The sequence below is a fragment of the Pelobates fuscus genome, chromosome 3 (assembly GCF_036172605.1).
Source record: "Pelobates fuscus isolate aPelFus1 chromosome 3, aPelFus1.pri, whole genome shotgun sequence".
NCBI lineage: Eukaryota > Metazoa > Chordata > Amphibia > Anura > Pelobatidae > Pelobates > Pelobates fuscus.
The window spans coordinates 295343305-295487483 of NC_086319.1; the positions used below are offsets into that span (position 1 = coordinate 295343305).

At 44.0% G+C, this 144179-nt stretch overlaps 1 protein-coding gene across 1 annotated transcript; it reads right to left on the minus strand.

Annotated features, from left to right (window-relative positions):
* Positions 1 to 4518: 4518 nt before the first annotated feature.
* FRMD5 (FERM domain containing 5) lies at positions 4519 to 96522 on the minus strand. Its single transcript, XM_063448698.1, has 14 exons — positions 96321 to 96522; positions 55460 to 55564; positions 38744 to 38786; positions 37274 to 37352; positions 35424 to 35521; positions 34707 to 34830; positions 30881 to 30968; positions 30371 to 30459; positions 21599 to 21662; positions 17564 to 17655; positions 17109 to 17183; positions 15939 to 16007; positions 15639 to 15745; positions 4519 to 6209 (listed from the first exon to the last, which is right to left on the minus strand). Exons 1-14 carry the CDS (start codon positions 96423 to 96425, stop codon positions 5662 to 5664), a joined length of 1686 nt encoding a protein of 561 aa, XP_063304768.1. The 5' UTR covers positions 96426 to 96522; the 3' UTR covers positions 4519 to 5661.
* Positions 96523 to 144179: the final 47657 nt, after the last annotated feature.

Genomic DNA, 144179 nt, shown 5'->3' on the forward strand with positions numbered 1-144179 from the left:
AAACCCCACACAAGACAATGTGGCATAGTGTCCTGTACACTTTCTTTATATTTATATATAATTTATGTATAGTCTACATTATCACCCATCAAGGTGAAAGCATTCTAATGTTTAACACTATTATTCCCCACAACAAAGATGAAGAACTCACTCAAGCCACGTTAGATCATGATAATTATTTATTTTTTTAAAAAAAGTTATTGTCCAACGTAAGGACTACTATGCGTGTCATTCCTTCACACGCCATGGCAGATGTGTGGAAAACATGACTTGGAATTGGCACATGGACATGTCATTTGTTTTGTTATGAGACCCAAGAGATTCACAGTTGCATTTAGTTTCCTCAGCAAATACATCATGCGGTCTACTGGCTCATGCGTGACCACAGCATGTGTGCTCAGAACAGGAAACGGGAAATCTTGGTAAACACATGACTTTGATGTCAAACAGCGATGGGATGTGCCCAGTAGGGCCGCTAATATAACACTTAATACAGTTACAAAGCAACCCAGCACCAGAATGAATCATATTTCTAGCTCCAGTTCTAGAAGAAGGGGGAAAAAAAACTGCATAGAAGGATTTATACACGCAATGACTATGGATACATAACTCCTAATTTATCCCATATCAAGCCGACACCGGCACTTTTACATGTTGTATAGACTAGTTCTCTGCCTTCATATGGTTCTTCGAGGCAACACTACCCTTGTCCATTGACACAGTAGTCAAGATGTCTATAAAATATGTTCCTAACACAGAGACTTCAGATCATGTAACGTTCTATTCGGAAATAAATATTTGTATACACATTTGGATTGCTTGGTGCCAGTGCTTACTCTGCCAGGTGTATAAAGGTAATCTGACAGGAGGCAACTGTCTAGGAAAGAACTAACAAACATTCACCTTGGACAAAGTGGAATGCTGTATGGGTACATGTATAAAATGACGGATTCTGTCTGCGTGGCTTTATTTCCTAATCATTTAAAGGCCTCTTACAATTTCTAGAAATACATGTGCTGGTTGTTAAAGCAACTAATTATATTACCCACACTGCACTGTGATAAACCGACTAGTTCTCCATTGAAATCTATAAAAGTTTTTCCATAATGGACAGCTACAGGCAATCTGATGCCTCTATGTACCTAATATTTAAAATTATTCAGATTTGCTATATAGTGAGCAAAGGGGAAAAAAATGAAAGCATGACAGCTTTAGTTTATGCTTCCAATTATGACTATTGTTTTGCATAGTCCAACTTTACCCCCAGAATTTGAATAGCAGGGATCCCTTTACCCACCCCGAAGGGAACATTTACCTGCATCCTGATATGTTGTAAAGAAGATAATCGCCAGAAATGGAAATGCAAAAATTCAAGCTGTCTGACTGGAAAAATGGCTTGTGTATGAATTGCTCCACGTAGAGCAAATACTGATCATTGCTAGTGCATACTCTTCAATGCTGCCACACCAAGAAATGCCACGTTTGCTTTGAACACAGGCATAAGGACACAAGGAAAGCAAACCATCTATTCTGGCTTATTAACATCACACATGCTCCAACTCTTGATCCTACAATGTCCAGTGTTACTACTTGATAAAGAAGGATGGGGACTTAAAAGCGGCTCTGACATGAAAAATAGTTCCTTCATCACATAGCATTTAATCAAAACATTGGTTTATAACATGAAATGCCAGTTTCTGATTGGCTGCTAGTATAAAATGCAGCCCATATTTTTTTTCATGCATTCTTTATCAGGGTTTCATAGTTTTAAATTGTAATGCAATTTTAATTCTCTAAAACTATCATATGGTCGAAAGGTAATTGGTTATATTTTTTATTCTTATCGGAAATAGTATTTTATTTTGATAATCTTTTTAGTTGACATAGTTACAATCTTCAGTGACAGGGACGCTTTAAAAAACCCATCCTCTTTAAAGTCCAAATAGAAATCTTTCTGCGTAACATCTACGTCATCAGTAGGTTACAGCATTTTGCAAAAACAAATATAAATATATTTTATATAATGAGTGTGCACAATGTTCATCTGGTGTGTGTGAGTTGCCAAGTTACACATTGGGGGTGAGCAGTTGTCTTGCTCTCTAATTCCTGTGAATACCACCCACCATTTGTTAATTTATTTACATAACACGCCAACAAAATAAATTCTAAAAAGCAATTAAAAAAACTAAATGTATTATTAATAACAAAATAATGCTATTTTCATAAAATATAACCTTGAAACAGTCTCTGCAATATAAAAGTAAGGTAATAATGTTTGGAGGCAAAGATATGTTCCCCATATCTATGGGAAATGGGCAGGTCCATTGGGGATGATAAAAAAGGCCCAGGGTTGGCCTGCAGCTACTGATTACATTGTAACATAAAACAGCCAGAAGGGAAGGGCATTACAGACTAGTGACTTACAGCACGACACACAGACATCAAAGGCATATTTATCAACATGGGCATCAATAAAATGTACCAGAATTTAACACACAGACATTGGAGACGCATATCCCTTATTGTATCCCTATATGCGGACACACACCTTCCAAGCTCACTCTACCCCTTCTCATAGCCAGATCTAGGGTATATTATACCTAGAGATCAATGTCACATACCCATGTTACCTAGATAGCTTTATTTAATACCCCTTGTAATTACAGGTACCAGTATATAAGACCCCTATCATGCCAAGGTATAAGAATATAAAATCCTTCTCACTCAAAGATATTTATGTATAGTGTCTATTCTCATACATAGATCTGCGCTTAATACCATTTCCATACGCAGATTAAAGTGTATTTTACCTCTTCCCACACAGAGATTTTTGAGATATATACAACTCATTCCATTTAGTACCCAATAGTAGACCTGCATGTATTTCATACACTTATCTAATAACGACTATTTACGAACAGATGGAAAATTAATATTTGTTTTTCTGATGTTTGAGTATCGATGACGCTATTCCAAATTGTTTTAGGAATCGGATTTAAACAGCTTAAATTAAATCTACTTACTTAGCCCAGAATACTTTACTTTTGCTGTTCTGCAAATTTTGTATTAAATAATATGGGCCCTGTCACTATCCTGCACATCCTCCTTGCACTTATGCTTCTTGCTATAAAATAATTGGGGACTACACCTTCCCCTTTAGCACCACTGTCTCTTTTCTTTTATCCCTCTATTTCCCCTTGTTTTATTTTTTTAATTCAGCTTAGTTTTTTAATTATATATAAGAAATAGTAAAGAGTAATTTATTTTTGGGATGTGTGATGCTTGGCAATGGGTGAAGCTTAACATTTCATTTGCTAAGCTAACTTACCCAGAATCCATCAGTCAAAGGAATCCTGCAGAAAGCAAACTGCAGACACCATTGACAGAAAACAAACTGTAGGCGCCCAGTTATTGAGATCTGGAGTAAGGAAGAAAAGTTAATACATATTAACAAAGGCAAGTGGTAAATAGGGTTGTATTATAATTAAAGTGACTCTATAGTCATCAGAACAACTACAGCTTATTGAATTTGCTGTCTGCTCCCCCGGATTCTCTCTCCTTCCCTCCCCTGCCGGCTGCCAGCAAAGTGCTGGGAAAACGGAGAGGGAGATCTTTGATCTCCCATCTGGTCCTGCAGAGCTGGCAGGAGAGAGCACAGTTTCTGGTGCTATATCATCATAGCACCGGGGAAATAACTTGTGGCTCCCCTGTGCTCCCGGCACACAGTTTGGGAACCGCTTGTCTACACGCTCTGCATGGAGACACTGAACTTTCCTCATAGAGATGCATTGATTCAATGCATTTCTATGAGGATATGCTGATTGGCCGGGGCTGTGTTTAGCTTGTGCTGGCTCTGCCCCTGATCTGCCTCTTTGACACTATGGGACAGCACTGTGATTAGCTTTGATCAACACTTCTGATGATGTCAGCCAATCAGGCAGATCAGGGGCAGCACACTGGAATAAAGTAAGATTTTACCATGTTTAGGGGGGGTAGATGGTGTTTTTAACACTATAAGGTCAGGAAAACATGTTTGTGTTCCTGACCCTATAGTTTTTCTTTAATATGCAGTTGACCTAAGGAAAGGAAAACATGACAGTGCTATTTTAAAGAGAATTAGACTTTGTTCTGTCTTTAGACAGGCAACAGCAATGCCTAATGATTGTTGGGATTAGATCTTCCCAGTGTCTGGGTAGTAGGAGGAGTGAGTCGTACATATCATTAACATAACGTTACTTTAGGAAGGTGAGAAGGACATATAGCTGGGGTTCTTAAAGCTGCAGGATTGCATGTGGTATGAGATGCCACTTAATATATATATTTAGGAAACCACTTTCCAAACACTGCCCCTATGTCTTGAGAATTTCATCTACAATAGGCCATAGATACATTCTGCTTCCTCCATTCTAACACAAAGATGTCCTAAAACACATACAAATGACCAGCCCCTACCACACAGGAATCAATCAGGACACATCTTTAAGCTCTTTTTTTTTTTTTTTAACACAGCCAGCAGGGACAAAAACCTCCCACCACTACTTGGTACTGGGACACATGCTACTCACCTTATCCTCCTACACTTACATCGGGGACACACACCTGTCACTGGTTATATTACACATAAACCATACCACTTACTGCCTTTTAACAGACAGGGACAGGTGAAAGGTATGTGGCCCTCAGGTTTAATACACATCAGGATGCAGATCTCTCAATTCCTAATACATAAGCAGTGGAACACACTCATCTTCTCCTATGCTCAAATATCCAGACACATAACTCCCACCCTAAATCTTTAACCATGTGCTGTATGTATCGATCTCCAGTCAATACAGCCAGAGGGACAATCAACATATCAAAGGATATCTGTAACATACAACCAGTATCAGCAGAAATGTGCTAGGTATAAACGCAATCATTTTGTCTCTGGCCTCTATACCTGTATTTAGACAGCCCTGCACAACAAACATACAACTACTCTATCCTGTTAGCTCTCTACATTCCTACAAGGGGTAACTCAACTAACTCTGTGTGTCAGCTCCAAGAAAATCTGAATCTGGTCAATGTGTAAACAATGTCAACACACAAATTTAGACTATATCAACTAGCGATCTCATTCTATAGACAAGCAGGGCTTATTTATATACCTTTACAAACAGAGAAGCCAATCTGGCTGCCGAAGAAGTATAAAAAAAAAAGTACAGCGGTCTCCAATGAATATGGTGTTTTGAATAGATGCCATTTTATAGCTATAGAGAGTTTTGCTCACTATCCTGCTGAGTGTGATCTAGATATGAGATCAGCATCTGACAGCAATTGAAACTCTTCTGTAGGTTTTTCCTGGAGCTGAAGAAGCATAAATGCATAAAGATCACACCGTGTGAAGATGTGTGTGAAATTACAAAGGTTGCAGTGACCGCAGAGCAGATCTAATCCCCCCATGCAGATATCATAATAATTCAGGGGCACCTTCTACCCCTCTCACCTTGGCTTTAATTCCCAAACCACCCTTAGCTAGAGAAGTTTCAGTGTAGTGCTAATCTGCCACTTCTCCACTTTATGCTATGAAAGGTTTGTCAATAGAGGGATGAGAAGGGGAGGACAGTGGAAGACATCACTCCTCAAAGTTAAAGATCGCCACTGTGTGTTCGTAACACAGGTTCAGGAGTCTATGAGGCGGATAATAGGGTGCAATTTGCAGGACACCCATCTCCGCAGGGGGCAGAAGTACTGATAATGAAACTGCTGGAATTCAGGGGTGAGTCGGATGTCCCTCAGAAAAGCTAGTTCCAGGTCAGACTCGGCCAATATGACAAGCAGCAGAAGCAATGCTAGAAGAAGACAAAATGTGACTGCCAGCAGTCGAAGCACACTTTGCAGAAACTTGTTTCCTTGCTCTGATTCGGATTCCCTCTGGCTGACCCCCTCTGGCCCAGGAAGAGCAGGTGGAGGAACTTCGGTGTCAGGCACACTGTGCACAGAGACATCACCTTCCTCTTCTTGGGTGGTGCATGGTGCCCCATTCACCTGCTGCCCAAAAGCTGTCTCCAGGGTAGGATCACACACAGGTGTAGGGAGGATGCTGCAGCATGGTGTATAAGCTTCATCACTGAACACCGTTTCTCGGGAAACTCCAGGAGACAAAGCATCGATATGATCCGAGGAGCGAACAGGGGTGGAATGTGCACTGTCACGGAGAGACTCCAAACCTGCAGGAAGATGTAAACTGAGAATAACAGAGGGAAAGGGCTGCTGATGTGTTTGTATATACATATTAAAGGATGTTTAGTCTCCTAGTTAAAATGTTATTCCAGGGCATTTTCTAAGAATTAACAGATGGAGTCGGTGTCTCATCTAGCACTGGTGTAGTATTGGCAGGTACTGGAGATGGATCTAAAAATGGGTGCATCATGGCTGCGGATATCATATCTTCCGGATTGCGGCTGTAAGTTTTTCCACAAAGTGTGAAAAATAAATCTTACCTTTTACTGCTGGTAAGGTTTTCCAATGTTACACATAGGTTCAGCCCTTGGAGGGAACACATTACTTAACAGATAATATGACCCAATGCTCTCGAGTACAAGATATGAGCTCATCTTCAGGCTATGTGTGTCCACAAACCTTTCCATTCCAAGGGCTGAATCCTATTTGTGTAACATTGGAAAACCTTTCCTCTCTCTCTCACCAGCAGTCAAAGGTAAGATTTGGTTTTAACACTCTGTGGAAAAACTTACAGCCTCAATCCCATGATATAATATCCACAGCAATCATACACCCATTTTAACTGTGAACCCCTTGGGCCAAAATATTGCTTCCTCCAGTGTGTCATCCAACCCTCTGCTTCTCAATAACCCACTAGAATCCTTCCTCTTTCTCCTCTCCTCTCTTCCCTTTTCTCCTTTTTATCCCATCCCTTTTACTCCCTCTTGTTTTTTTTTTTTTAAAAATCTGTTTTATTAATATGGAACATGGAGGGTATGAGGCTCGCAGGCCCCCAGATATAACAGTGCAAATAAGTATAGCAATTGGCATGTTGGTTACAAGTTGCAACATAACAAGTTTTGGTGCAGTGCATGATTTGCTAAAGATGTGGATACGGATATGACTAGGGGGTTCGTAATATGTCTAAGTATCTTGGGATTGTATTTCCAAGTAAGTCACCTTCCTTTGTGAGGTGGGTGCTCCCTCTTGGTTTTTAACAACGTTGTCTACAGTTGTATTGATACACTAATACAAACGCTTTCAAATGCTAGCAGGAACAAGAGGTTAATTTGGACCCTGCTCAAACAAACTAACAATCTAGACTCGAGGATTGATATATTTACTGTGAAGCAACATTCATTTTGTGACATTTATCTAAAAAAAAAAATACTGTAAAACCAATAAACCTTAATTTAAAACCAAAATAGACATTTTGAAGACTCTCCAAGGGAATACAACATTTTAGTAAACTATATAAACCATAATCTTGCACTATGTTAAAGTGTCCCTTCAAAGGAACACCAACACAAATGTACTAGGCATTTTGTTTCATGTATGCATGTCTTTCAGCTAAGTGTCCCAACAAGTAGCCAACTAAATGCATAATAGAAACCCATTAGAAACAAACACGTGAAATTAATAAATAGTAATAAGTTAATCGTATATGCATGTCACTGCGTAGTGTTCCATAAAAATAATGTGTTTCTAGGAAAAGAAACCTATTTTGTTCTAGGACCAGTTTGCAATTATACATTATTATAATTACTGGCTTTTATATAGCACTAACATATTCCGCAGCGCTTTATAATGTTATAATGGAGGGAATATAAAGATAAATGAACTATTAACATAACTAATGATACAACCGATTACAAATGTCACAGGAACAATAGGGTCATAAGGATCCTGCTTGAACAAGCTTACAATCTGCATGATCAAATGACTTTTGTGTGTGTATGACAATCAGAATAAATAACAAATATATAATGTATTTTTCAATAGCCATCTCAACTAAATATTTACCTGAATATATGATATATTTTTTTCCATTAAATACTCAAACTGGGAGGCAAACCTTCCTTATTGACTCCTACAGTGGCTCAGTTTGTAACAATTCAAGGGTATTTGAATACAGTGCTGAGAAAGTCTACTTTGTACTTAGGGGTAGAAGATCAAATCCACTGTATTTTCCTGGAGACATAAGTTCTCCCTGTCGATTTGCAGGGTGCTCCCCTGTAGTGTGAAACACTGATATGCTGCTGGATGAAAATGAAATAATTAAGACATCCAAAAAGAAATGGCCTGCCCTAATGAACTGATTTCCTTCCTCCACTGTATGAATTCTACATACTGCAGGGGAAGAGGTTTTCATGTGCTGCTACTCATCATAAAGAAGCAATACTAAGTGTTTCCGAAAATATGTGGACCAGGAAGTCCTACATGAGATACATCCCTGTGTGCATTATAATATGTATCAGACTCCCCACACAAGCTGCATCATTTTCCCAATGGATGATTAATATATAAAAATACATCGATACATATGGATCGCACAGAAACATAACTAGTAACTTGATGGTTCACTCCTTCAATCATCCTCTCACCACAAAATATTTATAGAAGTGGTGCGTATCCACATACATACCCTGCAAATACCGAACAGTGTCCTGCTGCCTCTTCTTCCCACTGCCTACTACTGTTGCTGGGGCCCATCCAATAAGGTCCTTATTTGGTTCTTCAATATTCATATTACTTTGATCTGAGTCTGGAGCCCATTCGGTCACAACCTCACTTGGTTCTCCCATTCCCTTTTCAATTTCTTTGGTTACCAGTGTTAGTCCAGTCAGAACCTCATCAGATTTCTCAATCTTCTCACTGCTTTCTTCTGTTGTTGGAGCCATTAAAGCAGATGCTTCACCAGATACTCCCATCTGTGTAATCCTTTCTGCAATGCCCTTGGTCCACACAGGCAGAGCCAAACTTTCCGATGTTGCCGTAGGTAAATCAGGGATTCCCGTCTCTCTTATACCTTCTGCTTTTGATGGAGCCAATCCAGACACAACCTCATTCGATACTCCAGTCTCTCTTGTACTTTCTGCTGTTGATGGAGCCATTGCAGACAGAACCTCTCTCGAAAGTCCAGGCTCCCTGCCTAATACTCCAGTTAAAGCTGGGAAAAGTGGAAGGGCCCCCAGTGCTCTGCCCAGAAGACGAGGCCCAAGGTTTAGTACACGAACCTTTACATCACGGTAGCAGTGATTGATCATACGTAGGTGAACATTCACCTTAGTCCTGATGCGAATTAGACACTTCACCATGGTGTATGAAGATTGCACTCTCTTAAAGTATACGTTGTTCACTAATTAAATTCCGAAAGGTCCTTGTCTGACTCTTCAGTTACCTTATCCCTTCACACGTTCTCTCTTTCAGTACTCTGTCTTAATCTCTTTCCCTTGCGTCTCTTTACACAATCCTTTTATTTCCTCACTCCTACATTACACTCATTGTCACCTTCTATTTCTTTCAATCTACACTCCAAATCTCCTACTCTCTGCCCACCTCCTTTCTTTTCCCAGTCTCTCTTTTTCTCTGCAATGTGTCTTCACACCCAATCTCATTCTGCCCACCTCCTCTGACATACAAGGTGAAGCTTCAGGCTCTGCAGCTATTTTGGGAGTGAATATATTTACTACTGAGCTCAGACAGATGCAGGAGACACAGCGTTCAGCTGTCACCACTCCCCCACATACACTAACACATCATTTCAGATACTCACAAACTTGCTGCATTCACTAACGAAATACCCAGTGTAATTACTGTATTGGTCCAATTAAAGGACACCCCTCTAACTTGGAACTAATTTCAAAACAGGAAAAATGATTCTATTTTCTAGGTGACTGGATCATTTTAAATCTCCCGTGTCCTCTTGCCCCAATAAATTCTCTATGAGTTCTGCTTAATTCAAACTCCGTGTTGCAAGGTAATAGTGGTTTAATCTCATTCTATAAAAGCTTACTGTCAGCGTTGCCTGCTTTTATGTACCTAATGTAGGTGTCAAAGCACACAAAGTAAACAGGAACATACAGAAATATAAAATCTACATATTTTATTTACCCCCTAGGGTTATTCAAATGCCAACAAATAAAGAAAATGATGCGACCATACTAAAAATGAGATAAAAAAGAGCATCCAAAGATTCAAACATGAAACCATCTACGAGGTTCATTTTACAACTTCACAACTCTACAACTCTAGACAAAAGCACACAATTCACACACTTTGTGATAGCAGCAGCAACAGCATATGTGTGTATCATTGTGGCGCTGCAGTCAGGAAGGAGACTGTAATATGTAGTGTCATGTGCCTTGGTGCAATGAAGTTTTGCAAAAGAAAGTTATCAGAATCTATTTAAAAAAACAAAAAAGGGATAAAATAAGCATTAAAACAACTTTAGCTTAATGAAGCAGTTTCTGTGTATAGATCATGCCTCTGCAGTCTCACTGCTCAATTCTCTGCCATTTAGGAGTTAAATTAATTTTGTTTCTAGTCACACTTTCTATGACTATGACTCGCACAACCTGCATGAAAAAAATGTTTTCATTTTCAATGTGATGCTAACTTAGTTTAGAAGTTTTTTCTCCTGTTCTGTAAATTGAAGCTCCTACAGGTTGTAGTAGGCTACTAATAGATCAGGAGATCGGATATGTTAAATTAAATAGAATTTGCAATAAAGTATAAAGTTTAGATCTCTCTTTACAGGAAGTGTTTAGGTGTGGCTAGGGCTGCATAAACAAAGTGATTTAACTCCTAAATGGCAGAGAATTGAGCAGAGAGACTGCAGGGGCATGATCTATATACCAAAACAGCTACATTAAAGCGGCACTGTCATGCCGAATCCCGTTTTTTTTTTAACCCGCCTCCACTACATCCAATTGGCCCCCTAGTCACCCCCAAATGCCCCTAAGCCCCCCCACATTACCTATTTTTTATTCTTTATTTTCTGCCCCGATCTATATTCAGGGCGCCGCCATCTTTGTGTGGGTAGGTGAAGTCCCTGAGGGACACGTCATCTACCCACACTACACAGACTGTGAGATTCCCGCACATGCCCAGTTAAACACTTGGACATGCGAACGGGAATTTCACCTATTCATTCATTCATCAGACAGACGAATGAATGAATATAAAAAATCAAACGAACAAACAAACACCAAATATCAGTGTTCGTTTGTTTGTTCGGTTTATTACAAGGAGGGAGCTACCGGCGTGCAGCTCCCTACTTGTAATATGTAAAGACAGAAGCGGCAGGGAGCTGTGTTCCCCACCACTTCATAAGCCCCCCCCAATATGACCCCCATAATAGCATAAGGGAGATTAAAATCTCCCCAATGCCCCTACTCGCTATACCGCGAGTAGGGGCATGTCCACTAAACAGTGAGCAGCCAGGGGCTGCTCACTGTGAAAAAAATGGTAAAAAGGGGGGGTGGGACCTACTGTCCTCCCCCCTGGCCCTCACCCCTGGGCGGCGGGTGGGGGCCATAATAGTAATGAGGGGGGGCTACTGTTTTCCCCCCCAGGCCCCCACTCCTGGGCGGCGGGTGGGGGCCATAATGGTAATGGGGGGGGGGGAAACCTACTGTCCTCCCCCCGCCCCCAACCCTGGGCGGCGGCCCTAATAAAACAATAAAGGGGGGACCTACCGTCCTCCCCCCCTGGCCCCCACTCCTGCGCGGTGGGTGGGGGCCCTAATAAAAGATAGGGGGGGGAACTACTGTCCTCCCCCCGGCCCCCACCCCTGAGCGGTGGGTGGGGGCCCTAAATAAAGATATGGGGGGAGGCTACTGTCCTCCCCCCCCCCTGGCCCCCACCCCTGAGCGGTGGGTGGGGGCCCTAATAAAACAATAAGGGGGGACCTACTGTCCTCCCCCCTGGCCCCCACCCCTGAGCGGTGGGTGGGGGCCCTAAATAAAGATATGGGGGGGAGGCTACTGTCCTCCCCCCCCGGCCCCCACCCCTGAGCGGTGGGTGGGGGCCCTAATAAAACAATAAGGGGGAGGACCTACTGTCCTCCCCCCTGGCCCCCACCCCTGCGCGGTGGGTGGGGGCCCTACTGTCCTCCCCCCCTGGCCCCCACCCCTGCGCGGTGGGTGGGGGCCCTAATAAAAGATAGGGGGGGGACCTACTGTCCTCCCCCCTGGCCCCCACCACTGCGCGGTGGGTGGGGGCCCTAATAAAACAATAAGGGGGGGGGACCTACTGTCTTTTTAATTTTCCCACGCTGTGCAAAATGACACAGAGCACTGTGATTGGATGGATTTCAAGCCATCCAATCACAGTGCTCTGTGTCATTTTACAAGCGTAGGAAAGTTCTTTTGAATTTTCCCACGCTTGTAAAATGACACAGAGCACTGTGATTGGATGGCTTGAAATCCATCCAATCACAGTGCTCTGTGTAATTTTACACAACGTGGGAAAGTTCTTTTGAATTTTCCCACGCTGTGCAAAATGACACAGAGCACTGTGATTGGATGGATTTCAAGCCATCCAATCACAGTGCTCTGTGTCATTTTACAAGCGTGGGAAAGTTCTTTGGAATTTTCCCACGCTTGTAAAATGACACAGAGCACTGTGATTGGATGGCTTGAAAGCCACCCAATCACAGTGCTCTGTGTCATTTTACACAGCGTCGGAAAGTTCTATGGAATTTTCCCACGCTGTGTAAAATGACACAGAGCTCTGTGATTGGATGGATTTCAAGCCATCCAATCACAGTGCTATGTGTCATTTTACAAGCGTGGGAAAGTTCTTTGGAATTTTCCCACGCTTGTAAAATGACACAGAGCACTGTGATTGGATGGCTTGAAATCCATCCAATCACAGTGCTCTGTGTCCTTTTACACAGCGTGGGAAAGTTCTTTGGAATTTTCCCACGCTGTGTAAAATGACAAAGAGCACTCTGATTGGCTTAAACCCACCAATCAGAGTGTTCTTAGCCTAATTGCAGGGCGTGGGCAAGGCTTTATAAGCCTTCCCCCGCCCTGCGGAGCTCAGTCTGCGCGGAGCCCTCCATGGGTGAAGATGGATTATTTTATTTGCGCTCGGGTTTTTTCTTTTTCGTCTGTTTTTTTTTTTGCGCTCGGGTTTTTTATTTTATTTTTAGTTCGACGGGTATGATTTTAGAATTTTAGAAAAAAGATTTTAGAAAAAAGAAGACGTCAAATGGTAAGTTTAATTTTTTTTTTTTTACAGGTTAGTTATTTTATTCCCCCCTCACTATTTTTAGGGTGAGGGGGGTAGGTAGGCGATAGTTTGTTTTGGGTGGGGGGTGGTGGGGGTGACTAGGGGCTTGGGACCCCTAGTCACCTTGATTGGGGGGGGGGGGTCTTTCATTTAGGGCCCCCACCCACCGCTCAGGGGTGGGGGCCGGGGGGGAGGACAGTAGGTCCCCCCCTTATTGTTTTATTAGGGCCCCCACCCACCGCGCAGAGGTGGGGGCCAGGCGGGGAGGACAGTAGGTCCCCCCCCAATCTTTATTTAGGGCCCCCACCCACCGCTCAGGGGTGGGGGCCGGGGGGGAGGACAGTAGGTCCCCCCCTATCTTTTATTAGGGCCCCCACCCACCGCGCAGGGGTGGGGGCCTGGGGGGAGGACAGTAGGTCCCCCCCCTTATTGTTTTATTAGGGCCCCCACCCACCGCGCAGGGGTGGGGGCCAGGGCGGGGAGGACAGTAGTTCCCCCCCTTATTGTTTTATTAGGGCCCCCACCTACTGCTCAGGGCTGGGGGCCGGGGGGGGAGGACAGTAGGTCCCCCCCCCTATCTTTATTTAGGGCCCCCACCCACCGCTCAGGGGTGGGGGCTGGGGGGGGGAGGACAGTAGGTCCCCCGCTCAGGGGTGGGGGCCAGGGGGGAGGACAGTAGGTCCCCCCCCTTATTGTTTTATTAGGGCCCCCAACCACCGCGCAGGGGTGGGGGCCAGGAAGGGGAGGACAGTAGGTCCCCCCCCTTATTGTTTTATTAGGGTCCCCACCCACCGCTCAGGGGTATGGGGGCCGGGGGGGAGGACAGTAGGTCCCCCCCCCTTATTGTTTTATTAGGGCCCCCACTCACCGCGCAGATATGGGGGCCAGGGAGGGAGGACAGTAGGTCCCCCCTTATTGTTTTATTAGGACACCAGCCACACGGGGGGGGGGGGAGGGTATTAGTTTTTTTTTTTACAGTGAGCAGCTATAGGCTGCTCACTGCTTACTACACATGCCCCTACTCGCGGTATAGCGAGTAGGGGCGTATTATTTACTAATACTAAGTAATCTTTACTTAGTATTAGTAAATTTGGCTGAAAGACCAATTTTGGTCTTTCAGCCTTTTAGTAGATAGCTCCCTGATACCGTGGGAATTAGGGAGTTATCTACTAAGCGGCTGCAAGATGCAGCCGCGGCAATGAATAGGATCGGAGTTTCATTCATTAGAATGAAATTCCGATACGAACAAAGTACCGAATTGCATCCTAACACCAATGGAGAAACTCTTCTCATTCTGTTAGGATGCAATTCGGCAGTTTTGACGGCGTTCTGTCTAAGTGACAGGACGTTCGGCAATACTGACAGGAAGCATTGTGGGAACAGGGAGGAAAGCTAGGGGTCATGGGAAAATTGCTCTGACCAGCGGAAATGAAGCACACTTTGCTCCTCCGCTGGTCAGAGCTGGTCAAGCGGAGGAATCCTCCATAAGGCAAAGAGTCCCTACTTTGTCTTATGATTTTAAAGAAAACTAAAGAAGACAGGAAGAAAAGAAGAACAGATCCTGAGAGAGGGGGAGAAGAGGAAGAGAATGAGGAAAGGTAAGTTCGGAATGACAGTGCCGCTTTAAGCTAAAGTTATTACGGTGACTAAAGTACCCCTTTATATAACACACAGAATGCTGCTGTTTTGGTGATTATACTATCCCTTTACCACAACTCAGCCATCTTGAATTGTCAAACCCTAATTATTGGTTGCACAATTGCAATATAGAAAACAAAGGCATGAAACCTGCCACGTATTAAATAGCACCTCAAAAAGGAATTGTTGCTGTACTTATGAGCTACTGTGAGCACAGTGCCAAAAATGGCACATTTTGTTTAAGTACACCTAGCCATTTCTGGGCACATTGGACATTACATACCAACCTGGGACTGTAAGACAGGTGTACAAAATTGTGACCGTTGAGAGGTATGTGGATATGCTTTGAACTGTATCTCAATAAACGCAGCCATTCTTAGCTCAGTTTAGAATCATGGGAGTTACAAGCATTTTGAGTGGAGGTTTAGCACCTAACCCCAACAGTAACATAATATTGTTCTCTGATTTCCCCACCAAACAATGTTACAGAAGGGAATCTCAAAATGTACCATTTTAAAGATGCTATTTATAATGGCTATTTCACTGGATTAAGCTTACTATTTCTAATAGATCTCCGTTATTCCTTTACTCATCCCCATAACGCACAAATTTTAAACCTCTACAGCTAATACCTTAGCCACCTCTTTTTCTCCAGCCACAGTCTTGGCTCTTTTTAGATAACATAAGATTAAGTGAAGAATCTCACATGGCCTTTAAATAATGACACTATACTCCCAAGATTCCTGATTGCTTAAAGTTTAAAGTTCCACTCTTCATACCTTCCATGATGGATATGTGAACAGCTCTCCTACGGGTCCGGGGTACACTACTCAACCGCATGCCGTGACTGATAGAGGGACAACTGCGACTCGGCACCATCCCAGCCCTGTGGGTGAGAAATACAATACATTACATGCACCAGATTATAGTGTTATAATTACAATTACATGGTGTGGGAGCATGAAGAAATACACGGAGGTATATAGCAGGGCTATAGCTCACAACACGTGCTGCTTACTCTTTTACAGGGCAATATACATTGCACAAGCCCAGGTAACAAGATTTGTTGGGCAATTTACCTGTGAATTTCGGGTGGTTCTCTCTTGATTTTTGCACTTGATTCCATAACTTCTTTAGCAACTCGACCACTGGAGAAGAGGAAAGTGTAACAAAAATCTTAGTGAGAAACCAGAAGCAGAAAAACACAAACAAGTTTACCCAATAAATCAAGCATTGTCAGGGACTGACCAAGGAAAATATAAATCAAAATAGATTTAAAGAGCTATCTCCAGAGATAATTTCCCACAACACCCACCCACCACTATGTACGTACCTTGTCACAAATGCCCCAAAACTGGTTTGGTCAATAAAGCCCAATGCAGTTTTAAATGTAAATAACAAAGAGATAGTTTGTTTGATAATGATTGAAGCCTATATAAGAAGCATACCACAAAAGGATGATATTATAGAAGTGAGTGAAATGAGGGTGATATGTGCTTCAAGAGAAGAACGAACTAGGGAAATGCAGAATGTACGAGTGACAAATGAGAGGTTACAGCAAGGTAGATGTAGGTGAGAACAAAACAATAAAACATATTAGGGATGGAGAGAGAACATGACCTAGAGTTACATGGAGTATGAAAGTCGCATGGAGAGAAACAATACAGAATGGTCAATAGGACAGGACACAGTTTGGAAATAAACACTGAAGATAGAGATTGGGAACCTGGAGATGCATACAGGAAAATCCAGAATGGGATAGGTGGATGGATACCGAAGATTGGATTACAGAGAAAGATGTAGAGAAAGAAGAATGATGAGAATGAAGCATGGTGATGAATGGATGGATATTTGGATGGATGGACGGGGGAAAAGGAGAATTTAAATGGTTGGAGGACTATAAAGAATAGAGATGAATGGAGTGGAGAGAGGAGATGGAGGAGAAGCATGGAGTTGGAGGGGAGGGGTAATGCGAGGTAGAGATCTATAGAGGATGTTGCAGGTAATTATGATAATATGTTTCTTAGTGTGACAGGGACTGGAAGTGTTTAACCCCTTAAGGACCAAACTTCTGGAATAAAAGGGAATCATGACGTGTCACACATGTCATGTGTCCTTAAGGGGTTAAGAGCACAAAAGGTGGATTAGATAGCTGGGGAATAGCTCGAAGTGAGATGGGTGAGAAAAAATGGGGAGACGTTTGTGTTGGAAGTATGTAACAGGCACAGGCGGCAAATTCTGTACATTACCTATATCTGAAACGACTGCCTTTGAAAAATAAATTGCTGCTGGAGACTGTGCGGACCTGATTGGAATTCTCTAATCTGAAAAAAAATATATGTAACAAAAATGGTTTGCTGTTTGAAGAGAGGATAGAAACATAGTGCGAGGATTTGACTTTGTGCAGTACAAATGGTGGTGGGTATTACAATGTATAGTAGAGTGTGTGACCCATGGGCTAGCATAGCACTAAGGAAGTGTAAATACATGGGGGAACATTCTCTCCCAATCTGTCTGTTGTGGATTAGAATTATGTTCAGACATAGATTCAATCAAGATGAACTGCAAAGTCAAAGATTGTGGTCTCTGGCATTTTCTACAAATATTGCAGTGTTAGGCTGTTTACTGAGATTGCTTGTGAGATAACATAAGGATGATATTCCAGAGGGGTGAGAGTGTGCAGTGTGGTTAAAGCAATACTGACTTGTAGAAGGACTGATTCTCCACTCCACATTTCCACAAGTGTTTGCATGCCTCTGGAGTTGGCGCAAGGAACGTAAGTACCAACCTCTTCTCCTGCAGAGACAATGGTATAGAGATGTACATACATGCGACACAACTGATTTTACATATATTTAACTTCTAGACACTTTATTGTAGTTGTGGACATTTCTAGTCATAATGCCTCCTCCAAGTGACATCTAATTAGCTTGTCCTGATCACAAATAGCTAAATCTTTCAATATATTTCTAGGATCCTCATTATTTATTTATAAAATATTTTACCCAGGAAGGAAACATTGAGATTTATCTCGTTTTCAAGTATGTCCTGGGTTTGGTATTTGTCGAATCTGCAAGATGTACACTCCTGGATCCTGGACACACGTTTAGTCATTTAAAAGGTTTACAAACATTTTAGGTAACTATCATTACATTTAGAAAACAGTACCTATATATCCAGTTCATTAAATTATAATATTGGCAAGTTATGATTTTTTTTAAAAGGATAGTTGGTTCCCTGTAAGTGACTACCTAGATAGAGGCAGTGTAGAAGATAATGGCCTATGAGATACCTCAGAGAAAACTGCTAGAGATTACTGTAACACCACTTCTTAGAGATAGCTAATAATCTTAACAATGGAAAACTCTAAGGAGAAGTCAAGTTGGAAAAACCGTGGGCGTATGTTATACTAGATTAAACAGGGGCATGCCAAGTGTGGGACTGCAAAAGTATGGATCACATATAAAGAATGTCGGAGTCAGGAATACCAGGTATTTAGCCAAGCCAGATAATAGAAAACAAAATACAGCAACATGTGGAAGAGAATGCCATAGCATGATGCTGTGAAAGTTGGCACCAGTTTAGCTCATTCAAGCACAATAATGAATACAGAAGTGTTAGAGCTGTGCGTCCATACCCTACTGTGTATACACGAATAGCAACCTTGAAAGAAAAATATACATAAACACATCATATTATGAAGAGTTCAATCAGAAAGCAGCAACATGAACTAATGCAAGTAAATGTGTGTCTCCCTAATTGAGAAGTGTTCATGGGTATGTAACACCAATCAGTGCCTGCCTCTGCTCCACTATATATAATAAATAATCAATGTGTGTTAAAATCAGCGCTGCAATTGTCAGTTATCTGACAAATATTGATGGCTATATACTGGGCAGAGACTGAGTGCCACCTAAAGCATCTTCGAATCAGGCTTGGATCCAGGGGCAAGCACCAGGACCAGGTTAGACAGATAACAATGTTGGATATGTGTATGTAAATGTCTTTAGTTTGGGGCTGACAGGGGCTAATTTAGTTTAGTATTATAGTGGTGTCATGTGGCAAGCTGGACCACAATGGAGTTAGAGTTCTGGAAGCAGGCAGTTAGATGCTGGGCTGTAAATGCCAATAGAGACATCAGGGATATGACATTATATTTCTGCGCTCTGCACACAGTACCTAACGCTTCACAGAGTTCTGACAGAGTGTGCGCACTCCCATGACTCTGGTTATAAGGGAGGAAGTAACAGAAGTGGGGAAAGGGGACAATAAGTAGAGAGACCAAGAGGGGAAAGGACTGTGGTATGGATAAACAGAAACAAGTGGGCAGAAGGACACATGCAGAGGAAGGGGGTATGGAGAGAGAGACACAGAGAGGAATAGAAAGAGAGACACCAATAGGGGAATTGGCATAAGAAGAAGGACACATGTGAGGGAACAAGCTATGGACAGAGGGACACAAGTGGAGGAAGGGGAAGTATGGACAGAGACTCAGGTAGATAGAGGTAACAGAGGACAGGCCAGGGACAGAGGAGTTGTATGGACAAGAGACACAAATAGGTGAAAGAAGTATAAGCAGGACTTCTCACAGGCGGCTCCTTTCCTATGGAATAGCCTGCCTACCGCCATCAGACTCTCCCATAGTCTTCAATCGTTTAAGAGGTGCCTTAAAACCCATCTCTTTAGGAAAGCTTATGGTCTCCCAGAGTAACCTCTATGTCTCATACATGTCTCTTGCTCTCTCCTAAAGGGCAGCCCTCTACTCTCTCCTCCAGCTCTGCTTCACCCCCACCTTATTTGAATACTATTTCCTGTCCTAATGTGCATTACACCCCACCTCCTACAGTCTGTAAGCTCGTTTGAGCAGGGTCTTCAACTACCTATTGTCCCTGTAAGTTTTCTTGTAATTGTCCTATTTATAGTTAAATCCCCCTCTCATAACATTGTAAAGCGCTACAGAATCTGTTGGAGCTATATAAATGGCAATAATAATAATAAGCAGAAGGGGACAAAAGTTACATTAAGGAACTATGGACACAGTGACGCAAGTAAAGAAAGGGAGTATGGGCAGAGGGACACAAGTAGGTGAAGCAGGAATATGGGCAGAGGGAGATAAGGGGAGGATGATGGAGTATAGGCAAAGGGAGAGATCTGAGGAATTTGGCATATGTGGAGATAAACAAAAATCAGGGAGAGGTAAAGGACTATTGTTGGGTGGAATCATATAGAAATGAGCATATCTGGACAACTAGATTAATAGGGAGAAGGGGATAAGCAAACACAAACATTTGCATGCACACATGCTAACCCGTAATACTACTTCAGCACTGTATTCAAAAACAAGCACACCACAGAAAGACACCGCCTTTTCACAAATTTATACCCCTGCATTCACATCTAACAGTCCAAACAAATATTCACTTACATTCACACACTCATTTACAAATTCGTATTGTAAAGTGTTTGTGTGAACTTTATTTTATATATATTTTTTGCACCTGGTTGTCAGCATAGAGAAAGCAAACGGAGAAGGACTAAATTAAATAATGTTTCTATTTCTGTTCCTCGTGCTCAATGTTTGTCCTGACTTTGCTTTGTCTGAAATGTGTTATGATGTAACACGATACATCTTTAATGTAAATTTAAAGCAAAACGGTAGCTCATGAAAAAAGGTTAACACCAGTTATAGGAGATTTTCAATGTTTAGTCCAGAAAAGTGACAGTTCTCCTTTAAATTCTGTCGCTCCTAGCTCCTAGCTCCTCTATGGTTTTGGTATACATCTGCTGCTGTCTGCTGCTTGACAACACAAGTGCTCCAGATAGCTTCAATTGCACTGCGGGTACAGATTAATCCTATCCCATGAATAGCTCTCTCATGTCACAATTCATCTAATCTCTCTTACAAAAAGAATCATAACTAACTTCACGTTAAAATATTGGCTGCAACAGATCCAATAAAGCCAAGGACAAATCAGTAACAATGAAATAAAAAATACCGGCACAAAAGTGCAAAATAAAGGTAATGAAAACCTTAACCCTGAACGGGGGTAACTCTGAATGCAGAACAGATAGAAGCAAAGAAGCCACGTCAGTCAAAAGGCTGTCGGGGTCCATAGGCAAGGTTAAGAGCAAATAATACATCTTTATTACAGCAACAAAGAATATTTTGAAGAAATACACAATAAGAAAAAAAATAATAAAAACTAACTCTCAAAGAAAAAGTGTATAGATAATAATTGCATGACATGTTATTGAATGACCAATGTCTTCTATGCTCATAAGGGTTCTAAATGAGAGCACCTCCTATTAAAGTACACAGTATAACTGTACAAAGGCTGTCACTATTATGCGCCTTGCAATATTATATATTGCTGATTGATTATTACTCAAATAGCCTTTTTGTGGTAACTATACATTTCATGTATATGTTTTGGAACCAATCCGAGTTTTACAAGTATCTATTGATATATTTACTTCTGTTTATTCTAAATTATTTGATGTGAACTCGCCTGAAGCCTATAGTTTAGATATTCCAGCATTTATTTTATTTAAAGGCCTGATACCCTTTGGAACAAATCTAACACTTATTTTTTTCTTTTTTCTGTTAACACCCTGCCAGCTTTTTGACTGATGTGGTTTATTTACTGTTATGTCTGTAAATCAGACCTTTTAATAAAATGTCTATTAAACAAAATAATAATAAATAAAACACTTATTTATATATCGATTGCAATAATACCTCTTTCTCTCTCACATACAAATGAAACGTCTTTCCTTCAAATTTCATTTTGGCAGCATCACACCTGAGAGGAAAGAAACCCAACCATGAATACATTAATAGCAAGGAGACAGGCACCAGAATAGGCTCACTAAAGGATAAAACATTCAGCCACGAAATTAATTTTGACAGTTCAAAACACTTTGGTTCAGTTAATACTTTACCTTTATTGTTCAAAGAGATCTCGCAGTATAATTAGCATTTCAAGAGGTTCATTTTTAATATTAATAAGAATTAATTATCCACAAAACTGATCATAGGTCAAATCTGAATATCCACCAACCTTTAAAGGTCAATAATTCATGATGTCAGTTAAGGATTTTCCATAGAATGTTCTGATGCTAACCTAGGAACTTTGTAAAGTCCAGCAGCCAACATTATTGATGTGTTTGTGGAGAAAACTAAATGGGCGATGTTCTACCTGTCTGGCTGGTGCGCTACAGAACGTTGGTATATCTGTAGAATTTTGCGATTATAGTGATATATTGGAAGACTGACTAATAATATAATTTCAAACAGACTATGTGACTTTTATGGGTTTGATATTGTCAGCTAAACACTACAGTGCACAGTATAGTGCTATAGGTCGTTGGGATATTGAGGGAAAGAATACTTGGATCATGGGGAGAGACAGCATGTATAATCAACACAACTTAGACTATATTGCACTCAGTTTAATACTGTTGGATAAACGTTTCAAATTATTTAAATATTTTTGGATAAACTTTAAAAAAAGAAAATGTTTTCCAAAATATTAAAATATAAAAAATATATAAAATATCTCACTCCTGAACGTAGACGTAAAACTGTTCACCAAAGTCCTGGCTACTAGAATAGGCCGGCTGCTGCCAGAGCTGATCCACCCGGATCAAACCGGATTCATACCGAATAGGGAAATGAGAGATAGCACCCTTAGGGTTCTGTCGATACAACTTTTGGCACAGATGAACAAGACCCCACTTCTCCTTCTATCGACGGATGCTGAAAAAGCATTTGATCAGGTGGATTGGACGTATTTAATGGCGGTATTGAAGCACCTGGGATTCAGAGAAGCCATGACAACGTGGATCAGTGCCTTATATAGCAACCCAAAAACTCAAGTCCGGGTGAATGGGGCACTGACGGACCCTCTCCCGATTCGAAATTAAACAAGGCAGGGATGCCCCCTGCGTCTCTACTTTTCCATTATTAGAGGCGATCAGACGTAATAAGGACATCGCGGGATTCCAGTGGGGGAGGAACATGCAGAAGGTGGCAGCATACGCTAACGATATGCTCTTTTTCGGCGCGCAACCCACGATTACACTACCCTGCCTCATGATGGAGTTCAACGATTATGGGCAACTCTCCGGACTCAAGCTAAACTTAACCAAGTGCGAGATTTTCAATGCATCAGAACCGACCGGAGACAACGAAACTCTGACCTCAAATTTCCCCTTTCGATGGTGTACGTCACAGATGAAATACCTGGGAATATGGGTGACAAGGGGCCCAGCCAATTTGTACCAGGCGAACTACCTACCACTCCTCACTCGAATACAACGAGATCTACAGAACTAGAATTATCCACACATCTCATGACTGGCCTGCACGGCCGTGCTCAAGATGAACATCCTGCCGAGGCTGAAAACCCTAGCACAACTCACTGAGGGAACTACGCCGACACACATGCAAGTATTCCGATATTCCCAACTGCAGCACTACTATAGTACATTGCCTGACAGGACCGACGTCCACAGAGATCTCACGTGGTACGAGGAGCTATGTACTGGAAAAACAAACACTAACAAGACAATATCCCTCTTATATCAATACCTGCTCATGGGAGGAAGAACCAAAATACACACTTATAAGAGTCACTGGGAACGTATACTAGAGACGACCTTCACTGACGCGCAATGGGAGAAGATCCTAATCCTCCATCACAAATCCTCCACAAGCTCGCACTACCAGGAAGTTAACTACAAACTTCTCTCGTCATGGTACAGAACCTCTGAACTTTTACATAAAATTTACCCACACACACCGGCGACATGCGGGAGATGAGAGACCAGAAAAGGGACAGTGAAGCACATATGATGGGACTGCCCAACATTCGACCATGCTGGAAAATGATCAACACCAAGGTAGCGGAAATCCTGGGAGAAACAACACCATTAACTCCAGAGCTATCCCTGCGGCACTCTACACCTGGTCCGACAACGATCTATAAAAAGTATATTCTAAAACACCTCCTCAAGGTAGCCAAGGCACTGATACCTGCCCTCCGGAAACAGACCCATGCTCCCACACTGGAACAATGGCAGGAAAGGGTAGAGGAGATCAGGTCTGCTGAGGAGATACATTCCTCCTTGATGGCACTCAGTACAAAACATGTAGAGAGGTGGCAGCCTTAGATAGTGTATATGGCAAGGCGAGCTGCAGCGATGGGTGATACCGCAGTAAACTAGCCGGGGCGGAGGGGAAAATCACTGTAAATAACCATTCATTCTAATCTTTTCTACTCCAAACTCTATCTTTACTTGTACTTCTGACACCTACTAACTATACAAGACACATTGTTAACTAGGGAAGGATAACAAACAGGGCAAAATTAAAGCCGGAGTGGCCAGAATGTAGCCCATGGACACTAGGGAATTACGGGCTGAAACGCAATGGTCATATGGGTGGGATAGTGGGTAGATCACCTCTGATAAGGAAGGCACGTCTATGACATGACATAAATACAAAGGGAGAAGAGCCTAACCTAAAAACTGAATTAATAAAATAACATTGAAAAATGGGGTTCAGGTAGCAGATAAGGCCTGTAGCACGCGCAACCCCAGCAGTTATGGTAAACCCACAACGACAGCTACCTTGAATATGGCTGAAACCGTAATGAATGCAAATGTACACCTTACAAAATGTGTTACCACTATTGATTATATGCTGCGGGGCCCTGCATGGCTCTTTCACAATCTATTCTGTTCTATCTATTCCAACGAAAAACTTTTACTGCAATAAAAACCTATATTTATAAAAAAAATAAAACAAAAATTACATATTTTTGGAACACATTGATTATTTAAATGTATCCAAAAATATTAAACAATTTGAAAAGCTTATCTAAAAATATTATTTTAACATTAGATTATAGTGACATGTTAATGTATTTTACATATCTTTACAGAATCAAATACCGTAAACAAAAATACAAAAAGTGTCCTTGTTAGAAAGCACAACCGGTTGATAAAAAAATATTTACTTTCCTTTAAGTAACACTCCAATCACCTAAAAAACCTCAGCTTACTGGGGTGCTTTAGGGTTAAAGTACTTGTCTTTGCATTCTTATTTTATAAAAGTGATGATTTCAAGAGAAATCAGGAAATGTATAAAAAAAAATCAACTGTCACAAAATATTCTCTGTCAATAGGACAGATGAGAGAGTTTCCCCCTTACTTGCTTTACACTATAGTTCAGACCCTAGTAGAGAAGCTGTGTTGGTCTTGGTGCTTGCCATTCATATACTTAAATGAGTGTATAATACAGAAGTGCATGAATGGCCAGTTGCGCACATGCATTACTTGCCTTCAATGCTTCTCAACATGAAGGCTTTGATTGGACAATGTCCAGTCTGTGTTGGACAAAAAGAATGGCTTACAGTAGATGCAGAAACTGGTTCTACGGCTATTGTAAGCTCCATTTTTCATACTCAATGCTTTTTAAAATATGAATCAGAACATGTTACCCTATTCCTAAATCTAAACGTAGGCCTAATAATAACCATTTTAAAAAAAGAAATTAAGACTGCAATTCGTCTGAATTTTGGGCGATCTCTGCATTTTCCGAATTCAGTATCATCATGTATTACGGAAAAAACAAAAATGACACAGACAATGGAGGAACAGTTTTGTTTGTTTCATAATTCTAAGCTCTGCCAATGGTACCCATGGCACCAAAAAAAAGAGATGATCAATGGGAAAAAAAATATAATTGATGTTTAGGGAACAGCCCCTAAATGTTGATTTTATTCACAGATCAGAAGAGAAGTGACGACAAAAAAAAAAAAAAAAGGAAAAAGGAGGAGCAGTAGATAGATACCCTTGATATTTATTTTTACTGCCCCTCCTTGTCTTCCCTCTGCTGGTGACTTCTTCTAACTTGATTGGAATATAATGGTATCTCAAGTTTCTGCAGACACTTTCGGTCTGAGTGGATTTTTATGCTATCTCCAAAACCCCTCAATGGCTTTATTATAATAATTCATGATCTGCCCCAAATAATTATGAAAATTATGGAAATTATGTGTGCTTATCAAAGTGTGCGCTCTATGAGAAGAATGTGATCTGACCGTTTGCGAGATAACAATGACATCTGACAGGGTGTGGAAACCAGTGAGGAGAGCTTCACATACGTTTATGCTTATTTTACAGGGATTTCTCAAACATAAAGGGAAAGGGTAAAAATAAAAGTAAAAGCTGCGCCAAACAAATTAATAAAAATAGAAATAATAAAATAGTCCAAATAAGAGAAGTCCAAAAATGAAATAAAAGTCAGTCTTAGCTGAATGAATCTTCTTTGAATAAGATCATTTCTACAATGGTGGTATCCTCGTAGTCCTTCCTCAGGTGAATCCAATAATATGAAAAGATAAAACAAATATCCAAAATAGTGTAATATGTTCTCTAAAATATAATATATAAAAAGAGAATGATATAGCACTTACATTTGATAGAGCTATAACCAGCTCTAGTGTAGAAAGCGTACAGCAGTATAAATCCCCGCTTATGGGATACAATGGGATTTCCTTTTCTTCAGGGGTAAGTGGCACTCAAAGAGAAAATAAAAAAACAATAGTGTTCTCTGTATAAAAGCAGTAGGAAGGGGGGCGGGGCCGGGTCGCCATGCTGGCAGGTCGCACAACTGAAAGGCTCCTGCAAATTTTGTCAGTTTTGTCCGAAAAACACGAATTAAATACCTACTAAAAATTACTGAACTCGGCGGTCCTGCATGAGCAGACATCCTGGTTCCGAGGAGAGGCTTGCTGCACAGCTCTAGTCCCTCGGCGGGCTGCACTCTGTCTTTGGCGATGGGGAGCACTCGGGCGGTGAGTGGAGTGGACGGCCGCCACCCTGCTATCCTGCCCACCAGAGGTCTGAACGAAGCATGAGGCTAAGGGGGTCTGGCCCTGTTCCCCCACCCTCTGGGCTGGCGGGGGTGATCCCGGTCCCCACCCTGGGCCCACCAGCATATGGATACACCAGCGTGCCAGGCGGCGACAGTTCAGACCTCGGAGGCCGCACTAAAATGGCGGAGACCGCATGGCGAGCAGCCCGAGCTACAGGGAATAAGGAAGTACCTGCCTCACACCAACAGACAGCCCACATGGGCCACGAGGAAACCGGCACATACCTGCTGAGACCAACTCCGGGTCCAACCACACAGTGCATGAGCAGCTGGAACCACGCTGACTCAGGTCTGGCGGCAATGCATAGGACCGGCGGCAGACCACCTAAGCAAGCGGTCCAGACCACCTAAGCAAGCTCGCAGAAGGAGCTCCCCCAGCGACGAAGCCCGGTAAGCTGAGCCTCTCAGAGCAACACACGGAGGCCGACGCACTCAGACCGACAGCCGATACGCTCGGACCTGCAGGGTCCTGGCTCCCACCAGAGGCAAGCACAGGACTACAAATCGCATGTACACATCGTGGGGACTGTCTCCAAGCCACTTGCCTGGACTGAGCCTAACATGGCAATACCTTGGCTCCCGTCCCTCTGCTGCCCACGTACTTCACAGGCAGAGCCCACAGCGAGAAACCTCTGACTTTGTCTGGCGGCTGGGGGGTTAACCTAGGGTGGAAAATCCCAAGCATGACTGCAGCTCTCATATATTGTATCTCTAACCTAGTAAGATTGGTCCCCTAAGCATAGTTTGGCAACTAGTAAGCTCAATAGAATATAAAGTTGGAAAGTACAACTGGATGTAGGCACTTACCTGCCATTAGCATGGAATTTAAGCTAGCGTATAGTCTGCAGCACTTGGTTTAATTGCATGTGCCTATACACGTTGTAAACTCATCCTTAAACCTAAACTTAGCTTGCATTCATGACAAAAATGTTCAGATATGTATTAAGCCTGTGGTTACGATGCTTTGTTACTTTTACTACTGATCGTTCAACTTGTTAGTACAACTATGCTACACCTTATTAATATAAAATGAGGCTGACACTCATAGGAGATGCTATATTGTGTTATCTTGCTCCCAATCTGTACAAAAATGTGCATTCCCTACTCTTTATTCTGTACCCCGTCTTATCAATGCCTCAATAAAAGAAAGATTGGAGGAAAAAAAAAGCCAGTAGGAAAATAAAATAAATAAATGAAATGGTACTCACAAAGGTGGAGCAGGCTGACCGCTCCTTGATGACAGCGTAGGTGGAAAAATCGGCAGCAATTACCATGCGTGCCGAGATTTAATTTACATACTACCCGCCCACCCTCTCCCTATTGGCGGTCGGCATCTGCTTTATACTCTTCTTTTTTATAACAGGCGGTCGCCAATGCGCATGCGCGCATGTGCGTTAGTGCGCACGAGATCGTACTAACTACAATCCCCATGACCCCTTGCGGTCAGCCGATCACGTGACCGCATATAACAATTATTTTCTAAGCAAAATAATGCTCGTTTTTTATATTTGATACTCATATTAAAGTGCCAGTAATATTTATTATTGTATACTAATATTACATATGTATTTTAAGTATATTTACAAGTGTTTTATTTTATTTGAATTTTCTGTAATTTTGTTTGGCTAACCTCTGTTTTAGGCGCCATTTCCAAACATCTGTACCCCTATTTAAAGTCACCATGCCAGGTTATATGTTTTATTCCATATTGATAAACCATTATAGGCGAAACGCGTTTATGGACATTTAATTGTACATTTTATATATTAAAGATTCTTTTGGTCACTATTTTGCTTGTGCCAAGAACCTTTATATACTCCTCATCACCTGGCATTTTACACTTCTGGACTCCAAGTAATCCTTGGTGGGGATTTTTCCACCTACGCTGTTATCAAGGAGCAGTCAGCCTGCTCCACCTTTGTGAGTACCATTTCATTTATTTATTTTATTTTCCTACTGCTTTTATACAGAGAACATTATTGGTTTGTTATTTTGTCTTTGAGTGGCACTTACCCCTGAAGAAAAGGAAATCTTATTGTATCCCATAAGCGGGGATTTATACTGCTGTACGCTTTCTACACTAGAGCTGGTTATAGCTCTATCAAATGTGAGTGCTATATCATTCCCTTTTTATATATTATATTTTAGAGAACATATTACACTATTTTGGATATTTGTTTTATCTTTTCATATTATTGGATTCACCTAAGGAAGGACTACGAGGATACCACCATTGTAGAAATTATCTTATTTAAAGAAGATTCATCCAACTAAGACTGACTTTTATTTCATTTTTGGACTTCTCTTATTTGGACTATTTTATTATTTCTATTTTTATTAATTTGTTTGGCGCAGCTTTTACTTTTATTTTTACCTATTGTACTTTAAGGGTTTTGAGGGATTCCCTTTTTAAAGTTGCTGACTTGTTTTGTTTTGCTTTAAAGGGCTAACCCTCTACTTTCCTTTTATAAAGGGAAAGGGACCTAATTACTAATGCCCAACAGAGCAGTCTAAATAAAAAAAATAATGTTAATTAAAAATGGTTGGAGTAACCCTTTAATCTGCCTATTCTGCTCTGACTATGAATATGATTCCGTGCCTGCAATAACAATGCTGATTCTGTATACTGCTAGTGACTGCAGCCTGTTTACAGTTATTGACTGTCTGCATCTGACTCTGGATTTCTAAGTACTATTAAGACTTTATACTCAAAGGGAAATTATTTTGAGCTTTGCTGTAGGCCGTGATACCCTAGTGAGTTCTCCAACACAACCCAGACCTCAATTATCTATCCTGCCACTAGATTCTTCATATGACAAATTGCACTAGATGACAGAGTAATACCATCCATAGGACAAAGCCCAGACCTTTCTTGCCATTGATAAATATTCGCCATCTGGAACTCTTAGCTTACATGCTTATTTTAGAGTTCAAGCTCTCTTCCTCTGCAAATAGATTGATATAGTCTACATAGTTATTTATAAATCTCTCTATTAGAAGGGTATCAAATGGCTTCTACTTTCAGCTGTTATAGCAAAACAGAAATAATTACTGAAATCATCCATTTAAAACCAAATGAAAATGACAACCAATGGTGGAGTAGAAAAGAGCCAAATAAAAATGAAGTTGTTATGGGGCCTGTAGTGCTCCATTGCAATGTCTTGTTTTTTCACATGTTATTGCTTATTTCACTTGATAATCTGAAGTTGGGTGTTCATGTATGTGAAACTAGTAGAGCATGAAGACAAGGAAAAGAAAGGTTAGGATGAGAAACAGTAAAAGTCACGATCAATATTATGATCAATAATAGAGAGAAACAGGGGAATAAAATAGGCCGTTGCAGCCGTTAGTAGCAAATAAATGAAAGCAGTGGAGAACTGTTTAGAGGCCATTACATATGGATGCAGGCAGCATTGTGGGCCCTTGTTCATAAAGAGTTTAGGGGTTAGAAACCATGGGAAATGGACATAGAACAGAAACAGAAAGTGAACTTACATCGAGAAAGATAGGGTATTAGGAATGGAAATATAGAATGGAAATGGAATCTTTGTGCTATATCATTCTCACCATTTTATAAAATGGACTCTCTTATTCCCCTGCAACACAATAAAACCAAATGGAGTAAAGGCCAAAAATGCAGAATTTCCAGAAACATCCTGAAAAAAAAATGAAGAGAAATTAGAGGAGTAATGTAGGTAGATAAAGGCATGGGAGAGACAGAGAGACAAAATGGAAGATTGAGGAGACATACAGACCACCTGAACTAGACATTAAAGAACCAACTTTATGGGTGGCATTAAGTAAGTTGTGTGGCTTATTGATGGCTCCACCTATTACCCAATTCTCCCCACATTTTATACATGCTGGTGCTTGCCCCAGCTACTTCTATCTATTGCCCACTTACAGAGACTTTACAATGTAATTTGTTAGGGTGTGTGGGATCAGTAGGTTATCTGCCTAGTGGAGCTTTCAATTTAGATCTGGTATGTACAATATCAAACTATCAAAAGGTATACGATAATTCCTGAAAAGAATAACTAATGGAATGAAAGATATTATACACTTAGAATGAGATACCTTACACGGATGAGGATCCACGCCGTATGTTTCCAGGGTTTGAGCTTTCCTCAGAAAACATAGCTCGGCAGCTGCTGGATTAAGTCCACTATAGAAACAAGGAAAAAGCATAAAGACAGGGTGAAATACATACGGGTACATATACCTACGAAACCTGAAAGGTTGATTTTATCTGTGCAAAAAAAAAAAAAATACATTTACAATATATTCCTTATTTTACTAGAACTGATACATTGAGATTGTTCATAATTTGCCAATATACATATTATTATTATGCAAATCAATGACACTCATTTTATTGGAAGGACGAAAGGCTGCTGTGAATTCGCCCGGAATGTAACATGTGACCCTGATGTTTGAACATATTCTAGTGATATTGCAGCGGGAGCACTTAGAACTGAGTTATGTTGCCAGGCTGAGCGCTGGTACTGCCATTTCCCTGTGACTGCATTTGTATTTTTGGCTAAGGCCCCGAATTTATGTTAGGAAAAGCTTTTCAAATAATTTAATATTTTGAAAACTAGTTTAATATTGTTATATTTAAAACAAATGTTAAATTCATATTTTTTTTTATATCTGATATATATATATATATATTTTTTTTTTTTATTTATTTTTTTTTTATTCTTTATTTTTGCTGTGCTTACCAAAACAGTATGAGCAAGCAATTCAAAATGATAGGTAAAACGTTGACATGGTATGAAGTAACAGCTCAATTTTTAAATAAAGTCAGGCTAGTCAGAGAAAAGATAAGATAGCAGGTATGTCAGTAGGGAGTCAATAGACAGCAATGGATAAGCAACCTTAACTGACAATGCATTTAAAAAAAACTATAGGCTGATAATAGACAGACATGGACGTGGTCCATCCCAGGCAGCTTGTGGAGATTCTATTTTCCTCCAGGGTCTGCATGGACAAGGAATTGTGGCATGCATAATTACAGTGGTTAGCATTAGGAAATGAAAGGGGACACTACAAGAATTCAGACAAATTGTGAGGTGGGTTGCATTTTGGGACTCAGATCTCTGAACAACCTATGCCCTGCAGAGGCATGACACATTTCCGCAAACTGGCGCAAGCCTCCAGGCCCCGTATCATAGTTGCTGGTATGCCTAGGAGTGGTGGACAGTCTGCACTCCTCACTTCACACCTCTGTGGGGTCTGGAATCTCGCCTCCCGCTCGTTCTGCGCCAGTGTCTGCCCAGTCTCCACTGGTCTTTTTGAATATTTTAATGTTTTGAAAAAAATATATTTTAAAAGTTTATCCAAAAATATTAAATATTAACTTTAAATTATAGGAAAAACATATCCTAAAATATTAAATTAAGGCCTAAGTGAAAAATTGGGTTTAACGTGCATTTACTGGTTCATCATTTTCATCCTGCATTTAACTTCTCTGAATGCTAAGGGGAGGTCACAATATAAAGGATAATTATCACCATGGTACTGTGGAACTCATTACTGAGAGCGCCACCTAGTGATTACTTGCTTTCATTTCATTTGGGTATGCACCCAGTTATTTACTGTATGAGTGATGACTTCTGGTATTTATGAATTTACAATATCAACCAGGTGTTTGTTTTTTTTGTGCATCTAGCATTGTGTAAGTTTCCCTTCCTAGCTTTAATTTTTCAAAGACATTTACTCATATCTGCCAGATATTTTCAAGCTGTTTTCTAATTATTGTAGACAAACGCTGTATCATAAAGCCAAGTTATTTGCTCTTAACATTTCACAGCTGTTTTGCACCTTTGATTCATTCACCGCTGAATGAATGCACAAAAATATGCTATAAGAAATAATGAAATTCTATGATCTTGGACCAAAGCCTGCCCAATAGTGATCTGAGTAGTACTCTCTACAACAACCAATGATGGTTGGGCAACATGTATATTACAACTTTAAAAAAAACAAAGTTGTCCAAAGGATCTCATTATAAGTAAGTAAGCAAAGAGCCATGTAAGCAAACTAGGACCCACAGCAGTCAATGTTAATGAAAATGGAAAATGGAAGAACAGCCGCTCTATCCCCAAAGGACCAAGCCTCATTCTACAAATCCTGACATGCACCAGCATGAATTGCCATGCAGGTCATTTGGTAGCTGGCAAGTGGTGTGCAGTCTCAATTTCCAATTCTAGGTGTCATGTTAGAAATTGAGAACATTAGTAGGGCTGGTATAGCTTTTAAGCTACGCACTACCAAATGTTCCTAAATCAGCAAGTCAGTCATGATTTGGGACCTCTGTCAGGCTATTAAGTTAATCATAATTAATAATTAATCAAATCTTTCCCAGGCCTAAAGTCCTTTAAGAGATCCCTCTCTACATACCTCAAAACAGAATGCACGTGTCATTGTTGATTATATATTTCCTACCTGTTCTATGTTAAATTTTGTATTTAATGTGTATTATTATTGTTTTTGTATTTTATTGTACCCTATTATTGTATCAATGCAATGTTTTGTGGAACCAGGACATACTTGAAAACGAGATAAATCTCCATGTATCTTTCCTGGTAAAATATTTTAAAATAAATGATCAATTAATAGAATCATCACTGGAAATCGCCATCTGGCAACCATTTCTAGTTTTTACAAGAATGCAGTCCTGGCCACTCACCTCCCCGTTTGTGACTCACACACCCTCCCTACACACAGGAATGGGCAAGGGCAAAGAGATGGAATAAAATTAACAAAAATAGGCTGAGGAAAGGGCTGAAATAAATTAATAATGAGGAGGGAGAGAAAAGAAGTGGAATAAACTAATAATAAAGGTGAAGAGAAATTTAAAAAGGTGAAAACAGGAGACAGCGGACATAAAGCAGGAAATAAGAGACATTTGGAACAGAGGACAAAATGAACACACACAGCTCTACATTTAAACAGAAAAGGATTACAAAAGCACATAGCCATAATCACAGGAAAGCTCAAGGATAACAGGTAAACACGTTAATCCACATTTTGTATCCACCCAAACAATAAAAATAAGATAAAAATATGGAATCTTAGGAGACAGTGGTTTATCCTCCAGCCCTGGAAGACGATGCACTCTCTTAAAGCTAGTAGCAATCCATCACTGGATGGTGTAAAAAACATCTGAGTCATTCTGTGGGAATTTTTCAATGGAATCCTATAGCCATATCATATTCAGCAGCTCATGACTATCAATTGATGGAAGGAGTGCTGAACAAATTCTCTATTGGCAATCGACCAGCATTGGACCTTGGTATCTCCAAGCAGAGAAGCAAGAAGCGAGGTCTATCACATTGACTTGCCAGTTGGCCTGGTCAAACACATGAAGGCTAAACTGGTGGTGGGGTCCATGATAATGAATTAGTTCTTGTTCATCAAGCTGGAGCATTATAAAGGAAGACCAATGCCAACCAGTGAATCTATTTAATTTTATGCCCAGTAACATCAGGACAAGTGAATTCCATGCCCAGTTTCAGAATAATTTACAGACATCTTTATCCCCAATAAATGCAAAATTATCTCTCTGGTCCCATCCTTCAGACTCCTTTATTCTATCTTTATTCTATCTTTCTCTCTAGGTCTTAACGTTTTTCTTCCTTATCAATCGTCACAATAATCAGAATCAACAATCTCTTCATTTTTCCCAGGGTACAAAATCTGAGTGCATGTCCGTTGCAGGCTGTCAACTGATGTTGATTATTCTGCATTTGCAGTAGTGGTGTAATTTCATGGTCTATATGTAATTTCACACACTATAAATGTTACTTATGTATGATTTTGACGTTCTGTTAAATTGCATAAATATTGTAAAAAGCAGTGTGGTTGACTGTAATAAGTGTCCACCTTCCCTCTTCACCTGAGTTCATTCCGGTGAATCTCAGCAATACGGCGCTCCAGCTTCTCTGAGTGCTTAGGGAGGAATTGGAACTTTGAACTGTAGCCCTCTGGGTGTTTGCCTGGATCATAATCCCCAATCTCAGCTGTGGGAGAGACCAACTATGAGGGGCAGGAGAAGGACCATGAGGTAAGGTGAGAGATAAAAAAAAAGAATGTGAAAAGGAGGATAATGGTGAGAACCAGGAGATGGACCATAAAAGACAGCAAAGAATAAAATAAAAAAAATGGAAAAGAGAACAATGATGAGCATCAGAGTAAGGGCTGGATGGCAGTCATGGATGGCTAATCAATAATGCTCAGCCAGTGTTTTGTGGGAAATGTAGTAAAAAAAACCATCACTGCGATAAAGGACTGTGAGAAACAGAAAAAGCAGCGTGAAGAGGTCTGATGACAGGAAGGTTGGAGAAAGGACAGTGACCACAGTGGACATGGACATTTAAAAACAGGACACAGCAAAAATGTTGGAAGATGGCGATGAAGTGGGTCAGCAATGTGAAAATATCACAGAGATGGTTGGTAATAAACACAAAAGATAAAAGATGGTGTGGCCATATCCAGTGGAAAAAATATTTGAGTCACTGAATGGCTGAGGATGATGATGGAAGATATAATTTAAGGAAATGGAAAAAATTCTGGTGGACCAAAAGCTTCCACCACTGCTATAGAGGACACATACCCTGCAGTATATAGGCAGCGAGCAAGGCAGCATCCGAGGTCTTACAGAGTAGACGCCCATGGTACAAATCCCTCTTTACTTGCAGGAAAACCAGATACCTATAGGAAGATTTACTCAGCTTATCAAATATCGTTATGTATTTAATAACAGGTGGACATCAAAATGACTAATAATCATTTAACAATAATTAACTTTCAGAACATTTGGAAAAAATAAAATCATTGTATAATGGATTACAGTCCCAGTCATACTGTACAAGAAGTTATTACAATATATCAGTTAATAATCAATACTTTGTCTGGTCAGAGAGTCTAGCAGCAGCAATTTATATTTTTTACAATAGATGATTTAAGAGTGTGCTTTCCTGGCTCGTGAGCTCTAAAACAGATTATTACGAAATTGCTTTTTTTTGAGGTAGTGAAATCATTGTTTCTGAGCAGTGTGTGTGCATTCAAACATAATATTTATAATGTGGACACTGCATTCAAAAAAACGGTTATAATGTTGACACTGTGAAATCCTGTTACAAAATATACATTGTGCAGAGCACATGGAACCGTTTATTGGGTTGTTTTCTGACCATGCATCTGTGCGGTGGGTCCTAAAGGGATAAAAGTGTGTGGTTTAATGAATAAAACTTTATTCAAAAACTCTGCATTGTTTGGCTTATGTGTTAAATTGCTTAGGTATGTTTGCTACACACACCCACACACACATAGTATAAATAACATGCAAAGTAACTGAGTTTCTCCACTGATGACTACAACAGAAGATCAAGCCACTCCAAGTGACTGCACTGGAGGTAGTAACCATGAATAGCTGATTACTAAAAAAAAAAAAAAAAAACACTTAAACTATGGACTGTCTCTGTATTTCTCCTAAGAGAAATACAGAGAAATAGATAAAAACCCGTGGTAGCACTAGGTTTAATTATGTGATGGCTGGCCAGCTCTTGCTACTCAGCCGCCTCATTGAATAGTTAAATAACAAATAAATAAGAAGCATATGGGTGTGAATAAGACCCCATATCAGTATAATGAAGGTTAAAACAATGCAGCAGGTGGGGGCATATCTACTACATTTTTAACAATAGCGCCTGGGCAGTCACTGCTGACTAGTAGCTTGAAAGGCCACTTCCAACAGGGATGTTACATCATAGGGGTGGAATATCCCCCATCTGTGGACATCAGATAAGAGACTTTAAAATAAATAAATGATCACTGTCCACTCCCCTGTCCTTACTGGTGGCCAGAGAATTGGGGATATTTAGCAAAAGAAAAAGAGGGACATCCTAATGGTCAGCGGGTGGAGGTCTATTATAATTTAAGTTAGTGTTTTTAACAAATTGAAATAGTTCAGATTTTAAGCATTCAGTTCCAAATTCCAGCCGTCCAATGTTATTTGGACCATCTGAAATCCTGACCATATTCAGGTGTGTTCGGGGCCTGAATTGCAAAATCCGGTCAATAGTGAATAGCAGACTTGTGAATAACCACGACAGTCTTTGTTTTGACCTATTAGTTATGTTTATGCCATGTGTTAACAAAAATTACTAGTGAAAGGAAAAGTGTTTGCCAATGAGTAGGCTAAAAATATGATGTGTTTATAGCAACCATTATCCATTAACTATCCTACAATCTATTGTGTACAATTATAGTCTACAGCACACTAAGCAATTACTCATCTACACCAATAACAGAGACAGAGACAAAAACCAGTGTCTATTAGACTAACCGACCTAAATATTTTACCAACATGTCATATTCGAAGTTTCTTCTTGACATTTTTGCATGAGTCTCGCTGGTACGATGAAACAATGTATTTTCCGTAATGCCATGGAATTAACATACCTTGTGATTTCTTCTTTAAGTGCTGCTGGGTCTGGAGGATAAAACTTTACTCGAAAGCACAGGATAAATGGGGGACGAGCTGTAGATGAGCAAAAATAAATAAGTAAACAAATAAAAATACAATGTCCGGAGCTTTCATTCCACCTGTTTAGCGTCAGTCTTATTCAGCGATGGGAAAGATGAAGGTGATAAAGAGGTTGCAGATTGAGGAAAATCCATAGATCCGTAGCTAGCCTATATAATGTTAAGATAGGTTGCATTCACTAATGGCAGAATTCTGACCCCATTCATATTTACTAAAGTCAATGCTGTCGGAATTTAATTTTTATCGGTGGTTGCTGTGGGATTGGGAAACCCTAGCCCCCCAGTGGGGGTAGGTGGAAGAGGAGACATACCACTATTTGATATTTTATAATTAATTACGGTCCCCGTGTTAGGGCGGGGAGTGGGAGGGGGTACTATTTCCTCCCCCTGGTTATATATATAAGGGCCCCCACCCGAATCTAAAAATAGTGTCCACCTGCTCGGTGGGAACAGGTGGGGGAGATAATGTTGTGTCCCTTGTTTATATTTATTAAATATATCCATCTGCTTGCCATGGGTGGGGACACAGGGGTGAACATAATCTGTCCATCACCATTACTCTTTTAAAAGTACCCCACATCGGAGGCTCGGGGGATTATGTTACACCGGTTATTATACTGGCCCCACTCCCATAGGTTAGGGCCTTTTCTAGTGACTGGGCATCAATGCCTTCTAGTCGCTAGGTTTAAGCATTTAGCAGATATGTCCCACCTGCACAGGGAGGTAAAATACCTCCATTATTTCATATAGGGGTCTTATTGACCCCCAAAGGCTTTTTATTTATCTATTAATTTCTTTAATGTGGAGTCTGGCTAGCACGCACTGGCCACCCATCACATAATTAACTCTCGTGCAGCTGAGGTTTTTAACTATTTGCCCACTGGCTGCTATTGCTGCCAGTGGGCAAATATTTTTTTTTTTTTTTTTTTTTTTTTTTTTTTATCCAGGCCCGGATTTAAAGTATTCAGTCCGGATTTCAGCCTTTGGAGAAGTTCAGGCCTGTTCTGGAACAGTGTCAGGATTGTGTAGCCCAAATGGCCCTGTATGCAGCCAGTTTTATTTGGTACAGGACCATTCAGGCTTAAGTGAATACCCATGATAGGATTTAGTGCCGTCCAGGATGGCGTCTAAGGAATTACATACCTTGATATTCCAGGATACACGGTTCCCCAAATAATGTGAGCCGCTGTCCTGATTATCTATTAAATACTGGTTCAAATATAACTAAGGCAATGGAACTGTACACAGCCTAAGACACCCCTAATGACCCAATGCTCTTAATATGAGCATCTCAGAGCACACACCGTCAGTACACTCATTAATGCATCTTACTTACACACCTTGACACCCACCCTGATCTGCCTGTACACACATACCCTCACATACCTCTCATCTGTTTGACGATACCCTTTGAAAATTCCAACCAGTGCTGAAAAGGAAATCAGATAAAGTCATGTTTATTTAGAAATCAAATGTCGCATTCCCAATAATACACTCGAACATGCACAAATATACTGTGCCTGACACACTGTTTTACTCCCCAGCATAACTTGATATGATCTTAAAATAAATACTGGCTGGTATATTGTGTAGCAAATGCCAGAAAATGTATGATTTACTTTAAATAGAAGGCACATATGCAGAATAACATGGAATAAGAGATTTATCAGTAACTAATTACAATTATTCACTATTCAAAACCTGCAAAATAGTTACGTGAAATGGGTACAGTGGTGATGAAAATCACGGAACTAAAATTAAATAAAATGAAAGCAAAAAGGAAAATCAAGTGATTATTTTTAGCCTCAGTCATTCTGGTAAAAGTAGTTAAACACATCACAATGTACGCATTGAGATGGAGCTACAATGGTAACTATGGATATGTGCCAGGGTTGTAAATGACATGTGGCAGACGTGTATTAATTGATACTGTTAAAGAGCCAGCAAGCCAATGTGTGCTGGATTCATTCAGGTCTGTCATCTAAAGGAATCAAGGGTGTATGATGTCACCAAAAGGCATCAGGCATCCAGGTTGCCCTAGATCTCAACAATTACAATAAGCCAGAAGACAGTGGAGTTTATTCAACATGTAGTGAATTGAAAGCTGAATTGCAAAATTTAGACGAAAACAGCCAAGCTGTGAGTTTCAAATCAGCTAATCGTGCCTACATTTTACAATTCCTTTTTTGTTCAATTCATTAGTTAGTGAATAATCCCCAATAATCCATATACATCTTTAAGAATTTTATTAAAGAATTAAATGAACTCGAATGTTCAAAATGTATTGGTTATTGGTATGATTTTACTAAGTAGACCTAAAAAAATATTATAAAAACATAAATTTTAAAACTGCCATTTCAAAAATGGCAACAAAAAAAAAGTAAACAAATCCACTTTAGTCTCTCACCAGCATATATTATAGAGCTCCTTACCACAGTATTTATCACAATGACACAGTGTTCCAGTAGTCCACTCCCATACTATTCATTACAGAGACGCATTGTATTCTTAAATGCCAGATACTTAATGTGAAGATGCTGTACAGTGAAACTACTTACTATCAGCGACAGCTGCTTAGTATATTGCCTTAAATCAAATGAATTCTATATTTAAGAGACCCTGCTAATATGTAGAATTAATTATCTTAAATGACTCGATAAATGTGTCTAGGGCCAAATTATTTGAAATATCAAACCATCGAGGTAGCGTTATAGCAACAAAGAGCGGTAGTGAAATGTTTACTTCATGCTGTTATCTTACATCTGAAGTAATATATCATACACAAATCAGATGCCTATGATAGTGCCTATGATAGAAATTTGGCAAATTGCGAGAAAATTAACCATTTGGCTGCCAGAGATGAGACGTGCCCAATGCACTGTTTGTACTTTACATACATAGTTTCATAGCTGAAAAGAGACTTGCGTCCATCAAGTTCAGCCTTCCTCAGTCTTTTTTTGCTGTTGATCCAGAAGAAGGTGAAAAAAAAACAGTTTAAAGCACTTCCAATTTTGCAACAAACTAGGAAAAAAATCCTTCTTGACCCCAGAATAGCAGTCAGATTAATCCTTGGATCAAGCAGTTATTATCCTACATTGAAAAATGATATCCTTGAATGTTCTGTTTTTGCAAGTGTGCATCTAGTTGCTGTTTGAACATCTGTATGGACTCTGATAAAACCTCTTCTTCAGGCAGAGAATTCCACATCCTTATTGTTCTTACAGTTAAAAAAAAAAAATTATTCGCCTTAGATGAAATCTTCTTTCTTCCAGTCTAAAAGCATGACCTCGTGTCCTATGTACAGTCCGGTTTGTGAATAGATTTCCACATAATGGTTTGTAATGGTCCCGGATATATTTATATAATGTTATCATATCCCCTCTGAGGCGACGTTTTTCTTAACTAAAGAGGTTTAAATTTGTTAATTTTTCTTCATAGCTGATATGTTCCATTCCTTTTATCAATGGAATAGTCTATTCACCACTGTATACTGGCTGCCATTACCCTCATAATTTAAAGGTTTACTCCAAACATCGTAAGCACTATAGCCCACTTTAGTGGTCATGATGGCAGGAGTACCCGGGCACCTTTACCTTGTAGTAGGGAAAACTGTTTTACAATGGTTTGCCCTCTGGTTCTGAGAGTGACAGCTGACTGCTCTCGGCTAATGAAATAATGTCTGTGCATCTAAATTTGCACAAAATTGACAGTATGACTTATTCTGGGCTGGCTAATAACGTCTTTTGATGCTGCCGGAGTAGAGTTACACCTCCAGAAGCAAAGGGGTAAACCTCAATGTGTGCAGTGTTTCACAGAGAACTGCTGCAAATAATGATTCCAGGCACCATGACCACTTCAAATGACAGAACACCTGCTTTTTTTCTGGCGCAAACAAATTAAAGACAGCTAACAGTATGTAGGTGGCATAGTACAAAATCACATTTCAGTACACATTGTAACATTCTCCTGCTTCGACCAATCATTGAATAAGATACACATGCAGGTGAGCCTTTGTTACCATCTAGTTGTGGTTGCTATGGCAATAACTTACACAGCATTTTTCAGTACTTTACTAATGAGAGGTTAATTTGGACGTGGTCGTATCTGTAGTGCAGACGACAAAGTTGAAAACCAGTTGGTATTTTGTGGCAGCTAGGAGATTACTGCTGCCGTTTACTAACCAGTTTGGAAATAAGCTCAAAGTGCAGAATCTTGCAGAATTACTTAAAAAAAAATAAAAAAAATTGAATTAATGATCTACTGCAGTTTGTTCCAGTGTAGAACTAAATATGCAATGCAGAGTCTATATCGCAGATAATGTATATATCGATTAAAAAAAAATGTATTACACAATTACTGTATATATAAAGTAAATAAGACTGCAATGCACTTTGTAAATTTCCTTGAAATAGTAATTTGCTAGGGTGAGGGGAAAAGGTAAATATTTACAATATGTGACAAACATAAAAGCTTGCTGACTGTATACAGTCCATTATTATTAATACATAATCAAGGCTCACTAAGCCAAAAGGTCGCATTTTTAGGGGTGTGTTCCTCTTAATAAACTTAGCCTAACTTTTGCACCATACTAGAGTTGCCCGTTCTAGATTTTTGGTATCCTTCCTGAATGGAGTACAGTAAAGGCGAATGAGCAGCTACAGTGTGGCGGAACCTGAGTGCTGTAATTCCCATTTTTTTGGGACCTCAGTGTGAATCATGCTGGTATCAAATCATGTCATATCCTTATGTAAACAAAGCTCCGGTGCCAAACAGTATTCACCCACAAGTACTTAAGGAGCTAAGTGTGGAAATAAGTGAACCTTTGTTTTTAATATTTCAGGATTATTTTCTTTCAAGAATTGTACTGGAGGATTGGTGGAAAGTAGATGTGGTTACTTTATTCAAAACATGGTTCAAAATCTTTCAAAATCTGAAAATTAAAGACATGTGAGCTTAACTTCTGTGGCTGGGAAAGTATGTGAAGGGTTATTAAAGGGAAATTGTCAGGAATTCATTGGGAAGAACATTGTTAGCAAAAATCAGCATGGTTTTATGAAACGTGGGTCATGTTAAACTAACTTAATTGCATTCTGTTAAATAAGATTAATTCGCTAGGTCTGATACGGTTCCACACAATAGGTTAGTGTTCAGACTAAAATAAATTGTTTTAGATGAAAACTCTTGTTCTTGTGAAGGCCATTGGCTTAAACATAAAGAACCGAGATTTGTCATGAATGGTACCTTTTCAAAGTGGACAAAAGTTTTTAAAAAGTAATAAGTGATATCCCTCAGGGTTCTGTTCTAATACCACTTCGACTTAACATATTTATAAATGATCTTGAAATAGACATTGAGTCATGTTTCAGTGTTTGCAGATGACACAAAACTCTTTAAAGTAATGCAATGTGAGCAGGATATTGCTTTGCTGCAGAGGGATTTAGATAGATTGGGAGACTGGACTCTCCAATGACAGATGTAATTTAATGTAGAGAAATGCAAAGTTATTCACTTTGGGGTAAAGAATACACAAGTAACTCACACCTAAACAACAACAGACTAGGCAACAACGTGCAATGTCAATCAGCAGTTGCTAAGGCCAGTAAGGTTTTGTCATATATAAAAAGATATAAAAAGAGGAATTTATTCTCAGAATGGAAAATATATATATATATATATAAATTAATGGTAAGACTACACCTTATGAAGAAAGGTTAACAAATTTAATTTTGTTTAGCTTAGAAAAACGGTCGCCTTTAGAAAAGATGTGATAGCATACAAATATATATTATACAAATATATTTGGGGCCTATACAAACCATTGTCTGGATATCTATTCATAAATAGGACAATACATATACAGATTTATACTGGAAAAAAGGAGATTTAGTCTATGGCAAAGGAAAGGGAAAGAACAATAAGGATGTGGAATTCTCTGCCTGAAGAGGTAGTTTTATCAGAGTCTGTACAGATGTTTAAACAGCAACTGGATACATACTTGCAAAAATATAATTAGGAATGTAATTTTTTTTTTTTATGTAACGCGTTTTTATTGATGCAATTGTACAGTTTGACAGTTTTCAATTTCACTATCAGAGGCACTTGAGTGTTATACAACATAGTTAAATACAATCCTTGTCTATATGTCGGCTAGTTCCTATCTAAACTCCTGCCACTTCGCGCATTACTCTAACTTACTATTGTGTCTCCCTCTGTTATAGCAGAGGAATTGATGAGAATACTTAGAATTGTGGCTTAAACTTATGAACCATAACCTTTCTTAACTATTTTCATTTGCCTTTTAACTAGACTCTCCGCTTCACGAGCTGTCCCTGTGTGTGTACCTGTTCGCCGTCCTCCTTCCATCTTATCAGATTAAGTCCCCCTTGGTTTCCCCCCAGGGTCCCCCTCCAGTGCTCGTGTGTTTGTGGATAATACAGCTTGGTTACTCCCTGCTCTGTAGTGGGTATTAATTGGGAGTAGTGTGGGTTTGAGCTCATGACCCTCCCTTGTTCTTGCTTTCCCATTTCTCCCTGGTTAGGGTGATGTCGAGGTCACCCCTCCCCCTCCCTGACCGCTCCCCTCCCCCCCACCTCCTGCCCCCCCTCTGGGTTCTGTGTTGGTGTGCGGTATCGCAGCCGCCTCCTCCTCCCCTCCTCCCCCATGGCCCCCCGCCCCCGTAGTGATTGAGGCATTGGGAGGTCTGTTCACTTGGCTGGTGCGTGCGTCTCCCTGAAGTGTCTCGTTTCCCCCCACCCTTCCTCAAATGCCCGTGTTGGAGGAGGAATCGGGGCTATTGGACTCCAGGCTTGGGAGGGGGTATGGGTAGATATAGAGATATGTAGCTTAGAGAGGGTAAAGTGGAGGAAGGGTCAGGACAAGACCATCTGTTTTCAGATGGTATTCTCAGGCCTCTCCCCCCCTCCGGGGCCTCCTCCTGTCCCCTGTAAGGCTGTCCGCCCCCGCCCCCGCGCCCCCTGTCCGCTTGCTGGGTCGTCTGTGAGCCATTTTGTCCAGTGGTACCAGGTCTGAAAATATCGCTGGGTCCGCCCCGTTGATGTCAAGATGAGTTCCTCAATTTCTCTGATTTCTTCCACTCTGTTTACCCAGTCTCTAGTAGTGGGTACTGTTTTGCGTCTCCAGTGGCTAGGTACCAGGCTACGTGCCGCATTAGGTAAGTGCGCTAGGGGGGTGTCTTGATCACACAGTGCTTCGTATGTGGTAGGTTGTCTGTGTGCCGATTCCAGGTGTGAGATATTCCGTACGTGCCCTGTCAACTGGTGGTATTGGAACTGCGTCAGGAAGCTCGAGGGGTTGGGTGCCGGTAGGTCCCTGAGAGGCACTATACCCCCTCCTGTGGTTATGTCTTTGAGTCTGCAGTTCCTGGGTAATCCCAAAGACCTCAGAAATTGTAGGGAGGATGCCGGCTGGAAGCGCGGGTTTCCCGCTATGGGGTACATTGGTGACACTGCTGGTGCCATGTGTTCCTGTGGTGCCAGCCTCCGCCACATTGTCATCGTGGCGGCAACGGTTGGGTGATCCCCCCCTGTAGCCCTTCCATTCCCCCCGGCAGCCACGGTAGCGCTGTCAGTGGGATCCCTGCAAGGCCGTTCTCTAATTTGATCCAGAGTTTCTCTGGGGGCGCCTGACTCCACTCCACGATCCTCTGCAGGTGCACTGCTTGACAGTATTTTAGTAGGTCCGGTAGTCCCAGTCCCCCTCGCTGTTTAGACTGCGTGAGTATCTCATACCGTATTCTTGCTTGTCTCCCGCTCCATACATAATGGGTGAATGATTTCCGTGCCCTGGCGAAGAACTCGTTCGGTATGTGAATTGGTAAAGTTTGGAGGAGATAGAGCAGTCTGGGTAGCGCATTCATTTTTAGGACGTTTATTCTCCCTAACCATGTGATGTGCGGTAGTGCCCATTGTCTGAGGTCTTTTTGTATCTTCTCTAAGAGTGGGTCAAAGTTATGTTGGAATAATTCGGACAGCTTAGCCGTTACCCACACCCCCAGATATCTCAGGGCTGCGCCACACCATTGTAGCGGGAATTTGTCGCCATTCATCGCACCGTTCGCGTGTCACATCCAATGTTCAGGATTTCAGATTTTTTATAGTTAATCTGCAGATTCGAGAGGAGATGATATTCCTCGAAAGCGTGCATGATCGCCCCTAGGGACGTGCCTGGGTCTGTGACTGAGAAAAGTAGGTCATCGGCATACGCCGAGAGTTTGCTTTCTCCCCAGGGGCCCCCCACCCCCCTCACCTCCGAGTTCCCCCGTATGTTGTTCAGGAATGGTTCCAGACTTATGACGAAGAGTAGGGGCGATAGGGGGCATCCCTGTCGGGTTACGTTGCGTATGTCAAACGGACGTGATAGAATCCCATTCACACAAACCCTCGCAGCTGGTTTACAGTAGAGAGCCTGTATCCACGAGAGCATATGTGGCCCGAATCCTACCAGTTTAAGCGCTTCCATGAGAAATGACCAATCCACCCTGTCGAACACCTTTTCCGCATCCATCGATATCATCAACACTGGGGACGAGTGCTGTTGAGCTGCATGTATGAGGTTGATGACTTTCACCGTGTTGTCTCTCGCCTCCCTGCCCTTGACGAATCCCACCTGGTCCGGATGAATGAGCCCCGGCAGGTGTGGTTGGATGCGGAGGGCCAGAATCTTTGTGAAAAGCTTTAAGTCGGCGTTCAACAGGGAGATCGGCCTATAACTGGCGCACTCTTTCGGGTCCTTCCCCTCCTTCGGTAGCACCACCACGTGGGCCAGCAGCATGGCCGGATCCAGTGTGTTCCCTTCTCGGATGGAATTGAAGACGGTCATCAGGTGTGGCGCTAGGACTGCAACATATCTTTTATAGTACTGTGCGGTGAACCCGTCCGGCCCCGGGCTTTTCCCTGTCTTCGCGATCTTCACCGCCTTGTGGATCTCTTCTATAGAGATGGGTTCGTCCAGTGCTTCTTTTGCTTCTGGGCTCAATTTAGAGGTGATGTGGCGCAGGGGCGTATTAGCCGCGAGGCAAACAAGGCATTTGCCTTGGGCGGCATTTTTCAGGGGGCGGCAAAAAAAGCCGCCCCCAAACGCCCAGGGCAAATGCCTTGTTAGCCTCGCGGCTAACAAGGCATGCTGGACGGCCGGCGGGCTGCTGGGAAGTGCGGGTAGGTGGGCGGCCGGCGAGGGAGCACTTCCTTTGAGCGGTCTGCTCAGCTCCCTCGCGCGCCGCAGAGTGAGGCTGGGAGCCGGAATATGACGTCATATTCCGGCTCCGCCTCCCAGCATCACTCTGCGGCGCGCGAGGGAGCTGAGCAGACTGCTCAGAGGAAGTGCTCCCTCGCCGGCCGCCCACCTACCCGCACTGCCCAGCAGCCACTGGACCAGCAGGGAGACAGATACCCCCCCCTCCCAGCATTCCCAAAGGTAAGGAGGCTGGGGGGGTTAAATTTACCAAAAAAAAGTATTAAATATGTGAGTGATTGAGTGTGTTTGTATGTCTGTGTATGTCTGTTAGTGTGTGTGTATGTCTGTTAGTGTGTCTGTTAGTGTTTGTATGTCTGTAAGTGTGTGTGTGTATGTCTGTGTGTGTGTGTGTCTGTTAGTGTGTGGGTCTGTGTGTGTGTCTGTTAGTGTGTGTGTGTGTGTGTGTGTGTATGTCAGTGTGTGTGTGTGTGTTAGTGTGTGTGTATGTCTGTTAGTGTGTCTGTGTGTGTGTCTGTTAGTGTGTGTGTGTTTGTGTGTGTGTCTGTTAGTGTGTGTGTGTATGTCTGTTAGTGTGTGTGTATGTCTGTAAGTGTGTGTGTGTATGTCTGTAAGTATGTCTGTTAGTGTGTGGGTCTGTGTGTGTGTCTGTTAGTGTGTGTGTGTGTTTGTGTGTGTGTATGTACGTGTGTGTGTGTGTGTGTTAGTGTGTGTGTATGTCTGTTAGTGTGTATGTGTGTATGTCTGTTAGTGTGTGTGTGTTTGTGTGTGTGTATGTCAGTGTGTGTGTGTTAGTGTGTGGGTCTGTGTGTGTCTGTTAGTGTGTGGGTCTGTGTGTGTCTGTTAGTGTGTGTGTGTGTGTGTGTATGTCAGTGTGTGTATGTCTGTTAGTGTGTGTGTGTCTGTTAGTGTGTGTATGTCTGTTAGTGTGTCTGTGTGTGTGTCTGTTAGTGTGTGTGTGTGTATGTCTGTTAGTGTGTGTGTGTGTGTCTGTTAGTGTGTGTGTGTGTGTGTGTGTGTATGTCTGTTAGTGTGTGTGTGTATGTCTGTTAGTGTGTGTATGTATGTTAGTGTGTCTGTGTGTGTGTGTCTGTTAGTGTGTGTGTGTCTGTTAGTGTGTGTCTGTTAGTGTGTGGGTCTGTGTGTGTGTGTGTGTGTGTTAGTGTGTGTGTGTATGTCAGTGTGTGTGTGTGTGTGTTAGTGTGTGTGTCTGTAAGTGTGTGTGTATGTTAGTGTGTTTGTCTGTTAGACTGTTTGTGTGTCTGTTTAGTGTGAGTGTGTGTGTGTATCTGCTCGTGAGTGTGTGTGTCTGATAGTGAGTGTGTCTGTTAGTGTGTGTGTGTGTTTCTGTTACCTAGTGTATGCGTATTTGTCAGTGAATGTGTGTGTGTGTGTATTTAGAAGGCTGGACGGGGGAAGGGTTGGGTGGGGGTGGCGCGGGTGGGGGGGAGGGTTGGGTGGGGGTGGCGTGGGCGGGAGGGGGGCGCCTGAGTTTTGTCCTGCCTAGGGCAGCACAAAACCAGGATACACCACTGATGTGGCGTGTGACATATTCCCGTCTCTTATCTTGAATACTTTTGGTATCTTCTGCCGTGTTCTCTACTGTGGGTGTGAGATTGTATAAGGTGGCCGGAAAGCTTCTGCTATGGCTTTTGGGGTCAGGTGGCTTTCTCCCCCTTGGTTTATCTGGGGCACATAGCATTTCTGTCGCCTGGCTCTTAATGCTCGGGCGAGCATTTTACCACATTTGTTCCCAAGCTCGTAGAAAGATTTACGAGCTAGCCGGAACTGTAATTGAATTTTGGCCGTCAGACATGTCTGCAGTTTTGCTCTGGCCGTCATCAGTTCCTTATATGTGATGTCATCCAACGTGTCCTTATGGGAGGATTCCAAGCGTGTTATCTGGGTCAGCAGATCTGATATCTCTTGGGTACGTAGTTTCTTTTGGTGGGAGCCATGTTTGATGAGGAGTCTGTCAGGGTTTCTTTGCTGTTTTAAACAGCAAACCTTTCTGTTTCAGTGATTGAGTTTGCAGCTGCAATTACTATGAGCTGCTTCTGCTTGTTGCCACGGTTACTCACCTGTGAGTAGTAATCAACCCTGCTGCTAATCAGTTCTGCCTATTTAAGCAGCTAAGCCCAGAACCTCCTTGCCCTTGCGTGGTTTCCTGTTTCCCAGAAGTCTCCTTGTTCCTGTGTTTCCTGTTTGATCCTGGTTCCTGACTCCGGCCTTGTTCCTGACTCCGCTGCTCTCCGTGCTCCTGATCCTGGCTTGTCTGACTACCCGCTCTGGTGACTGACCCCTGCTTGATTCCTGGACTTTGCTTTTGTTTATTATTTGTTATTTATTAATAAAGGTGTGTTTGCATCTACTTCTGTCTCTGTCTGGTTCCTGGTCCCTGACATTACGCAAGGGCCATGAATACAGATGGTACAGGCAAGACACCTATACCTAACCTGCTTACCCAGTGGGACCAGCAGAACCACCATTTGGACCAGTATGCCCATCTGGATCCAGTACCCGGCCAGCCTGCGATTGCGGCCGCCTCTGCCTCACTTCCTGTTCTAGCACCGGTTGTAACCTCCAAACCTGTAGCGGCTAGAGAAATGACTGGGTCTGTCCCGCTCCCTCAGCATTTTGGGGGCGACCCAGCACAGTGCAGAGAATTTATAAATCAGGTTAAAGGATACCTTGAAACCCTGCCCCAGGCATTTCCTACAGACAGTGACAAAGTTCACTTCATGATTTCTTTGCTGTCTGAAAAGGCCCTAGCTTGGGCAAAACCTCTCTGGGAGGCGGAGAAGCCTATTATTTACAATTACCCTGAATTTGTTGCATCCTTCAATAGGGTTTTTGATATTCCAGCTCGCTCCACCCCTACTGCCGAACTACTCATGTCTAATTCTCAGGGCACAAAAACTATTGTCGAGTATGCCAGTGAATTCCGTACCATGGCAGCAGAGGGTGGCTGGAACAACGAGACTCTTGTGGCTGCCTTTGCACAAGGTCTCTCCGATGTGTTTAAAAATGAGATTGCAGCCAGAGAATTACCTAAAGATCTCGAGGAACTGATATCATTTGTCACCCTCATTGACATCAGACTCCGAGAGAGATCCTCATCCAAGGAGCGCCTGCGGAGGCCTCTTGTAAATTTGACACCGAGCTTTTCTTGCCCACCCGAACCTCCCTCACCTCCCTTGCCTCCTGGTCCTGAGTCCTCTGTCTGTGTGGAGCCAAGGCGGTTAGGCTTCTCACGCCTCTCGGACGAGGAGAGAGCCTTTAGGAGGAGGGAGGGCCTGTGCCTATACTGCGGACACCACGGTCACATGTTAAAGTTTTGCCCGATCCGTCCGGCAAAGGGTCCGTACCCAAGATACTGTCAGGGGCAGATCTTGGGTGGTCTTTCTGCAGACCCAGAGATATGTGTGCACAAACCCTTGGTGCCTGTTATCCTCTCCTGGTCTGATTCATCCATTGAAACCCGGCCGTTACTTGATTCTGGGGCCGCAGGCTTGTTTATAGATTGTGCATTTGCAGCAAAGCACTCTATACCCTTACAGTCTCGCAACTCCCCACTAGCCTTCGAAGCCATCGATGGCAGACCAATACAGCCAACCCACGTGACCCAAGAAACCGTGCCCATATCTCTGGCTGTAGGGGCTCTACATCATGAGACGACCCAATTCCAGGTCATTTCCTCTCCATATTACCAGGTTGTTTTGGGATACCCTTGGTTACAGAAGCATAACCCCACAATTGATTGGCGCAAAGCTGAGATATTATCATGGTCCCAGCAATGCACATTGTCCTGTCTCCAGAAACCGGTCAAAGTTTTGGGCGCATGTTCTGCCTCTTCCTTACCCGCTGAGTACCAAGAATTCCAAGATGTATTTGACAAGGGTCAAGCCAGCGTTCTGCCACCACACCGTCCGTATGACTGTGGTATCGAACTCCAACCGGGTACCAATCCTCCCCGGGGCCGGATTTACCCACTGTCTGTAGCAGAAAATCGAGCCATGGAGGAGTATGTTACCGATGCACTGTCTAAGGGTTTTATTCGGAAGTCATCTTCTCCTGCCGGGGCCGGCTTTTTCTTTGTAAAGAAAAAAGATGGCGAGTTGAGACCCTGTATCGACTATAGGGGTCTCAATCGCATTACTATTAAGAATGCCTACCCCATTCCATTAATCACGGAATTATTTGACCGCCTCAAGGGAGCAACGGTCTTCACCAAACTTGATCTGAGAGGGGCATATAATCTCGTCCGGATAAAAGAGGACCACGAATGGAAAACCGCATTTAACACCAGGAGCGGCCATTACGAATACCTAGTAATGCCCTTTGGTCTTTGCAATGCTCCGGCGGTTTTCCAAGAATTTATAAATGACGTCCTGCGAGATATGCTGCAGCAATGTGTGGTGGTTTATCTTGATGATATTCTGATCCATTCCACATCTCTTGAGAACCATCACGCAGACGTTTCTCGTGTTCTACAGAGACTTAGAGAAAATAGTCTGTTCTGCAAATTGGAGAAATGTGAGTTTCACTGCAAACAGGTTACATTCTTGGGATATGTTATCTCAGATACTGGATTCTCTATGGATCCGGAGAAACTTTCGGCTGTACTTAAATGGCCTCGACCTACGGGTCTTCGCTCTATACAACGGTTTCTGGGCTTCGCCAATTATTATCGGAAGTTCATACGCAACTTTTCTTCCTTGGTTAAACCTCTCACGGACATGACCAGGAGAGATGCTGATCCACAGCATTGGTCACAGGAAGCCATTACTGCCTTTGAGTCTCTCAAAGTCGCCTTTGCTGCTGCCCCTATACTGGCACACCCTAACCCTGCCTTACCATTCATTCTTGAGGTCGATGCGTCTGAGACAGGAGTGGGCGCCCTCCTGTCTCAACGTCCTAACCCAGAGAGTTCCAGGCATCCGTGCGGGTATTTCTCGAGGAAATTGAACCCGGCGGAATGCAACTACCAGATTGGTGATAGAGAACTTCTAGCCATAATTTTAGCTCTCAAAGAATGGAGGCACCTTCTTGAGGGTACTTCAGTGCCAATCCTCATACTCACAGACCACAAGAATCTAACATATCTTTCTGAAGCTAAGCGACTTTCCCCCCGGCAAGCTAGATGGGCTCTCTTCCTATCAAGATTCAATTATGTGGTTTCTTACTTGCCCGGTACAAAAAACATCCAGGCTGATGCCTTGTCTCGACAGTTCTCCCCTCCATCTAGAGAGGAGATAACCCCTACTCCTGTGATTCCTCCGGACCATATACTGGCAACCATCCGTACTAACCTCACCTCACCCCTAGGCAAGGAGATTCTGGCTGCACAAAGTAATGCTCCTCCAGAGAAACCTAATGGCCGTTGTTTTGTACCTATTAACCTCCGTACGAAACTATTGAGTACATACCACGACTCCAAAGCAGCTGGACATCCAGGCAAAAACCAGTTAATCTGGTCCGTATCCCGGCAATTTTGGTGGCCTAGTCTCCGTTCGGATGTCACCGCTTTTGTAGCTGCCTGTCCTGTGTGCGCTCAAAACAAAACCCCACGACGCCCTCCAGTGGGTCTCCTGCAAACCATACCTAATGGTGAACGACCCTGGACCCACTTGTCCATGGATTTTATCGTAGATCTTCCAGCCTCTCGTGGCAATACAGTCGTTCTCATGGTTGTTGACCGATTCTCGAAGATGTCGCATTGCATTCCCTTGAAAAAACTACCAACTTTCCAGGAACTTGCAACAATTTTTGGTCGGGAGATCTTTCGTTTGCATGGGTTACCCAAAGTGATAGTCTCAGATAGGGGTAGCCAGTTCGTGTCCAGATTTTGGAGAGCTTTTTGTACGCAAATGGGAATTCAGCTTTCCTTCTCCTCGGCCTACCACCCGCAATCCAATGGTGCAGCGGAACGAGCTAACCAAACACTGGAACAGTTTCTGCGTTGCTACATTTCTGACCACCAGAACAACTGGTCTGATCTGCTACCCTGGGCGGAGTTTGCCCACAATAGTGCGATTAATGCCTCCTCCAGGCTATCCCCGTTCCTGGCAAACTATGGGTTTCAACCGTCCATGTTGCCTGATACGTTCTTGCCACAGGAGATACCGGCATTGGAGGGACATCTCAGGGAACTCCGTTCCACTTGGGTGCAGGTTCAGAGTTCTTTGCAACGCGCAATGCAGAACTACAAACTCCAGGCCGACCGCAGACGCCTTCCTGCACCTACCTATCAGGTCGGAGAGAGGGTCTGGCTGTCTTCCCGCAACCTACGCCTCCGTGTTCCCTCACAAAAACTGGCACCCCGATACGTTGGGCCATTTCGTATACTTCGAAGGGTTAACCCTGTAGCTTACGCACTTGACCTTCCTGCTAACATGCGCATCTCAAATGTTTTCCATGTTTCCCTCTTGAAACCGTTGGTTTGTAATCGCTACACCAACTCAGTGCCACGTCCACGTCCTGTTCTGATTGACAATCATGAGGAATATGAAATACGCAGCATCATTGACTCACGGGTCTTCAGAGGACAGATCCAATACTTGGTGCACTGGAAAGGATACGGTCCAGAGGAACGCTCCTGGGTTCCAGCCTCTGATGTCCATGCACCATCCCTCCTTCGTTCCTATCACGCCCGCTTCCCCATGAAGCCCGGACCCACCAACAGAGATGGGGGGAATCGTTGAGGGGGAGGTACTGTCAGGGTTTCTTTGCTGTTTTAAACAGCAAACCTTTCTGTTTCAGTGATTGAGTTTGCAGCTGCAATTACTATGAGCTGCTTCTGCTTGTTGCCACGGTTACTCACCTGTGAGTAGTAATCAACCCTGCTGCTAATCAGTTCTGCCTATTTAAGCAGCTAAGCCCAGAACCTCCTTGCCCTTGCGTGGTTTCCTGTTTCCCAGAAGTCTCCTTGTTCCTGTGTTTCCTGTTTGATCCTGGTTCCTGACTCCGGCCTTGTTCCTGACTCCGCTGCTCTCCGTGCTCCTGATCCTGGCTTGTCTGACTACCCGCTCTGGTGACTGACCCCTGCTTGATTCCTGGACTTTGCTTTTGTTTATTATTTGTTATTTATTAATAAAGGTGTGTTTGCATCTACTTCTGTCTCTGTCTGGTTCCTGGTCCCTGACAGAGTCCCCGGATCACACACTTGTGGGATTCCCATACTGCCGATGGTCTGGCTCCCGGGATATCATTAGATAAGAAGAATTGTTCCAAGTGTGTGAGAATATCTGCGGAAACTGTTGGGTTTTCCATGAGGGCTTCATTCAACCGCCATATCCATTGTCTTGTGGTGGGGCCAGGGGATCTGACCGATATGAGAATTGGTGCATGGTCTGACCATGTCATTGGTGCTATCCTCGCTGTGAGGAGAGTGTCTAAGTCTCTGTGTTGCAGATAAAAGTAGTCGAGTCGGGAGTACGATTTGTGCGCTGTTGAGTAGAAGGTATAGTCCCTCTCCGCGTGGTGCAGCGTGCGCCAGCAATCTATCAATTGGTGGTCTCGTAGGAGCGCTCTGGTACCCCGGATTACGTGATCCGGAAGTGTCATCCCTCCCGATGACGTGTCTTGCCGTGGGTCCATCGGGACATTGAAGTCTCCCCCCAGCACGATCGTGCCGTCCCCAAATTCCTCCAAGGCTCCAAGTGTTTTCTGTAGGAAGATCTTCTGGCCCTTGTTGGGTAGGTATACGTTTGCAAAAGTGTATTTTACTTGATGTATTGTGCCTTTCAGAAAGATAAATCTCCCCTGGGGGTCTGCTTGTTCCTCTTCTTTCTGGAATGGGGTGTCTTCCGAAAAGAGAATGGCCACCCCCTTGGTCTTGTTTAGCGGATTGTTCGCGAAGTATCCCTTTTGGTAAAATTTACTGGAGAACCTGGGAGTCTGAGTGGCCAGGAAGGGGGTCTCTTGGAAAAATGCTATGGACACCCTGAGAGCCCTCAGCTCCCGGAGCGCCCGTGCCCTTTTCTGCGGCGAGTTGAGTCCCCTCGCGTTGATTGAGTAAAGTACCAGGTCCCCCGCGGAACCCCTCCCCCCCCCAGGGACGGAATGTCATTTTTTGATCTAAGGAGAGATCTGACGGCTATTCCTGGGTAATGAAGATTTTTTTTCCCCCTTGTTTGTTGCAAAATTTGAAAGTGCTGGGTTTTTGCCTTCTTTTGGATAGACAGCAAAAACAGATGTGAGAAAGGCTGAACTTGATCGCAAGTCTCTTTTCAGCTATGTAACTCCACTAAACTACCACAGATGAATCACCATCACTAAAAAACAAAGGAAAGACTTATAATGTAAGGGAAGAGGGTTTGGGTGCAACACAAAGGAGGATAAAATACAGACATCAAGAGGTTGGAAAGACATACTTATAAAGGCTTCACCTATACAAATATGTTCTGAGTGTTCCATCACCTCTTTGGATGACAAAATCTTTCCGTATGTGCATAGACACCTAGGTATTTACTTATAAAATCAGGAGTGTTGTGAGAGATACTGATTGTATTGGATGCATGGATGGATGCATGGAGAGAGAAGAATACATGTTCGTAGATAAATACGTTTTTTCATGTTATGTTTGGCTCTCCATTACACGATCACATTACATTTGGTTGTTTTTAGTAAATCAGTCTGACACTCATGCATGAACGTGATAACTCCCGTGTGAATGTACAGAGCATATTCATCAGCTGGAACATGAATCTCCCTAGAATAACGTATTCACTGTTCTTTATATCGGAGACAGACTTACAAATGCAACGCACAATAATTAGTCATATGTTCCCAAACTGACACAGGCTGTCACATACTGGCAAATGCCTTCATACGTTGTCACAGATTGTTAAGCAATTACAGAGCCAAAGTGTTAGCTGGTATTACACTCACCCGCTGTTTGTCAGGATCCACATAGCGGATACCAAAGTAATCTTTTTCCAGCAAATTAAGGTGGTGACATAGGAGGTCAAACAGTTGCTGCCCCTTTGCATCTCTCTGTAAGACAGGGAATAGCAGGCAAAACTTAACACTTAGTGGAAAAGACAAGGAAAAACAGAGTAGAGGGAACCAGGAAACTGGAATTAGATGAGAGAGGGGAAGTAGATGAAATCGAGACAATTGTGTATGTTAGAACAGGAAAGACACCTTGTTCATATCTAGGTGATATGAATACATCGGTTTCTGAAAACTGAGTTGGTCCCAGAATATATATTTAGTAATTATAAATAGTTCATAGTCTCTGACATTTCCAGAGACCATAGACAATAGAACCAAGTAAGTCTTAAAGGGACTCCGTAAAGCAGACAAACATGACATTTCTGAGCTGTATGTGTCTGTGCCTCACTGCATCCTTTTCTGATGCTCCCAAACCAAGGAATTCTGGGACAAATCAAAAGTAATATTGAGAAAGATGCTAGGTAAATATGTTTTTCCATTCTTTATTTATGTTTGGAAAGCAGGTGAAACAGAAAATGTATACAATGTAATAATGGTGTAAGTTAACCAGCATGGCATTGACACATATTACATATATTATCGGAACATTGTATACAATCCAACATTTATTGTATATATGGAATAATCAATATATTAATACTCCAACGAATAACCAATAAAGGGTAGCATAGGAAAATAAATATGAGAGGTAAATAACATGAAAAAAACTAAGTGTGTTAAAATGAAAACCCAGATCCCTGAATGTCCCGGTGGAGTAAAAGTGATTTGAAAAGTCTTCCCAGGATCGGCAAGATTTTTCGAGGGCTGGTGTATTTCTAACTTGGGCGGTAAGCTTCTCCTTTAACCCCTTAACCCCTTAAGGACACATGACATGTGTGACATGTCATGATTCCCTTTTATTCCAGAAGTTTGGTCCTTAAGGGGTTAAGGACACATGACATGTGTGACATGTCATGATTCCCTTGTATTCCAGAAGTTTGGTCCTTAAGGGGTTAAATAATATTCTTTGATCTTGAGATGAACGAACCATCTCCATAGAGGGCAAGTCGGCCTTCAACCATTGCTACACTAGACCTATCCTAACTGCTACTATTATTTTGTTAAAGAGGTTTTGTTCTGTTGAATCGACCTCTTCCATCATTCCATGATAAAAGGGTCTCTAATACTCTCCAAAAAAGAAGCTATTTTAGGGCAAAACACCACATGTGTTCGTAGGTGCCACGTTCTCCACACAGCCTCCAACACTGGTCATTCTGGTTACAGTTAGTATAATGTGCAAATTAAATTATTAGTAGACTGTAAGTCTGTAACACAGAACTATGTCATGCAACGCATGCCAGTGCTCCTTTTAATAACAGCAGAAAATTATGATGTAAAACAGAAACAGAAATATAAAACAAAAGGAAGATTATGAAATATTGAAAGGAAAAAATTATGTATTACAGTTGATAGATAATAAAGAAAAGAGAGAATTTCACAGGGTCCGATTAGCATTGGTGACTGATGGGTTTGATACTGCCGGCATTTTATAATAAGTATGAAAGAAAACAAAATGGTGTTTTCCAAGAGTTAAAAGATACCGGTGTCTGGGTTGTATAAAAGCATTCATAATACAACAACCATGGATTAAGTGCCAATCGGCACGAAGGTTGGGACTGAGGTATCCCAGGTCATTCAACTCAGATTGGTGTGTGTCATGGTAGGAGGCAAAGAGAGACACAACTCTTTAAAAAATGCTGGTGCTCTGCTGCATTGACCATCTTCAGTACCACTTTGTCACGTTCCACTATCTGGGACCTAGGGTTTGCCCACCAATATGCAATTCCCTTGTCTCAGAATAGTGGGGTGGCATTTCGCAGCGAGACACTCCATTTCAGGGTGGCTAATAAAAGAACAAGGAGTTGCGCTCAAAATTATAAGAGGGGGCGCTTCTGGCAGCTTTCCTTATGACTAACTTATCTACCATAAGGGACAGCTGGGCGGTCACACCACAGGAGCCTTTGTACTTTACTCTAGATAAGTTGGAGACTCTGAAGAGCCATCCATGGGAATGGTGGCAGTAACCTGGTGCAACAGTATGGTAGTGAATAAACGGTTGATATAAGTTGGCAAGTCAGCCACAAGGATAGGGTCAGGAACGCCTCGTATATGTTTTCAGCAACTGCCATCCACCAGGGCCGCCATTCTGGCTTGCAGAGCCTCACAAGTCCTATAAAGACCAGAGAGGGTGTCTGTCGTTTCGGTGCGGTACCGAATAAGGTCCCCACGTCTTTCTTCACTGCTGTCACATGCAGGGGCGGATCCAGAACCAAATCTCGGGAGGGGCACTTAAGTGGGCTAGAGCGGGGTGAAAAGGGGACTCTTGTTTAGGGGATAGGAGGCTGTACACATATGCGGCCAGACACAGTGATATGGAAACACAATAACACACTGACACATATACACAGATACAAACATACCTTCAGACACATACACTGGCACACCCACAGATACAAACCTATACCTACACAGGCACACACTCAGAAACACACACACATACACATACACATACACATACCTGCACATAAACACACTGGCACATAGATACACACATACCTACACATGCACACGCATACATACTCACAGATACACATTAAAGGACCACTATAGTGCCAGGAAAACATACTCGTTTTCCTGGCACTATAGTGCTCTGAGGGTGCCCTCACCCTCAGGGTCCCCCTCCCGCCGGGCTCTAAGGGGTGGAAGGGGTTAAACTTACCTCTTTCTCCAGCGCCGGGCGGGTGGACTCTCCTCCTCCATATCGCTGTCATCGGCTGAATGCGCATGCGCGGCAGGAGCCGCGTGCGCATTCAGCCAGTCCATAGGAAAGCATTCACAATGCTTTCCTATGGACGCTGGCGTCTTCTCACTGTGATTTTCACAGTGAGAAGCGCGGAAGCGCCTCTAGCGGCGGTCACTTTCTCCCATAGACTGAGTCGCATGGATGGGGGCAAGGAGGCAGTTAGTATGAGGCCAGGCCTGTAGATACAGGAGTCATAGAAGAAGGCTGCCGGGGAGGGGACAGGTTAAAGAGCTATACAAGCTTCTTGATGCCGCCAGAACTGGGGACTCAGTTTTGGATGTGGACGTAGCCATTGGATGGGTCCAACGGGCTGTTTGCTGGGGAACGCTAATATGGCTATGCCTTCAGAGAGGCGTAAAGCGATCCTCCTAAAGATCGACCCTAAATTAGCCGCTATGACTGTGGCGGAGCCTGATCCGGCTGATGAGGGCTTGCTATTCGGCATCTCCTTCGTTAAGGACATGGGTTCTTATGTCAAGACCTTTACGGCAATTGATGAGGCGCAGGCGAACATGAAACGCGTGTTCGCGCCCAAGGTTTTCGGAGGGGCCGGGCGAAGCAGGAACCGTCCACCCGGCCGTGGTTTCCGAGGCGCGTTCCGTGCAACCAGAGGTTCCTTCTTTCCCTCCCGGGGATTTCAAGATCCGAGGACTCCTCCCTTCTTTCCAGCCACGGGAAGAGCTGGGGGCTCCAGATACCCCCGTGGTGGCGCTTCCAGCAGACGTCCTTACGGTGAGTACCCTTTCTTCCCCTCTCGCTCATGTACGGGTAGCGGGGAGGCTAGCCTTGTTCTACCAAGGGTGGGCAGATATCACCTCAGATGCTTGGGTACTGCAATGCATAAGGGGATATCGCCTGGAGTTTGTTTCCATGCCTGTCCAGTTTTATCCCCCCAGAGAGTTGTCTCTCCCGCCAGATCAAGACGAGAGGATTTCCGCGGAAGTCGTGGAAATGTTGTCCAAGGGCGCCATAGAGGAATTGCCGTTCGCCGCCCAAGGCTTTACGAGCAATTTGTTCCTGGTGCCAAAGAAAGGGGGCGGGGTCCGCCCTGTGATAAATCTCCGCCCTCTCAACGCATTCCTCCGTTACCAACACTTCCAGATGGAGGGTATACACTGCCTCAGAGACCTTCTGCGTCAGTCAGACTGGTTGGCCAAGTTGGATCTGAAGGACGCATACTTTACGGTCCCCATCGCGTCGGAATACAGGGACTACCTTCACTTCACATGGCACGGGCGGCGTTGGCGCTTTACCTGCTTGCCGTTCGGCCTCTCCTCGGCTCCTTGGTGCTTCACCAAGCTCATGAAGCCTGTGATAGCGTTCCTCCGTACCCGGGGGTTCGCCTAATTATTTACCTGGACGACATTTTGATCTTGTCCCAATCGAAAGAGGATCTCTTGTTACATTTGGAATGGACAATCAACCTTTTACAAAAGTTGGGTTTTCTGATCAACTGGGACAAGTCGGTCCTGACCCCTGCCCAGTCAATAGAGTTTCTGGGCTTCCAAGTGGATTCCGTCCAGCAATTCCTATACCTGCCGGAATCCAAGATAAAGGCCATCCAGAAGGAAATTCGGCGAGCTCTTCGAGTTTCGGACTTGTCCATCAGACAGTTGGCGAGAATTATTGGACTTCTTGCGGCCTCCATTCAGGCGATATTCCCGGGCCCGCTACATTACCGAGCCCTCCAACGGCTCAAGGGATCACACCTCTGATCGGGTCACTCCTACGAATCCCAGATACGCTTGGACATGGAACCCAGGGACGAGTTGGTGTGGTGGTTGGCGCACATGGAGACGTGGAACGGGAGAGCCATTTTCGGTTTCATCCCGGACATGGTGATAGATGGTTTTCTCCAAGAGTGGCCGCGGGGTCACCTATATGCCTTTCCCTCATTCAACATGATCGCTCGCACAATCTCGAAATTGGTTCGCCACGACTGCTGGCTGGTGTTGCAGCATCAGTTGCCCCTGGTAGCGTGGTTACTTTAAGGGGACCCTGGGTTGTCGCAGACGTTCCACGGACAACTCTCCTGCTCCTCGATAACGCCTGGGCTCTGGGTACACGAGCAGCTTATCGAACTTCATGGAAGTCGTGGTCTGGTTGGTGCATGGAACGGGCAATGGATCCCGTATCTGCCCCTCTCCATTTGATCCTGGAGTTCCTCACGTTCCTGTTTGACTCGGGCAAGGCATACCGCACGATCAACCTTTCCCGCTCGGCTATTTCGCCCGGTCATAAGGGTTTGGACGGTGCACCCGTCGGCAGGCATCCTTTCGTATGTCGCCTTCTCAAGGGTATTCGCCTCGCTCGGTCTCCTCGGCCTCGTTTTTCTGCCTTTTGGGACGTCAACGTGATGTTGCAGTTCCTATCATCATGGTACCCTAACCAGGAACTGACTCTCAAGCAATTGTCATCCAAACTAGTGATGTTACTCTGTTTGATTTCATGTAATAGGGTCTCCGATGTCAGGGCCCTAGATTGGGACACCATTGTCTTCACTCCTGAAGGTGTTACTTTCAACATTTCCAGGAGGACTAAGTCTGCATCCAAGTCGTTCACGTACCCAAGATTCTCAGGGTGTCCGGCGCTCTGTCCGGTGGACTGCCTTAAAGCTTACCTGGACGCTACACGATCCCTTCGTTCATCCGATCTGCATGCCTTGTTCATCTCCTTTAAAGCGCCGCACCGGCCTGTTTCAACACCAACCCTGGCACATTGGGTGCGTTGGCTTTTATCTTCAGCGGATATAGACACCTCTGTATTTACACCTCATTCTGTGCGTGGTGCTATGGCCTCGAACGCATCTACAGTCGGATGTCGTCTGGAGGACATTATGCGAGCGGCGGATTGGTCTCAAGAATCGACCTTTCGTGACTTCTATTTCAGACCAATTGAACACATCGCATCTCGGGTGATAGCGCAGCTATAAACTTGCATAATATGAGCCTCTGTGTCTTTAATAAAATTCCCAGATTTTACTATTTACATGACGTAAAGTCATGATTTTATTAAAGACACGAAGGCGAGTATTATTCCCTCCCACCCTCCCGGTGTGGGATTTAGATGTGAGATGCTGTTGGACTCTTCAGGTATGTTGTAATTTGGTCTGTCTTTATGTAATTAAGTATGGCTTTATGCAGTTTTATATTAATTATATTAATTATATTTTTCTATTTTTCAGAGTTCAGTTTTTATCTATGACTCCAGATGGTTGTACTTGGTAAGTCTGCAGTTTCGAGTTTGGAAATTACCATATTTCTCTGTCTTTTTTTAGCTTGAAGTTATCGCATTGTTCCCGTTTTCCTGTTCTGGTCGAGTGGGATATCGTTCATCTTACCTGGTCTTTGGTTTTGCAAGAAAGAGGGGGATTGTGGGAGACACAGGACTTATATAGTTACTTCCTCTGTTATGTGATTGGTTGCCTGTGTGCCTATACAGTTTTTTCCTTTCATTTTGATAATATTTATATTCCTCTATCTTTGCTGCTGAGGAAATAAAGAAAGAGTTATGCATAATACTCGCCTCCGTGTCTTTATTAAAATCATGACTTTACGTCATGTAAACAGTAAAATCTGGGAATTAAAAAACAAAATCTCAATTTAAAATAATTTCATGATCATATGATCTTCAGTTCCAAGCTCATGAATGAACCCCTTAATCCAGGTCTGTGCAGAAGGTGGGGACGTATAGAATTGAGCAAGAAAAAAAGATTAAGGAAAATCAGGTTTAAAAGGTAAGTTTGTCAGAAACACTAAAGATTAGGAAGAAAAGAATATGAGTCATCAGAAACCAAAGGAAGACATTCTGTAGAATTATCATCATGAATGTATGAAAGTCGTGGTCCTGTCAAGCTGCTGTCTGAAATGCTCTCATCATGTACAGCTGTGTGTGCCCCAGGAGAACTCAAGGCAGACAGAAAGTAGAACATGGTGACTGCAAGGCAGTAGATGACATCGGAATCCTATGACCTAAAAAGTTCTATCCAGCTACATTTCAAGCAAGTACATGTAATGATCATGAGGGTCCAGTAACTTGTATTAGCGTCAAACAAGTCTCCTCTGGTTGAGGGATCTCTAAGTATAAAATAATCCCCCGACACGTTTTTGTAATTCATCCATAATAATGATGTATGTCCCAGTCCATCACATGGGGACTCAGTTTGAAATCTTTGCTCTGAAGGGTCACCCGAAGCCTTTGTAAAAATGTGTAATGCACTAGGGATAGACCGATTATCGGCCGATATTACGGATTTTGGCAAATATCGGTATCGGACACTATTAATACCGATAATGTGAGAGGCAGCAGTGCATCCATAAGGCGGAACATGCGGCTGCATTAGGGCGCATCGGCTCTGAAGGCGCAAGAATTAAGTGACCGGCAGGAAGGAAGCGCACAGTGCTCCCCCTACCAGTCACTTGATGTAGTGTGGTCGAGTAGAGCAGCGCAGACCGCAGTACAGGAGCTTGAGTTTCCTGTACCCGGCTGGACTGACAGGAAGTGCTAACTGAGAGAGCATTTCCTGTCAGTCTGGCCGGGTACAGGAAACTGAAGCTCCTGTACAGCAGTCCACACTGCTCGGCCATGCTACAAAGGAGGTTATGAGGCACACCAGGGAGGGGAGAGGACCACTAAGGGGCAGACACTAAAGTACAGGGAAGGGAGAGAAACACTAAGAAGGGGGGGGGGTGAGGGGAGAGCAACACTAAAGGACCGGGAGGAGAGGAGGACAATAAGGGACAGGAAGGGGAGGGGAACACTAAGGAACAGGGAGGGGAGGGGAACACTAAAGGGACAGAGAGGGGAGGGAACACTAAAGGGACAGGGCGGGAAGAGGTACATTATGGGACAAGGAGGAAAGAGGAGAGGTACACTAAGGGACAGGGTAGGGAGAGGAACACTAAATATTCTTGAAAACATAAAAAAATCGGACTGGCATGTATATTTTTGTGCATTTACCACTTAATTAAAAATAAGATTTGCAAAAATAAATAAATAAACATGTTCAGTTAACAGTAGATCTGTGTAGAAATTGCTTCATTTTTTTCAAAATGGTAAATGTACAGAGTATCGGTAAGTTATCGGCTATCGGTCTGAAAGTTCACAGATTATCGGTATCGATATCAGCTCTAAAAATATCGGTCGATCACTATAATGCACTATATTACATGTGATTCAAACTGTGGCAATAACACACTGAAATAAAAGAAGTATTTTAATCAATGTTTTTTCTATGCCTGTGTATATGTGATTATGTCAATGTGTCACTGTAAGAGTTCCAAACAGAGTGAGAGTTTATGTGAGCATACTGTGTGTGTAGATGTGATGAGTCACTGTTGAATGTGTCTCAGTGTGTGTCTAATCATTTTAAATTAAAATGTGTGGCAACTAACACTTCTTTTTTGTCCACTGTTGCTAATTCGGAAGTAAAACTGTAAGCCTTGTATTTGTCCCTCAGATCAGTGAAGCAAATGGTAATTTGTTTCACTGCCCAGGGATTTTAAGCACGGAGCATTGTTTTAAATAAGCATTGGCAGAATGCATTCACAGCTTCTTATGACAGCTTCCTTTTACTTCTAAATGTCATGAAAAATCAGCACAAGATTAAGAGATGACTTAGGGAGGAGCTAGGGGTAAGGTGAGCTTTATGTAAGGGTTACATACACTAAAATGCTATGCATCATGGTTACAGGAGGGATACATTGTTGTATCCTGTGCTGCTTAAATCACCCTAAAATCAATATTTGAAAGCACACCTTGAGCAGGATAATGTACACTAAAGTCTTCTTTTGAAGTCCACAGAAGTCAAGCCAACCAGTTTAGTTCATAGCAATTGGTCGTACTTCAGAAGAGGTAACCAAATTTCCACTACTAAATTTTCCAGTCTTACTCTTACTGACCAATTCTTTGAAAGAACAGGGCCCCAGTGACCATTTCCAGTAGCTTGGAATAAAACATCTAGCACTTACACGCAAGGAACAGTTGTGCTCAAATGTTTGCATACCCTTGGAAAGTTCTTAATATTTGTACTATGCAATATTCCACATGTACCATTTTTAAAGAAAACATGAGTGAGTGTCAGGGTACCTGAAGTCTCTACCTCTGAGAGAGGTAGAGACTTAGAAGTTTATCCGTCCAAAAGGGCTGTTTCCTCCGTCCCTCGCGGTCCTTCCGGTCATTTACACGCCGGCCGCGAGGGATCCACGTCCTTTTGTAACACGACGCCCAGCAGTCGACGTCATGACGCCAACCCGGACCGACCTGTCACTCAATTGTCTGGAAACTAATCAGGACTCGTCGGAGGCGTGTCTACTCTCCTGAGCCAGGGTATTTAACAGTGCTTCTTCCATTTGCTCATTGCCCTGTCGTGGTTCTAGCCTGTCTAGTCACCCAGCGCTCTTGTATTCCAGTTATCCTTTTGGTTCCGACCCGGCTTGTTTGTATTACTCTGCTTATCTCTGTTACCCTTTGACTCGGCTTGTTCCTCGCTTACCTGTCTTCTCGTTCCCTCGACCTCGGCTTGCCTTTGACCATTCTCTCTATCTCCGTACGTTAGTCCGGCCATTCTAAGGTCCGGTATACGTACCTTTCTACTGTCTGTACTCTGCGTGTTGGATCCCTGTCCCGATCCTGACATTACGACAGGGCCAATGGATCCTGCAGGTACAGACAGTCAGCTTGGTCCTTCCGATCCTAGGTTTGAAGCCATGGAACACAGAATGGATCAAATGGCACTAGCACTACAGGCGTTATTATCTCGTGCTAATAACCCACCAGAGGAGACGCGTACTACTTCTATTTCCCCTGTGAGTTCAGGCCTAGAGGTAGCCACTGTAGGTGCCTCTTCCCGTATTACCCCACCAGTACGTTATGGTGGTTCACCTGAGAAGTGTCGTGGTTTTTTAAACCAGATCAGTATCCACTTTGAATTACAACCTCGCTCCTATCCTACAGATAGGGCGAAGGTTGGATTTATTATCACCTTACTCATTGAGAGAGCTCTGAGATGGGCCAACCCATTATGGGAGAATGATAACCCGTTAGTATATAATTATAATGCCTTTGTAGCTGCCTTTAGAAGAACTTTTGACCCTCCTGGTAGAAAGGTCAATGCAGCTAGATTACTTTTGCGCCTGAGACAAGATAACCGAACACTTGTGGATTATGCACTAGAGTTCAGGTCTTTGGCGGCAGAAGTTAAGTGGAATGAGCAGGCTTATATAGATGTATTTTTGAACGGGCTATCAGATGTAATCCTTGACGAGGTTGCTACTAGAGAGCTTCCTGAAAATTTGGAGGATTTAATTTCGTTCATTTCTCGTATTGATGAGCGTTTAAGAGAGAGACAGAACACTCGAGAGAGGAACTTTAGACCTTCCTTTAAATTAGCTCCCACATTTCAAAGTCCTGATTCCACTACCTCACTGTTTCCTGAACCTATGCAGATAGGCAATACTCGCCTCTCAGAAGAGGAGAGACAGTACAGGAGAAGGGAGGGATTGTGTATGTATTGTGGAGTCAGAGGTCACTTAAGCCTGAATTGTCCTAATCGCTCGGGAAACGCCCGCACCTAAGTTTCTCTAGAGGACAGGCCTTGGGTGTTTCTATTTTGTCCTCTACTCATAACTATAAAGATCACAGGCTTCTGCTACCAGTTTCTTTAACTTGGGAGAAGGGAGTACTAAAGACCATGGCTTTGATAGATTCCGGAGCTGCTGAGAATTTTATCGACCAGGCCTTTGCTACTAAACACACTATCCCATCCCAGTTAAGGGATACACCCTTGGCCGTTGAGGCCATAGATGGTAGACCTTTACTTGAGCCTGTTATCTTTCGTGAAACCATACCCGTTAACTTAACTGTTGGTATCTTACACGAGGAAAACTTATCGCTTATGCTTATTTCGTCCCCTTCTGTTCCCATAGTCCTGGGTTACCCATGGTTAAAGAGACATAACCCTATTATTGATTGGGAGTTAGGGGAGATACTCTCATGGGGCCAGGGTTGCCAGGAGAGGTGTTTACGGAGGGTTTCTCCATTGGGTGTAATCAACACACCAGGTAGTTCTACCCAGTCTACAGATTTACAGATACCGCCTCGGTACCTGGATTTAAAAGCAGTATTCGACAAAAGGAATGCTGATACTCTACCTCCACACAGGACTTTTGATTGTAAAATTAATCTACTACCTGGTACCATGCCTCCGAGGGGCAATGTATATCCTCTATCCACCAAAGAGAATTCAGTTCTAGAGGAATATATTCGGGAGAATCTAGACAAAGGATTCATTAGGAGATCTTCTTCTCCTGCCGGGGCTGGTTTTTTTTTTTGTTAAAAAGAAGGATGGTTCCCTAAGACCTTGCATTGATTACCGAGGCTTGAATAAAATAACCATCAGAAATGCCTATCCGATCCCCTTGATTACCGAGCTGTTTGATCGCCTAAAGGGCTCTAAAATTTTCACCAAGTTAGATCTCAGAGGGGCATATAACTTGGTGAGAATCCAGCAAGGACACGAGTGGATGACAGCGTTCAATACCCGTTATGGGCATTATGAATACACGGTCATGCCTTTTGGTCTTTGTAACGCACAGGCAGTATTTCAGGATTTGATTAATGAAGTTCTCAGGGAATTTCAACATGATTGTGTTATTGTGTACCTGGACGACATACTTATACACTCTAGGGAGATTGAGACCCACCACAGACAAGTCAGAAAGGTATTACACAAACTTCTTCAACATGGGTTATACTGCAAATTGGAGAAATGTAGTTTTGACCAGTCTCAGATAGACTTTCTTGGTTACGTGATTTCTGGGGAAGGCTTTAAGATGGATCCCGACAAACTCCAGTCTATTTTAGATTGGCCATTGTCTAAGGGACTCAAGGCTATTCAGAGGTTTATTGGTTTCTCCAATTATTATAGGCGCTTCATTAAGGGATACTCTTCTATTATTGCGCCTATTACCAATATGACCAGACAGGGGGCTGACACTAAGACTTGGTCTACTGAAGCTCTCGTTGCTTTCAAGACTCTCAAGGAACTTTTTGCCTCTGCTCCAATTTTAGTCCACCCTGATACGATTCTGCCGTTCCTACTCGAGGTCGATGCCTCTGAGACAGGCGTAGGTGCTATTCTGTCACAAAGGTTAGGGGTGGACAAACCACTACACCCTTGTGGGTTTTTTTTCCCAAGAAACTGTCTGGTCCTGAGAGCAGATATGACATCGGTGACAGGGAATTATTAGCGGTCATTATGGCTTTAAAGGAGTGGAGACATTTATTGGAGGGGACCTTACATCCTGTTACCATTTTAACGGATCACAAGAACTTGTCCTATATTGGGGAGGCTAAGCGACTGTCCGCCAGACAAGCTCGTTGGTCCTTATTCCTGACCCACTTCAATTATGTGCTTACTTATAGACCTGGTTCTAAGAACTCTAAAGCCGATGCTTTGTCTCGCCAATATGAACCTTCTACTATATCTGAACCTGTTCTTTCCTCTATAGTTCCGAAATGCAATATTATCGCTAACACGAATCTCAGGATTCACTCTCCGTTACTTGCCGAGATCTTAAAGCTGCAACATCTAGCTCCTAAACAGACTCCCGGGGGTCGACATTTCGTTCCTCCTGCTCTTCAACTGGAACTGCTACAATATTTCCACAACAGCAAGGTGGCTGGACATCCTGGCATTCGCAAGACGTGCGCTTTGATCTCTAAAGACTTCTGGTGGCCTGCTTTACGTAGGGATATCAAAGATTTCATCGGTGCGTGTGAGGTTTGTACTAAGACCAAGCAACCTCATACGCTTCCATGTGGATTTCTGCATCCCTTAGAGGTTCCAGAAAAGCCGTGGTCCTGTTTGGCTATGGACTTTATTGTCGATTTACCTATATCTAAAAAACAGACTGTTATCCTCACCGTGGTTGACAGATTCACCAAGATGGCTCACTTCGTTCCCCTGCCTAAACTTCCGTCTTCTCCCGAGTTGGCAGAGATATTCGCAAGGGAGATTTTTCGTTTACATGGGATACCCTCCCAAATTGTATCTGACAGAGGTTCCCAATTTGTTTCTCGTTTTTGGAGATCCTTCTGCTCTCAACTGGGTATCAAATTGAATTTCTCTTCCGCCTATCATCCTCAGTCTAACGGAGCTGCTGAACGCACCAACCAAAAGATTGAACAATATTTACGTTGTTTTGTTTCTGAACACCAGGACGATTGGGTCGGTTTGATTCCTTGGGCGGAGTTCGCGCACAACAATCTCGTTTGTGATTCTACTCATTCAAGCCCCTTCTTCATGAATTATGGCTTTCATCCATCCATTCTTCCCTCGGTTTCTCCTTCCCAAGGGGTACCGTCGGTTGATGTTCATGTTGCCAATTTGAGGAAGTTGTGGGATCAGACTCGACAAATTCTTCTGCACAATTCTATGCTGGTTAAGAAACACGCTGATAAACGTAGAAGGTCGGCTCCGGTTTTTGTTCCAGGCGATAGAGTATGGTTGAGTACTAGAAACATTCGTTTAAAAGTGCCTTCCATGAAGTTCGCTCCTCGTTATATTGGACCTTACAGGGTTCTGACTCGAATTAACCCAGTTGCGTATCATCTAGCTCTCCCATCTGCCTTACGCATCCCTAACTCCTTTCATGTTTCATTGCTGAAACCGCTAGTCTGCAACAGATTTTCCTCCACGGTATCCTCTCCTCGCTCTGTTCAGGTGGAGGGTCAGGAGGAGTATGAGGTCAACTCTATCATCGATTCTCGAATCTCCCGGGGGAGAGTACAATATCTGGTCAACTGGAAAGGATATGGTCCTGAGGAGAGGAGTTGGGTACCTCAAGAGGATGTTCATGCTCGACGCCTCCGCAGGGCGTTTCACTCCCGCTTCCCATCTTGTCCCGGTTCCTTCCGCCCGGTGGGCGTATCTGAGAGGGGGGGTACTGTCAGGGTACCTGAAGTCTCTACCTCTGAGAGAGGTAGAGACTTAGAAGTTTATCCGTCCAAAAGGGCTGTTTCCTCCGTCCCTCGCGGTCCTTCCGGTCATTTACACGCCGGACGCGAGGGATCCACGTCCTTTTGTAACACGACGCCCAGCAGTCGACGTCATGACGCCAACCCGGACCGACCTGTCACTCAATTGTCTGGAAACTAATCAGGACTCGTCGGAGGCGTGTCTACTCTCCTGAGCCAGGGTATTTAACAGTGCTTCTTCCATTTGCTCATTGCCCTGTCGTGGTTCTAGCCTGTCTAGTCACCCAGCGCTCTTGTATTCCAGTTATCCTTTTGGTTCCGACCCGGCTTGTTTGTATTACTCTGCTTATCTCTGTTACCATTTGACTCAGCTTGTTCCTCGCTTACCTGTCTTCTCGTTCCCTCGACCTCGGCTTGCCTTTGACCATTCTCTCTATCTCCGTACGTTAGTCCGGCCATTCTAAGGTCCGGTATACGTACCTTTCTACTGTCTGTACTCTGCGTGTTGGATCCCTGTCCCGATCCTGACAGTGAGCAGGCAAAACACATTTCTTTTATTTCTTATGGGATTCATATTCAACTGTACGTTATAACAGAATGGCACAATCATAACAAAAAAAAACATGACAACAAAGAAAAAAAACAAAAATTACCCTTGTTCAAAAGTCTGCATACCCTTAGTTCGTAATACTGTGTATTGCCCCCTTTAGCATCAATGACAGCATGCAGTCTTTTATAATTGTTGTCTATGAGGCCCCCAATTCTTGCAGGTGGTTTAGCTGCCCATTCCTCTTGGCAAAATGCCTCCAGGTCATGTATCTGACGGAGGTGGTGCTGGAGGGAAACTCACAGGATATAGCTATCAGGGGGAAAAAACCATACCCTATACTATTCTCTCGCTTTCATCTTTCAAGTAAATCCATACTCCCAGGGTTTCGGTGGGAAGGGTAAAAGGGTGGGCCACTGATGTGAATCAAGTAACCAGATCCACTAAAAGAAACAAACATGCCCAAAAAGGAGGCGTATCTGCACAAAGAATTGTGTTGTCAGCCTGGCGTGTATGCACGTTTTCTGACAGCTATATCATGCAGGACGACCAACCAAGGGCAAACTGTTCAGACAGCACCCTAAGCTTGGCATAAATGCATCTAATGATGCGCTAGTTCTACTCTTTCTAAGCACTCACTGATCCATTCCTCTCCTAACCTTCTTACTAGCAGGCAGAAACTCTAGTTATACAGTCTGGGACTGAGAAAAAGTGTATGTAGGGAGTGTAGAAGAGAGGGAACATGCCACAGTGTTAGAGAGACTGAAGCAGCCAGAGCATTTGTATAGTGTGCAAAGTCATTTTTACCCTAACTAATTTCATTGTCAGCCAGTCCACACCAGTTTTGCTCCCCTACATCCCTCTTAAGTTTCCATACTTAAACAAGAGCATGTGAAGGTAGTAAAATAATTATTTGATTTAATGTTTTTTTCCCTAAATCAATGCGCCTATTCTGCAGCTCCATCCGCTCTATGTTAATCCGACCCTGGTCACTCCACAATGTTCACCTTTTTCTGATGTAACCACGGAGGGTCAACTTGGCCTTGTGCTTAGGGTCATTGTCATGTTGGAAAGTCCAGGAGTGTCCCATGCACAGCCTTCGTGCAGAAGTATGTAAATTGTCAGCCAGTATTTTCTGATAACATGCTGCATTCATATTGCCATCAATTTTCACATCATTCTCTGTGCCTGTAGAGCTCTCACCCCCCAAAACATCAGTGAGCCACCACAATGCTTCACACTGGGTCTGGTATTCTTTTCACTATATGTCTTGTTGACCCCTTTATTTTGGTCTTGTCACTCAAAATTACAGGGTGCCAGAAGTGGTAAGGCGTGCCAAGGTGTTGTCAGGCATATTGTAACCAGGCTTTTTTGTGGCATTGGCGTAGTAAAGGCTTCTTTCTTGCAACTTGACCATGCAGCTCATATTTGTTCAAGGATCATCGTCTTGTGCGCCTTGAAACAACCACGCCATCTTTTTCCAGAGCAGCCTGTATTTCTCCTGAGGTTACCTGAGGGTTTTTCTTTGTACCCTGAACAATTCTTCTGGCAGTTGTGGCTGAAATCTTTCTTGGTCTACCTGACCTTGTCTTGGTATCAAAAGATCCCCAAATTTTCCACTTCTTATTAAGTGATTGAACAGTCCTGACTGGCATTTTCAAGGCTTTGGGTATCTTTTTATATCCTTTTCCATTACCATTACCAATATCCTGTTCCATTACCTTGTTACGCAGGTCTTTAGACAGTTCTTTTCTGCTTCCCATGGCTCAGTATTTTCCCTGCTCAGTGCATCCACGTGAGACCTAACAAACTCACTGACTTCATACACAGACACTGATTGTAATTTAAAAAGCCTCAGGTGTGGGAAATTAACTTTTAATTGCCATTTTAACCTGTGTGTCACCTTGTGTATCTGTAACAAAGCCAAACATTCAATGTATGTATGCATGTATGTAAATTTTAGATCAGGGCCGTTTGGGTATTTTCTGTTATCATTATGATTTAAAAATGATCCAAACAACTATGTGATAATAAATGGCTTCATATGATCACTATCCTTTAATAAAAGGCATATTTTTTGCATAATCAGCCATATTTTCAAAATGAATGCCAAAATGTCACTATTTCTGCCATGGTATGCAAACTTTTGAGCACAACTGTATCTTTTTAGATAGAATATGAGCTCAGAAATAGAGAACGTAATGTGTTGGTGTGAGGCATCAAAGTTGTTTTGCTCTGTGTGGCCTGTTGATGGAGATCGGGGTATTAAAAGTGTGGCCAATATTAAAGTGACCTAGGTAGGTATACTGGATATTCTCTGATGTCATATATTCCTGTATCCTATTCCAGTTTGCTGAATATTACATCTTTTCTTGCTCTTGAGATCCTACATTTCCTTCCTAAAAATCTCACTGCAGTTTTGCAGCAGTTTGGGATAACTCTTGGACCCGGCACACAGACCATAATGTTGCCTGCAAAACACACTGTTTCTTTGTGTGGACCTCCATCTGCTCAGCAGTCAGGTCTTCACAGGCGCACATCTACACATCACCTATGTGTTTAATAAAAGTGCTTGAAAGGTAGTGTAGTTACAGTAAACATTGCTTTGTGACCCTAAGGAGCCTGGCTTCAGTTGTTGCCACGTTACATTGTATCTAGAACAATGACTAATGGACTTTTACATTGATGTATGTTATTTTATATTCTGACCACAGCAAATTAACTGCTGCTAATGGCATAGGTATGCAAGTTCAGCCCATCAGCAGACCCGCAGCCAGCAGATGAGTTCCCCTAATTTTTACTATACTGGCAGACCTGTGTTTTTGTAGATACAATGTATAGGGGAAACGATTAGGAGCTTAAATGACTGTCATCACCCTAAAACACAACACGCATCACAGTGAAGTATCAGGTAGTGACACATTTTTGAGCATAGATTTTTTTTTTTTTTGTTAGATGTGCTCCTTTAATATATTCGAATACTGGTCACCCATTTTTTAAAATTAAAAATGCAATTTACTTTTATTCCAGTGCCAGAACAGACTCCCCACTGCAGCCCAATCCTGTCATCCACTTCTTCAAGGTTGATGACCTTTGCACAATTAAATGCTTCTTAAGGAGAAGCACTAGGGATAAACGGCACATGCTTGGCAATCTTGATTCGCCAACCCAATGCTTATTATAAAGAATTGTCTGCACGCCCAGAAGTAAAATAGATTAAATTCTTGAATCTATCTTAAAGCTCCAAGAGCTGTGGGTATCGCAAAATTTAAACAACATCTATGTCCCTAAATCACTTTATTAAGATGAAATGATTTTGGTGCTTACAGTGTCCTTTTAAAAAGTAATTTTGTTTCTCTCTCTTGTCTACATTATAAAATGACTACCATCTATCAAAAAAGAAAAAAAACACATTTTATTTTTTTAAAGTTTAGTGTCCCTTTAATATAAAATATTTAGTTCTTACCCTTAAAAAATATCCCACGAGCCATTATTATTATTATGGAATCTAATAATATTTGTAGCTTATAGTGACGATGATAATCCTATGTTGTTAAGAAGCTGATGTGCAAAATGTGACAACTGTACTAAGATAAATTCAAAGTGGTATCACTCTGACCACAAATGTGACATTTGCAATCTGAGAATAACATTCAAAGTACTTTATTTTCTTGTTCTTTTGTAATCCTCTTCCAACATAACATGGAATTATATTAGCAAAAAGAAGCACATCTGTGCTCTGAGAGAAGAAAATCATTTAAAAAAAAATAAAAAAAATACTGTCAAAGAGAGAATGTAACCACTGTGCAATCATATGGGTATGGAGAGACTAAAACAATTCACTACCTGTACAGAGAGAGACACTGACAATCCATGTAAACACATTTATACACAGATAACCACAGCTGTACACAGACCGTAAAACTTTGTAACCACATCTGTGGCCAAAACCACATAGACACACGTGTACATAAACCAAAATCATCAAACAGTATCTGACAGCGATGAAAAAAAAAAATTAACCTCTGCAGACAAATACAAAAACAATTTAACATCTGTAGAGAATCGAACCATGTGAAAAATGTATTGAACAGACCAAACCGAAAATGTAACAATTTTTCTTAACAGAGATGAAAGCATTATCGTCTACAGACAGAAATATTGAAATCGTGTATCATTTGTAGAGAAACCAAACCATGTAAAAATAGGTCCTATTGTAAACAGCCAAATGGCACATATTGGCGTCAGATATCTGCAGCCCATGCCATCCTACTAACAAACCAAACTGACTGCTCCTAGTCTAGCATACACCATTTGGCACAGTTTTTGGGGTAGGGCATCATTAGAGGCCTTCTGGGGATCATTAATCATTTTTCGTTTCCGCAGAACTCAGTTATTTCGTGGTGTCAAAAGTATAAATATCAATAGAATTCAACCACTCCTAGAGGACTGCAGCAATACAGCAGGCAGTTTATCTCCTACACTCCAGCACTTACAACCTCTAACGAGTGCACACAATGTTAAAACCTTGTATAGCTAATGAGTCATTCAAATTTCATTATTAGGAAATCACTTGCTGAAGGACAGGGCTTTCTGTCAAGCTTTTATGGAAATGCTTGCAAATAATTATGGCCGTTAAAAATGGCACACGATTTATTTCTACTGTCTCCTCTCCACACACAGCAGAAAGAACTTTTGGCCCATCAGTACTACTGGCTGTACGGCAGCCCATTAATGTATCAGCTGTAATGTGATGATGGAAAGGAGCGTACACTAAGTTTAGCGTCTATAATGCAGGAAGCAGCATGGCTGAAGATGGAAGCGATTTTCCATAAGGTGATTGAGACTGAATATGACTCCAGGTTTAAGGGTTTCGTTAGTGAATAAAATACAATGTTATGTCTAAACCTTCTTCCAGCGTGTGGGAACCTAGGAATCAGGTTGCACAATGTAAGATAGGGCAATGACAGCTGGGAGCTGGTTATTACTGTCATTGCAGTAAATGGCCTGTGTAGAGCAAGCATGTCAAAACCAAAGCCTAACACAGGCCAAATAAACATGGTTAAGTTTATGTTGCCCGCTATAAACCAAATACTTCTGTTTTCATAGAAATGTAGGTTTATTTCAGAAAGTAGAGTATAAAAAAATGCCTAACTGACACTGGGTGTCCAACTACCATGACATATTAAAAAAAGTTTGATAATTGGACTGAAATGGTGAATGTATGCTGTTGCACAGTTGTAACAAAAAAAAAAAAAAAAAGACATTATCTTGTTGATTTTGAAGTCTTATGAGTGTGTTCTTCACTTTGGCTGAGATCAAACTTGATGATCTCAGCCAATCCAATGCTTTCCCATAGGAAAGCATTTGGAGGCTAAAAAAAGCAAAAAGTGGGTCGCAGTCGAGGGTTGCAGTTTTGCCGGTAATTCTCCCCTGGAATCGTGATTTTCAGGCCATTTGTGCCTCTGTTTGCAGGAGCCGAGCCGTCCTGCGACCGCTCAGCTCGGCGGCCCGGCCCCGCCCCCGGAACTGGACATTTTGATGTGAGGCTTGTGTACATTTGCTTAGCCATGGAAACCCATTTCATGACGTTCTTCCAGAAACAGTTTGAAACTCTGTAAGAAGTGATAAAACTAGGCTATATTTACACTCTTCAGCACTCAGCACCACTGTTATGTATGCGTAGTCTATGACTGTGGCTGGGCTGCTGTTGCTCCATTTCCCAATCTTAGTACTTACAGATGACCAGAGGTAGTAGGGCAAAAATGTCAGAAACTAACTTGTGGCAAAGGTGGCATCCTACGACAAGTGAGGCATTTAAATTCACAGAGCTCTTCAGTGCAAGTCAATTTACTGCCAAGATTTGTCTTTGGAGATTTCAGGGCTCTTTGTGCTGGATTATATGCACCAAATAGCAATGGTTGAGGCTGAAATACCTGAATTCAATAATTAGTATGGGTATCCACATATTTGTGGCCGTATAGTGTAGAACGTGTTTATTGTATGTGTGCATTGTACGTATATGCTTCAGCTAGTGTAAGTCAAGTAAAACTTTATGTGACCTGTGTATGGGCTGGATATGCATAAATATGTCCTGGATAATAACTTTTCACAGCTTAAAATTTCAAGTCCAATGTTAATAGCCAGGCGTTAAAAGTTGGTCGCCATTACAAACTTCAAGGGTCCATAACACTCTCACCAGGGGTGAACATGTGCTTGCTAGGGCCAGAGGGGAGGTTTGAGCCCTGAAACATTTAATGTATAGAAATATCCTCATATATTCTGATTCAGGTATTGTGTATTTTCCACTTACAGTAGAAATTCAATATGCTAAGTGTTATTGGAATGCAGGGCTAGCAATCATTATGAATGGAATTTTACACTGGTTGTAATCAAACATTGATCTGCAATCAAACATGTTATGGAAGCTGAGTTCACACTTTGCTATATTTCCTGTTAATTTTGCCATGGCCTCCAGCCCAAAATATTCATGAGCAATTACATTTTTGAGGACACACATTCTTACAGCCTCACTATAGATCAGTACAACATTCAAACATTTGTTTAATGCTGCTACTAGTGCTTTTAATATTTATACTGTCTTTTTGTTGCTTCTATATCATTGACATTTAACCCTAAATAAGTATACCAAATGTGTTTGTATTGCACATGTATGGCACTACATTGGTTAATTTAATATACATGATATGGCCTAGCTCTGATCAGGCAGCCCGGCATATGATGTAAAAGAAACAAAGACTAGGAGACAGAAACAAAGTTGTTGGCAGAGTGTGACCTCAGTTGTAGACCACTTCTTCTTTATCTGATTCTTGCCACAAAGAGTGGGTTCTTTTGGGGGCTACAAACTCCAAATAGTTATGAGTGTAAGGATAGGTGGGCTCCAGTCTGGGCCTGTGGACACGGAACGGTGGTAAGGGCAGAAGTAAGATAAATACTGTGCATTTAAGAGGGTGATGGTGAGCATAAAAGCAGAACAAAGTATGATGGACAAAACAGGTGGTTGAAATAGTGAACATAAAAGAGAACAGAAGGATATGATGGACAAACAAGGGTAAATATTTTCCTGCTATGCATTCGATGAGAACTAGAGAATGGTAGTCACAAGAGGACTAAGAAATGGCAGACATAGAAAGGAGGATTAGGAGAGAAGGCATAGATCAAGACGTTGGGAATTGTAGGGAGTAGTAGGGGAATTGAAAGATGGTCATAGAAGGGAGACATTCTAGAGTCATTACACATTGTCCCTTCTATACCCACCATGGTCATTAAAGGAGATATGTATAGAAAGAAGGCAACATCACTGATGGACATAAGAACACCTTGGATAAATAAAAGCTCCTGTTTCTTTCAATGCATCATCCACAAATTGGAATATATTGTCTAATGTGATGATTCTGAAAAGCCAAAATGAAACCAAAGAAGACCTCAAAATGGAAAGGATTAAGTGGCTAGGGCTTGCCACTTTCCTTGTGTGCAGGTTTGGTATAATACATAATTCATGATTTATGCATGCAAATACATTCAGATTTAAGCTTACAGTTAGCACATTATCATCCTATTCATGTTTTCCTTTGAAACCCAGGGTTCTGAATTCCAGAGCCAAAACACCAAATAGATAGCTCTGAACGTTCTCAGCACGATTACACACTGCTGAATGCATAATAATGCTGGTAATGTAATCTCTCGTCTTCACTAAATACCATATAAGCGAATCTGTTTATTGAGCACCATAATCCAGAGTGCCAAGTTCCAGAACCAAAATCACACTGGGTTTTCAGCATTACAAACCTTATTACAGATACTACAATTTCACATTTTCTCACAGATCTGAATATAATGCATTTTCTTTGAAAACGCCAACCAACATGACGGTTTACAACGTTCAAACAACATAAGGTGACTGTAATAATGGTCTAATCATGGTCAGACTCATCCCTTCCACAAGGGCAGTGATACATATAATGTGCATTTAGGAGGAAATGTATCACTGGAGGATTTACTGAGAATCCCATTAATACTGCACACTGGCTCCTGAATTCCTATCACAAGAAAACAAACAGCATAGCAGAGTATCTGAAGCATTGCTTTCATTTACATAGGAGGCGTCTGGAGATTTTAACAAATAATTAGTTGGGTCAACCCAAACATATATGTGTGCCCAGCATGAAGAATGCTTAACCAAATCAGAGATTATTGAGCCTTCCAGAAATCCACATTTCCGGAAACAGATATTATCAACGAATCGATGACAAAAAGCCTGACTAGGCCTAAATATTCCCACAGTCCATTACTATGGCTATTTTAGAATTATTACATCAATACAATATGTCCAATGGCCGGGACAAAGCTAAAAACCGCCACTCTCACAATGGAAGTAAAATCAAATCCTCTTTCTAAAAATGATTTACCAGTAATAGAAAAGTTACATGAACATTAAAGTATTGCCCAACTATCAGCAGCAAGAATCAACATTAATCCTGAAACAGAAATACTATATATATAACACAAACTAAAGGTACACTATAGTCACCGGAACAACTACAACTTAATGCCGTTGTTCTGATGAGTATAGCATGTCCTTGCAAACATTTTAATGTAAACACTGCCTTTTCAGAGAATTATTGCCTGCGCACATTAGCAGTCACTCAGAAGGCCACAAGGGGAGCTTTTTGGGTCAGTGCTGCACGTTAGGCATCTCTGCGCTCTGCATGGAGGCACTGAACTTTTAAGTCAATGCATGTCTGAGGAGATGCTGATTGGTGCAGCGCCGCTTTTTGCTGCACACGTGCGATAGCCTCTCAATACTTTCCTACATGAAAGCATTGGATTGGCTGAGATCATCAGTATTGGTGAAAAGGGGGCCGGAGTGGAGCCAGAATCCGTAGACCTGCGCAGAGCTGCAAATGTTTTTATACTTTTTTTAAAGGGGCAAAGAGGGGGCCGTGGGTCTAACATGTTTTTTTTTAGCACTATAGGGTCAGGAATACATGTTTCTATTCCTGACCCTATAGTGTTCCTTTAAATAAAAATACTGTGTATATTTCCTAAACCTCTGACCACTCATCTTTATCCCATTTTGCATTTAGAACACTAGAATGACACGTTAACCCCCTCACAACCAATCTGAGCTCAGGAATGCTTAGATTAATATTGATCTAATTGCATGCTGGAGATCAAGACAGTATTATGCATGTTTGGGTAATACGGTGAATAACAATTATAGACAATGGGTGGCCAAAATGTAGTCACCAGGCAGCTGCGATAAAAAGTATAATAGGAATTGTAGTCCTAAGAGCTGAAACACTACCTTAGAACACCACTGCAAATCGCTTCAGTACGGCTCTCTGAAAGCCCCAGCTCGGGACACCCAACCCCATCAACTTCTCTTGCAATGTTGTTAATAGAATTCATTCTGACTAATTCCTGCAGTGATGAACAAACAGCTAAAGAGCTCTTCTAATTAACACCTCATTCCCTCCTCCCCACCCCCCAAAGTCACCCACGTGCCCTAAATCAAAAAGAAAGAGTCAGAGAATTAGAAAGGAAGAAGGCTAGAATGAGAGGGCAAGGCAGACAAGGACATCCAGGAAACAAGCGAGATTATTCATAAAAGAGTTTGTTCATCAAAGTGATTCAAGTAGAACGTCTCATTAAAGAAGCCACAGTTTGCCAATGTGATGAATACAGTCCATAGAAAATAGGAATATTAGTTCTGAGGATGATATGACTTGATGATGAAGAGACAATTCCCAGCTTTCTTTACACATCAATTCTACAGTTACCCTATTGTTCTTCTCTGGATACTGAGAATCAAAGCTTAGAATGTGCATGGAAACCCTTAGGGGATTGTCCACTAAAAGACCAATTCAATTTTAGCCCAAGGTGAAACTTCTGTGAAAATGATCATATTTATGTATTTTTTAAAATGCACCTGTTACAACAGCTGTTCTTAACCCCTGGGGTTAAGTTTGTCCTTACTGAGAGATCATATTCAAAAGCCCACAATAAATTACTTAATACAGCATCACTGCCTTCCTAGTACATAGGAGAGGCTAATGATGATGTTTTGCAATTAAGGGACGGGTCACAAAGCAATTGCCATGTAGATAATTTGGGTCTTGTGTAAAAAGGTGAATAAATGGGTTATTCGCAGCATTATAGCCACTGCTGCACTCTGTAATTGATATGATGTGAAGAGAGCCATGGCCCCATTCCACGACCTGCAACAGTTTGCCCTCTTTCTTGGGTCCCTGCCGGCTGCCGAGGGTTCTCTAATGGCCAGTAACATGTTTACAGCGAACTGCAGAAGTCGGACGTCGAACCTGTTGACCATTCACTGGCCAAGAGCTTCGGCTTGGCGCTCTCAGCAAATGAATGACGCATTTTATTTACTTAAACAAGGACTTTAGTGCCAGGAGAACAAACTTGTTTTCCTGGCACTATATGATCATTAGGTCCCCCCCACCCTCAGGGCCCCCCTCCTGCTGGGCTGAAGGGGTTAAAACTCCTTCAGCCACTTAACTTTCTCCAGCGCCGAGCTCCCTCTGTGCTGGGGAACTCTCCACCCCATGCCGACGTCAGATCTGAATGCGCATACGCGGCATTCAAACATCCCATATAAAAGCATTACTCAATGCTTTCATATGGACATCCAGCGTCTTCTCATTGTGATTTTCACAGTGAGAATCGCGGAAGCGCCTCTAGCGGCTGTCAGTGAGACAGCTACTAGAGGCTGGCTTAACCCCCGGTGAAACAGAGCAGTTTCTTTGAAACTGCTATGTTTTCAGCTGCAGGGTTAAAACTAGAGGGACCTCATTGAGCTGAAGTGGTCTGGGTGCCTATAGTGGTCCTTTAAAGGGACACTATAGTCACCAGAACAACTACAGGTTATTGTATTTGTTCTGGTGAGTTGACTCATTCCCTTTAGGCTTTTTGCTGTAAACACTACTGTCTTTTCAGAGAAAATGCAGTGCACACATTCAGTGTCTCATATAGATGCATTGATTCAATTAATCTATATGAGGAGATGCTGATTGGTCAGGGCTGTGTTTGACTTGTGCTGGCTCTGCCCCTGATCTGCCTCCTTGACAGTCTCAGCCAATCCAACAGAGAAGCATTGTGATTGGCTCAGACCACCACTTCTGATGCAGTCAGCAGACAGGGGCAGGTCGGAGGCAGACAAGCAAGATATTACTATATTTAGGGAAGCAAGGGGAGCCTAGGGGGGCTAGATGGTGGTTTTAACACTATAGGGTCAGAAATATATGGACACAATATATTGCCAGTTCGGTCAGATTGACTATATTCACTAATTGGCACAATGTATTTTGTGTCTGTTTTAAAGCCAGTGCCTTTCACATCTGAACAACATAAGATTATGTATAAAGCACTCATTTTAATCTAAATAGGGAGAGAATGCATCCAACGGCATGTACATTCGCAAATAATCATTAACTTGCTTTTATGCAAGGGAATAATTATTTTAAATACTAAGTAAGTAGACAAATATGAGAGGTTTAGCTGAGCTCTCATTCTGCAACCACTAGAACCACTCTAAAAGACTGGAGCAGTCACAACTCTCCAGCGGGACCAGTTGCCAATTTCATGGAACTCTATTTTAGCCAGGTCCAAGGCGACTGCCCGGTGAAACTAACAGCCCCTCCTGCACCTTTATTTTAACACCCATTTTAACACCCTCCTTTTCAGAGGTGAGGTAGGGACATGGACAACCTACAAACGCTCACTGAGAGTCAATGGGAACTCCCTTTTCCTAAGCCAGGAAGATGCATTTTTGAAGACCGGCTTTTAGCTGTGGCAGCCTTGAACTCTGTGCCGGATCGAGATGTCAAACTGCACTCAACGATTTCTCAGGCAAGGTACATCCAATCCGGGCTCTTTTAGGACGCAATGCTTGGTAGAGTGGGCTCTGTCTGGGAATACCTAAACTGTGTATATATGTTCAATAATATGAAAAATAATAAATAATAAGCATGATTTTTCATGTTTAATTGTACGGCACCCTGATTTCTGGGGATTTAATAAAGTCAGCAGTATATAACAGTGGCGCCAGGCCTGTAACCTAATGTCCAAGTTAATGACCCCCTGATGTTATTGTCCCTATAAATATGTGAGTTTGGTAACAATTTGGGGATGAACTATAATCACTACAGAGCGATATTTTTCAACTAGAGGGAACTACAGACGGACAGGGCCGATGCAAGGATTTTTTTTATTTTGTAAATCTTTAATTTATTGAGACGTTATGTGATTCATTACAGAAAGGAAAAATTGAGTTAATGCAAAGGAATTTGCTAGGAATATCAAGTTATTCTATACATTGATGTACCTTAGCTAACAGGTGGATCAGCATAGCATAGCATATAACTAAAAATCAGAAAGCAAGGCTTACACAGTGTAAATAAAGTTTAACGATAGGCTATGGAACATGCATGCTATGTGCATTATGATATTGCGCTTAGTAAAGAAATAGATGCCGGTTTAACAGAGAGCGCGTTATGATAAACAAGAAAGTAGGAGTAGCATAGCGCTCATTATGTTTTATAATGAGTTTAACATTAGCCAGATCAGGCTGTGCTATTAGAAGATGCGTACGCGGGAATAAGAGAATTTCAGGCTATATGTATCAAAGAGTATAAGCCTAACTGGCATTAAGACAAACTAACTATGTAGGCTAACGCAATTGCTGACTTCCCCCTCCCTTGCAAAACAACCTTAAAGGGACACTATAGTCACCCAGACCACTTCAGCTCAATGAAGTGGTCTGGGTGCAGGTCCCTCAGGTTTTAACCCTTCAAATGTTTACATTTGGGGTTAATCCAGCCTCTAGTGGCTGTCTTCCGGACAGCCTCTAGAGGCGCATCTGCGACGCTGGAGGCACATTTCATCTTCATCACGCAGAGCATCCATAGGAAAGCATTGAGAAATGCTTTCCTATGGACACTTTGAATGCGCGCGTGGCACTTGCCGCGCAATTGTCTCCGCTGACGTCGGACGGGGGAGCTGACGTTGGCGGGGGGGAGAGGTCACCAGCGCCGAGGGAGCTGGATTAAGGTAAGCTGCTGAAGGGGTTTTAACCCCTTCGGCGCCACAGGAGGGGGAACCTGAGGGTGGGGCTGCCACGGCGTAAAGCCGGTCTTCAAAAATGCATCTTTCTGGCTTAGGAAAAGGGAGTTCCCATTGACTCTCAGTGAGCGTTTGTAGGTTGTCCATGTCCCTACCTCACCTCTGAAAAGGAGGGTGTTAAAATAAAGGTGCAGGAGGGGCTGTTAGTTTCACCGGGCAGTCGCCTTGGACCTGGCTAAAATAGAGTTCCATGAAACTGGAAACTGGTCCCGCTGGAGAGTTGTGACTGCTCCAGTCTTTTAGAGTGGTCCTAGTGGTTGCAGAATGAGAGCTCAGCTAAACCTCTCATATTTGCCTACTTACTTAGTATTTAAAATAATTATTCTCTTGCATAAAAGCAAGTTAATGATTATTTGCGAATGTACATGCCGTTGGATGCATTCTCTCCCTATTTAGATTAAAATGAGAGGGCACTATAGTGTCAGCAAAACCGCTTTGTTTTCCTGACACTATAGTGATCCTTTAAGTAAAGGCATGACAGGATAAACTAAAATGGGGTACAGGAACATTACACACTGTATAGCTTCTAGGTCCAGTAATTTGGCAGTCCATGACTATCATACAGAGGCAAGTCAAATAGAGTATGAAATGACTGTCGACAGTGGGTCCGAAGTGACATGTCCCTTTTCATTCAGAGCATCAGCACATCATCAGCAGACGGTAGAGTGCTTAGACAAGAGGTTTAACTTATCGTTAGGGAGTTAAATGGTATACCGTCTCTGCCATTTAGTCCATCATGCTTGGTGGAGGGAGCTCAGTGCTCAGATTCCTGTGTCAGCTGATACCACTGCTGGGCATCCTGGTGGCGGGCACCTGGAGTAGCGGTGAGTGGATCGAATTTGCGGGTGGCGGAAGGTCTCTCCCCAGCTCCAGGCCTCGTTCAATTTCGGCATCTTTGGGTTAGTTTCCTGTACCCGGCCGGAGACAGGAAGTGCTCTCTTAGTGAGCACTTCCTTTCAGTCCAACCGGGTACAGGAAACAGAAGTTCCTGTACCGCGGTACGCACTGCTCTGCTCGGGCACGCTACACAGAGTGACTGGCAGGAGGGAGCGCTATGCGCCCACCTCCAGCCAGTCACTCTACTCTAGCACCCCCCCGGGCCGGTGCGCCCTAAGGCGGCCGCTTGTGCCGCCTTTTGGACGCGCCGGCCTGCAGACATTGGTACTCAGCCTGAGTACTCGGTTCTGTAACATCTTACCCCTCTAAGAGCGCTCTGACAGGCAAATCTCACCTTTCAATGGTTGTTGTAATGCAACTTAATTTGCATCAGGCAAGAGACTAATGGCTGCCTCTAACCCTCAAACCGTAACATGAAACAGCAGTAACAGACTCAGAAACTAGTCAATGTTATTGGCTGCCATTTAGAAGAATGGGACTGTTAGCCACTATTTAACAACAGGCTTTAACTAGCGGCCACCGTTAACTGCCTTTCACTACTGTTGAATTTTGAAGTCAGTAAAGAGCACCTACTTGCTAAAAGTAGTGACAGGTATCAAGTGGCCTTAACATTGGAAACAATATCCCTAGTTCTTTGAATAAAGTTGTCTCAAAAAAAAACATTTTCACTAAAGGGAGAATTAAAATTGTATTGAAAGGTAATTTCAAATTTAAGTAAACTGGAAATATAGCCGACTTAGATAATTTAGCTAATTCTGGCTATAGGCACGAAAACAGCTGAAGTTTTTTTAGTGTTCATGCCCCTGCAGTCTCACTGCTCAGTTCTCCATTTAGGAGTTAAATCATTTTTGTTTCTGTTTATGCAGCCCTAGCCACACCTTCCCTGGCTGTAACTCACAGAGCCTGCATGAAAAAAAGTTTCGTTTTCAATCAGATGTTAACTTACTTTAGAGTTTTATCTCCTGCTCTGTAAATTAAACTTTAATCACACACAAGAAGCTCCTGTAGGGTCTAGAAGGCTATTAACAGAGCAGGGGATAGGAGATATGAAATTAAACAGAATGTGCAATAAGATAAATTTAAGTATTAGATCTCTCTTTGCAGGAAGTGTTTAGGAACATGCAGGAAGCTGTGACAATGGCTGTATATATAAACAAAGCAAATAACCTCCTAATAGGCAGTTAATTGAGTTGTGATATTGCAGGTGCATTATCTATACATGAGAACTGCTGCATTAAGTTAAAGTTGATGATGTCCCATTTACCAGTCTCTTTAATACGTACCGTGGATAAAAGAGGCTTCTGACTCCAACAGATTACAGTGTCATTTTCACTGATCCAGCACAATTTAATAATTAATCCTCAAACATCACAGATAGAAAACCCCCACACGGACTGCTATGCTTACCGTGACAGAAGTCAAAGTGAGTAGATTTTGCCAACAAACATTTGAAATAAAAGTGAAAACATTTCAGAGCGACTTTACAGCCTGTAAGCCGTCTCTGTATGTCAATATGAATCTGTGCAGCTGCAGACAGCAGCAATTCTGGAGGAGAGAGATAGTGAGCTGCACTAAATTAATGAACTTTATCACACTAAATAATTATCAACATTATAAATAGTAGTAGAGAGTATTAAGCATAATTTAGAATAAAAAAAAAAAGAAAGAAGAGGTTTTTGGGTTTTTTTTTTGCCCTGCTAGTCTGCTGTTTTTAATATGCACATTGGGGCTTATTCATTTAACACCAAACTGTAATGAATTGAGAATCGAATTGCAAACTTTTGACTAAAAAGTCCAGGTTGTGATTGTAGCTGAGTTGACCAATTCTTTCAAGGTCAGCTATTTTTATAATTAAAGGTTTGCAGTATGGAGTCTATGGAGGATCCCGCAAGTCTCTCCATAGACAGAGCTGAATTTTCTGCAGCCGTTACTGGAGATGGCTGGGGGATTGATACTTCTAGAGGACAGCAAGTCCGATCAGTGTCAAGAAGTGTCAGGTATAGGAAAAATACCGAGACAAAGTAATCCCCACTTTATCTCAGTATATCGTTTGACCGGATTAAAATTTCAGTGAAATTCCAACACAGTCAGTCAACATGAGTATTTAATAAAGATTATATCTGAAATTTGCATTTTGTGGGGGTGTGACAGTGGCCATGCAGGTAATCAAGAGTTGATTTGCATTCACAAATCCTGATATCATGAATAAATGGTGGATATATCTCTAGAATTCTCTCTAGAATGTTCTCAGAGCTTCATATTGTGCACGGTTTTAACATAAACTGTGCTTCTGACCAAAAAGGGCTAAAGATGGCTGCCACAGCAGAGCATGGGTGAACCACAAGACTAACATATATACAGTTATTGCAGAATAATATAGAAAGAGACTATGTAATCTTCTATAATCATTAATAATACATTATGACAAATTGGTCATCATAGATAGGGCCTATTTAATAAACCATGAATTGTGAAGAACTCAAAAACAAACTGTAAAATGAGAACAAAGTAGCATACCCCCTGATGGGTGGGCCAGTAACACAATTGCGTCACTGGCTATTCAAAAAGGGGGTGACAGGGCGGGGCCTGGCAGCCAAGATGGCCGGACGTGCAACCTGAATCCTCCTGCACCGGCAGACACGAATCCACTAATCCTGCCCAAAACACAGGGGCTGGCAACTTCAGGTGTTTGGAGCAAGACGCAGCACCTTGCAGGGATTACAGCGATACCAGTTTGGCACCGATCCGACCTGGTAAAGCCTGAACCGGCCATGCGGCCTAAAATGGAGCGGTGCCTGCAGCATGGGGGAGGCGGCCGATCACCCGGCAAGGGACCCGCTCCCATACGAGACACACACACAGCCCTGCTATCCCCCCCCCATGGACCGGCGGGGGTTATCCCGGTCCTCGCTGGGGACGGTCACCGCCAACAAAGCGACAAAATCAGCAGACAGGCAACGACGCATGGGCCCACCCAAGATGGCGGCTCAGACGTGGCCCGCGAAGGGGAGAACCCGCATCAAACCGCCTATACACACTCTGGAGTTCTTTGACCGGCTTGGTGCGAGCCTCTGGTCGGCACTCCACACTAAAGGCCAGACCTTCAAGATGGTATTGCAACAAGCAGCGGCGTGGATACGCCCTACAACCCGCCACCGCTTAAACAGACACCCGCCAGCGGCTCCCAGGACGGCTACCCGACGGTGGCTACGCCAGGCACCCAAACAGCAGGGAAAATCTATACATCTCCTGGGCGCTAGCTCCCGCTTGCGCACACACCAGAGTGAGACCATCCTTCACGCCAGAACCACTTCTCGCCCAGGGACATCTGCGACCTGCAAAGCGGCGCCATACCGCATGGGCGAACTCCCAGACCCCTGCACCCGAGAGAACAAGGCGGCTGAGCCGGCATCCCACACAAGCTACTCACAAGCTCTAAGAGCCGACGTCCGACCAGGCTTACATCTTCCCTTCCACGGCACGGATGCACACAGGAGAGCAGCAACCATGATCGACGACGCCAAGGCCCCGTGGGACTTATCGGTATGTGACCTGCCAGAGCCGACCACAGGTGTGGGCTGACACCCACTAACTCTCGCTGCCGCACGGCGGCCTGGACTGCTGACATGCTACCACATCTACGCAGCCCTCGCGGACTATGTCCCTCCAACTCTTTATTTTTTATTTTTTATTTTTCATGCCTTGACCTTCCTGTGACAAGCGAATGATAGAAATGTTGATATTTGTTTTTACAGCGTATAATGTAATGCTAAACACACACCTTACTGTTAAACCTATTCCATTCCATTTACCTATACAGCTATTTGCATGTAAGGAACACCCGTATTAAAGCAACCTCATCCATGGGTAGCCAGCAACACAGGCTGCATAACTAAATGTACATAGCTTCTGACCCAACCGATAGATACTAAGCAGCAGGCGATCACTAGCAGAAGGTCTAACATATGCTGGAGACTATTTTTCGTATTTGTATTTGTTATATCGCCTGTGACCTGTTATTTTACTCTTTTGCCCTATCTACTAAGCTATTCAATGAATGCATTTTGTGGCCCATCCCTCTAGCAATACCAATCCACTTAGGCGGCCTAAACTGCCCTCTGCAGGACTTCTTAGCCTGTGAAACTCAATTACTAGCATATATTGCATACTTAAGCTTATACTAATCTATTCAGAATGTTATGCCAGATGCAGCTAACCACTACCATATATATTACATAGTAATATCAGCTTGGACAACTAGCCTGCACTGTTCTCTGTTCTCTATTACCATTGTAACCTGTATTACACTAATTCAGTTTTTTCATTATATTAACAGTCAGCCTTGATAGAACTCTGTGTTAAGCGTTAAAAAATTTAAAAATGTGCAACGTTTTTCCACTGCCTAATTGATGTAAACCTGTGTTCAACTCTACATACCCTGACTATTGTGGCACGGTGTGCTATTTGTGAATTTCCATGCACAAATAAAATAAAGAATTTAAAAAAAAAAAAAAAAGGGGGTGACCCGCCTCTACCCGAATTAGCGGCAGGTCAACCTGGTGTGAATGCATGGCTTGCTGCCTACCAATCAAGTAGGCCAGCCCAGTGAAGGTAGACAATGGCAGTGCTATCTGCACAGTGCTAGAGCCCTGAGTGTAGCATGAGCATGTTCAATGATTTTAGGGGACAAATTCAGACGGCAAAACAGGAACCGTTCATCAGGACTGTCCTGCCAAAATCTGGATGGTTTACTTTAGACATAAAATAGTAAGTCAAAATAGTCTACCTTAGCTATATTGTTGTTATAAGAATAACAAAAAAATCACATCACTTAAAGGATCACTATAGGGTCAGGAACACAAACCCTGACCCTATAGTGTTAGCACCACCATCTAGCCCCCCTGGACCCCTCATGCCTCCATAAATATAGTAAAAATCTTACTGTATTCAAGCCTGAAGTTGTAACTCTGCATGCTGTTAGACTCAGAAAACAAACAGTCTGAAAGGCACATCAATAGGTTTAAAAGACCTGCCACAAAGGGACTATTAGACACACTCTCACTATACTCAGGGCACTAGGACCCTGCAGAGAGCACTGAAAAAATTATGTGGCTACATATACATGATTTGTCACTTGTGGGGGATCTGTGGTTTTTTTTCATCTGCCAGAATCCTTTGTTAACTGGCATACTTTTACATAAGCACAAAAAATGAAGGTTTATGGAAAATCCTGCAAAATAGCAAAAAGAGCCTTGGTTTTCATTAATCCGCAAACCTTTTCCACTATAATCACTACAATCATAGCTAGCAATCTATTTAGAAACAAAATAATGAAAACATATGGAAAAGAATTAAAGACCCCATATCAACTTATTTATGGTGCCTTTTTAATTTAAGGGGTTAAACCAGTGGTTCCCAAACTTTTTAGGTTCAAGGCGCCCTTAATATTTCAGTATTTTTCCAAGGCACCCCAAGTCAAAAAAATGTCTAGGTTGTACATATGTACAGCGCTGCGGCATATACTGGCCTCCTAATCTTGGGAGAGGCACTGGTAGATTATTTACTGCCACATGCATAATTGTGTTAGTGTAAAACATGCAGTGACTACATCGTGCATAATTGTGTTAGTGTAAAACATGCAGTGACTGCAGATTGTGTAATTGTGTTCATGTAAAACATGCAGTGACTGCAGCTTGCATAAATGTGTTAGTGTAATAAATACAGTGTGAATCTGTACTCTACAATGTAATGATAATATGTACATCTTAATTAAAGTCTTACAGTACAAGTAAAAATACACGCTTTAAGGATACTGCTGTCTGTGGACAAGTTACCATTAATAACTGACAGAATCAATTATTAAGCCAGCTGTAAAGAAGATTACTGGGGGTGAAGGGGGCACATTTGTGTAATATTAAGTAAATGATACTATGTTCAGCTAGTGTTACATCCTGGCAATCAATTAAAAGTGGCACACAAACTAAATTTAAAAGATGTGTTTGTTTATATCGACATCACTACCAAACCACTCCCAACACCATCAACATGTACCCTCAATAACCTTAATAAGACTGAATAAACACATGTGAATTACTGTTAGCAATCTTAAAGGAACACTCCAAACACCATAACCACTACAGTGAGCTGTAGTGCTTATGGGGCCAGTAATGGCAACCCCCACTGTAACTAGTCAAACTGTTTCTGAACAATTTTAATTCTTATCTGGGTACCAGTTGCTGTGCTCATCTGTCTGACAGTATATATCTTTCTAAGCAAGGCTCGGCAGGGCAGGCATTAGCTCAGTGGAAGAGAGCAACTAGCTGTTGCTTTCACCCAGCAAGCTAGCCCTGCACAACAAGGCCTCGCTCAAGAGAGCTAACAGGAGCTCTGGCTTAGGAACATCAGACTCTCCGTTACTCCCGAGGACCATAACCACTACAGAAAACTGTAGTGTTTATGGCGATTGGAGTGTTGCTTTAATAAAAACTCATAGCACTCACCTCAGTATGTCAAATTGAATTGTGTTTCACACAAATTAAAGTGCCTAGCTATGATGTTACATAAATGATATTTGTTGTCTCACTTTGCATCAGTTGTAAAGTGTCATGGCGATTATATGATCTAGAAAAAAAAACTAAAATTCAGACAAAAAAAGATCAAACTATTAGAACAGCCAATTTTGAGATTTATTGTTTTTCCAGATCAACACATATTCTCAAAATTATGCTATTCAGTTTTCACTTCATTACAATTTGGTACTTAATCAATAAACCATGTTGTATCCCATTTCAGCTTTATTACATGGTTGAACGTATTTTAATACATGTAGCCATGGCTCCCGTTTGAAATTTGACATATTTAAAATTCAAGGTTCATTTGGTGGTCCGTCATGGATTTGTGAGACCTTGCCTCACCAGATCTACAAGTTTCTATTTGTCAGTAAACTGAAACTGAACGGTTCCCTGGTGATTACTGCTATGGTTGGTTAGCATGTGTTAAGCATGGATGCTTGAGTCCCAAGCTGCTCGTAAGTGATATGACAATTCGAGAACCCACTCTCACAGCTGGGATGCAAACAAAGAAATCTGCATCATTCACATAAAGTATAATTATACAGGAAGTGCACTGCTAGTGTTTCAGCACGTTAAAATGGGAATTTGCAGGGAATGATATCATCAACCTGGAGTTTCTCTGTTAAAGGCACATTCCATAGACCCATACGTTGAATACAATGTGTAGGTAAAATCACTGTTTGTTATGCTGGGGGTTCTATTGCTCCAATGCTGATGTAAGCAATGCAGCAGAAAGTCCCATCATGCCCAAAGATCACTGGTGTGAATAGATTTAATTTATGGGTCATGCTGAAACTGTAAAGTGTCTGGATTTGCAGAAGATTGCTGACAATCAAATCTAATTATCCTTCTACTTATTAATATTTTGTATGTCCTTATTTTGTTATCTATAACGTGTATTAAAAAGGTTTGGTCAACTCAAATCTAGATTGTCACTTTAAAAAAAAATAAAAAATGCAATCCTGTGAATACAAAGTGGCCTTACATCTATCACAGAGGCTTGTCACAGTAAATTTCTTATCACACAGTGACTGACATAGCATTTAATAAGATGATAATTCCCGCTGGAAATAAGACAAACCAGTTGCCCTTGAAGCCTGGAATCGAGTAACCTTGTGTTAATGTACTGAACAACATTCACTGTATAACAGGTAACATTTAATCCTGTATATAACACACAATACTGTTGACACAGACTGCCACTATTGTGTTTATTCCACTCACACAAATACTTGACTGTGTTACCGTCCATGGGAAATCTGTACTAATGTATAGTAATCCATTCTGCTGTTGTAAAAAATGACGTACATGTTTTAAACCACGGTGAAAGAGTTAAGCACGATCATAATACATTGACGTATGGCAAATCAAGCTAAGTGTATTAAAACACACATTAGCAGGGGACTTTAGAAATTAGTTGTCCCTGGGATGCTTTTAAAATATTAACCCTTTAGTAGTATATAACAAAACAAATTGAAGATCCTTGCTAACTGTGGTATTAAAATGGTTCTCATATCAATCTTTGTTGCAATAATATGTAAAACCATTAAGGCAGTCTTGCTGAATGCAACGGTTATGATTATGGTTTTTATATGAATAGATCTTGGGTTGTAAAGATAAACTATTCAAGGTTTGTGTGTAGGCCCTGCAACATTTACAGTTATTGTATTTGTGTTTCGGGTTGGTCCAGGAGGTTCCAATAAAGCAGTATAATCAGGTGAAGTGAGTGAAGTTAACCAACCCTTACTAGAGTAGGGTTCAATGCTTCTAGTACAGGGGTAGGCAACCTTTTAGCAGCACTGTGCTGAAATAAGATTGTGATGTCCCGTAGCGTGCCAGTCCTATTTTTTCTAACTTGAGATGTGCATGTTGCCGTATTCTGCCTGTGTTATTTATACTGCAGTTGCTTTGTATTGTTGTATTTGTGCGTATATGAGCTATTATATTGTATATGTTCATGAGTAGTTTGTGGTATTGTGTACCTATGAATGTCGGCTGTGTATGGGGGCTGCTTGTGGAATTGTGAGTGTGGATGGATATATCACATTGTGCGTTTCGTAGTGTGTATGTATGGGGCTGTTTGGGGCATTGCATGTGAGGTGTGTGCATGTATATGGATTGTCAGTGGTGTTGAGTTTGTGCGGATTGTGTATTGTGTTTTGTGTGTGGGCTGTTCGTGTATATCTAGCAGTGTGGGTGTCTTCCCTGGGTTCCAGTGGGGACCAGGCTGGCCATATACATGTCAAGGGCAGGAGCTGCGATAGCTGCTCTACTTCAGTGTGGATTCCCATTCACAAGTGCTGGGAGGAAGTGATCTGAGAACTCTTCCTCTACGTGCTGCAATGCATAAATTGAGGATTGTCCTTCACCACCTTTTCGTATTAGCAGATATCTGAAGTTTCACTGGGACTTTTGATAGGTCAGAGCCTGTTTAGCTCTAGCAGCCTTGCGTGCCGTGCAAAAGCACCTTGAGTGCCGTGCATGGCACATGTGCCATAGGTTGCCTACCCCTGTATATGCGCTAATTAAAACCAAGCATAAAGTTTTGTTTAATGGAGTTTTCTGTTTCCAAGAGGAATGTTTAAGATTAGCATTGTAATTTTTTAGCTCCGAGTTTATTAAAAAGGATTTAATTTGTGAATTATGCCCATATACCTTTTTTGGATGATTAGTGCCACCCACCCACGGAATGTTTAAGATTAGCATTGTCATTTTTTAGCTCCGAGTTTATTAAAAAGGATTTAATTTGTGAATTATGCCCATATACCTTTTTTGGATGATTAGTGCCACCCACCTTACTATTCTCCTACTCACTTACAACAAAAAAATGGATGAAAATCCTAAAAGTTTCCCTATGTACACAGATATTAACAAGCAATAATATTTAACATCAGTATCATAGTAGCCAATGTAACCTCACAAAAGATTATCAAAACCTACACATAGCAGTCTCATGCCTGCAGCAAAAATAGGTCTAGCTCAGTCAAGTACACCAGTTTAACTGAATACAGGGTATCCGTATTCAGAACTAGGTCTGTTAGCGGTACTTAGTAACAAGCGGACATGGTTGAGAAAAAATGCAGTATACTATGAAAGAGAAAATGACTCCAATACAACATAAAAAGCATAGTTTAAAAGTCCAAGGACAGTAGAATACAGCTAGTATCCACCATTGCTGCCTGCAACATTTTTTTTTCACTAGTCACAGACTAGTGAGGGACAAAGGTTTAAAAATAATATCCGGAAGTATTACTTTACTGAGAGGGTAGTGGATGCATGGAATAGCCTTCCAGCTGAAGTGGTAGAGGTTAACACAGTAAAGGAGTTTAAGCATGCGTGGGATAGGCATAAGGCTATCCTAACTATAAGATAAGGCCGGGGACTAATGAAAGTATATAGAAAATTGGGCAGACTAGATGGGCCGAATGGTTCTTATCTGCCGTCACATTCTATGTTTCTAGTAGATCATCAGAAAATTCTAGCCCTATACGAGCATGTATGTACCACCATATACATATAATCTATCCAAACTCTACTTGCAACGCACGACTTGGTGTTCAGACAAACACATGGTTTGATTAATGTTCACACTGGATTTAACGGAAACATACTCAGTGATATCTCAGCGTGAAACTGCTTTACTATATCAAACTGGATGCCAGCAATAGGACTGCGTATTAGTGCAAATTACACAAGAGTAAAAGTGCATTCTACAACACAGACATAAAGTATAATATGTAGATGTGCAGCATGGAAATTCTCTACAAGGTACAGTCATTAGCTACAAAGCAATATATATTAGTAGTTGTGTGCGTAGCGGAGGGTAGAAGGCTGTCACTCTAAAAGATACAGGAACTGAGGTCTCTTAAATGCATTCGTTTAATAGACGTGAAAGTTGACCGTGAGGGTATTTGTGTAAATAATTGACTGTGTGAGTTAAATCACTCGGAAACCCTAATTGCAGGCCCAGAACAAAATATTTTCATACCCAGGTAAAATCACAATTTGATATTTTTTTTATAGCTAGAAATCATTATTTAGTCAATAAAACTGTTTGTTTGACTTCTGCCTGAGAATCTTTGAATGGAACAAAATCAGTGTGGTAGTTACCTTGCAGTCTCTCTGTGCAACATACTTAATGACAGCCTATTAATGTTGCACCCAGATGAATAGCAATCACACGCGATGTATTGCTGTAACAGGCTTAGTGGAAGATATCTATGATGATTCTCTTAGTGTAACATCCAGAGGGCACACAATCACATTAAATGTATTTGTCAAACACCGTTAGTGAGAGCTCTCTCTGAATTTATAACATTCTCAGCAGCAACAGTCACGGAGTAAATCAGTGTAACACACTCAAAGTCAGCTAAGAGTCTCTTAGTGTAACAAGCTTGATGGCAACTGTCTGAGAGTCTGTAACTGTAACATACTCTGGATGCTGTCTGACAGTCTGCTAGTCTAACACACTCATTGGAAACTGAGAGTTTATTAGTTTAACACATTAGTAACTGGGAGTCTATTAATCTATCTTACACACTCTGTGTGTAAGCTGGTACAGTCTATTAGTGTAATACATTTAGTGGTGGTGGTCTGAGAGTATATTAGTGTAATATACTTAGTGTAGGTGCTGTCTGAGAGAATATTTGTGTAACATACGCAATGTGGTAGCTGCCTCAGGGTCTGTGGACATAACACATTTTGAGACAGATTAGATTCTATAAGTGTAATGTGGAAGCTAAGAGTCTATTAATGTAAGTTGTAACACACTGTGTGAAAGCTGTCTTACACTATGTTAATGGAATACATTCAGTGGCATCTGTGTGGGATTGACGGTGTTCGGTGTGCAAGTCTGGTAATGTAACACAATCAGTGTGGCAGATGTCTAAAAGACCATTAGCGTAACACAGTCAAATCATAGGTAAAAATCTTTTAGAGTAACAAATTTAGTGTGGAAGTGTCTGAGATTCTATTTCTCTAGGAGACTATCAGTGTGATACTGTCTTAGACTCTAATGGTGTAACACTCAGTGGCAGCTGTCTAAAAGTCTATTAGTGTAACACACTCAGTCATAGCGGTCTATGAGTCTATTAATGCACCACACTCAGTTGTAGCTATCTAGAAGTCTATTAGTGTAACACACGCAGTTGTAGCTATCTAGGAGTATCGTACTCAGTTGTAGCTATATAAGAGTCTATTAGTGTAACACACTCAGTTGTAGCTGTCTGAAAGTCTATTGGTGTAACACACTCAGTTGTAGCTGTCTGAAAGTCTATTAGTGTAACACACTCAGTTGTAGCTGTCTGAGAGAATATTAGTGTAACACACTCAGCTGTAGCTGTCTTAGAGTATATTAGTGTAAGACACTCAGTTTTAGCTGTCTTAGAGTATATTAGTGTAGCACACTCAGTTGTAGCTGTCTGAAAGTCTATTAGTGTAACACACTCAGTTGTAGCTGTCTGAAAGTCTATTGGTGTAACACACTCAGTTGTAGCTGTCTGAAAGTCTATTAGTGTAACACACTCAGTTGTAGCTGTCTGAGAGAATATTAGTGTAAGACACTCAGTTTTAGCTGTCTTAGAGTATATTAGTGTAGCACACTCAGTTGTAGCTGTCTGAGAGTCTATTAGTGTAACACACTCAGTGCCAGCTGTGTGAGTTTATAAGTGTGGCACACACAATGAGCTTGATCTGGTAGCAGTCCCTCTTGTGACATACACACACAGGCCCATATGTGCCCTTGCTGTCCTTGGTGAGCCCCTTGTCCCCCTCTCCTCCCCGTGTCCGCCCTGTCACCTGCACATTACACGTATACTCCGAATCGTCCAGCAGCCTCACGGTGCACACACATGGCAGGTCCAGATTGCGGTTACTCCCGCTCATGAGACGACTCAGCATCATCCCGACACCGGGCTTACAACGGGCAAACACCCGCTCCGGGTCACCGTGCGCCCGCCGGGCTGCGCTGCAGACACTCTCCACCTCCGCAGCCGGCTCGACCAATGAGAGCAGCAGGAAGGCAGAGCGACACATCCATAACCGCTAGCATCCCAGAGTCTGGAAATAAAGGACAGAAATCCTGCAATAGCAACAGGGGGAGGGAGAGTGGGCGGAGCCACAGCATCCCCATCATCACTACACTAATTACTGGTACCCAACAGGCAGCAGTACAGCCAGCGATGTCACCCAGCCATGGTATAACACTAGGCACATGGAATTCTTACATCCAGCCAGGGATATCATGCAGTGCACATGGAATGCTCATACGTGGCCAGGTATATATATCATACTGAGCACATGGAATGATCATATGTAGCTAGGGATATCAGGAATGATTATATGTAGCTAGGGATATCATACTGAGCACAAAGAATGCTCACATCCAGCCAGGGATATCATACTGAGCACATGGAATGCTCCCACCCAGCCAGGGATAATATACTGAGCGCATGGAATGCTCACATCCAGCCAGGGATAATATACTGAGCGCATGGAATGCTCACATCCAGCCAGGGATAATATACTGAGCGCATGGAATGCTCACATCCAGCCAGGGATAATATACTGAGCACATTGAATGCTCCCATCCAGCCAGGGATAATATACTGAGCGCATGGAATGCTCCCATCCAGCCAGGGATAATATACTGAGCGCATGGAATGCTCACATCCGGCCAGGGATATCGTACTGAGCACATGGAATGTTTCCATCCAGCCAGGGATATCTTACTGAGCGCATGGAATGCTCACATCCAGCCAGGGATATCATACTGAGCGCATGGAATGCGCCCATCCAGCCAGGGATATCTTACTGAGCACATGGAATGCTGCCATCCAGCCAGGGATATCGGACTGAGCACATGGAATGCTCCCATCCAGCCAGGGATATCGTACTGAGCACATGGAATGCTCACATCCAGCCAGGGATATCATACTGAGCGCATTGAATGCTCCCATCCAGCCAGGGATAATATACTGAGCGCATGGAATGCTCCCATCCAGCCAGGGATAATATACTGAGTGCATGGAATGCTCCCATCCAGCAAGGGATAATATACTGAGCGCATGGAATGCTCCCATCCAGCCAGGGATTATATACTGAGCGCATGGAATGCTCCCATCCAGCCAGGGATAATATACTGAGCGCATGGAATGCTCCCATCCAGCCAGGGATAATATACTGAGCGCATGGAATGCTCACATCCGGCCAGGGACATCATACTGAGCGCATGGAATGCGCCCATGCAGCCAGGGATATCGTACTGAGCGCATGGAATGTTTCCATGCAGACAGGGATATCTTACTGAGCACATGGAATGCTCCCATCCAGCCAGGGATATCGTACTGAGCACATGGAATGCTCCCATCCAGCCAGGGATATCGTACTGAGCACATGGAATGCTCCCATCCAGCCAGGGATATCGTACTGAGCACATGGAATGCTCCCATCCAGCCAGGGATATCGTACTGAGCACATGGAATGCTCCCATCCAGCCAAGGAAATCATACTGAGCACGTGGAATGCTCCCATCCAGCCAGGGTTATCGTACTGAGCACGTGGAATGCTCCCATCCAGCCAGGGATATCGTACTGAGCACGTGGAATGCTCCCATCCAGCCAGGGATATCGTACTGAGCACATGGAATGCTCCCATCCAGCCAGGGATATCGTACTGAGCACATAGAATGCTCCCATCCAGCCAGGGATATCGTACTAAGCACATGGAATGCTCCCATCCAGCCAGGGATATCGTACTGAGCACATGGAATGCTCCCATCCAGCCAGGGATATCGTACTAAGCACATGGAATGCTAACATCCAGCCAGGGATATAGTACTGAACACATGGAATGCTCCCATCTATCCAGATATATCGTACTGAGCACATGGAATGCTCCCATCCAGCCAGGGTTATTGTACTGAGCACGTGGAATGCTCCCATCCAGCCAGGGATATCGTACTGAGCACATGGAATGCTCCTATCCAGCCAGGGATATCGTACTGAGCACATAGAATGCTCCCATCCAGTAAGAGATATAATACTAAGCACATGGAATGCTAACATCCAGCCAGGGATATAGTACTGAACACATGGAATGCTCCCATCTATCCAGATATATCGTACTGAGCACATGGAATGCTCCCATCCAGCCAGGGATATCGTACTGAGCACATGGAATGCTCCTATCCAGCCAGGGATATCGTACTGAGCACATAGAATGCTCCCATCCAGCCAGGTATATCGTACTAAGCACATGGAATGCTCCCATCCAGCCAGGGATATCGTACTGAGCACATGGAATGCTCCCATCCAGCCAGGGATATCGTACTAAGCACATGGAATGCTAACATCCAGCCAGGGATATAGTACTGAACACATGGAATGCTCCCATCTATCCAGATATATCGTACTGAGCACATGGAATGCTCCCATCCAGCCAGGGTTATTGTACTGAGCACGTGGAATGCTCCCATCCAGCCAGGGATATCGTACTGAGCACATGGAATGCTCCTATCCAGCCAGGGATATCGTACTGAGCACATAGAATGCTCCCATCCAGTAAGAGATATAATACTGAGCACATGAAATGCTCCCATCCAGCCAGGGATATCGTACTGAGCACATGGAATGCTCCCATCCAGCCAGGGATATCGTACTGAGCACAAGGAATGCTCCCATCCAGCCAGGAATATCATACTGAGTACATGGAATTCTCCCATGGCATCCAGCCAGGGATATCATACACTGCAATATATAAAAACAACTAAACCTACAATTTTGCTTAGCACATGAAATATATACACATATATGCTCATGGAGGGCTATAAAATACTACTTAGCACATGAAATACTGTATATAGCCGCAGGGAGGATTATAATATACTACTTAGCACATTATATATATATATATATACCCAGACAGGTTTATAATATACTACTTCGCACATGAAATATATTTAACCCCTTAAGGACAGACGACGGATATATTCCGTCATGATTCCCTTTTATTCCAGAAGTTGTGTCATTAAGGGGTTAACCAGCCAGACCTATACTACTTAGCAGGGGCATAACTAGGAATCACATGGCACCAGTGCAAGAATCAAAGAAGAGCCCTCTAATCGCCCCACCTTGCTCCCCCTAAGCAATACACCTGAGTGGGATGTGTGTGGTGGCTGAGTGTGAGTGTGGAATGACGCCCTGCTTGGGCCACTTCTCTAAGCATTGCAATCCCCCCATTGTGACGCTAATATGCTGACTTCACCACAAGCAAAATGGCGTCAGTGCATCGCATACTGACAGAGAGCAAGTGGACCGCCTGTCACTCAATCTATGGCATTAGACCCGGTGTGTCACTGGCACAAAGGTTTGATGTTGAGAATTTCATTGACAGGTAGAGGAGGTACCATATTTTTAAAGAGCTTTAAATTTACATATATACATTTGTTAGTATATTTGCTAGCATAATGTATAGTTTAAATTGAATGCTCTTTAGTATACACTTTTCTAAAATACACATTTTATAAATAATACATGTATGTGTATACATACAGTAATCGGCCACAATATTAAAACCATTGATAGGTGAAGTGAATAACATTCATTTTATCGTTACATTGGTAGCTGTCAAGGGGTGGGATATATGAGGCAGCAAGTGAACAGTCAGTTCTTGAACTTCATGTGTTGGAAGCAGGAAAAATGGGCAAGCGATACGATCTGAGTGACTCTGACAAAGGCCAAATAGTGATGGTTGGACGACTGAATCAGAGCTTCTCCAAAATGGCAAGTCTTGTGGGATATTCCCAGTAAGCAGTGGTTAGTATCTACCAAAAGTGGTGCAAAGAAGGACAACTGGTGAACCAGCATCAGGGTCATGGGTGCCCTGGATCATTGATACATGTGGGGAGTGAATGCTAGCCCATCACACAGAAGAGCTACTGTAATTCAAATTGCTTACAAAACCAGTGTGCTGGCCATGATAGAAAGGTGTCAGAGCACACAAGCTCATCACGGTTTGCTGAGTATGGGACTGTATACGGCAGACTGGTCAGAGTGCCCATGATGATCCCTGTCCACCCCTAAAAGTGCCTATTATGGGGATTTGAGTATCAGAACTAGGCCATGGAGCAATGGAAGATGGTTGCCTGGTCTGATGACTCAACTTTTCTTTGAAATCAAGTGGATGGCCGGGTGCGTCATTTACCTGGGGAAGATATGGCAGCAAGATGCACTATGAGGACAGCAGGCCGAAGGAGGCAGTGGTGTGCTCTGGGCAATGTTCTGCTGAGAAACCTTGGGTCCTGGCATTCATGTAGATGTTCCTTTGACACATACCACCTACCTAGAAATTGCTGCAGACCACGTACACCCCTTCACGGCAATGGTGTTCCCTGATGGCAGTGGCGTCTTTCAGCAAGATAACGCACCCTGCCACATTGCAGAATTTTCTCAGGAATGGTTTGAGAAACATGACAAAGAGTTTAAGATTTTGCTTTGGCCTCCAAATTCCCCAGATCTTAATCTGATTGAACATCTGTGGGATATACTGGAACAATAAATCCGATCCATGGAGGACCCATGACTTAAAGAATCTGCTGCTAATGTATTGGTTCCAGATACCACAGGACACTGTCAGACGTCTTGTGGAATAAATGTTTAGACGCATCAGAGCTATTTTGGCAGCACGATGGGGATCTACACGATATTAGGTAGGTGGTTTTAATGCTATGGCTGATCAGTGTATAAGTACATACACATATATGCTTATTGCTACAAATCACATGAATTAAGTGAAACTATTTTTAATTAAACATTTTCATCCTTTTAAGCACACACAAAATGGGACAGTATGTTGTACAAAATCCAGAAGGGCAAGGCAGAAAGCATAGTCAAGAAGTAAGAAGGTCCAGGCAGGCAGTAAGGAATCGTGAACATTAGTACACGTCTGAGTCCAAAAAGCCAGGTAATCCAAGAACAAAGGGAAATAGGCTGGAATAAGGAGCAGAAATACAGGAGACGGTTGGGAGCCATAAAACTCTGGAGCTCTAATATCTGAATAACGGAGCACTACTATGAGCACACTCTGGGGATTTATAGGTGCAACCTGGTCATGAGAATGGCCCCATCCTCAGTATTAATCTTGAGTATAAAAACAACACCTTGCTGAGAAACCCTTTGCAATTATTTCATGTTACTGACTTCAATTTTTGTCACAATCTAAGAGAGATTATTTTCCTTTGTTATAAGTATCTTCTTGACTTGTACCAGACCTTCAACAAGGAACAGAGGTCCAGGTCTAGCACTTCCAGTCTGGTAGTTTTTGTGTCTATCACACCTTGTAATATTATTCTCCTCCACAGTACATTATTTTTTGGCTGCAAACTGCAGTCTCCAACTGCCTGGTTCAGGTATTAGCAGCTGGTAAGAAGGCAGCTCTGAAATCACAACAGCCTAGGCAGAAGAATACCAACAGAACAGAAGGTCTTACAATAAATCATTTTTAAGGCAATCACCACCTGCATTCCAGTCCTCATTTTCTCTCTGTAAGCAAAACCCTATTGTTTGAATGCAAGGCATCAGCATTTCTCTATTCCTTGCACTTTTGTAAGCTTTATCTGTGTTAGTTACATAGGTGCATGGCAGTACACGTTGCTCAATCAAATAGTAGAAACAGCAGGAGAATTGGCCTAGCCTAGAGCTATCAGCAAGCATTCTGAGCCAATTAATAATAACCCAAACTGGTATACTATTGTGGAAACATGAACGAGAAGAGAACCTCAGACAGGAAAGACCTTGGACTCCTGACTGAGCCAGGCAAGTGTCAAACCATTCGTAAATGGTTTAACAATTTACCCGAAGATGACACTATAACCACTACAGTTCTCAGTTCTGCTTACAATATATCTATTTAAAGAGGAGCTATTAGTGTGCATTAGGGTGGGATGATGGTGGGCGTACCCAGAAGTGCCTCAGAGGTAAGTACATTTTATACTTCTCTACACACACAGCAACACACTCACTGACACACACACAAAAACTAACACTCACTGACACACTAAGAGACACACACTCAATAAGAGACACACACAACTAACACACTCAGTAACAGACACACTGACACACAAAAATTAACACACACACACTCATTTTTTTATTTTTTAAATGTAATCCCCCAGCCTCCCTACCTTTGGGAGTGCTGAGGGGATTGCCTGGGGTCCAGTGGGGCTGCTCGGCGGCCGATCCTGCAGGTGGCGAGGGAGCACTGATCCTCCTGTTCAGCTCCCTCGCGCGCTGGTTACTGATGCCGGAATCACATCATATTCCGGCTCCGGCATCAGTGCGGTGCGCGCGAGGGAGCTGGGCAGAGAGCGATCAGAGGAGAGTGCTCCCTCGCGCGCGCGCACTGACAGGATATTTCGTGATAAAATGATTAGAAGCTTGAGGAGTCATACATGTGGAATAGAATTAGATGTAATCTTATACAGTTTAGTGTAAGAGTTACATTACGTTTACTGTTGGGGTACATGGGATGTTTATTATTATTATTGCCATTTATATAGCGCCAACAGATTCCGTAGCGCTTTACAATATTAGGAGGAATTAAACCTAGGATTAAGGTAAAGTAGTTTTTTTCATGTTTAGGGTTTAAGTGTTTAAATGTGGGACATAGGACTGGTCTTGTTTAGGTTTTGGGAGGGAGGATTAAATTTAGGCTAAAGGAAAAGAGGTGTTTAGCGCATGTGGGGTTTGAAGGGATATGTCTTCTGTAGTCCAGTCAGCCACCTATGATAAATAACAGAGATGCCGGAGTTGTTACCCAATGTGCATCACTCAATGCTCTTCCTGCTCCTCCTGCAAGGCATTTTCTGTATTAGAGGCTGTTAATGGAAAGATTGGAAGTCGTCCCTTCCACTTCCTGTCCAGCCTCAAACACAGACACCGGAGGAGCTGGCATAACACTGAGTTTTAAACCCTCTATAACGGATCATACAGAGCACATTGACCAAAACACATTTCTCCCTTTACCAACTCATCAAAGTTCCAAAAATGTATATAGGTTTCAGCGCTTAGTGGATAATCCCCTTAGAATTAAAAAAGGTACATTTATATGCCAGAATAGGAAAGTCATATAACTTATGACTTTCCTATTCTGGCATATAAATGCACCTTTTTTAATTCTAAGGCGATTATCCACTAAGCGCTGAAACCTATATACATACTTGTTTTTTAGAATTGGGAAAATTCTTTTTCTGTTTTAGCTGCTATTATTGTTTGAGTACCTGAGGTACTACATTTATTGTATTATCTTGATTGTTTATTGACTTTTTACGTCAGCCTTTTATTTTCAACTTGTGCTCTCTTTACAACTATTTTAAAGTTCCAAAAATGCACATTATAACAGGTGCCCCCTAGTGGACAAGTTTTGCCTAATGGGAAATCTGGCCTTGGGTAAAGTTAAAGCACAGTTGAATGCCCAGGAGGTACCTATGCGATGGTAAACTGATCAAATGAAAAGAGGCAAATCAGGATTAAAGCAGCACTGTCAGCCCCCACCAACCCTGCAAAATAAGTATTTCATAAGTCTTTATATTTATGACGGTCTTGGAATTTCACTGAATGTCCAATGCAGTCAAGAGATATCTGCAATATTTTTCCTACGTCTGACACTACTATACACTACACACTGCAATCTAGAAGTGTCAATCCCCCAGTGACGGCTGCAGGGAATTGACTCTATCTATGGATTTTCCCTCCATAGACACCAATGCTGCACTCACGCAGTGATGTCATCTGGCAGGAGAGGACTGGCTGGAAGAAGATAGCGGTGCCATTGAGGTACAGATTCAGGTAGGTTAAACTCACCTTTACCAGCCCCCCTTGATACTGGATCCCCAGCAGCAATGTCACTGTCAGGGGTCTTTGCAAAGTTCCCAGACAGTGACAGTACTGCTTTAGGTTAAATGACATGGGAAAGTCAACATAAAGTCCTTAACAGCCGTTATAAAACTTGGAAGAGGAGAACCAGTGATCAGTCTTCAAAAATGATTGGTAGACTGAAGACAATACCAAGGCCTTGTTTACATCACAAGCTCCTGTACACACAGAGTTATTGAGTGCTCCAATCCCTTACCCCTTTCAAGCTGTTGACTTCAAATTGTATAACTTAAAAATATACTAGTCTATAGTGAAAGGAATACAAAGCTGTATTTCTTACACTATACTTCCCTCTGGTCTCCCCTTCTCCCACTTGCATTCTCCCCCACCGCTCAGAAAGGGTTAAAAAAAAAACCTTTACTGTACTCACCCGATTCCAGCGTTAATATTCCTTTTTCCTTTGTGAAAGGTCGGCACTCACCTCCTCCTCTAATACCTGTGTTATGGTACTTTTTGAAAGTAAACCAAAATGTTCAAAGTCTATCTGTTCCTGTCCAAATCAATAAAGTTAAATTGCGTATATACGCTGAAGTAATTAAGTCTGACACACGAGGTTCAGGTTAAAATAACTTCGAGAAAGTTTATTGGCAAGTGAAGTAAAAGCGGGCGCGCAGGCCCTTTTAAGAGGCATTTTGCGTCATCATTGATTATTAGAATATCAGCAAATAAACATCATCAATTGGATTAATTGTTAAGTGACGGAGTTAGTGTCTTACCTATTGGTTAGTAAAATTAAGAGGTTAGTCCCGTGCCCACCCATCAGAGGTGGGATTATTCTGGACACGGGTGGGGGACAAGGGGGTCCTAAGCGTCATTTTACACGGTCAGTGATATCAGGCTTTATGTCCAGGTGCAAGGTCTCTTATGAATAGAACATTTCATTACTACTGTGTTCTGTGGCCTTCAAACTGTACTATCTTACAAGCTCTTAAGGAGTAGCCGGCAAGTCTTAAGGAGTAGCCAGCACCTCCTGGTACTTGTCCTTGAAGGAAACACGGTCTTTGTCTACTGTATTAATTGGGTTGAGAAGTTCAGTCACGTAATGTAGTTTTAAAATGAACAAGTTAAGTCATGAGGACAAAATGGAGGATTGAAGAAGTCAGGTTAGGAGGACAAAATGGAGGACGAAGTCACAGTATAAAGTTAAAATGGAGTTAGTACAATAATTCAATACAAGTACAATAAAGGTTTTTAATAATTCCACATCAGTCCCCCCTATGAAATGTTAGATTCTAAGAGATAAAACTTTATTATGTTAGTATCAGAAGACGTGTTAACCCAAAGGCACAGAAACCCCGTAGCTGCTAGCTAGATGTTAATGCAAAGTGCAAGGCTGTCCCTAGATCTGACCCTAATAGGCTAACCATCCGTCAGTATGGCTCTCGAACGCTTCACACCCAAGGGTATCCCATGGCAGCTAACCCACCACTTCTCCACATGGGGCCTTTACCATTCACTGACAGATGCTGTCCCTGAGCTAGTCCCTTCCTAGAATTCCTGCACTTTATCAACAAAGGGGATAATTTGCAGCGGCAGACAGGGTGAGTTGATGTCTTGGAATTCTTGGTCATCAACCTCGAGATGGGTCAAAGTGGGTGCTGCTTGGTCAACAGTCTTCATGAGGGATTTTCTCAGGCATGGGAGGACACAACAAAAGAGAAGAGCAAAGATAAAAAGAAAAATTAGTATAGCCATACCAATCTGCATTAAAGCCTTTTGCCATCCTGTCATCCAACCAAACCATCTTTCCCAGGGATCTTTTATCCCAGAATTCCTTTTTAACTCTTCTGACAGGTCATTTAATTTTTCTATAGCTAGTGTGACTTTACCATTAGGGCCTGTGTTTTCTGGGATGTAGGTACAACATGTCATAGTGTCGGGCAAAATCTTACAAACCCCTCCTTTTTCGGCTAAGATCATATCTAGGGCCATTCTATTCTGGAAAGTCATTTGGGATGTGGCCTGCAACTGTTCGGCCAACCCCTGGAGGGCGTCTCTGGTGTAATTGACAAAACGCTGTTGATTATAATAAATGTAATTTATCCAATTTAGATTCTTGTTTGCGGTAACTATGGTAAAAATTGATTCAAATCCTGCAGCAACTTCATCCCTAGCTTTAAACTCGTTGGGCACCCCCCTGGGCACTCCAATGGCATCAATATATACATGAGGATCAAAACTTCCTTTCACTGGGGCGTCACGTTTAACCTTAGTGTGGCTGAACTCATGGATGTTGAGGTGTGTATCAGAAATAATATGTATAGGCATAATGGCCTTAGTCAAAGTACACTCTCCCCACCATTCTGTGTCCATTCTGGATCTTAGCTGTAAATCCCCACACAACCAATAAATGTCCCCTAGTGACCTAGTGTGATGTTGCAGCAAACGTACAGGGACAGTTCTGTATGTAGCACAATAGCCTTTGGAAAAGTTACCTACAAATTTACCAATACCATCGTACATGGCATAGCAAGTGTAATTACCTTTATATACGGTAATACCATCAGGGGGTTTGACATCGTTGGCTAGGAGAGGATACTCCTTTGTCCATGCAATACATATGGACCTGTTAAAATTATAGTGATAGGCAAAAAGGCTTAAAATACATTCTTCTATATCTACAGGTAGGATTAAAGGTACGGTACCCAGGTGAGGCCGGGCACCTCCACACACGTAACATGCGGTTCTATTATGCTTATTAGCATTATATTTCATCCATTCTAACCATAAATTTACATCATTAAAACCTGTTTCAGCGGCCATGGTATCTTCAAAAGTGGGGTTAGCGATGGCCATCATGTCCTGAAAGGTCTGGATATGGGGTTTTAATGGGTTAGGGACCATGTGGGTGGCCCCTTGCCACTCAGAAGAGTTGCACATATCTTTGAGGTAGAAATGCCCTAATTTCTGGTAGGAACCCTTTTTCCAGTACATTCCCATCACATACTGGTCTGCATCTGTTGGGCTTGGGCGCTCAATGTTAAGGATTAATTTCATTGGTGTGCTCCCCCCAGGCTTTCTCAAAGTCATTCTCTGGAGAAGCGATCTACCATGATCATCTACTTTAGCTACGGCACTTTTTGGTTTGTAACCCCAGGCAGGCCCGGCATTCCATCCCGCCGCCCCCCAATGGTCACAATTGTGCCCCCATTGCTTGTCAACTACACAAACATATGGGTCTTTCGAATGAGGGATATCTCTATAGATGCTCTGGATTTGTGGTGTGGGAAATGGGCATTCTACAATATCACAATAGTCAAAGGTATAAGTAGCCACCTGGGTGCATGATGAATTATACCAGAAGGTGTACCCACTAATGTCTTTGGTAATGGCTACTTGCTGGGCCTTCATAAGGCTAATTAAGGGGAAGATGTACCAGAGATACATGTTTGTGCGATATTCGCTTCCTCTGGGGCAGGAGATTTCTTGCAGTGGGAAGCGTGGACCCAATTTGGCCTACCGGCCAATTTGACGGAGGTTGCGGTAATCAGGAGAACTTGGAATGGACCGTCAAATCTTGGTTCTAGGGTATTTTTCCGCACAAACTTCTTGACCAGGACCCAATCTCCGGGAAGTAGGTTATGGGAACCTGTATCCAATTCGGGATCTGGAATTGAAGAGAAAACTTGGGCATGTATTTTGTTTAGGACATTTGCAAGTTCAGTTACATAGTCTACTAAAACATCTGATTGGAGTTGCAACTGCTGCGGATAATAACAACCTAGTCTGGGTGCTGTCCCAAATAGAACCTCATATGGGGACAGTGAATGCTTCCCTCTAGGTGTGTGCCTAACACTAAATAGAGCTATTGGTAGGCTTTCTGGCCAGGGCATCTTTGTTTCTTGTGACATTTTTAACATTCTAGTTTTTAGGGTGCCGTTCATGCGCTCCACTTTACCACTACTTTGTGGGTGGTAAGGGGTATGGAAGGCTAGGGTCACCCCTAGAGCAGTCCAAATTTCTTTAGTCACAGTTGCTGTAAAGGCTGGGCCTTGATCACTCTCAATAACTTCTGGGAGTCCGAATCTACATACAATATCTGTAAGTAGGCGCTTTGCGGTTGTTTTTGCAGTGATATTGGCCACTGGGTAGGCTTCTGGCCAGCCTGAGAACATGTCCACTATTACTAGTGCATATTCATGGGGCCCACTCTTGGGCATTTGGATGTGGTCAATTTGAATTCGCTGGAAGGGGTACATGGGCTTTGCCAGGTGTTTCGCCGGCACCTTAATTGGTCTTCCTGGATTGCATTTTGCACAGATGACACAGGCCTTGCAAAAGTTATTGATCAATGTTGTGATTCCAGGTGCTTCATAATACTTCTGTATGAGGGCGGCCATCAATTCTTTTGACAGGTGCGCGGGCCCATGTGCCCATTGGACCACTGCTGGGTATAGATTTCTGGGAAGACAAAATTTGAAGTTGTTGTAGTATATTCCGTCCTTTTGGACAGCTCCTTTCTTTTTCCATTTCTGGATTTCCTCAGGAGTGACTGCAGCTTGTTGTTCTTGTAAGATTCGCAAATCAGTAGGAAGAGTTTGCAAAGCAAAAATAGGGACTTCTTCTTCTTCTTCTTCTTGTCCGGACACTTCTTCATCCACTTCCTGCAAATCCCTGGCCGCTAACTTAGCAGCTTGATCAGCCAAATGGTTGCCCTTTGCTTCATCTGTATCCAATTTCCCATGGGCCTTGACTTTCAAAACGGCCACCTCTTCGGGAAGTAGGAGGGCATCCATTAGCTCCTTGATTGCAGTGCTGTGTTTGACTGGTGTACCGGCGGTGGTAAGAAATCCTCTTGTCTTCCAAATTAGGCCGAAGTCATGTGCCACACCCAGAGCGTATCTTGAATCTGTATAGATGTTGGCACGTTTTCCTTCGGAAATTTTGCAGGCTGAAGTCAGAGCCTGTAATTCAGCTTCTTGTGCAGACATTGCTGGTGGTAAGGATGATGATTTAATAACTTCATCTGTTGTGGTTACGGCATATCCTGTATGATATGTTCCTCCTTCATCGGCATATCTTGATCCATCCACAAACAGGGTAAAATCCGGATCTGGTAATGGATTCTCATGCACAGTTGGTAAGTGCACTGTATCCATTTTCATCTGTTCAAAACAGTCATGAGGTGTTTCTGGGTCATAATCATTCTTTATGACCAGGTCTTGAAATTCCTTTTCCAGGAAATGGCGTGGCCATGCTTCCAGAAGGTCAGTTGTTGGGTATTTGACAATACCATTTTCCTGTAGTTGTTCTTCATTCATGGTGGCCCATAGTTTTGCCATGGGCCCAAGATCATTCCATGACTTTGTCTTCAACTTGGTAACAGGAATATGTGGGATAGCGGTATCCCAATGGCGGTAGAGGTAGTTAAGTTGTTGAGGTAGCTGGACCAAGACCATGCTATTACCTTCAGAGTCACAATAAAAGTCTTGTGCAGTGAGCTTTACATCGGTCCAGTGGTAAAGCTCATCTTCATAGCAAGGTTCGGGAGTAATATTTGGCTTGTACCACATGGTACAGAAGGCGTAATCCGGGCCTTCACAAAGAGGTGTCTCATCTTCATGAAATGACAAATGTGGATGCATGACTTTCTTGATACATCCACAGAGCAGGTAGATGTAGGTTTCATCTGTGATAAATCCATAATAGATACCCCCCTCAGGGAGTGGAAGAAGAGTGGACGGATTGAGCACTTGACATCTTTGGATGGAAATGTTGTCAGGCAAAAGAAGATGACACTGTAGGCGCAGGTGTCTGGCTGGAGACACGTGCTTGAGCTGGACTTGGTTGACGATGGCAGAGATGTCATGAGGGGCCAAAACAACCAGAGGGTGGCCAAGGACCAGGTCTGAGGTCTTCTCTATGAGTTCTCTCGCAGCAAAAACAGCCCTGAGACAGGAAGGAGTCCCTCTGGCCACAATGTCCAGTTGACATGAGAAATATCCAATAGGCCTCTGGCGGCCTCTTAAGTCATTAGTCTGGGTGAGCACTCCTGTTGCGTGGCCTTGTCTTTCAGAGACAAACAATTTGAAGGGTTTGGAGTAGTCAGGTAGGCCCAAGGCAGGAGCAGAGGCAATGGCCCGTTTTAAAGCATCGAAATTGGCCAGGGCTTCATTGGTTAGACAGAACGGGTCAGACTTAAGAGCATCATAGAGAGGTTGCATAAGCAGAGAGGCTTCAGGGATCCATGCTCTGCAGTAGGAAATGAGGCCTAGGAAGGCATGAAGAGACTTTGAAGTCCTTGGAGGTGGAATGTCCAAAACAGCTCTTACCCGGTCCCGAGTAAGATGTCTGGTACCTTGAGATAGGCAATGTCCAAGGAAGATCACTGAAGATTGACAGAATTGTAGCTTGATGAGTGAAGCTTTGCATCCTTGTTCTGCCAAATAGCAAAGGAGACTAAGTGAACACCTTTTAGTAGTGGGTACATCATCTCCACATAGCAATAGATCATCCACATACTGAAGCAGGACAACTTCTGGGTGCTCAGCTTGCCATGGGTCAAGGATGGTGCCCATGGCCTTAGCAAATTGACTTGGAGAATTTTGTGCCCCTTGGGGCATGACAGTCCAGGTATACTGTTGCATTTCATGAGTGAAAGCAAACAGGTATTGACAGGATGGGTCCAGTGGGACACTGAAAAAGGCATTGGCCAGGTCAATAACTGTGAAGAATTTTGCAGATGGTGGGACTCCAGAGAGCAGAGTATGAGGATTTGGTACAAGAGGGGTGTCCAGGACGGTAGCTTCATTAACAGCACGGAGGTCCTGGACCATCCTGTACTTCTCTGGTTCACCCTTTGGAGTTTTCTTTTTCACAGGAAATAACGGGGTGTTGCATTCAGATTTACATTTTACCAGGGCACCCTTCTCCAAGAGTGCCTTGATGTGGACAGAAATTGCAGCGGACTGTGCTGGTTTTAATGGATATTGTGGTTTTCTTGGTAACTTAGCTCCTGGAATAAGCTTTACCACCACAGGGGGAACATTTAGGTGACCTATGTCCTCTGGGCCTGAGGACCATAACTTAGCGGGCACCTGTGTTTTTAATTCCTCTGGGAAATTGGACCTTAATTCTGCTGCCCCCTCACGGGGCTTTTCTAAATGCAGCATCAGAGGCAAAGAGCATAGGGCTGAAGTGTCTGATACAGACAGAGGTGTAAACATTTCTACCTGCCCATCCGGGGTAAAAGTGATGGATGCTTGCAGGCGTGAGAGGACATCAGCACCTAACAGGTTAATGGGGCATGTGGAGGATACTACAAAGCGAGCGAGCAGGCTAGAACCAACTCGCAGCGGAGTTGTTAAAGGGCTACGTCTTGGCTGGCCATCCACTCCAACACAAGAGACATCAATACTGGACAGGAAGGATGGGTCTGGCAGGTCTTGTTCTCGTAGAACACTACGGGCTGCACCTGTGTCAACTAGAAATGTGGTGGGGTGGCCTTCAATGGGTAAAGTCACTGTGGCAAGTGGCCCCCCTTTGTCCCCTGTAGACACTGCCATGACAGGGGTCACAGACACAGGCTTGCCAATTTCCTATTCATCGGGTTCCTCAACTATTGGAACCTGTTTGGTGGCTTTGGGAGCCGGGGCAGGCTTGGGTAGTTTTCTGGGTTCCCTTTGCTCCCTTTTAGGTTCTGGACAGTCATTCCTAAAGTGACCCTTTGCTCCACAATTAAAGCAATGTCCCCCCTCCTCCGGTCTGGGACCTCTTGGGGCTGGAGCGGAGCGGGATACCATGAGAGGAGCTGAAGTAGGTCTCCTTGGGGTCTGAACGGATTCCAAACCTCTAGCAACTAAAAGCAGGGTATCCAGGGGAACAACCTTATATTCAGGGCGTGCGGCAATGATTCCCTTGCGTATAGAGTCTTTAACACCTTGGACAAACGCACCTGACAGCATTTGTGAATGAATCTTATCTGTAAGATCAAACCCCAAATCTGTGAACATTTGATACAGTCTTGCATGAAACCTTTCCACTGATTCTCCTTTATCTTGAATAACATCAGTAAGGCCAGCAGCCTGATCCGCAAGTTTGTCCTTAGCCCATTCTCTTAATTGGGTGCAAAAAGTTACTCCAGAGGGGAAATCAACATCACTGCTGAGCAAATCTGTACTGAGGTGTCGGGCCATACTTGGCCAATATGCATCCCCTGCTTTGATAGCACAAATGCTCAGCAAATCACGCCATGCGGCGGAATAAGTCTTTTGAATTTGAACTATCCCTCGGTAGAAGGGCATAGGCTGTTTTTCTGGGTCAGGGAGTGATTTCATTAGAGCACTAGCTTGAGTGGGATTGAAAGCAACATATTTAGGAGGGGCCTGTTCTCCCCGACCCTTGTGGCCAAAAGGGTCATCGATAGAACGGTGAGTTGGGGCTCCCGCGGCAAGCTCCGATGAGACATGGGACACCCTGTCCATCTCGTCATCATCGAATTCTATAATATTGGCTCTTTTGCGTGGTGCAGGGCCCGAATGAGGTGAAAGGATCGGTGGTTGGGAACGAGCCCCGGATGCAGGGGTGGCTAGCGAGTCATTACCTGGGGATAGGTAGTCACCGGGGATTACCGGCATCAGGGCCGAACTGGGGGCCGCCATATTGGTGGCCGGAAAAGGTACTACATTAGGGTTAAGGGAAGAAGTGGCGGCCATGTTGGAAGAGGGCACATCCGGGGCAGACTGTGCCGGACTGGGCATGACCGGAACCTGGGGCGTGGCTTGGGGAGCGGGGAGTGGATATCCGGGATAGGGCAGGGCCATGGGATATGGGAAGGGGTAGGGCCAGACTGGGGAGGGGAAGGAGGTGGGGTATTGAGCTGGGGTGGAGATGGGAGGGAACGGAGAGGGATTGGTAGGGGTGGGTGTAGAGGGAGGAGCCGGGGCAAGGGCGGAGGAGGTGGTTAGTTGGGTGGAGGAAGAGGGGAGGGGGTCATGAACAGAGAGAGAGTGTAGGGCAGGAATGGCAGATGAAATGTTAGGGGAAGGTATAGCAGGTAGCGTAGGGATGGATGAGGATGATGGGAGTGTTAAAGATGGGGCAGGGGAAAAGAAAGATCCATCAGAATTCAGGACCGGGCAGACAGGGGAGGTGATGGGATGGGTATTGGGAGTGGGGAACATAGTCAGCTGGCTATCACTTATTGCTGACTGAACCTTGGGGATAGACATTCCCTGGGCGCCGGTTTTGGGCGCTGGCTGAGGATAAACCCCAGCAACACAATTATTATGATACACAAACAATTTCACACCCTTGTGATTTATCTCTTCCTCAACCCAACCTTCTAGCTGAATAGCCTTCGCTACTCTATACCATGCTTCAGCAGTCTTTAATAAACCATTATCTGTAAGTTTGCCTTTCTTTTCTGTCAGTAACCTACGCCAACTTTCTGGTTGCAATCTTCCACATGTCGGTACAGCAATTCTACATACTTTTGCAATTTTTTCAACACCTTTAACCATTTCCTCACCCTCTCTGTCTTCGACTAAATCACATGCTAACCAGCCCTTACTGGGCTTGCTTAAATCCTGTCCCATAATCCCTTTACCCCTATACCAGCGTCCTAGATATAGAGAGAGAGAGGGAAAACTGAACAAGAACGTCTACAATGCTCGACTGCCACCCGAGAATCGTGGGATTTTCTCAGGTGCGTCTTCCCAAAACGTAGACTAGTCACTGAATCCGCCTACCCGGGGTGGTAGACACGGATTGGAGCGAAGTGAGAAGTGTGTGACCAATCACTTCTCTTTTTAAGAGGAATGGGAGTGGATAGTATAATAATATAGGAAGTATAGAAAAGATGAAAGACAAGGAAAATCCTTAGAGACAGACACAGGAGTTCATGAGACTCCTAATTAGACAAACAAGACAACAATACAATTGAAATACAGTGCATGCATCACAGTTCAAATGAAATCAACAATAATCCCTTTCCTTTACTCGTGTGCTTACTCCAAAGTCACCTCCCTCAACCCCGTAGTGTCTCCGCTCGGAGAACGACTTTCATAAGTCTCACTACCAGCGGCCACGGAAAACAACTGACACCGGTCCGAGTTCCGTCAGCCTCTCTCTACTCTGCAGTCCACAAGAATGTGGCCACGTCTATCCTCACTCCCGTAGTGCCCCTATAAAACCCACTTATAAGTCTCACTACCACGTGATGCGGAAAACAAGCAATGCCTACTTGAATCCCCCCAGGAAACAAAGTCCTCTGCCACAAGACTAAGCCCCCCTCACAAATAAACAGAAATACCATGTGCACAAAGAAGCTAGCTAGGCTCTCAAAGTGACACAAGAAGGATCACAGGAAATTATGAGTCTACACAAAATCCACAGTTCCAACACCCCTCTTTTTCCTTACAGCCACAGCCACGAGGCTCCTAAAAGAGGTAAACAGGTAAAGAAGACCCCCAGGAACGCATCCGCAGGTCAACCCCCCTTTTTCCTTACAACCACAATACCGTGGTTCCTAAAAGAGGTGAAACAGGCAACAGAGACCCCCAGGAACGCATCCGCAGGTCACCCCCCTTTTTCCTTACAGCCACAGCCACGAGGCTCCTAAAAGAGGTAAACAGGCAAAGAAGACCCCCAGGAACGCATCCGCAGGTCAACCCCCCTTTTTCCTTACAACCACAACACCGTGGTTCCTAAAAGAGGTAAAACAGGCAACAGAAGACCCCCAGGAACGAATCCGCAGGTCCACCCCCCTTTATCCCAAAAGAGGTAAAATACAAACAGATAGACACACACACTGAAGACCCAGGCAAGTCCCCTCAGGTCCACCCCCCCTTTATCTCAAAATGGGGAAACAGGCAAACGATTCAAACACACCCAGGCAACAGATAGACTAAAATGCAGGTAAACAAGTGAGTAACGAGACACCGGGCAAGATATTACCTGTCTTTGATGTCCTCCCGGGAAGCAGTCACAGACACGTGGACGGGTCAATCAAAGGGGCCGGAACGTACCGGTGGCTCTGCAGAAGTCTCTACCGTGTATCTGGAGGTGATCAATCTCCCTTCCTTCCCCCTGGATTCCTCCGTCCACCCTTGTCTTCCTTAGGACGGCTCACCGGCCGGACATAGCCCGATGCCCCACGTTGGGCGCCAAGTTGTTATGGTACTTTTTGAAAGTAAACCAAAATGTTCAAAGTCTATCTGTTCCTGTCCAAATCAATAAAGTTAAATTGCGTATATACGCTGAAGTAATTAAGTCTGACACACGAGGTTCAGGTTAAAATAACTTCGAGAAAGTTTATTGGCAAGTGAAGTAAAAGCGGGCGCGCAGGCCCTTTTAAGAGGCATTTTGCGTCATCATTGATTATTAGAATATCAGCAAATAAACATCATCAATTGGATTAATTGTTAAGTGACGGAGTTAGTGTCTTACCTATTGGTTAGTAAAATTAAGAGGTTAGTCCCGTGCCCACCCATCAGAGGTGGGATTATTCTGGACACGGGTGGGGGACAAGGGGGTCCTAAGCGTCATTTTACACGGTCAGTGATATCAGGCTTTATGTCCAGGTGCAAGGTCTCTTATGAATAGAACATTTCATTACTACTGTGTTCTGTGGCCTTCAAACTGTACTATCTTACAAGCTCTTAAGGAGTAGCCGGCAAGTCTTAAGGAGTAGCCAGCACCTCCTGGTACTTGTCCTTGAAGGAAACACGGTCTTTGTCTACTGTATTAATTGGGTTGAGAAGTTCAGTCACGTAATGTAGTTTTAAAATGAACAAGTTAAGTCATGAGGACAAAATGGAGGATTGAAGAAGTCAGGTTAGGAGGACAAAATGGAGGACGAAGTCACAGTATAAAGTTAAAATGGAGTTAGTACAATAATTCAATACAAGTACAATAAAGGTTTTTAATAATTCCACATCACCTGCGGTGGGGGGTTTGTGCTGCAATGCTTTCCTATGGGGTTTTCAAATGATGCTGGATGTTCTCATGCTAGAACAGTCACTCATTTTGGCCTACTGTCCCATCAAATGTATCTGCTAGCAGATTTCAAAATTAAAGAGGGGACTGGGCATAGGGACCATGCATAGAGCACTTTAACAGCCCTCTGTGCATGGGCTGCTGGAGGTAGCAGGCTGTCAGTCTACCTGGCCACCCTATTTATTGGTGAACATGCCCCCTTTGCTGGGAAGGCATGCCCCTTTTGATGGTGGACGCACCCACTTTGGCCTCCAGCAAGCCCCTTGGTCCTCTGCTCTCTCCACTGTTACGGGAGGTGGACAGGAAATGTTGATAAGTATGATTATTGTGATTACTGTTGACATGGACCTCTGTTACACTTAAACACATCAACAATATGTAGCTTGTAAAAAAACAGAGATGTGATAGAAAACAGGGACATAGAGATTTGGGCCAAAAAAGTTGCCAAAGTAATAAAAATATTGGGACTGTTCTAATGGAAGTTAAAAGGTAGTAAACTAAGACAAATCTCCAATAGACCTCCTTGTACACAGATCAGGAAAGCAAAACAAAGTATACAACACAATACATAGTATACTAGAAATATTCTGGAACCAAGTACTGAGGCCAGATGAAGTAAATATTGAGCTCCTTGGCTGCAATCACCAAAGGTACGTTTGAAGAAAAGAACACCTTGCCAACGATTAAGTTACGTATAAGAAAAAACATTTAGCCAAGACTTTGCACTTTATAATACTGTATTGCACTATCATTGTTTTTTCTGTTTTATTACTTTGAGGAATTTACCAACTCTCCCTTCCTGAGGTGTATGTACGTATTATTTTTGGGCGCAGTATACGCCATATTCTATTAAGTTACGTATGGTTGTGATCAATTAAGCAGTGGGGTTGCATGGCTGCTGGTGGCACAAGTATTTTATTCGTAGTGGGAAGAATAAATTCTACTATCAGGGTTATTCACTAAAGCGGCAACAGGGTATAATAACCATTAATTAATTTTATTGATGATTACTTTGGTTTGATTTCAAACATACAGTGCATGAGAGATAACCTATGGATTTTTTGTAACAAGGAAGTGGGGTGGAGTAGGAGGGTGGGGGGAAATCCCAAAGCAAAAATAGAAAGACTTTTGTGTGGCTAAAGAAGCTATCTTGGTGGCTGTGATATCTGACAAAAGATACATTCAGGGGCGGACTGACCGGTCGGGCACTTCGGACATGGTCCGAGGGCCCGGCCGGGAGGGGGGCCCGCCATCAGGGGGCCCGGCCGCCCCTTTAAATGCTGCAGCCGCCTGAGCGCTCTCTTAAGAGCGCTCAGGCGGCTGCAGCTTCTCACCTCCCCTCCCCGTAGCGTGGCCGAGCTGCTCTGCGTCCGCGGTGCCGGCCGGAGTGATAGGAAGGTGCACACACACTGAGTGTGCACCTTCCTGTCAGTCCGGCCGGGTACAGGAAACAGAAACTCCTGTTCCGCGCGGAACAGGAGTTTCTGTTTCCTGTACCCGGCCGGACTGACAGGAAGGTGCACACTCAGTGTGTGTGCACCTTCTTATCACTCCGGCCGGCACCGCGGACGCAGAGCAGCTCGGCCACGCTACGGGGAGGGGGTAAAAAGAGGGAGGGAGGGAGGGGGGGAGTTAAAAGAGAGAGAGGGGGGGATTAAAAGAGAGGGGGGGGGGGTTAAAAGAGAGAGGGAGGGGGGGTTAAAAGAGAGAGTGGGAGGGGGGGTTAAAAGAAAGAGGGGGGGGTTAAAAGAGAGAGGGGGGGTTAAAAGAGAGAGGGGGGGTTAAAAGAGAGAGGGGGTAAAAAGAGAGAGGGGAGTAGGGGGGGTAAAAAGAGAGAGGGAGGGGGTAAGAAGAGAGAGGGAGGGGGGTAAGAAGAGAGAGGGAGGGGGTAAGAGGAGGGAGGGGAGTAAGAAGAGGGGGAGGGGGAGTAAAAGAGGAAGGGGGGAGTAAGAAGAGGGGGAGGGGAGAGTAAGAAGAGGGGGGAGGGGGGTAAGAAGAGGGGAGAGTAAGAAGAGGGGGGGAGTAAAGGGGGTAAGAAGAGGGGAGGGGGGAGTAAAAAGAGGAAGGGGGAGTAAGAAGAGGGGGGAGGGGGGTAAGAAGAGGGGGGAGGGGGTAAGAAGAGCGGGGAGGGGGTAAGAAGAGGTGGGAGTAAGAAGAGGGGGAGGGGGGAGTAAGAAGTGGGGGAGAGTAAGAAGGGGGAGTAAGGAGAGGGGGAGGGGGGAGTAAGAAGGGGGTAAGAAGAGAGTGGGAGTAAGAAGAGGGGGAGGGGGGAGTAAGAAGAGGGGGAGGGGAGAGTAAGAAGAGGGGGGAGGGGGGTAAGAAGAGGGGAGAGTAAGAAGAGGGGGGGAGTAAAGGGGGTAAGAAGAGGGGAGGGGGTAGTAAAAAGAGGAAGGGGGAGTAAGAAGAGGGGGGAGGGGGGTAAGAAGAGGTGGGAGTAAGAAGAGGGGGAGGGGGGAGTAAGAAGAGGGGGAGAGTAAGAAGGGGGAGTAAGGAGAGGGGGAGGGGGGAGTAAGAAGGGGGTAAGAAGAGAGTGGGAGTAAGAAGAGGGGGAGGGGGGAGTAAGAAGAGGGGGAGGGGAGAGTAAGAAGAGGGGGGAGGGGGGTAAGAAGAGGGGGGGAGTAAAGGGGGTAAGAAGAGGGGAGGGGGGAGTAAAAAGAGGAAGGGGGAGTAAGAAGAGGGGGGTAAGAAGAGCGGGGAGGGGGTAAGAAGAGCGGGGGGGGGTAAGAAGAGGTGGGAGTAAGAAGAGGGGGAGAGGGGAGTAAGAAGAGGGGGAGAGTAAGAAGGGGGAGTAAGGAGAGGGGGAGGGGGGAGTAAGAAGAGGGGGAGAGTAAGAAGGGGGAGTAAGGAGAGGGGGAGGGGGGAGTAAGAAGGGGGTAAGAAGAGAGTGGGAGTAAGAAGAGGGGGAGGGGGGAGTAAGAGGAGGGCAATTGCCCCCTCCCCTGTCCGCAGGCACCGTGCGGGCAGCCGGCAGGGGAGGGAGGAAGAGAGGACCCGGGAGCTCAGCCTGCAGCTCCTCTGGGTCCTTCTTGCGCGAGCACAGATCGTTGCCGCGGTTACCACGGCAACGTTACGGCTCTTGCGAGAGTAAACTCTAGCCCTGGAGCTACGGGCTAGAGTTCACTCTCAACACTGTGACCACCAGGGATTCCTGGTGGTTGCAGTGGTGAGAGTGAACTTTAGCCCCATAAACACACTGCCCCCACACACCATACACATTCACACACTGCCCCCCATACACACACACTGCCCCCACACACACCATACACATTTACACACATTGCCTCACACACACACACATACACTGCCCACCCATACACACACAGCCCCCCATACTAACATTGCCACACACATACACAGCCCCCTCGTACACACATTGCCCCACACACCCTACACATTCACACACTACACCCCCTCACACACACTGAACCTTTCACACACACTGCACCCCTTACACATTGCACCACTGCTCCTATACCCTACTACAGCCTCATATCCCAGCAGACCCCAGGTAAGTTGTCAAACTGTTCGTAAACGGTTTGACTACTTACTCTGGGAGGGGGGCCCGGCCCTCCTGGCACCATAACGACTACACAGAGTAGTAGTGGTTATTGTGCATGGATTATTTCTTTGAATAATCTACGAGTGCCCCAGTAGCCAGCAAGCCAGCCAACCCACAGGCCAGCCAGCCCACAGGCTGGCCAGTAGACAGCCAGCCAGCCTACAGGCCACCAGTTAGGCTTAAAGCCAGCAAACCCACAGCCTGCCAACCGCAGCCAGCAAGCCACAGCCTGCCAGCCAGCAAGCCGCAGCCAGCAAGCCGCAGCCAGCAAGCCCACAGCCTGCCAGCCGCAGCCAGCAAGCCCACAGCCTGCCGGCAGTAGCCAGCAAGCCCACAGCCTGCCAGCAAGCCCACAGCCTGCCAGCCGCAGCCAGTAAGTCCACAGCCTTCCAGCAAGCCCACAGCCTGCCAGCCGCAGCCAGCAAGCCCACAGCCTGCCAGCAAGCCCACAGCCTGCCAGCCGCAGCCAGTAAGCCCACAGCCTTCCAGCAAGCCCACAGACTGCCAGCCAGCAACAGTAATTAAGGTAAGATGAGCCAACTTGGCCTAGGTATCAGCTATGTTGTGTTGCTATATTGTGAATAGGAACCAGAGTGTTGGAGAGACCCCCCTCCAGGCCCCATTAGACTCCATTGTAGTCTCTAATGGGACCTGGAGGAAATTCTTTCTAACACACTCTCTAAAGGACACTGAGATAGCCTCTGCTAGAATGCCCCCCCTCCCTCCATGGCCCATTAGCCCTCAATTGTAGTCTCTACTGGGGCCTTGAAGGGATTATTGCACTTTTGTTCCTTGTGTCTAAAGATTGTGTAGGGTGTGGCTGGAGGCGGTGCATGGAGGCGGGACATGGGTGGCGCTTGCTGCGGAGTATGGGTGGGGCCTGTAAGGGGGCCCTTGATTTATTTTGCCCGGGGGCCCTGAGGGTTCTCAGTCCGCCCCTGGATACATTATCTATTCCATGCAAGTATTGGAGGTACAATCACCTCAACTCCATCATATTTCAAACTCCCAAAACCTTTCTATTCCCTAATATTTATCTAAGGGACAAAGAAACAAATGAAAAATAAAATCATGGAGAAATTACGTAATTTTTGTATTTTATGTGTATGCAAGTTATGAAACAAAAATGTTTTTTGTTTGTTTTTAAATGAAAAGTAATGAAGTAGTTAAATTACTTGATGGGCTTCAAGTTTGAAGCCCATGGAATAAGCAAAGCTAGGTGGAATGGGCCTTGACAGAGCTAGGAGGCAGGCCTATGGAGGAGTGTTACTTGATTGGTCAATTGAAATAAGGGGAGTGGCTTAGTCATATAAATATTCGCCATTTTAAAATTGGGTTCCATTTTAATTCAAAATCTTTACCTGTTGTTAGCTGTTGCTGGCTTCTGGTGGGGATTTCTTCTTTTTTGTCTTTCAGATGGATTCCGTGGCTGAGAGTGATATGGCGGCGATCCTCGAGGGCGTGAAGGCGGCGATCCGGCAGCATGGCACAGCTTGGATGGAGCAGCAGCTGGGGGCAGCACTGAGCATGGCGGGTCCGTCGGCGGCGCCGGCGCGGAGGACTTCGCGCCGGACCAGGCCTCCACAGCGATTGAGCCCTGAGGCCGGTGCTGGCGCGGTTAGGAGTCGCAGCCCGTCAGCAGGCGGGACAAGGACCGGCAATAGGAGATGTGGCGGCCGGGCTAGGATCCGCGGAGGTAGCGGCCCGGAGGCGACCGTGCAGCAAGGTCGGCAAGCAGCATCTGAGGTGTGCGGTCAGGACAAGATGGCGCCGAGGAACTCGGAGGCAGCGGGCTCGTTATCGGCAGCGGGTCCCGTTGGGAGCAGGGAGCAGCCTGCAGGACAGAGTAGACGCGGTGAGTCGCCCCCTGGGTCAGTTAGGGCAAAAAGGGGTAAGAAGCAGGGGTTGTCAAATGAGGCCCTCTTGACCCGTTCAGGTTCAGCGAATGATGGGGCAGCCAGTAAGGGCTTGGACAGCAGGGGACAGTCAGCACCTGCCACACATTCCAGGGCGGGTAGGGCGGCACCCAGAGCACGCAGCGGGTTGCAGCAAGCGAGGGCTAGGCCGCAAGCACCCCTTCCATCAGCGCAGCGGCCGCAGGTGACAGGCGATAGGACTGCTCATAGGGCGCTAGTGACGGGTGGCGGGGTCGCAGCAGGCAGTGGCATGGCCCCCTCCAGAACTGGCACTGAGATGGGGCGCTGTAGGCCGGCAGATCAGCGGGCGGGCAGGGAAGGCCGCGCTCAGGATAGGTCGGACAGCCCCGTTAGTTGGCGCAGGGACAGGGGGGGTGATAGGGGATCCCGTCATCGCTCCAGGAGTAACCGGCGGAGCAGACAGCGCAGCAGCAGCGGGGAGTCGTCGGTTGGGCGGTACCGCGGCTCTCCCGTTCGGGGTCCAGTCTCGCGGGGGAGTGCATCTAGGTCGGCGAGCAGGGGCTCTCCTGACAGGCGAGACAGAAGTTCATCCGGGGACAGGTGTGGCAGAAAGGGCCGGCAGGCCAGGAGTAGCAGTACGCATAGGAGCGCGAGGGTTGAGGTTAGGGAGGATTTGGATTCTGAAGACGGCCTCCCCAGTTGTGCTTCTTTCGTCCACAGGTCATTGGATGTCGGGTCAGCGGGCCGTAGGAGGCCTAGGGACGGCGGAGAATTCGCAGCAGCATCGCCAGGCCCATCGCATGGCGGAGTTCGGGATGCAGCCCCAGGATCAGCAACACCTCGGGGTTTGGTCGGTGAGTTGCACAGTACACCACACTCTGGAGATTTATTAGAGGGCTTAAAATCGTTCCTTACATCTTGGAGTTCGGGGCTGGATAAGGGGGCTTCTTTTAGCAGGGCTTGGTTGCCAGGATCGTCGGGTTTGGGGTCGGGGGTGCTTCCGGTCCCCGAGCGGGCAGGGAGCGGGGCAGGTGAGTTGGCAGCAGCGGTAGGGGGGTCAGTAGCCTCAGAAGTGGCGGTGGTGAGGGACACGCTAGTGGGGGAGATTCCGGATGCAGCACGGCAGAATGTGCACGTGTCGTTTGCGGGTCCGCTAGGGTGTCACCTTAAGATGGAAGTTAAAGAAAGGTTGTGGAAGGGTGAATTTGTGGAGATCTTCTCCCTTCTCCCTTTAGATGAGTACCTGGATTTGAAGGAGGAGGATAAAAAGGACGCTAAGAAAGAGGAGGAGGAAAAGCGGCGTCGGTATAGGAAAATCCCGAAAACTTTCGGGAATTGGTTGCGAGCATTTTGCATACTGGCGAGTGTGCTGGGGAAAAGGCCCCTGATAAATGTTCCCAGTTGTTTTGTTACTTAGACGGGGTGTGGGAATCTTACCGCACGTATGGGGGGCTGGCCTGGTGGCGGTACGATGAACAATTTCGCCAGAGGCTATCAGCTAATCCAGGGATGAGATGGGACCAGATGGACCTACCGTTATGGATGAAGCTGATGATGTCCCAAAAGGCGGCCCCCTTTCAAGGGGGGGCTGGCGCCGGTGCCTCTTCCACCGCGTCGGCTGCGCAAAAGAAGGGTTTTTGCTGGCTCTATAACGAGGGCCAATGTAAGTGGGGTGCCTCATGCCGCTTTAAGCATGAATGCTCCGGTTGTGGAGAGGGGCACAGTTACAACAAGTGTTTCAAGCGGGGTAAGTCTGCAGCACCTAGCTCGGCCGGAGGGGCTTCGGCACCATCCGCTGCCGCTGGGTCGGTCTCCAGTGAAGGTAGACGCGATGCTCCCGTGGCTAAACAGCTACGGTAAACGAGATGATGCCAGCTTGTTGTTTGAGGGATTTACAAAGGGTTTTATCATTCCCTTCCGGGAGCGGGTTGTGGCACCTCGTTTCCGTAATCTGCGCTCCGTTGGCGAACATCATGATGTAGTGTGTGAGAAATTGCTTCATGAGGTTCGCCTGGGCCGGATGGCGGGGCCGTATAAAGTGCCTCCGCTGCCCGATCTCAGGGTTTCCCCTCTAGGCTTAGTGCCAAAGAAGGAGGCGGGAAAATTTCGCCTCATCCACCACTTGTCATACCCGAATGGGTCATCGGTCAATGATGACATTGACGGGGCGCTCTGTTCTGTTTCCTACGCATCATTCGACCAGGCGGTCGAGCTGGTAAGGGAGGCAGGACGCGGAGCGTTGTTGGCTAAGGCGGACATAGAAGCGGCTTTTCGCCTTTTGCCCATTCACCCAATGTGTCACCACTTATTGGGTTGTTTTATCGATGACAGCTATTTTGTGGATCTGTGTCTACCCATGGGTTGCTCCATTTCATGTGCGTACTTTGAGAAATTTAGTACGTTCGTGGAATGGGTAGTGAGGAAGGAGGCGGGCACCAAGTTTGTGGTCCATTATTTGGATGACTTCTTGTGTGTGGGGCCGGCCGGCTCCGACGCTTGCCGTTTCAGGTTGCGGTGTCTTGAATGGGTTAGCCAGGTTTTTGGGATACCTCTGGCTCGCGACAAGACTGTGGGGCCTGTTACTTGCCTTAGTTTCCTAGGACTTGAGATTGACACGGTCGCCGGGGAATGTAGGTTGCCAGCGGATACGTTGGAGTCCCTGCGCGACGCTATTTCAGAGTTGCGGGGGGCAAGGAAGGCGACCCTGCGGGATATTCAATCGCTGTTGGGACGGTTGAATTTCGCTTGTCGCATTATTCCGGTGGGTAGGGTGTTTAACCGGTTCCTAGCCAAAGCCACGGCGGGAGTGCGGTCACCTCATCATTTTATTAGAGTCACCGCTCCGATCAAGGAGGACTTGGGGGTTTGGGAGACCTTCCTGAAGGATTTTAATGGGAAGGTCTTTTTCAGGGAAAAGTGTATTGAATCGCCCGAGTTGGAATTCTTTACCGATGCATCTGGGAGTGTAGGTTTCGGGGCCTACTTCGCGGGTCAGTGGTGTGCGGAAAGATGGCCTGAAAAGTGGGCAGTCAGCCCGCTGATGCGGAACTTGGCTTTCCTCGAGCTGTTCCCATTGGTGGTGGCACTATCGTTGTGGGGCCAGGTTTTACGCAATAGGAGAGTGGTTTTCTTTACTGACAACATGGCTGTTGTGGAGGCGGTGAACAATCTGTCAGCGTCCTCGGTCCCAGTGGTCCGCTTGCTTCGCCGGTTTGTTTTGTACTGCATGCAGTTAAACATTGTTTTTCGTGCACGTCATGTCCCAGGTTTCTTAAACATAATTGCGGATGCTCTTTCTCGCTTTCAGTGGGAAAAGTTTCGGGCGGAGGCTCCGACCGCGCAAAAGGAGGGTCTGCCATGTCCGGATCAGATGTGGCGGCTCGGGACATCTTGTTTGGAAGACTGATCAGGGATTCGTTGGCTCCGGGCACGTGGGCAGCGTATAGTAAAGTATGGGAAAGGTGGGACGAAGCAGTAGGCTGTACAGGGGACATGGTATCGGCAAAGGTACGTTTAGAGACTTTATTATGGTTGCTTTGCCGGCTGTTCGCAGGGGGTGCTTCCCCGGCAGTGATTGGTCGAAACTTGTCAGCCTTAGCGTTTCTCTTCAAGCTCCGTGGGTGGGAGGATTTGACGAAGTCGATTATTGTGCGGCAGGCAGTTAAAGGTTATCGCAAGGGGAGGTCTGTCCCTGACAGTACGAGGCCGGTGTCTTTCACGGTGCTTCTGCAGCTTCTGGGGGTCTTGCCAAGTTTGTGTTTTTCGCTGTTTGAGGTCTTTCTATTTAAGGTGGCTTTTGTATGGGCCTTTTTCGGGGCATTTCGGGTGAGCGAGATTGTGAGTGGGAGTAAGCTTAGGCAAGGGGGTCTTCAGTTCGAGGACGTGGACTTGAGGGTAGCAGAAGTAGCTATTCGGCTACGGCGCTCGAAGACTGATGTCTTTGGGAGAGGTCGGACGATTAAGCTGTCTGCTATACCTCAAGTGGAAGCTTGCCCGGTGGGCTGTGCTCAGCGATATGTGGAAGTCCGCCCTGAAGGGAGGGGTTCCTTTTTTCGCCATGCTGACGGCTCGGCGTTGTCAAGGTTCCAATTCACCAGGGTGTTTAAGTTGGGTTTGGAGCGCTTGGGCATGGATCCCTCGCAATTTGGCACCCACTCGTTCAGGATCGGGGCTGCCACTGAGGCGGCGAGATTAGGCTTGGGGGACGAGCTGGTTAAGAAAATTGGGAGATGGGAATCGCTTAGATTCCGTTCATATGTACGACCTGACCTGTTATTATAAATCATGTTGATGTTTTGGCGGTACAATTCAGGTTGGCCGTGGTTATAAGTTATTTCCTTTCTTTTCAGGTGGAGTCGCATGGATAGTAGGCCATTCATATGTCTACTGGGCTGAACGGAGGGCTGCAGTTCGGAGACAAGGCACGCAGCTCGGCTTTCCGTGGGAGGTGTTACGTGTGTTGTGGTTTGGCTTTCGGGGTTATGGTTGGAGAGATACGTGTTTGGAGTTATTTCGGAGGATAGGGCAGGGGGAAGTCCCCGATTTAATATTGTTCCACACGGGGGGGAATGATTTTGGGTTGGTCCCGCAAAGGGAATTAGTTCGTGGAATTAAAAGGGACTTGGATAAGTTGAGGTCTTTGATCCCCGGGGTGGTTATTGTTTGGTCGGAAACGGTACCGCGTTTCCATTGGCGTCATGCGAGGGATTTCGCAGCGATGGCAAGATATAGACGTAAGTTCAATAACTTGTTGGCGATTTTTATTAAGAGATCTGGGGGGGTAGTTGTGCGGCACAGGGAGCTGGAGGATATGTTACCGGGATACTTCCGGCGTGATGGGGTGCATTTGTCTGATGTGGGTTTGGATTTCCTTAATTTGGGCTTTCAGGATGGTTTGCGGCAGGCTTTGTTTATTCGGGGTGGGGGCGCCCAGGAGGCTTGAGGGGTCAAGCTCTGTGCTGTGGCGGGGGATGGTTTAGTTTAATTGGGGGTAGGTCGGTTTTTGGTAAGTGGGATAGGTCAAGAGGAATACTTACCTTTAGATTTGGTGGTAGGTTCGAGCTCGGCGGTAGCTACGAACCTGGGGGTGTAGGGGTGTCTCGGTATGCCCCTACACTGGAAATGGATGCCCTTGGTGGCTGGGACAATGGTGTAGGGGTGTCTTGGTATGCCCCTACAGTGGAAAGGGATGCCCTTGGTGGCTATGTGATGGTGTAGGGGTGTCTTGGTATGCCCCTACTGTGAAATGGGATGCCCTTGGTGGCTATGATAATAGTGTAGGGGTGTCTCGGTATGCCCCTACAATTGGAAATGGTTGCCCTGGGTGGCTGTGTTAATTGTTTATGTTATTTATGTTACATTGTTATATGGTATTATGTAAATATGTTTGAGGTCATTGTCTGGGTATTTAGTTATGTTACTTGGGGGAATGTCTGTTCAAATGTTGGTGACAATGACCTCTTAAATTTTATATTTTAATTTATATATTTATGTAATTAATAAAGCCGTGGAATATTTTTGTCAAATAATCCTGGTGTCTGTGTTTATTGGAGGTAATTGGTTATAACTGGAATAGGCCAAAGAGACGACAATGCGCATGTCATGAAGCCCATGGAATAAGCAAAGCTAGGTGGAATGGGCCTTGACAGAGCTAGGAGGCAGGCCTATGGAGGAGTGTTACTTGATTGGTCAATTGAAATAAGGGGAGTGGCTTAGTCATATAAATATTCGCCATTTTAAAATTGGGTTCCATTTTAATTCGAAATCTTTACCTGTTGTTAGCTGTCCCGCCCACCCTCCCTAATTTAGTGGGTTAAGGGTTAAGATTTATGTCTCTCCCGTTTTGTCACGGCGGCGGGGGATGGTTTAGTTTAATTGGGGGTAGGTCGGTTTTTGGTAAGTGGGATAGGTCAAGAGGAATACTTACCTTTAGATTTGGTGGTAGGTTCGAGCTCGGCGGTAGCTACGAACCTGGGGGTGTAGGGGTGTCTCGGTATGCCCCTACACTGGAAATGGATGCCCTTGGTGGCTGGGACAATGGTGTAGGGGTGTCTTGGTATGCCCCTACAGTGGAAAGGGATGCCCTTGGTGGCTATGTGATGGTGTAGGGGTGTCTTGGTATGCCCCTACTGTGAAATGGGATGCCCTTGGTGGCTATGATAATAGTGTAGGGGTGTCTCGGTATGCCCCTACAATTGGAAATGGTTGCCCTGGGTGGCTGTGTTAATTGTTTATGTTATTTATGTTACATTGTTATATGGTATTATGTAAATATGTTTGAGGTCATTGTCTGGGTATTTAGTTATGTTAATTGGGGGAATGTCTGTTCAAATGTTGGTGACAATGACCTCTTAAATTTTATATTTTAATTTATATATTTATGTAATTAATAAAGCCGTGGAATATTTTTGCCAAATAATCCTGGTGTCTGTGTTTATTGGAGGTAATTGGTTATAACTGGAATAGGCCAAAGAGACGACAATGCGCATGTCAAGTTAACAGAGACTATAGACATGTGACTTAGCTGATGCATGTGAAATGTGTAATAAGGCTAGGGTAAATGGCACACCAGATAAGACATTTGCCTGCCATACAGAAATTGCCCAAAATAATCTCTGGCAGATTGTAATACAATGTCATGGTGGCACAGTTTATGTGTGCTAAATGTACTGCGTTTGATTAGGCCTGAAACTTGTCATCGCTACAGGCAAATCTACGCTACAGGGATCATACCTCCCTCCCTGCACAAAGGTAAGCTAAAAGGAATGCAATTGTATTTTCAAAAATGTAAATATTAAAATGGTTAAAGAAGTGTGTGGATAGATTGACCACACAAACAGTCTTCCCACCCAACACACACACACACACACACACACAGGAAAACACACAAATGAAAAAGAAAAGAAACCTGCTCAAGAAACTACTTTCACGAAAGATTATTTAAAATCTCTCATTTAAACCTTCCACGCAAAGCAAGCAGTTCTCCCATTAAACAGAGAACATGATACTCAGAAACAAGTCACAGATAGGTGTATGGCCTAAGGTATAGTTATACTTAAACTAGAAGCTGACTTAGAATTCAACTCTTTTTAAAGCATTACTAAAGGCACCCATACTACATCATCTCTATGAAGTGGTGCGCGTGCAGTGGCCCTTTAATTGCAGGATTAACACTCCTCTAGTGGCTGTCTTCCTAACAGCGAATAGAAGCCCTTCCCCTGTGAGAAACTCGGTCAAACCGAGTGAAACTTGGTTATTCGATCAAATAATTCTCATAGAAGGCATTTGATTGGCACATTTTGTTTGTTTATTGTCAGAAGGGTGAGGTGCGATAACCTAGACAGTTAGAGTTTATAAGAACACTAAGATTGGAAATAATATTTTTTTTAGCTCACATTAGTAATTTTCTTTCATTCAGATGAATTATCTCAATACCTTTAGATAAATATACCTTTCGATATACAATAGTTGGGACTAATACTGTAAATCATGGATGTCAAAGTCGCAGCCCACAATGAATATCTTTGTGGCCCAGCAAAGACATTCATTGCACAGGTCACCTGGAGGCACATGAAGGTGAATGGAAGCAGGTGGAGGCGGTTCAGAGGCACATGGAGTCGGGCAGAGGTGGTCCAGAGGAGCAGGGAGGGGAGCAGAGGTGTATGGAGATCGGCGGAGGCACGCAGAGGTGTGCAATTTCACATCACGTTCTTATGTCGTCTACATGCTCCGTCTTCAAGGGGGTTTAGTCTCTGTCACAGGGTGTGGATGGAGCCATTGGGGTTATAGACGCAGGATTCCAAATACACAAGGTGAGTTGAGTTTGAGTCTGGCTAATATTGTTTTTCTAATTAAAATATGGGCTGGGGTTTAATAAAGGTGGGGGCTTGGGTTTTGTAAAGGGGGTTGGGATTTAATAGAGGTGGTGGTTGGGGTTTGTACAGGGGGGTTGGGATTTAATAGAGATGGTGGCTGTACAGAGGGGGTTGGGATTTAGTAGAGGTAGGGGCTGGGGTTTTGTAGAAATTGGATGGGGGGGGAGCAGAAGAATGTGAATGTGCCGGGGTAGGCGGGTTATCAGTCACCACCACCTCTCACCAGCCCAATAAGACTCCATCCATGCTCTATTAAACTCCATTAGAGTCTTTAATGAAGATTGAAAGGGCCTAATAAATATATATGCTTTAATTATTAAGTAAGATATAAATTATATATCTCATTCCTGCTTGGTGTTTTTATCGTGATTACGTTTTCACTTTGTGAGATTTGTTGATTTATCACCTAGTTACCACGTCAGCTTGGTCTCACGGTTTAGCTGGTTTCCTAGTAACCACGATATATAGCTGCGAGCGTCATTACGTCATAACGACACTTGCGACTTCCCGTCACTTCCGGGTTGTAATCAGTTTGTGACCCACTTAAACTTAAATCTTGTTTATTTGGCCCATGTTAGCCTTTGAGTTTGACATGCGTGATGTAAATCAAGCATACATCATGGGACATAGTTCATGAAAAGCTTATTCGGTTAATTTGCTAGTTAAAATATCTCTTGTGTTAGTTTTCTGCCCAAAACCTAAATTCTTAAAATATTTTAAAGAGTATATTTTAAAGGTTTAAAGAGAGTGTTTCTTTTTCCTTTTTTCCTTACATAAATCAGCACTGTTAATTAAGATTTATATTAATTAATTGAATCTGATAAATAGACTATATAATGTAAGGGTCCCAGTACTATAAATTTTAGATACAGCATGCAAGCACAAAAGTATGCAAAGCAATCCCGATAGGGATATTAATTGAACGATGACTGCAAAATTCTAGGCATCATAATAAAGTAATTGAAAGCCTGTATTAAAACGTATGCTTGTGCAAGCACTCTTACAGAGACCTAATTAACGTATGTGTATAAGTCATTTAGACTGTGTTTTTACAGTTGCATCTTGTTGCCATATTTTATGAGAATTCTTTTAATTATGGTTTTAGAGCAGTGAATTTCCTTTATTATGTTAAAAGATTAGAGGTGGGGTGGGGCCTGGCCGCCGACGGGATCAGACGCGCCTTGTGTGAGCTCCCGCTCCAGGGTCTAAAAATCGGCGAAAACTGGAGGCCAAACCTAACCAGCGGACCATACTGGCGACTAAATTGACCCCCAGCTGATGGGGAAAGCGGGGATACCTCACAAGACCCAGCATGGCAATAACAGCGACCCGACAAGGGCCCGGAGCACAAAGAAGCTTGAGCCGAGACGGGATGGCCGCCCTCCCGGGTCTCCAGCCGGCGACTGGCTCCCCTCCCCCCCCTCTGGACCGGGGGGGTCATCCCGGTCTACCAGGGCAACCACTGGGGCGCCAATCTGGGCCCAGAACAACCACTCTGCCGTGGAACACCTGCCGAGCAGCACCACATAAGATGGCCGCCGCCCGCATGTCATGTGCGCGACCGGCCAGCATTACAGAGCCGAAAGCGGAGAAGACCACCCAGCTAGAACAAGGCAAATATGGGGACGACAACATCTCCTACCACAGCCGAGGAGAAAGTGGGGCTGAGAGTGTTACTAAACCCTCCAACCACAATTGACGACCCCTGGGGAAGCTGTGCTATCATACCGCATGACGTCTTTACCAGTCACTCTTCCCGAACAACAACAAGGTCGTTAGCTCACGGCTACAGATCAAGCCTGGAAGGAGAAGCTTAACTGCCACCCAGATGAGTACCCTAGACACTTGTGAAAGCATGTGGATCCCTTTCATTGTGCATTAAGCAGGACTACTGTGTCTCCCTGTTAAGTTACTCCATTTTATATGCCAGCTCAGAGACAACTACAGCCCAACGTTACGCGGGCTTTACAAGGGACTGCAGTTTCAACTTCACTTTTAGCCGCTTAAGATCCAGTATCCCTTGCTATACACCTTTACAGTATTGCCTTTCCTACCTATGTTAAATGTCAAAGATGTGTTCAGCTCCAGTGGTCCTAACTAAATTAAGCTTTTCACTAGCCAATATGTTTAGACAATAATCGCTATTTGTTTAACTTACATGTACAAGTGTTATGGTACTTTTTAGCAGTAAACCAAAATGTTTAAATGTCTATCTGTTCCTGTCCAAATCAATAAAATTAAATTGCGTATATACGCTGAAGTAATTAAGTCTGACACACAAGGTTCAGGTTAAAATAACTTCGAGAAAATTTATTGGCAAGTGATTAAAAAGCGGACGCGCAGGCCCTTTTAAGAGACATTTTACGTCATCATTGATTATCAGAATATCAGCAAATAAACATCATTAATTGGATTAATTGTTAAGTGTCGGGATTAGTGTCCTCCTATCAATATTATTAATTGGCTCAAAAACTAAGTGGTTAGTCCCGTGCCCACCCACCAAGAGGTGGGATTGTTCTGGACACGGGTGGGGACAAGGGGGTCTTGAGCGTCATTTTACACGGTCGGTGATCTCAGGCCTCGTGGCCAGGTGCAAGGTCTCTTATGAATAGAACATTTCATTACTACTGTGTTCTCATGGCCTTCAAATTATACTATGTTGCAAGTTTAAGGAAAAGTCAGCAATTCCTGTGTTAATCATGTCTTTATAGAAAATACAGTCTTTGTCTATTGTATTAGATGTGCTGGGAAATTCTGTCATGTAAGGTAGTTTTAAAATGAACAAGTTAGGTTATGAGGACAAAATGGAGGATTGAAGAAGTCAGGTTAGGAGGACAAAATGGAGGATTGTCACAGTATAAAGTTAAAATGGAGTTAGTGCAATAATTGAATACAGGTACAATAAGGATTTTTAAATAATCCCACATCAGTCCCCCCTATGAAATGTTAGATTCTAAGAGATAAAACTTTATTAAGTTAGTACCAGGAAGACGTGTTAACCCAAAGGCACAGAAACCCCGTGGCCGCTAGCTAGGTGTTAATGCAAAGTGCAAGACTGTCCCTAGATCTGACCCTGATAGGCTGACTCACCCGTCAGTATGGCTCTCGAACACTTCACACCCATGGGTGTCCCATGGCGGCTAACCCACCACTTCTCCACACGGGGCCTTTACCATTCACTGACAGATGCTGTCCCTAAGCTAGTCCCTTCCTAGAATTCCTGCACTTTATCAACAAAAGGGATTGTTTGCAGCGGCAGACAGGGTGAGTTGATGTCTTGGAAATCTTGGTCATCAACTTCGAGATGGGTGAAAGTGGGTGCCGCTTGGTCAACAGTCTTCATGAGGGATTTTCTCAGACATGGGAGGATACAACAAAAGAGAAGAGCAAAGATAAAAAGAAAAATTAGTATAGCCATACCAATATGCATTAAAGCCTTTTGCCATCCTGTCATCCAACCAAACCATCTTTCCCAGGGATCTTGTATCCCAGAATTCCTTTTCAACTCGACAGGTCGTTTAATTTCTCTATGGCTAATGTAACTTTACCATTAGGGCCTGTGTTTTCTGGGATATAGGTACAACATGTCAAGGTGTCGGGCAAAATTTTACAAACCCCTCCTTTTTCGGCTAGGATCATATCTAGGGCCATTCTATTGTGAAAAGCCATTTGGGATGTGGCCTGCAATTGTTCGGCCAATCCCTGGAGGGCGTCTCTGGTATAATTAACAAATCGCTGTTGATTATAATAAATGTAATTTATCCAATTTAAATTCTTGTTTGTGGTAACTATGGCAAAAAGTGATTCAAATCCTGCAGCAACTTCATCTCTTGCTTTAAACTCATTGGGCACCCCCCTAGGCACTCCAATGGCATCAATATACACATGAGGATCAAAACTTCCTTTTACTGGGGCGTCACGCTTAACCTTAGTGTGCCTGGACTCATGGGTGACGAGGTGTGTGTCAGAGATGATATGTATAGGCATAATGGCTTTAGCCAAAGTACACTCCCCCCACCACTCCTTGTCCATTCTGGATCTTAGCTGTAAATCCCCACACAACCAGTAGATATCCCCTAATGACCTGGTGTGAAACTGCAACAAGTTCATAGAGACACTTCTGTAGGTAGCACAATACCCCTTAGAGAAGTTACCCAAGAATTTACCAATTCCATCATAATTAGCATAACAAGTGTAATTACCTTTATACACGGTAATACTATCTGGGGGTTTGACATCCTTGGTTAGGAGAGGATACTCCTTTGTCCATGCAATACATATGGACCTGTTAAAATCATAGTGATAGGCAAAAAGGCTTAAAACACATTCCTCTACATCTACTGGCAGGATTAGAGGTACAGTACCCAGGTGAGGCCGTGCACCACCACACACATAGCATGCAGTCTTATTATGCTTATTGGCATTATATTTCATCCATTCTAACCATAAATTTACATCATTAAAACCTGTTTCAGCGGCCATGGTATCTTCAAAGGTGGGGTTAGCAATGGCCATCATGTCTTGAAAGGTCTGGATATGAGGTTTTAATGGGTTAGGGACCATATGGGTGGCCCCTTGCCACTCAGAAGAGTTGCACATATCTTTTAAGAAGAAATGCCCTAATTTACGGTAGGAACCCTTTTTCCAATACATTCCCATCACATACTGGTCTGCATCCGTTGGGCTTGGATGCTCAATGTTGAGGATTAATTTCATTGGTGTACCCCCCCCCAGGCTTTCTCAAAGTCATTCTCTGGAGAAGGGATCTACCTTGATCATCTACTTTAGATAAGGCACTTTTTGGTTTGTAACCCCAGGCAGGCCCGGCATTCCATCCCGCCGCCCCCCAATGGTTACAATTGTGCCCCCATTGCTTGTCAACTACACAAACATATGGATCTTTTGAATGAGGGATATCTCTGTAGATACTCTGGATTTGTGATGTGGGGAACGGGCATTCTACAATATCACAATAGTCAAAGGTGTAAGTAGCCACATGGGTGCATGATGAATTGTACCAGAAGGTATACCCACTAATATCTTTGGTGATGGCTACTTGTTGGGCCTTTATGAGGCTAATTAAGGAGAAGGTGTACCAGAGGTACATGCTTGTGCGGTATCTGCTTCCTCGGGGGCTGGAGATTTCTTGCAGTGGGAAGCGTGGATCCAATTTGGCCTACCGGCCAGTTTGACGGAGGTTGCGGTAATCAGGAGAACTTGGAATGGACCGTCAAATCTTGGTTCCAGGGTATTTTTCCGCACAAACTTCTTGACCAGAACCCAATCTCCGGGAAGCAGGTTATGGGTACCTGTATCCAATTCGGGATCTGGAATTGAAGAGAAAACTTGGGCATGTATTTTGTTCAAGGCACTTGCAAGTTCAGTTACATAATCTACTAAAACATCTGATTGGAGTTGTAACTGCTGCGGATAATAACAACCTAGTCTGGGTGCTGTCCCAAATAGAATCTCATATGGGGACAGTGAATGCTTCCCTCTAGGTGTGTGCCTAACACTAAATAAAGCTATTGACAGGCTTTCTGGCCAGGGCATTTTCGTTTTTTGTGACATTTTTAACATTCTGGCTTTTAGAGTGCCATTCATGCGCTCTACTTTACCACTACTTTGTGGGTGGTAAGGGGTGTGGAAGGCTAGGGTCACCCCTAGAGCAGTCCAAATTTCTTTAGTCACTGTTGCTGTAAAGGCTGGGCCTTGATCACTTTCAATGACTTCTGGGAGTCCGAACCTACATACTATCTCTGTAAGTAGGCGTCTTGCGGTTGTTTTTGCAGTGATATTGGCCACTGGGTAGGCCTCTGGCCATCCTGAGAACATGTCCACTATGACTAGTGCATATTCATGGGGCCCACTCTTGGGCATTTGGATGTGGTCAATTTGAATTCGCTGGAAGGGGTACATGGGCTTTGCCAGGTGTTTTGCAGGCACCTTGATTGGTCTTCCTGGATTGCATTTTGCACAAATGACACAGGCCTTACAGAAGCTGCTGATCAGTGTTGTGATTCCGGGTGCTTCATAATACTTCTGTATGAGGGCGGCCATCAATTCCTTTGACAGGTGTGCAGGCCCATGTGCCCATTGGACAACTGCTGGATATAATTTTTTTGGAAGACAAAATTTGAAGTTGTTGTAATATACTCCGTCCTTTTGGACAGCTCCTTTCTTTTTCCATTTCTGGATTTCTTCAGGAGTGACTGCAGCTTGCTGTTCTCGCAAAATTCGCAAATCAGTAGGAAGAGTTTGCAGAGCAAAAATAGGGACTTCTTCTTCTTCTTGTCCGGACACTTCTTCATCCACTTCCTGCAGATCCCTGGCTGCTAGCTTAGCAGCCTGATCAGCCAAATGGTTGCCCTTTGCTTCATCTGTATCCAATTTCCCATGGGCCTTTACCTTCAAAACGGCCACTTCTTTAGGGAGTAGGAGGGCATCCATTAGCTCCTTGATTGCAGTACTATGCTTGACTGGTGTACCGGCGGTGGTAAGAAATCCTCTTGTCTTCCAGATTAGGCCGAAGTCATGTGCCACGCCCAGAGCATATCTTGAATCTGTATAGATGTTGGCACGTTTTCCTTCGGAAATTTTGCATGCTGAAGTCAGAGCCTGTAATTCAGCTTCTTGCGCAGACATTGCTGGCGGTAAGGATGATGATTTGATAACTTCATCTGTTGTGGTTACGGCATATCCTGTATGATATCTTCCTTCTTCATCAGCATATCTTGAGCCGTCCACAAACAGGGTAAAATCTGGATCTAGTAATGGATTCTCATGCACAGTTGGTAGGTGCACTGTCTCCATTTTCATCTGTTCAAAACAGTCATGAGGTGTTTCGGGGTCATAATCATTCACTATGACCAGATCTTGAAATTCTTTTTCTAGGAAGTGGCGTGGCCATGCTTCCAGAAGGTCGGTTGTTGGGTATTTAACAATACCATTTTCCTGTAGCTGTTCTTCATCCATGGTGGCCCATAACTTTGCCATGGGCCCAAGATCATTCCACGACCTTGTCTTCAATTTGGTAACAGGAATATGTGGGATAGCAGTATCCCAATGGCGGTAGAGGTAGTTAAGTTGTTGAGGTAGTTGGACCAAGACCATGCTATTGCCTTCAGAGTCACAATAGAAATCTTGAGCAGTGAGCTTCACATCAGTCCAGTGGTAAAGCTCATCTTCATAGCAAGGTTCGGGAGTAATGTTTGGTTTGTACCACATGGTACAGAAGGCGTAATCTGGGCCTTCACAGAGAGGCTTCTCATCTTCATAAAATGTCAAATGTGGATGCATGACTTTCTTGATACATCCACAAAGCAGGTAAATGTAGGTTTCATCTGTGATAAATCCATAATAGATACCCCCCTCAGGGAGTGGAAGAAGAGTGGATGGGTTAAGAACTTGACATCTTTGGATGGAAATGTTGTCAGGTAGAAGAAGATGGCACTGGAGGCGTAGGTGTCTGGCTGGAGACACGTGCTTGAGCTGGACTTGGTTGATGATGGCAGAAATGTCATGAGGGGCCAAAACAACCAGAGGGTGGCCAAGGACCAGGTCTGAGGTTCTTTCTATGAGCTCTCTTGCAGCAAAAACAGCCCTGAGAAAGGAAGGAGTCCCTCTAGCCACAATGTCCAGTTGACATGAGAAATATCCAATAGGCCTCTGGCGGCCTCTTAAGTCATTAGTTTGGGTGAGAACTCCTGTTGCGTGGCCTTGTCTTTCAGAGACAAATAATTTGAAAGGTTTGGAGTAGTCAGGTAGGCCCAAGGCAGGAGCAGAAGCAATGGCACGTTTGAGAGCATTGAAATTGTCCAGAGCTTCATTAGTCAAACAGAAAGGGTCAGACTTAAGTGCGTCATAGAGAGGTTGCATGAGCAGGGAGGCTTCTGGGATCCATGCTCTGCAGTAGGAAATGAGGCCTAGGAAGGCATGGAGAGATTTTGAAGTCCTTGGAGTTGGAATATCCAATACAGCTCTTACCCGGTCCCGAGTAAGATGTCTGGTACCTTGAGATAGACAATGTCCAAGGAAAATTACTGAGGGTTGGCAGAACTGTAGCTTGATGAGCGAAGCTTTGCATCCTTGTTCTGCCAAATAACAAAGAAGACTAATTGAGCACTTTTCAGTAGTGGGTATATCATCTCCACAGAGCAGCAAATCATCCACATACTGGAGCAGAACAACTTCTGGGTGCTCAGTTTGCCATGGGTCAAGGATGGTGGCCATGGCCTTTGCAAATTGACTTGGTGAATTTTGTGCCCCTTGGGGCATGACAGTCCAGGTATACTGTTGCATCTCATGGGTGAAAGCAAACAGGTATTGGCAGGATGGGTCCAGTGGGACACTGAAAAAAGCATTTGCTAGGTCAATGACTGTGAAAAATTTTGCAGATGGTGGGACTCCGGAGAGCAGAGTATGGGGATTTGGCACAAGAGGGGTGTCCAGGACGGTAGCTTCATTGACAGCACGGAGATCCTGAACCATCCTGTACTTCTCTGGCTCACCTTTTGGAGTTTTCTTTTTCACAGGGAATAATGGGGTGTTGCATTCAGATTTACATTTCACCAGGGCACCCTTCTCCAAGAGTGCCTTGATGTGGGTAGAAATGGCAGCAGCCTGTGCTGGTTTTAATGGATATTGTGGTTTTCTTGGTAACTTAGCTCCTGGAATAAGCTTTACCACCACGGGGGAACATTTAGGTGACCTATGTCCTCTGGGCCTGAGGACCATAACTTGGCGGGCACCTGTGTTTTTAATACCTCTGGGAAATTGGACCTTAATTCTGCTGCTTTCTCACTGGGCTTTTCTAAATGCAGCATTAGAGGCAAGGAGCACAAGGCTGAGGTGTCTGATTCAGATAGAGGTGTGGACATTTCTACCTGCCCATCCGGGGTGAAGGTGATGGATGCTTGCAGGCGTGAGAGAACATCAGCACCTAACAGGTTAATTGGGCATGTGGAGGATACCACAAAGCGAGCAAGCAGGCTAGAGCCAACTCGTAGTGGAGTTGTTAAAGGGCTATGTCTTGGCTGGCCATCTACTCCAACACAAGAGACATCAATATTTGACAGAAAGGATGGGTCTGGCAGGTCTTGTTCTCGCAGAACACTACGGGCTGCACCTGTGTCAACTAGAAATGTGGTAGGGTGGCCTTCAATGGGCAAAGTCACTGTGGCAAGTGGCCCCCCCTTATCCCCTGTAGACACTGCCATTACAGGGGTTACAGACACAGGCTTGCCAATTTCCTAATCATCGGGTTCCTCAATTATCGGAACCTCTTTCTCGGCCTTGGGGGCCGGGGCAGGCCTGGATGGCTTTCTTGGCTCTCTCTTGGGTTCTGGGCAATCACTTTTAAAATGCCCCTTAGCCTTACAATTAAAGCAATGGCCATCCTCCGGTCGGACGCCCTTGGGAACAGGGGTAGAGCGGGAGACCATGAGAGGAGCTGAAGTGGGTCTTCTTGGGGTCTGAGCGGATTCTAACCCTCTGGCAACTAAGAGCAGGGTATCCAGAGGAACAACCTTATATTCTGGGCGGGCAGCAATAATTCCCTTGCGTATAGAGTCTTTAACACCTTGGACAAACGCACCAGACAGCATTTGTGAATGAATCTTGTCAGTAAGATCAAACCCCAAATCTGTAAACATTTGATACAGTCTTGCATGAAACCTTTCCACTGATTCTCCTTTATCTTGAATAAAATCAGTAAGGCCAGCAGCCTGATCTGCAAGTTTGTCCTTAGCCCATTCTCTTAATTGGGTGCAAAAAGTTACTCCAGAGGGGTAATCAACGTCACTGCTGAGCAGATCTGTACTGAGGTGTCGGGCCATGCTTGTCCAATATGCATCCCCTGCTTTAATAGCACAAATGCTCAGTAGATCACGCCATGCGGCGGAATAAGTCTTTTGAATTTGAACTATCCCTCGGTAGAAGGGCATAGGCTGCTTTTCTGGGTCAGGGAGTGATTTCATTAGAGCACTAGCTTGAGTGGGGTTGAAAGCAACATATTTAGGAGGGGCCCGTTCTCCCCGACCCTTGTGGCCAAAGGGGTCATCGATAGAACGATGAGCTGAGGCTCCCGCAGCAACCTCCGATGAGACGTGGGACACCCTGTCCTCCTCTTCGTCATCGAATTCTATGATATTGGCTCTCTTACGCGGTGCAGGGCCCGCGTGAGGTGAAAGGATCGGGGGTTGGGAATGAGCCCCAGATGCAGGGGTGGCTAGCGAGTCATAACCTGGGGACAGGTAGTCACCGGGGATTACCGGCATCAGGGCTGAACTGCGGGCCGCCATATTGGAGGCGGGGAAAGGAGTTGCATTAGGATTAAGGGAAGAAGTGGCGGCCATGTTTGATATGGGCACTTCCGGGGTAGACTGAGCCGGACTGGGCATGACCGGAACCTGGGGAGTGGCTTGGGGAAAGGGAGGGTAACCGGGGTAGGGCAGGGCCATGGGATATGGGAAGGGGTAGGGCCAGGCAGGGGAGGGCAGAAGAGTAGGGTGGGTGGGTACATTTAAGGAGGTAGGATATTGGACTGGGGCGGAGCTGGTTATGGGAGGAGACAGGACGGGATTGGTAGGGATGGATGCAGAAAGAGGAGTCGTAGCAAGGGAGGGAGGGGTAGTTAGTTGGGCGGATGCTGACGGGAGGGGATTAGCCATGGAGAGGGATTGCAGGGAGGAAATGGCAGATGAGATGTTAGGATTAGGCATGGAAGGGAGCGTGGGGATGGCTGAGGATGATGGGACTGTTAGAGAAGGGGAAGGGGTAAAGAAAGATCCGTCAGAATTCAGGACCGGGCAGACAGGGGAGGTGGTGGGATGGGATTCGGGAGGATTGGGAGTGGGGAACATAGTCAGCTGGCTATCACCTATTGCTGACTGAACCTTGGGGATAGACATCCCCTGGGCGCCATTTTGGGGCGCCGGCTGAGGGTAAACCCCAGCAACACAATTTTTATGATACACAAACAATTTCACACCTTTGTGATTTATCTCTTCCTCAACCCAACCTTCTAACTGAATAGCCTTCGCTACTCTGTACCATGCTTCAGCAGTCTTTAATAAACCATTATCTGTAAGCTTGCCTTTCATTTCTGCCAGTAACTTGCGCCAACTTTCTGGTTGCAATCTTCCACATGTCGGTACAGCAATTTTACATACTTTTGCAATCTTCTCAACACCTTTAACCATCTCTTCACCCTCTCTGTTCTCTACTAAATCACATGCTAACCAGCCCTTGCTGGGCTTATCTAAATCCTGTCCCATAGTCCCTTTACCCCTATACCAGCGTCCTAGATATAGAGAGAGAGAGAAGGAAAATTGAACAGGAACGTCTACAATGCTCGACTGCCACCCGAGAACCGTGGGACTTTCTCAGGTGCGTCTTCCCAAAACGTAGACCAGTCACTGAATCCGCCTACCCGGGGTGGTAGACACGGATTGGAGCGAGGTGAGAAGTGTGTGACCAATCACTTCTCTTTTAAGAGGAATGGGAGTGGATAGTATAATAATATAGAAAGTGTAGAAAAGATGAAAGGCAAGGAAAAATCCTTAGAGACAGACACAGGAGTTCATGAGACTCCTCATTAAACAAACAAGACAACAATACAGTTGAAATACAGTGCATGCATCACAGTTCAAATAAAATCAACAGTAATTCCTTTCCTTTACTCGTGTGCTTACTCCAAAGTCACCTCCCTCAACCCCGTAGTGTCTCCACTACCTGCAGCCGCGGAAAACAACTGACACCGGTCCGAGTTCCGCCAGCCTCCCTCAACACAGCAGCCCACTAATAGTGTCTGCGCTACCCTCACCCTTGTAGTGCCCCTATAAAAACCCACTTTATAAGTCTCACTACTCCGTGGCGATGAAAACAGCAATGCCTGCCCGAATTCATCCACCACAAATAAAAAATTGGAATGGCTCCAGCTCAGCGCTCAAAGCTGGAGGGTACCACCACTCTGCAAGCAGAGTAACGTGCACAGAGAAGCTAGCTAGGCTATCAAAGTGACACAAGAAGGATCCCCAGGAAACTATGAGTCTACACAATCTCCACAGATCCAACACACCTCTTTTTCCCTACAACCCCAGCCACGAGGCTCCTAAAAGAGTTAAACAGGAAAAGATGACCCCCAGGAACACATCCACAGGTCAACCCCCCTTTTTCCCTACAACCACAGCACCGTGGTTCCTAAAAGGAGTAAAACAGGCAACAGAAGACCCAGGCAAATCCCCTCAGGTCCACCCCCCTTTATCCCAAAAGGGGCAAAATACAAACAGATAGACAGATATACTGAAGACCCAAGCAAGTCCCCTCAGGTCCACCCCCCTTTATCCCAAAAAGGGGAAAACAAGCAAGACAGAACCCCAGGCAAATCCCCTGCAGGTCCACCCCCCCTTTATCTCAAAATGGGGAAACAGGCAAACAATTCAAACACACCCAGGCAACAGATAGACTAAAATGCAGGTAAACAAGTGAGTAACGAGGCACCGGGCAAGATATTACCTGTCTTTGATGTCCTCCCGGGAAGCAGTCACAGACACGTGGACGGGTCAATCAAAGGGGCCGGAACATACCGGTGGCTCTGCAGAAGTCTCTACCGTGTACCTGGAGGTGATCAGTCTCCTTTCCTTCCCCCTGGATTCCTCCGTCCACCCTTGTCTTCCTTAGGACGGCTCACCGGCCGGACATAGCCCGATGCCCCACGTTGGGCGCCAAGTTGTTATGGTACTTTTTAGCAGTAAACCAAAATGTTTAAATGTCTATCTGTTCCTGTCCAAATCAATAAAATTAAATTGCGTATATACGCTGAAGTAATTAAGTCTGACACACAAGGTTCAGGTTAAAATAACTTCGAGAAAATTTATTGGCAAGTGATTAAAAAGCGGACGCGCAGGCCCTTTTAAGAGACATTTTACGTCATCATTGATTATCAGAATATCAGCAAATAAACATCATTAATTGGATTAATTGTTAAGTGTCGGGATTAGTGTCCTCCTATCAATATTATTAATTGGCTCAAAAACTAAGTGGTTAGTCTCGTGCCCACCCACCAAGAGGTGGGATTGTTCTGGACACGGGTGGGGACAAGGGGGTCTTGAGCGTCATTTTACACGGTCGGTGATCTCAGGCCTCATGGCCAGGTGCAAGGTCTCTTATGAATAGAACATTTCATTACTACTGTGTTCTCATGGCCTTCAAATTATACTATGTTGCAAGTTTAAGGAAAAGTCAGCAATTCCTGTGTTAATCATGTCTTTATAGAAAATACAGTCTTTGTCTATTGTATTAGATGTGCTGGGAAATTCTGTCATGTAAGGTAGTTTTAAAATGAACAAGTTAGGTTATGAGGACAAAATGGAGGATTGAAGAAGTCAGGTTAGGAGGACAAAATGGAGGATTGTCACAGTATAAAGTTAAAATGGAGTTAGTGCAATAATTGAATACAGGTACAATAAGGATTTTTAAATAATCCCACATCACAAGCTTATACCATACAGTATGATTGTATTTTCATTGAATTTTAAGCAACTTACTTTCTCTTGCATTACTTAAGCATGCATAAGTCTTAATATCTCTCTCTCAGCATGTTTGGCCTGTGATTAGCAATCTACTATCACTTACCTTACCCTATCTAGGCCTAAGCATGAATATCTTGATATTATAACCCCAAAAAAGTGCATTTATTCAGACATGTCATGTACTCTGCCAACGAATAATTTCTGTGATACCTCTGCACTGTCTATGTTTATATGTGAAACTTGCAAAGCACTACAAAAATAAAGAATGAAAAAAAAAAAAAAAAAGATTAGAGAATGCCGTTCTTGTAAATAGTGTTCCAAAAAGAATTTTTTTTGGGGACATTAAATAGATTTCCATAGTACAAGCAGTAATATGGGTCTCCCACCATATCTATATTAAATAACATTTACCAGAACATGTGTGTCTCTACAGCCAGTACTACAGGAAGTCACGTTTTCGCACATCTTAAAGAAATATTAGAGTGTTCGGAATACAAAACTGTATTTCTAACAATATCGTGCCCTTTGCTACCCCCTCCATTGTGTCCTGCCACCCCTTCCCAGACGACAAAGGGTTACAAACACTTTTTCACTTACCTGTTTCGAGAGCTGATGTACTTCGGTGCTGGGTTGTGCTCCTCTGACATCACGGACATTCGTGAACCTACTGCGCATGCACAGCGAGCACCGTGTGCACGCCATCAAAACACTGGACATTCTCATGCAAAGCGTGAAAGGCCTGTCTGGTAAATAAGCCAATAGATGCAGTCTTAGTCCTGAAATATAACCAATGCAGTTTCTCTATAACTGCAATGTTTGCATCTGCAGGGGTTATAGGCGACAGTGTACCCAGACCACTTCAATGTGCCTATAGTCTACCTTTAAAGAAAGTTTTGTTTGAAGACAAATGTTTTGTTTTGGTTTTGTTTTTTCAGACTTGCCCTT

What these genes read in the sequence shown, in the direction of transcription:
- FRMD5 (XM_063448698.1), bottom strand. Translation starts at nt 96,425, where the DNA reads ATGATGCTGAGTCGTCTCATGAGCGGGAGTAACCGCAATCTGGACCTG. An exon ending in TGTATGTGAGAGAGAAAGAG is followed by an intron (nt 17,656 to 21,598) that starts GTATTATTGCAA and finishes TTGTCTCTGCAG; the next exon opens with GAGAAGAGGTTGGTACTTAC. An exon ending in GAACCACCCGAAATTCACAG is followed by an intron (nt 15,746 to 15,938) that starts GTAAATTGCCCA and finishes TCTCACCCACAG; the next exon opens with GGCTGGGATGGTGCCGAGTC.